This window comes from Pleuronectes platessa, chromosome 15 (genome assembly GCF_947347685.1).
Source record: "Pleuronectes platessa chromosome 15, fPlePla1.1, whole genome shotgun sequence".
NCBI classification, from domain to species: domain Eukaryota; kingdom Metazoa; phylum Chordata; class Actinopteri; order Pleuronectiformes; family Pleuronectidae; genus Pleuronectes; species Pleuronectes platessa.
The window spans coordinates 8,090,036-8,234,214 of record NC_070640.1 but is presented as its reverse complement, the minus strand read 5'-3'; the positions used below and the strand labels follow the sequence as shown (position 1 = coordinate 8,234,214).

The 144,179-nt window shown below is 42.5% G+C and overlaps 1 protein-coding gene across 3 annotated transcripts; it reads right to left on the bottom strand.

Moving 5' to 3' along the window:
* Positions 1 to 59,797: 59,797 nt before the first annotated feature.
* kctd16b (potassium channel tetramerization domain containing 16b) lies at positions 59,798 to 126,366 on the bottom strand. 3 transcript variants are annotated; one of them, XM_053442447.1, is made up of 5 exons: positions 125,525 to 126,354; positions 99,262 to 99,266; positions 95,263 to 95,290; positions 79,291 to 79,327; positions 59,798 to 60,193 (listed from the first exon to the last, which is right to left on the bottom strand). In XM_053442447.1, exons 1-5 carry the CDS (start codon positions 126,352 to 126,354, stop codon positions 59,798 to 59,800), a joined length of 1,296 nt encoding a protein of 431 aa, XP_053298422.1. The 3 variants fall into 3 exon arrangements, with proteins under 3 accessions (XP_053298422.1, XP_053298421.1, XP_053298420.1); XM_053442446.1 differs by lacking the exons at positions 79,291 to 79,327; positions 95,263 to 95,290; positions 99,262 to 99,266 and adding exons at positions 67,647 to 67,680; positions 91,450 to 91,477 and having other exon boundaries at positions 59,798 to 60,205; positions 125,529 to 126,354; XM_053442445.1 differs by lacking the exons at positions 79,291 to 79,327; positions 95,263 to 95,290; positions 99,262 to 99,266 and having other exon boundaries at positions 59,798 to 60,261; positions 125,529 to 126,366.
* Between the last annotated feature and the right edge of the window lie 17,813 nt (positions 126,367 to 144,179).

Genomic DNA, 144,179 nt, shown 5'->3' with positions numbered 1-144,179 from the left:
ACAAGCATCAAGACGGAGGGAGAGACAGAGAAAGGGCAAGCAAGATCGTCATTATTGCCTACACTAATGAGGAATTAATTACACCACAGCTGGCTGCACAGACTGTATTACCGGAGGCTGAGCATAGGGGGCAGCATGCTGCACCAATGAGGCGTTTGGAGATTCGGGGCTGGCAAGATGGACCAAAAATCGGTTACCGTGGAGAAGAATGATGAGTTAATGGGACCATACTTGGTGTATGTAACATTATATGGGCTTTTAGATGAGAGAGAGGGATATTTAAATCTGATAAACCTGAACTGAGAGCGCCTCGACATTAGCCACAAGCTTTGGCAAGCACGCGTGGACTAATGGCTTCCACTTTGTCCTTACAGCGCGGCCAAAGCAGTAACTTTTATAGATCTGCATATTTGACATTTATTATGTATGCCCGTTCAGGGACTGAAAAACATGTCTGTAGAACCGACACAAACTGCCACTACTTCCTCGTACTGCCACATTATTACCGTGGCAGCTGCCAGCCTGACATTTCAGGTTTTCCCACGTCCATTCAAATCTGATGAGAAAGAGGATGGACAGACGTTTTGTTTCGTGGCTGGGAATTAATGAGGACGGTGTTGTTACACGAGGCAACAGACTGGGAGGTGGACCTGGAGACATAGAGGAAGAGACACGTGAGAGGAAACAGATGCACATGAGAAGACTGCGACAAAAGAAGTACAGCACTAACACACAGTCCTACCTGGACCTGGTACCTGATAAGATCAAAGACAATAAAAGCCGTCTTTGGATATTTAGTTTGTTAATTCTAGAAGTTAAAAAGAATCTGAAGCTTTAATCAAAAGAGTGTTTGGGTCCAGTGCGATGCCGTTGTTGCATTTTTCGAAAAAAGTACTTCTTTTAATTTCCTTATTTTACACAAAAAGTATTTTCATACACTGTTGATTCAGCTGTTACGTCCCTTTTGTTAAACGAGAAAACACAAACACACAGGCGCAATTATAAAAAAGAAAATTAGTAAAATTCAGGATTGCTTTGTAGTTTGCTGGTCAGACAGTTGAACGAGAGTGCAACGTGTTTGTCTAAATCTAAATTAAGCAACCAGTATTGTCTGTTTGGGTCAGCTAGTTTTTTGCCGACTCCCGTCAGTTATTTATAGGATGTTTGTTTCATGGTAATTTCAGTGGGAGGAGTGTTAAGGTCATCATATGAAAAAACGGATTTTGTCTTTAAAAAAAGAAAAAGGCTAATTAATACTGATCTGATGTCTCCTTTGGGTTCTGTAATGTTTGGAATAAGCATTACAGGAGAACTTTCAGATGATGGTTTATCGATAAAACTTGGACGTGTAAGTTCACCGTTCCACTTAGACTTTGTCTGTATATTCTAAATGAGTTTTGATTGGATTTGATGATTATATAGATATTATGTAACTGTGTCTGTTTTGTTGTTGGACTTCTCCTACTCACTTGGACTCCATTATGATTGCAATCATAACTCTGCACTGAAATTAACGACATATTCTTGACAGTCTCATCAAACAAATTAAAAAAAGAAACTCAACCGGAAGGCTCCTTCTCTCTCACCTGTGTATTAGCCGTGTGCATTGGCAGCAGTGAAGCCTCGAAGCTACAAACAAAAATCCTCACCATCCAAATTTAACGACGGTCCCAGCAGCAGCAGCCATCTGTGCTTCCCTTAAGCAAGGCATGGCGCACTCAGTGTAAGTTACCGCAGATAAAAGAGCATCAGACAGCTGAGGAAAATGCGTTTGCACGTGTGGGTTTGCACAGATGCATCTGTGTGTGTGTGCAATTATGCACATGCACAGGCCCGGCCATATGAGGGGCCTCGGTAGAGCTGATATTCAATTACGTGATGGAGCGTTCGCCAGGCGAGGCCGATGGCGCTGTAAAACCGCTGCACGCTCTGACGGTACGCGCCACGGTTAATTTAGCTTTCGTAATGAGACGGCCGAGAGGAGGAGCAGACTGTGGAGGCGCCGCATGGCAGAGGGATGATGCAGTGCGATGGTGCAGACTGAAACACGTGGAAAATAAAAGAAGACACGGTAAATACTTTGATTCGCAGCCTTTACGGTGGACTGCAAGTCTTAAACCACCATTTCTGTGGTGGAGAAATGTGCCAGGAGAAAATGGGATTTTCTTTTTGCAGAATTTAAAACTGTGCAGAGGATAAAAGAGGTGAAATGGGGTCAGTTTTGACGGATGAGCAGAGAAGCTGTGCACTCTCACACCCAGCTATTAGAGCGGGGGGGGGGGGGGGGCAGATCAGTCCACGTGGAATTAAGCCATTTGTAAAATACATGCACATATGCGTACACACAGAAGCTGCGATGTAGCTCTATTGATCGCAATAAGCCGATCCTCCTCACTCCATTGAATATGTATTTTGCAGCCTATCATTAGTCTCCGAGGCGGAGCGCAGGAGGGAGGCCGGTTACATTGTGCTGATTGAACACATGAGGAATTAATTAACAGCTAAATAATTCTAAAGACAATGGAGCCATAATTAGGCTCAGAGAGAGGGAGACAGAGAGTCCCTGAATCCCCCCCCCCAACCCCCCCTAGGCTCACATAAAGTTAAGCCCTCCTCTCTCTATTCTGCTCTACATGGGGAAAGTTTCCTGTGAGTTCAAAAGTTTTTCCTTCAGTGATGGCATAACAATGAATGCTCTTCCCAAAAAATGGATTCTCTCTGATCATTATTGCATATTTTCCTGTATATTTACATCTTGACGCACTCTTTGCCCGATGGAGAGTTAATAAAATTGTAATTTTCTCAACATATAAATTATATTCCATTATCATGAATTGACACTTTTTCACAAAAAGAATGTTTAATGCGGCGCTGTCCTCCCGAGGTCCTTCAAAACCAACCTGAGGGTGCAATGAATATTTTTTGCGAATCTGACACATTTGAAGCAATACGTGAATTCAGCCCAGGCGAGATTTACATCTATTACCAAAAGTCATCTTTTCCTTAAAGCGATGGTTCGACTAAACTCATAATGGCAGAACTGTCCAGAAAGGGAATTGATAGGCGGGTAGACTTCCTGCAGGTGCCGCAGACTGAATGTCAGAGTGGGGAGCAGCCATTTCTGTCAGAGACAAAGAAACAATGTCCTGTTGTTCCCGATGGCACTCATCAATCTGAATATAACAGTGGCTTGTTTCATATGGGTAATTATTTTCTTTCCTACTGTTACACTCTTTACACCACTGCTAGCCTCAGGGCTGCTGTCAAGCTTCGCATCTGCATAACGACACTGGCCCAGATACCTGAGTATTGGGTGCATGTGCAAACACACACACGCACGCACACACACACACACACACACACACACACCTCAAACTAGCAACAGCAAGGCAACAACCTTTTTGTTTTTTCGCTGCACACCGAAGATATTTGGGTTTTAGATCAAAATAAGAATATGAGACACAACTGAAACAGCTGGGGACGTGTGACCTTCTGGCTCAAGTCTCTATGAACAACCGTTAAGTGATAGATTATTTTTATGAACTTAAGATAAATAACATCATGATGCATCACTGCACTAATCTTGCAATAGACTGATATCACAGCATCATTTTATGATGGTTTTCCAGTTTTTTACCACAGTCCCTTCTTGTTCTCGTTTGCTTTGAGCAGCTTTCTACTTTGTGTTCATGTCCAGTGGTTACTTATCCTAGTAAATATACACTCTACACACATGTCTAGGCCTGAATATATTAGCCTTGTAGTTCCACTGTCTTTTTTTCTTTAGGGATTTTTGACGATTACATCAATTTCCTACCTCAACTAGAACTCCATGCACTGGTCTGCAAGGGTTTGATTGTGCAAAATCCAGTGCAAAACTGAGTTCCACACACCATATTTATATAATTCGAGGTAATAAGGTTGGACAACTTCTGCTGCCGCTGTTCCCTTCTGGTTATCTTCAGAAGAGAACATGTTTTTGCGATCAAAGAGAGATTTGGGGATACATCTTTGTCTCCCACTGCAACAATGGAGACATTACGCTAATCTCTCTCTCTCCATCTCTCTTCCAGACATTGCATCATTCCAGGGGCTCCGGTATGAAAGCCTTCAGATTGACAGGATGTCGGCTGGCCCCTCAGAGAGTTGTCTTATGGTTGACTGGGTCCGGTGTGTAATCAATGAGTCCAATTAGGAGGTTGTTTACCAAACGGCTGATATGCTTTGGCCTTTTCACATTGTTTTTCTGGGGCAGGTTCGACCCATATGGGGATGCAGACTGTATAATCTCACCTTCAGAAGAAGAACAGAGGCACAGCTATCATCATGTGCACTGTACACAAACAAACACACTCATTTACATTCGCACCTACCAACACCGATCGCACATAAACCTGATCTCTCTGGAGTCAAAATGTGGCCTTGGTTTTTATGGAGGCGCAAAAGTGAAATGACTGTTCCATCGAGCCGGGTCTGTGGGGACAAGAGGCTGAATAATCCGGCCCGGGCTGATGAATATGGTCACAAATTTAAACTCGCACAGCACAATTTCCAAAATGATCTCATTCGTGGGGTAGAATGGCCCCCTGTAGAGCACATGCCTCTGCCAAGGCCAAACAACCATACGCCGTCTGGCTGTTATAATAGCAGGGAATATAAAAAGAATAGGGAAGAAGTCTTTTGATCTTTTACTAAATTGTAAAAACTTGATCTCCACACCACAAGCATTTGTCCACATCTGTACGGTAATTTTTTGAGGAATGGACGAAAATGTCAGTAGATGCAATATCGAAAATTGATTGAGGTCTTCTCTTTCCCCACATTCCCCATCCCTCCTATTCATTTAGTGCACTCTGGTTCAGAGTTTTTTTTGCATAATCTTGGTGAAAAATGAAAAAACTTATTATAATCTCCTTGGTGGAGGTGAGGATGCATTCAATGTTACCATTTAAAAAACTCCATCTGGCACTCAAGTAAAAACGCCTATCCACTCACATAAGCTAATGCCAGGAAAGCCACCGATTTAAAAAGTGTTGACCTTTGACTTAGTAGCACTTTTTTAGTTTTAACCATACTTCTATTCTACAATACTAGCCCCTTTGAAGCTAGTATTGTGTTATATTCAATGTGAACAGTTACAATGGGTATATCGTTGGTTCTACCTATTATTTTAATCTTAAAAACTAAATTTACGTAGCCTGTATGTGGAAAGAAGCGATTGTATTTGGTGGCACCATGGTTAATCAGTGGGTCGGGTCAGGTCATAAAGATTAATGGCGGACGGGTTGAGGCTGATAAAGTGATACATAATTAATCAGGAAAATATCAGAGTTTCAATTATAATCTGCTCCACAGCTTCGTTTTTCATCAGGCGAATTACAGACTCAACAAAGCAAACAATAAAAAAAGAGTTAGACGAAAAGTTTACAGACGAGGACCCCAGCACGCAGCGTGAACAAGAATCTCTGTTTGTCTGTCTGTCTTTTGAGGACTGTTCGTCCAATCGTCTTCACGCTTGCCGGCTGGATTGATGAGGGACACCGGGGAAGTGCAGTTGGTTTGGACCGATTTGGACTTGAGACATGTTTGGCATCAATACACTTTTAAAAAGCAAGCAGCTGCACAGAGGTACAGGACTCTGGATGTGTGCATGTCATGAACAAAGCTGGAATCAGAGATTTACAGCAGTCGGAGACGGGTTGTTTCATATTGAGTGAAAATAGAGACATGAAGCTGTAACGATCTGGCAGTTAAGATGTTGTAGAAGTGTTTTCTGTTAACTGTTAGATCTGTTGTTTTGTGTTTGAGTTGTTTTCATGTGTGCATTCTGTTTCCTGTTTTATTTTGTAGTCTCTGTTCCTTGTGGGTTGTTTTGGTCTTCACTTCCTGTCTTGGTGATTGTTTGTCTAACTCCTCATGTGTTGCACCTGTGGCCAATTACCCCTGCCTTCCCTGTGTATATAAGCCTCTGTCTTTCTCTTTGTCCTTGTCTTTTCAGTGTTTCAACTCCTTTAGTGTCTGTTTTGCGTTTTGTTAAGTTAGTCTATTTTTGTATTAAATACACCTTTTGTTATATACCTCTGCATCTGGGTCCATCTCCTTCCACAAACCGTGACAGAAGCTGTATTACAAAGACACAGTTCACCATGGAAACATGTACCCTCACATCTGAATCGACTAATCTTAACTCTCTGTTTTTGTTTTAAACCTATTTCTTTGAATGCAGCAAACATTTAAGTTACATTTGTGTTATAACAGCAAAGGCAAGAAACAACAGTTGTGATTTTGGGAGCACAAAATCTCACCAGGAGCCCGAGATCAAACCTCCGGGTCGAACTTTATCTGAGCGCACTGATGTGTTGATGTTGTTGCATTCAGTTTTGTCTCATAAGATCATGGTTGCCGGGTTCTGTCTGCAGGGTGCAGTCGAGAAAACCGTGATTGGCAGCGAGAAGAGAAGAAACAGGTGATGAGAGAGAGAGAGAGAGAGAGAGAGAGAGAGATGGGGAGAAATCAATGAGGAGGAATCAGAGCAGTTGCACTGACTGTGGCTTTATTTAACGAGGGAAAAGGGGAGAAGAAGAAAAGCGGCGAGAAGAAGACAAGCGGCGAATCCTGCGGGACTGAACAAAAGCCGACACTGTTTTTTCATCAGGGTGGGGAAGCTCAGGGTAACAGGAAGTAAGTCAGAGAAGCGGCGTAGCATCTTTTCCGTACAAGTGTTCAGAGAGGAGTGCTACGGTTGACCAGGCAGACATTGTGTGGGCTGACGCAGCGGTCGGGGGGGGGGGGGGTGCCAGAGCTGGAGAACGCATTTAGTCTCAGAAGGCTGCCTCCGTCTCAACCTGCTGCTCAACTCCCGTGAAGATACACGCCTTTGGTTCTTTCTCCCTCCGTCTTTTGTTTCTCTTCCCATTGTTCAAACGAATCCCTGTCATTCCTTCATCTAACTGTACATCTCTCTGGGGTTTATCCGTCGACATTCCTCGTTCTGTCTCTTCTTGTTATGCCCTTTGACTTGAATTGAATCCAAAAGTCTAAACCCAGATTCAGTTCAGCAGCTGTGGAAATTTGATAAAAACAAAAATAATAATAATGTGATATTAAACTAAAATATGATTTAAAGTGTGACATGTGAGTTGTGATTTTATGTGTAGTAGGGGATCACTGATGTATGGAAACGTTTTGAAAGCCCTGATCGAAGAGTTTAGTTGATTTCTGAATAGGGAAGAAGTAACGAGAACCCCCGCTAATGGACCAGTCCTTTTAATTTCATTGATAGAAACAGAAAACAGATTAAACATCATTTCTTTTGTGTCTGCACAAGTTCAAACATCGCAATAAGTAACTTTCCAAATTCCTCCTCCAACTAAGACTGTTTCTATGTTTGACTCTAACTTTCATTCACCCTCTCTTCTTCTGAGATGTTCTCCAGGCTGTGCCGTGTTTAAGCTCTACCCCCAGTGGGGTTTGGTTCAGGGCAGGGGACATGGACTTCAAACTAAAAGTGAAAAAACTTAAATCAAATCAATGTTTCCTGTGACCACCCTTTGTCTTTAAAAAAGCATTTATCTTGTTGGGAGTCGTTGTCATGCTGCAGGACCAATCTGGGATTGACCAGAAGCCTCCCCCGATGGCACTGTGGTGCGATGGATAAGAATATAAACAAGTTCCACAAAAGTTTTGTCTAGAACTTTTAAAGCTTCGTGAAATGTGAGTTACTTTAGTTATTTAGGTATTTGATTACTTAATTGTATTAATTCATATGCAGTTTGGCTTTTGCAATTCTGGGCCCTCGACTTTCAAGAAGGTGCATATCATTTTTTTGATTTGTGACAATCTAATGTGTAGTTTGCTCAATATGATTTTCAGCCTGATTTAACACTCTCTGAACCACATCAGAAATTGCCAATCGCGATGTGTGAACTCTTACAAGACATGATTCAAGTGGCTTTGCCGTCACGTGGCCTCCTCCGACCTGGTTCACTATCATGGCTTTTCCTCTCAGCTCTTTTGTGTGCACTGCACTGCAGCCCTGTACTGGGCAGAGAGCAGGGATCAAACAAGGTTTAGTATTCAAATAAGACAAACTGCACAACTAAAACACAGGGAATTAGAAATGTAATTAAAGCTTTCCTCTAATATCAGTGTTCCTCAAATAAAGGCCTGTTACCTTCTGCAGATAAAATGATAAATGTCCCAGTCACTATTTGAGGAAGTTAGGGGAGTAGCTCGCCTTCAGTGCATGATCCACCAACACTTATCGATAGCTCTCTCACCTACTTACTATTAGTGGCAGTGGAAGCAGTGACAGAGGGGGAGGAGGGTCCGTCAGTATGTCTGGAGCTCCAGCCGAGCCTCGGCCTGGGTGCTTAATGATAACTGCTGAGTCACATTTGGAGGCTTTGTTTTAGCTCTGAATCAAAAAAATTAATTAGTAACTCAAGACGTAGATGTAGATTATTCTAAGATTAAGATTAAGATTTCCTTTATTCGTCCCGAATCAATCATGCACCAACAATCATGCTTGTGTTCCACACACCACATTTATAAATCAACTTCTGCTTTCAACCTGTCCGTAGTTGGAAATAGGACACGGAAAACAACTAAGTTGCCTTGCTCAGGGGCACTTAAGAAGAGTGAGAGGAGTGACCATCTGTCCTCTCGGACTTGGACAGATCCATTGTCTGGTCCATCCTTCGGTCCAGGTATCATGTCGGCCTCGCACCAGCAACCTCCCAGTCCGATGTCCCTCTTCTCTTACCACTAGTCTACCACAGCTCCTAGATTCCTCTTACACATTTTCACTGTTCCAGAATTCAACGACTGATGTGTGATTTTACAGTAAACGTCAGTTATACTGCAAGAGAATGGTAGAGGCTCAGTCCCATCGCTTCAATGGTCATCACTCATAAAGCATGGATGACTTAGTTTTGGACAGTTTTGATAAAGGACAGCATAGAGGGTCACTTTGTTCAAATCAAAATCATATCATGTCGGTAATTGCATCGTGAAGGTCATTTTATACTGTCCTTTATTAAAACTGTCCAAATCTAAGTTTACCATTTAATGTATGAATGGAATTTTATGTATTTAGGGCATTTAAAGATAACATTAAAACATTTTGACAAAAGCGGAGGTGGAATTGTCGAACAAAATTTGGGACAATAATGATAAAACTAGAAGGGCGCCCTATCTGTATTATCCCACCTATAGTGCATTCATATTTATATATATTTATCTTGCTCATAGTGTATTCATCGTTCTTATATTACATAATATTTGTAATACTGTTCATATTCCATATATATTTCTTACTGTACATAACTATTTATTTACATATTCCACTTTAAATATGACCAATACTCTGCACTTTTACTGCCTTTTTTTGCACTTCTGGTTAGATGCTAAACTGTCATTTCGTGTATAAGTACTTGTACTGTGCAATTACAATTAAATTGAATCTAATCTAATCTAATCTCATCAAAGAAAAGGAAAATAAAGTCCTGAATCTGCATGTTTTTTACCTCAAACTGGGCCCCACCCCTCCACATGTCATGGGAATTGGTTCCATCGTTTCTGAGTAATCGTGGACAAACAAACAATGAAAACCTTGACGTAGGTTATAAAAAAAGGATAGGACCACTCAGATTTATATATAAAACACTTAATCCAGTGACGTCAAGCCAATGCATTCCCAGTATAAATCTAAAGCTGGTTTCATTCACTCTTTTGGCAGAAAACTTAATGCAAAGCATCTTTATCACTGTGGGACAATACCATTAAAGATTCAGTACACTATGTTCAGATCTGCACAATAAGACAAAGTGTAGGAGATCCGCTGAGGAAGTGCTCTTTAAGTGCACATTAAATGCTAGTTAGGTCTGGGAGGGTGTTGAATCGTCAGCGTAGGTGAGGATAGGTTAATGTGCATTTTAATGTTACTGGCACACACACAATTTCTTCCTGTCTCTAATATTGTCCCTATTCATCTCGGGGAAAGTAAATGATCCACAGTAAGCTGTCCTCTCTCTGTAAGTGCACTTTACTGTTGTACTGTGACTTACTGCTCTATTCTCAAGCTCTCTGGCTGTGGGAAGAAAATGCTAATGAGCAGCGCGGCGTAGCAAGTGCTTCTCCTCTCTCTGCAAAAATGATGTGACGTTATTTACCGCCAGAAGAGTGGGTAATGGAATTTTCTCTTCCTGGGCCGATCTTTCTTTGTTTCTCTGTCACGTGTTCTTCTCCTCCTGCCTCCTCCTCCTCTCCGTCCACTCTCCTTCCCTCCCCCCTTTAATTTGTGTGTGTACGGTTTTCGTGACTCTTTATTAGCCATCAAGTCAAATTCATACATATTTCCTGCTTCATAGAAGGCCCGGCTGACAATTCACTTGATCACATAAATATACCAGAATGTGCAAATGTGGAGAATGGGGTCTGTCTGTCACAGGGAGAAGTTGGATTCCCGCGGTTGCTGCATTGAGAGAAAATTATCAAGTAATTTCCATCGTGATTGATAGTGGGTTACAGATTCGGAGCAGGCCTGAATTATAGAGTGGAAATGGCATTCGTGCTTTTGTTCGTAAAAGCCATGCGAGCGGAACCGCAGAATAGCTTTAACTGATTGAGTGTCATGCAGAATTTAGCCCGACAGAAAAGTGCATTTTTTTTACCAGCTATAAAGCCTCTCAGCATCTGAAACTAGTTTGAATCCCCCTCTCAATGCAAACTGAAAGGATTACATTACATTACATTACATTTCATTTAGCTGACGCTTTTATCCAAAGCGACTTACAATAAGTGCATCAAACCCGAGGGTACATACCAAGGACGACAAGAATCAAGAAAGTACAATTTCTTCAAAATAAAGCAAAACTACAAAGTGCTATAAGTAAGTGCCATTTAAGTGCTACTAAAGTGTTAGTTTTTTTTTTTTATTCAAGGTAAAGTCGGAAGAGGTGTGTTTTTAGTTTTCGGCGGCAGATGTGTAAACTTTCTGATGTCCGGATGTCAATGGGGAGCTCATTCCACCATTTAGGAGCCAGGACCGCAAACAGTCGTGTTTTTGATGAGTGTTTAGCTCGCAGTGAGGGAGCAACGAGCCAATTAGCCGAAGCAGAGCGGAGTGAACGAGCTGGGGTGTAACGTTTGACCAGGTCCTGGATGTAGACTGGACCGGATCCGTTCACAGCATGGTACGTAAGTGCTAGTGTTTTGAACCGGATGCGAGCAGCCACTGGTAACCAGTGAAGGGAGCGGAGGAGAGGAGTAGTGTGAGTGAATTTAGGTTGGTTAAAAACCAGTCGAGCTGCTGCATACTGGATGAGCTGCAAAGGTCGGATGGCAGTAGCAGGTAGACCTGCCAGGAGGGAGTTACAGTAATCTAGACGTGAGATGACCAGAGCCTGGACCAGAACCTGCACCGCCTTCTGAGTGAGAAGGGGGCGTATTCTCCTGATGTTGTACAGCATGAATCTACAGGACCGTGTTGTTGCAGTAATGTTGGCAGAGAGGGAGAGTTGGCTGTCGAGTGTTACGCCCAGGTTCCTAGCCGTCTGAGTGGGGGTTAACACAGAGTTGTCAAAGTTAATAGTCAGGTCGTGGATGGGAGAGTCTTTCCCTGGAAGGAAAAGTAGTTCAGTCTTGTCAAGGTTAATCTTCAGGTGGTGTTGAGACATCCACTGAGAGATGTCGGTCAGACAGGCAGTGATTCGTGCTGCTACCTGTGTTTCTGATCGGGGAAAAGACAGGATTAGTTGGGTGTCATCGGCATAGCTATGGTAGGAAAAGCCGTGTGAGTGAATGACAGAGCCGAGGGAGTTGGTGTACAAAGAGAAGAGGTGAGGACCAAGGACAGAACCCTGAGGGACCCCAGTAGTGAGAGGACAAGGTTCAGACACAGATCCTCGCCAAGTTACCCTATAAGTGCGCTCATTGAGGTAGGAAGAGAGCAGGGAGAGAGCAGAGCCTGACACACCGAGGTCCTGAAGGGAGGAAATGAGGATCTGGTGGTTCACTGTGTCAAATGCAGCAGAGAGGTCTAGAAGGATGTGGACAGAGGAGAGAGAGGCTGCTCTAGCAGTGTGAAGCTGCTGAGAGACAGCAAGGAGGGCAGTCTCAGTTGAGTGACATACCTTGAAACCAGACTGGTGAGGGTCAAGAAGATTATTGTGGTTAAGATAGGAGGAAAGTTGATTAAAGATAGCACGCTCAAGAATTTTGGAAACAAAGGGAAGGAGAGAGACAGGTCTGTAGTTATTTACTTCAGACGGGTCGAGGGTGGGTTTCTTCAGGAGAGGATTTACTCTTGCCTCCTTCAGAGAATTAGGGAAACAGCCAGTTGACAGGGAAGTGTTGATTAGATGGGTAAGAAAAGGAAGAAGGTCAGGGGCAATAGTCTGGAGAATGTGAGAAGGGATGGGGTCAAGGGGCAGGTGGTCGGGCGGGCGGAGGTTACCAAGGTCAGAACTTGATTGGGAGACAGGGGGGTGAAAGAGGAGAGCGAAGGGGATGAAGATGAAGTTGTTGGAGGTGTGGTTATAGAAGGAGGATCAGAAAATGAAGAGCGTATGTCATCTATCTTTTTTGTAAAGTAGTTGACAAAGTGGCTTGGTAGAAGAGAGGAAGGAGGAGGGGGACTGGGAGGGTTGAGGAGGTTGGAAAAGATAGAGAAGAGTTTTTTGGGGTTAGAAAATGAGGCTTGAATTGTAGTTTGGTAAAAACTGCTTTTGGCTGTGGAAATAGAGGCAGAAAAAGAGGAGAGAAGAGACTGATAAGCTAGCAGGTCGTCCAGGTGTTTAGATTTCCGCCATTTCCTTTCTGATGCTCGCATAGTGGCTCTGACGGCACGCACCGAGTCAGACAACCACGGAGCTGGGAAGGACTTGCGGACCTGTCGTGACGTAAGAGGACAGAGAGAGTCAAGAGAGGATGACAGAGTAGAAAGGAGAATGTCAGTGGCAGAGTTAGGATGCATGAGTGAGAAAGAGTCAGTGGAAGGGAGGGCTGATAAAACAGAGGAGGCTAGAGAGGAAGGAGAGAGGGAACGAATGTTGCGACGGACAGGTACAGACTCTGTTGATGTGTTAAGGTTGTCAGTTTGAGATAATGGGAGAGAGTAAGAGATGAAGAAGTGGTCGGAGACATGAAGTGGGGTTACAGTGAGGTTAGATGTTGAGCATTTTCTGGTGAAAATATAGTCCAGGTGGTTACCGGCTTTGTGAGTAGGAGGGGAAGGACTGAGTGAGAGAGCGAAAGAAGACAGTAAAAGTAAAAGATCAGATGACTTGTCTGTCTGGATGTTAAAGTCACCCAGAAGGATAAGTGCAGGGCCATTTTCTGGGAAGTTTGACAGGAGGACGTCTAATTCCTCCAGAAAATCTCCCAAAGAACCTGGTGGACGGTAGAGGACAACAATAGTTAATTGTACCGGTTGAGTAACAGTCACAGCGTGAAATTCAAAAGATGTTGGGGTAAAGATTGGAAGCGAGTAGAGAGAAAAACTCCATTTGTGTGAAATGAGTAAACCTGTACCGCCACCCCTACCAGTGGGTCTAGGTGTGTGGGTGAAGGAAAAGGCAGTGGAGAGGGCAGCTGGGGTGGATGTGTTGTCCGGTGTAATCCAGGTCTCAGTGAGAGCAAGGAAGTCAAGTGATTGCTGTGTAGCAAAGCCAGAGATGAAGTCTGCCTTGCGGGTAGCTGACTGGCAGTTCCATAGGCCCCCTGTGACAAGGTGTTGGGTATGTGTGGAGCGGGTTGGATAGATAAGACAGGAAAGGTTACGGTGTTGGTGTGAACGAGTACAAGGCCTATAGTAACTACGATGAGAAATGCGCACAGAAATTCTACACATATTAAAAATAAAAAATGCAGCTTTATACTCAGCCTCCCCCGAAGTCTCCTTTGTCTTTATCCTCCGAGTCTACACAGACGCTGAAGCTGACGCTCCAAACAATTCCTGGTTTTTAAACCAGAGTTGACGGTGGCTGGCTTCAGCTGTGCTGACCACTCCCCCTGCTCATGAGCCAATCAGGCACCACGTGGTGTTAAAGGCCCAGCAGCAGATAATCAACAGAGTTAAATAACAAGAGAGACTTGTCCCTTTAATCAGTGACTTTGCTAAGTGTCCTATTTGGCCAGAAACTGTTTCTGGACAAAGGCTATTCACCTCAGCAGATAGAAACTAAAATAGAATTATGCTTTTTAACAGAATTGGAATAAAAAGAAAGCAATTTTACCTTTAGCTGGTTCCTATTTTAACTCTCAATGACCTGAGTGAAACTACAAGCAGTAGACAGAATTAAAAAAACAAAGAAGCACCCGTCTCATAGGATGCTTCTTTCATAGGATGACTGTTTAAGCAGTAAAAGGCTTTTTTAACTGTTTATCTGTTCGCTAAAACGAAAGGATGAGTACATGCATGTGATGTGTGAAAGAGAAATAGATCTCTAAGGGGGTTACAACAGCAAAAATCCTTTTCTATTGAAGAATCCGTATCTGCACTAACATATCACATACAGATCAGCAATCTAATCGAAGAGAGAATCCAGAGAGCATGTGAGGAATAAATACGATTATTAAAAGTACTCTGAAATTTTCTCTGCAGGACCTCAGTGAGGGGGGGAAATGGGAACGCCATCGTGTAATTAGTCCATTTGAAGAGAATGATAATGAATGGGATTGTCATGAAGGCTGCTCATTTGAGCCCAATAATGGATCATATAATTAGCAGCGGGGTAGAAACACTGCTTTTTCCCTCCACTGTAATCAATCTTCTGATTGTAGAGTCTCGACAAAGGCCTTTAACGTCACGGACTGGAACTCGGATCTAAAAACTGCCCAGACCCATTCAGCAAGGACTGTGGCAAAGGAAGCAATGAATAATAAAGAAACCCACAGAAACGGAGGAAATCATTTCCTTACTCACGCTTTTTATACTTGATATTTACAGAAATCCTGTAATTCATAAGAAGAGTAAGACCAAAAGATGATTTAGAGAAATTCAAGCTGTCTTATGAAAAACTAATTTATAAATATACGCCCCCACAGCTGTGTTTCACACTCGTGTCTAGTCGTTGTCGCTGATAATTTCTTTTAATGGTTTCTCTCCTGGCTGACTGTGGTAGATTATAGAGGAATATTACATTTTCAGACAATGCAACATATTAGGTTGGAATAGGAATGTAATATAGATTCAATATGAAGTACCGAGCAAGCATCCGAGAAACAGATGCGTGGTAGAAAATCTGACAGTGATTTATAGAGTCTGGTCCCACACTTTACTGTATAACACAGCGATGCAGACTGGTTTGTGAGGCTGTATTGAAGAACAGGTGCAGCATGATGGAAAATCCCCACGAGGACAATGGACTGCAGATTAAAACCAAGCTACTGCACGAGGTTGTAGGTTTCGACTGGAGAATGGTGAACACTAGGATGTGGGAACTATTAAAAATGATCTGGCCTGACTGTGCAGTGGGCGAAAAATTATTTGGATCTTAATGGATTTTTATTCCTACACAGATGGAAACAGAAAGACGCATATGGGATATTTACACAACTGAGGAACCTGATGAGGTGACGGAATAATTTGCGCAAAAATCTTACATTTGGGCTCTGAGGACATGTTGTGCCTTAATCTGAAGACTGTCCATGGTCCACATCTGGACTGGAACACCACCCTATCCAGACCTTAAGCTACACCTGATCATTGACATAGCAGTTCTATTATTTTATATTTTAGGCAGCGATACACTCGGCCATGCCCTTTGTAATCCCATGATTCTACTCGGGCAATCATTGCAATACACACATGAGGGAGATGAGAGACAACAGTTAGACAACAATAGAGGAGAAATATGTTCAAATGTGTTGAAATAATTATAAAATGATATGTGCAACTAAATCAACAGAAATAAATAAAAAGGAAAAAACTCAACTTACATTGCACTGATTTTAGTGTCATATATTAGCCCTGCAGTCCCCCCCCCTCCCCCTCCAGCTCCAGGCCTCAGCTTGAGGAAACTAACTGGAACTCTTTGAATTTTAATTGAACACCTCTGCTTTAAACACTCGGTGAGGAGGAGCAATGAGGAGCATCTGGAGAGTAATCGGAGATGTGAGGCAGCTGAGGAAATACACTCCAGGTTGAAGAGCTATCCTGCGCTGTAGAGGGCCTCAACCAAGACATGAATGAGATCATATTAAACCTGATGAAACATTTTCCTCCAAGAATTACTTTGCCGCATTTAATTAGTTTCTGTCGAGCAGCAACACTTTTTTAACTGAGGAAAAACAATGCTTTTTCACCAGCTCTTTAGAACCTCTCCATACAGACACACATCATCTGGGTGTGTCGTCTATGCTAACACACCATCTAGCCTGAGGCAGAGATAACTGGCATAGGACGGAGCCAAAGCGGATGCTGTAGTTGCAAATGAAGAACCCATGAAAATCTGCTAATGGTCAAAAGAGGCTGATGCTGAGTTTTATTGAGTGTGTCCCGTGTTTTACATTAATGACTTCGATTATGGAGGCTCGCCATTGTCTTATTTGTCCCACCACAATATCATAATTATCAAAACTCATCATAACAACCCCTTCTCATAACTGGAATGGCACTCAGTGGAATGCAAAGCTCCGCCAAGGCTGAATAATCCTACAGATGATGGTCTACAGTTGGAATATGTATATAATATATATGGTTCTGAACAATGGAATATCAAGATCAGAGCACAATTGCCCTTTAAAAAGTTAAAATAAGAAAGTGACAAATTTCAGAATCCAAACTCTCACCAGGCCTCGTACCTGCACCAAGATTGCTGTATACCCGTTTTGCAGTTTTATTTAGTTCTACAAAAAAAAAAAAAAAAGATGATGGAGGTAAAGGGAAAAAAGATTTAATCGTTTTCCACTGTTGCTTCTTTATAAATCTGTTTGCAGTCCTCTGCTCTCTCTCTCTCTGTCTCTGTCTCTCTCTCTGTCTCTCTGTCTCTCTCTCTCTCTCTTTCACAAAAACCTATCTAAGTTGGTCATTAGCAACGGCATGAGAAACCAAATAACGTCAGTGGGCCGATTGATTGTGAAAAAACCCATAATGTTTTTACCATCCTCAACAGGAAGACAGAATTTAGTATAACACGGTTGGTTTCCACTTTAGCTGCTTGTTCCATGGACGGTCATGTGGTTGAGAACTGCAGTCTGTCAGACTCCAGCAATACACCTGCTCTTTCTGTGCGTCCGTGTGGCTGGTGCAGATTATAATGTCAGTCTTGCTTTACAATCACAATAATCAGTCCTTTTCGGCTTGACCCCAGTGTCAAGTCTACTGCAGCCTGCACACAGCAAACGCATTTCAAACTCCAACGAGGAACAATTATGGGAAAATTATGGTTTCAAACGTTCTACTATACAAGAATTGAGGTGAAAATACATGTCTTCTTACATCCATGTGCACATATGGACCCCTACACATGCAGCCATACTTCACTTTGATTAAAGGCACTTTAAACCTGACTGACAGGAGAAAATTATATTGGACAGGTGGCCTATCCAGTTGAAGATTGAAAAATGAGTCGGACTCCCCTAAGATCCTCCGTATTCACATGCGCGCACACATTCATGCAAAAACCCTCACAAATGCACCGCTTCACACATTTAACCACACACATAGCTGTGACCAGACACATGCACGGACACCACAGCATTACATATAAATGGTCTAGGCGGAAAAGGCTTTTTTATTTGCGCTGCAGTGTCAGTTACAGCACAAGCAGTTAAAACAAACGGTTGCACTGAGTTTTGCATACATATAGAGATCATTTGCATATCTAACATGTGTATTTATACAGTGACGGGGAGAGAGAGAGGCACTCAAACACACACACACACACGCACACAAACACACACACGCCCACACCGTCTTCTCTCTCTTTTTGATGTAGGTAATGTTTTCCATCCTGCGGCTCACACAGCCATTTCCCATGTCACTTTTATAGATGCAGCTTTCCAGTTTCGGAGCTGCGACCACCTGATTTAAGAATTATGGCGGTGATACTGCAGAATGAGGAAGCAGATAGGCCTAACCGTTCTGCAGAAGAGGAGAGGCATCAATCACTCTGAGATCAGAATAAAGGGCAGGAGTGGGAGTAATTATCTTTGGTCAAAACAATGTGCGACTCTGTAGAGGATCGGACAAAAACATTTTGAGCTTAATGACCACTTTATCAACTTCATTTGGACTTAAAAAAGTAGTGAGCAATGGTGGAGAAACTTATATGCGCACACCCCTACAACAATTCCTTTAAATATGGTCAAGCTGCAGCATAATGTACATGTACACACTTACAGTGTTCCTTCCCCCTAAATTTCCAAGCTTTACTGGGGAATTGGTGAAAAATTCCCAGATTAGTGCCAAAAGTAAATATGTTATTTCTCGGCCGATGCACAATCCTGACACCAAGATTCATGGTAATCCATTGGGTAGTTTTTGCATAATCTTGTTGACTGACCAACCAACCATCCAACCAGGAAAATCAACCATTCAAACAACAAACCCACCAACCAACAAACCAATTGACTATTTGACCAACCGACTGACAAACCTACTAATCAACCATTTTTTGTTTACCTCCAGTTTATTTACTGTAGATGCAAAACTACATCAGCGGCTGCAGCGCTCTCGGCCATGAGCCGGTGAATGAGCTTAATGTCAATAGGCGGCATGTTTTTTAATCTTCTGATAAGGAGCTGTAGTTTTTTGCGATCGAACCAGTCGATGTTACTCCCTGGCGCCTCCTCCCACTTATAGTGAGTGCGGGTTGTGAAGAGAGGGAATGCTCTCTAATGAGAAAGAAAGAATGAACACTGACAGTCGAGCTTAGGGTAAGAACAAGATGGGACAGAGGAGGTTTGCCTGTGTGTGTGTGTGTGTGTGTGTGTGTGTGTGTGTGTGTTGCAGAAGTATCCCGTGCAGCGAGGTCATTTTGAATAATTGGGTTGCTTGAAGCTCTAATTAAAAACCATCCCAGGTTTTAAGGACTTTGATCAGCCTACAGACCAAAATGCAAATAGTTCAGTGAGCATATAGAAAGCAGGGGAAAGCAAAGTTCACATTGTCGTCCTGAGACACATCGTTATTTACTTAAAGTTTGGCTTCTCGGTCAAGTTTCAGTGGAAAGTTTTTCAGGAGCAGGATTTTACCTCCTATCGTCAGTGCGGGCTCATACCCAGTTAGCTGAAGACGAACACAACGGGCCTGTTCCACCTGTTGGCTCTCGGGGCTCGCTGCCTCTCCATGTTTCAGTTCCTCACTGATGGACAGTGGCTCGCGCTGTACCAGCAGCCTACACTCTGACAACATGTCATGAAAACCTGAGGTAATCCACTCGCTTCCAAAGTACAATTGTCAAGTCCAAATCGCAGAGTGCTAGAGCCAAGCCCCCAGGGCAAAGAGGAGAGAACTAAACCTGATCTGTGCCAATGTCCCCCCCTTGGCCTCCTCTACCCACTGACAGACACCAAGGTGATAAACAGAGGAGGTATTATAGACCACTACATTTTGACAAGTGGATGGATGTAGTGTCGGAAATAATCCTTTTGACATGTCAAATGTAGCATTTTCTGTTCCTCAAACTTCAGATTTAGCATTTACACAGTTTATATGTCTTTCTCTGTCTTGGGTTATGTATACAGGATAAGAGCAGTTGGAAATCATAGACTGAATATAAAGATCTCCCCCTCCACCAACTGTCCAGAAATGAAGACAAAATATCCCAGATAGGAGAGTTGCCGTATTGCATGCTATGAGCCTAATAGCGTGCCTAAAATCAAGGGTTCAATCAAAGTTTCTCTCAGGTTATCTATAATCAAATACCTCCTTGATACCACACTTTACGGAAAGACACACTCTTCTACATGTGTGATACCTAAAATTACAAATCATCTTTGAGAAAAATTCATATTTCGTCTTAGCTTTTATTCATGTCCCATCCACTAACATGAATGAGGCTTGTAGGACCAATACTGCAGCAAGCCACTAGGGGATGAAGGAGACACATCATGCTGTACATCCTTATGGGACAAACATACATTTCAGCTTATCATGACTTTAGGGTTAACTTTGTCAGGTTTGTCAGGTCCTTTCCTAACATGCCCATATGGAAACTGGACTTTTTGAATTGACTTCTCTCCTGTTTATATAAGACACTTGCCTAATGTAATACTGACATAAGTGAGTCCACCTCAATATGTAACTGATTAAAGTGTAAATTACCACTCCTATTAAATCCTGCCTATTTTACATATTCCAATCAAAAATGCTGTTGCTGTAAGCAGGAGAAAAGATTGCATGAAAACCCCGTTTCAACCTTTCTTCTCCCTGGTTTTCTGAAAACCATTCAACGATGATGAAGGGATAAATTGCTAAACGGTGGATTACTGCAAATCTGTTTCCCAGTTTACCGGGTTCCTCTGCGTGAGTGTGGACAAGAATAATTGTTACCCAGTTAGTTTGCAGCTTCCAATGGAGCTTCACTGTTGATAAACATCATCACGAGAGAGATTGGCCTCCCCTAATTGATTTAATACGCTCGGAAATTAGTCTCATTTACGAGGCAGAAAATTCCCTCTCACCACCAATATTGTCTGTTGCAGTATCTTGACATCACTCCCACTCCGCGGAGGCGCAGAGAGTTTGGTAGGAAGATGTGTTTTGTATTAATAGACAAAGGCTGCTCACGAGCTTGATTAATGGAGGAGGAACATTTGTTTTTCTCAACAACTGAACTCACACTGAAAAGGAGGTGTGATTGGCACATCTCTTTTTACTACATCGCACCATTTTGTCAGTAAATGATCCTGGCTCCTACAGGTCCTCTAGTAGCTTAGAAAAAAATGAAATAAAGCAGCGGAACAAGATCACTGAAATGAAATGGATGCACCTGCAGCTGCACATGTGAGGCTGTAGTGCTCGTGGACAGAAGCTGAAGCCAGTCTCTCGTGTTTTCTCTCTTTCCCATAACATATTTATGACAGCCGTACCTTCGCCTAGCTGTGTAATTCCCCACTGCCTGTCCTCCTCCCCACAGGAGGCAGCTGTGTATGTCATCAAAACACAGGCAGCATCCTCATTTTCAGTGAGAGCTCACAACTATTAGCTGCCTGCAAGTTCTCCTTGGGGAATCGATTCTTTGAAAACTGAACTAATAACTAAAAGCTGCACCACATCTTCCATTCCTCTCCTCCTGCTCTCTACCACTCCTTTCTTTGTGCCTCTCCTCTGTGATGTGTCCAAACCCACAGCCAAAAATAGACGGATGAATTCACCTTTGCCTAAACACAAAACCCCCTTCAACACATAGTGGGCAGACTCATAAACATAAAACGACTATATAAAGTATTTAAACACACATTTGTTTCAGATATTCCCTCATTCTTCACATCATCTTATTTCCCCCAGCTTTTTTAATTTAATTATTTTATAAATATAATTAAATACATGTTATTCCCTCCATAGAGAGGGTCCACTCCCGATGTAAATATTTAGTGTTTACATATAAAGGGCCCATTCTAGAGTAAAAACTTGATTTATATAAAATTCCTTTCATCTAAATCTTACACACAACCTTTAACGAGTTGTTGTTGGATTTCATAGATTGAGTGATTTCCTTTAAATGCCATAACCTGAGATTATGTAAATTACTTGATTGTTTACACTTCTTGTTGAATCACTGATCATTGCTTTTGTTGTGCTCTATCGGCTGCAAGGTCATTTCAGTGAGAACAACAAGGACGTGGTTTGATGAGATACCAGGATCAGTGTTGTCCTGCAAAAAAGCTCGACCTCGTGGTTTCTAATGTGTTATACAGATGGTAGAAGTCTGCCTTGCAAACACCTGCTATGTATCAGGCTGCAGCACATTTAACAGCCAGTGTCACACCTCCTCTGTACAGAAAGGGTGCCAGGCTATTAAGGCTTCAGGAAAATGCAAATGCTTGAATAGTCGTGTTTTTTGCAGACGGCACATTCGGATTCAAAAAGGGTCATATTTTTAGAAACATGCAATTCATATTGAAAAATGTCATCATGGCAGAAAATTCCTTGGATTAGTTTAGAGGCAGTAATAAGGTGTGTTCCTCCACCAACAGGCATTTTGACTGTCGTCTCTTCGGTTTTGATTCAGCTCCTATATGAGGCCCAGACATCTAAAAACTGAGAGAAATAATAATAATACTATTAATAACGTGAAGAGATGTTCAAGAAGCTGACAATCTCTAACTTTACTCACAGGATCTTCTTTTTTGAGGCAGGGGTAGTGTTGTTGTGTGGCCCTGACGGCTGCTGTAAACCCTGAGAGGAGCGGCAGCTCTCCAGTGGCCGAGCAGATTGTTATCCTCGCCAGCATCCTACATATTAATGATAACAATCTGTAGCATGAATCACCCATTTTCTAAACTTAGATTTTTACTGTTTAATGCAGAGGAAACCATCTACTGTATGGATGCTGCAAACAATTGATAAAACAAAAAATGTAATTTACACTTGTCTCGGACTAAGAGCTCAGAAAACAGTTGAAATCTACACGTACACATGCAAATGCTAAACGTGGTTACACATCGCTGCAGTCGACAGCTTTTACGCCTCTTTATTTCAACACAGCCAACATATTTAATTTTTCGAGATCAAAATACTGCCATATCGACATGTTTTATGGGGGGGGGGGGGGTGCAGCCTCAGCTAGTAGCAGTAGTTAGCTGTGTAACATCTTTGGATCAGGGCCGGGTCTAGACAGGCATGTATGAGGGGGCAGCCACAAATCTTGAGGGGGCATTGTGCCTAACCCTAACCCTAACCCTAACCCTATTTAGTTTGAGGGGGCACAACATTTATTTGAGGGGGCCAGGCCCCCTCTTGCCCCTCCCTAGACCCGGCCCTGCTTTGGATACTAAAGTCAACCAGTGTCTATCATCAATATAAATGTTATTGTTTGTTTGGAAGGTTTTGAATCTCAATTTCTTTTTTTTTTCTGCTTGTAAACTCAGTTCATAAGCAGAAACAGATTCTACACTGGCAGTTCTAAATGTTCCTATTTCCTTCTCAACAAGGGAGATACAACTATCATCCTTTAAGAGTGAATCATTCAATCTTGGTGGTTTGGATTTATTTTCATTAGCCATTTGGCTGGGGGCCCTGATCTGATACATCTATATGTACATCAGCCTTAATTACATTTTCGTTAATAGTTGGATGTCAAGATGTAATCAATTCCTAAAGCGTTGGAATAGAAACTGCATTGATATTTTGTAAATGCTACATATTGATTCTAACAACTCTTTAAAGGCACTATGTCGTGATCTGTCCATTGGACTTACTGAAGCAACTCTGAGTACCCCCCCCCCCCCCCCCCCCCACCCACACCCACACACACACAGAACGAGACTGTCGACATACTGCGCCCTAAAGAATCGAATTAGTGGAATCAGCTGGTATAACGTTTGGAATCGAAACCTGAGGTAATTGTGTTTTCTGCGAGTGCCAAGTCAACACCTGCCTGAAGGAGGTTCCTCCTCAGTCATCAGGAGGGAAGGGGGGGGGGGGGCAGAAGCATGACAAAGCGTCTTTGCAGCTTGAGCTTTGTGCTCGACATCGCACCATTAATTACGCCACACAGGTGCTTCCTCCACCTGTTTTTCACTTGCTAATACACCCACGCTTTCTTGTATCACATTTTTTTCCACACAATTGGTCTTCAGAATGCATCAAACTACTGACTGTCTGTTCCTTCTGAAAGGTAGAACTCTATCTGTCCTCCATCTTTGGTCGTCTGTGTTTTGAAATATTTTGTTTTTGTCAGTGAAGAATTCTCTCAAAGTATCAAGGAAACAAGAATCGACACAAGATCTGACTGAGACGTGTAAACCCCTTCTCATTGGGATTGAAGGTAATGATGGGAACGTTCACTCTGGTCATACTAATACAATAATATAACAAATTTCTGGTGTGGGAGGCAGACGTGGTTATAAACGACTGTCAACGATGACTTTAATTGTTTCAGTCAAATGAATTTGCACACAGCCACTATTCTCCTCTGTTTCCTTATTCATTATTTACTGTCTGGTTGTTTTACCTAGAAACTGTTTAAGTCAAATCTCTGCTGTAAAAAAAAAAGCCCTGTTCCTCGAAACCCTCGAGACCCGTGCAACAACACACAGCCACTGACAACAAACAGAGGGATCAGTCTCTTTCCCTGTTCACCAGTCAAGTCATTCACACGAGACAAAGAAAAACGCTTGCACTCATGGCTTCCCTTTGGGGAATACATCCAATAGAAATCGATAGTTCCCTTTTGAGAAGCATACGCAACAGTTTGCTCCTGAGTCTTCAGAGACCGTCTCTCTGAGCACATCCCACTTCTCTGGCACGGAGATCGACGAGGTTCCTCCCACAGCGAAGCCGGAGGTTAATAATGTAAATTCTGGACTTCTGCTGCTGTCTCCGTTTACCAACATCTGTCCCTCCACAAACTAACATATTTACAGACAACAGTGGCAACAATATATGGAAATTACCAGATTTTTTGTTTGTAGCTGGACGCCCAGTTTTCAGTAGAGTAACCACAGAAATTAAATATCTCCCTTTACGGACAATTTGTTTGACTATTTGTTGGTTTATGTGTTTGTTTGCTGGTTGGCAGGATTATACAAAGGAAACTGAACGGATTCCCAGGAAACTCAAGGATGGGGCTGGGGCAAGAATTCTTGAAGTCTCCTGAGATGTTTTGCTGTTCACTTCAGGACATTACTTTTTTATATAGTAGCTCTGCTGTTTTCTAAACTGACAGAAGGCTACAATGATTTGTCTGTTATTAATATAGATTGTGTTATGGTCATATTTTCCGATGCAGATCTGATCATATTTTTGGTATGAATTTGTACATGCCCCTCCCCCCTCACTGTCCCCAGCCATTATCCCACTCTTACCTACGCACTAGTGTGTTTGTGTGCGTTTGTTTCAATTTGTGTGTGTGCTCATCATCATGGATGATGTCCTGCTGCCTCGGTTTAGCTAATTACCAAATCGTAAACAGATTTTTTTCTGTATTCTTAATTTCACATTATCTCATTTTCTCAAGCAATACATTTATATTTTCTTAAGGTCAATTAGAACAAAGATGGGATATCCGCTTTGAGGATAACTTGATTCAAGCCATGAGGCTTCTCAAGAGAAAGGAGAACAGCTTTTGTGCAAGTCTTGGCACAGCCCGTACTTTTTCATCCATGAGAATAACTCAGCGGCTCAGGCAGTCCAAGTGTTCTCTCGCAGATAATCTGTCTTTTCAGCTCACTCCAATAACCAAAGTGTTTTGCGACCACAGCGGTGACTGAACTCTCTCACTTGCTGATGAACCAATCGCCTGCTCAGGAAGCACAGAGAGCCCGAGTGCCATTGTCAAGTCACAGAGATTCATCTCCTTTGGAGCAATGTGCTGAAGTGTCAATGTGCATGCAATCAGCACCGGCTGCTTTTCATGCAAATGTAGATGAGGTAATATTTTACCTACTTAAATGCCATTTTCGAGAAGACAAAATTAGGACACTACCAGACCCGGCAGCGAAATGGCCATAAACTGAATTGACAATAATTTGAAATGTCCTTAATCATGATTAAATATGATATTTGAAATACTAGGGAGTTGATGGGTCGTCATATCTCTGTTGCTGCTGATCTTGTTTTTCAATCCAGCCCTGACCAAGTTGAAAGGGCATGGTGTTCTTTTAATTTGCCCCGTTGGTCACTTTCTTCAATGCGTCCTCTCGACTGTACAGGGGAATGTTTCTGGGGTGTGTGAACATTGGAACTTTGAAGTCTAAGATCACACAGCAGTCCGTGTCTTTTCAAAGGCTGAAGAGAAATCCTTGGACGGCCGCTCTGCTGAGTGATTTGGCGCTTTCAACTAAATTCCCAACACAACAGGACAAGTCGCAGCTATGATGTGGCAAACTCTAAAGAATGCATAGATAGAATGATCAAAAACTGAGATCATCAATGATTAAGTCTTTCTTTCTGATCCCTCCGTCCGACCTTTCATTCACCGATCCATGGAACGATGGCAGCAAACTAAACATTGTAGTCCAGAAATCCTTCAGATGCATTCTCCTTAAAATGTTCGGGAGTCAAGATCAATAAGTGTGTAGCTCTTCCAGCAGGTCGTCCCTATGTCACCTCTCAGTTAGCTAAAATGCTTCCATAGAGACGAGTATAGAAAACCTCCGGATCAAGTATTGAAACCTGTTTTCTCCTGAATGACAAGCAGAGGGCTACTCCACTGGTTTTAAAACATAGTACATTACTATATCTATCTATAATTATGGTTCAAAAAAAGGTGAATATACTCTGAAATAACCAGGACTCCCCCTGACTCCGTCTTGAAGCCAGTAGGTGCTATTATTAAAGAATATGAGTTTAAACCCTCCATGAGTGTGACCTTCGTCAGCCGGGGTGTGCAGGGCGAATATCTCCCCGTAAGCAGCCCTTAATGCAAAGTGATACCTGAGTGACCAATACCGAGACATCAATCTCCCTTCAATACCTTCTGGGGAGTATAGCTCGGTAATAAGACGAGGAAATGACTGCTTTTGGTAGCTGATGGTAATTCGGTATGTATGCAAGCTGTCAAATACGTAGACGGAGGTCTTTGATCAAAGCTTAAGGGTCTGATGAGGTTCAGTAAAGGAAGGGGAGGACGGGGTGGGGGGGGGAGAAGGCAGATGTGGGTGGGTGGATGTGTGCAGGGTGAGTCACATGTTCCAGACATGTGCACACTGTATAAAATATACAAAAAAGAATTCCTTTAGTGTGGTAATGCTTCACTTTATATACTGTAACAAGCGGTTTCTACCCCAATTAAAGACAAATGAGACCCACGTTTGTAATGTTCACATAGGCAGCATATGCATGTTTTGAACTTTTTTTAGACTCAGCATCAGGGAAATATGAAAATTCATATTATCCTTAAACCTGTACAGGAGCAGCAAATTGAAGGAAATTAAACTAAAGATTTGAGAAGAACTTCTGCTTCACAGTTGTTTGTATTGTGGTATTTTGGAACAATGGATATTAATAGATATTCAAACCTGAACTATTGTTAACTAAATATGTTCTGTGTAGTCACAATAACCTTGACCTTAAATCTAAAAATGGTGATGCCTCTATCCTTGTGTCCAAATGGACATTTTTGTCTGATTTAATGAAATTCCCTTAGGGCTTCCTGGGATATTGCTTTCATGAGAATTGGATTGATCGACAAACAGATGAACAACACAAATACATGATGCCTTCAGCCAAAAAGGACATGTTGGAAAATATTGCAATTAGCAATTTTAGATAAATCATACATCCATCATTTATAGTTCCCAGAGTTCAGGAATCTCCAGATTCCTCATCATCGTCCAGATTTTAATATAATAGTTTAAGAGGAAAGTGTTCCTCTCTTTACGTCTCTAATCACACCAGGAAGTGTTAAATGAAAAAAAGCAGTCCATATTTTTTATATACAACTGTATATATTTCTTATATTTTGGCCCATGTACTGCAGTCAGTCACATTTTACAACACTTCACACAGCAGTGATGTAACTTCACACGAAAAACTGACATGGAAAAAGCCTTTTTAGGCAGAGATTTGAACTTTGTTGGAAAAGCACTTTTTTACTTACAACATAAACAGTGACTTCAATGCGCCAGAATGGAAAAACTGAAGCAGCCAAATCTAATTCTGACATGAAACATTTATTATTCACACCCCAGTTTCTGGTTTATGTGATTAATAAGGTAGAGATCGAAGTCAAACAATCCTCTTTTCATTACCACTCTTCCTTGAACTCTGCGGAAAACCTTTTGAGTTCAAGGGGGGAGAAGTGAAGGAAGGAGTTTGAGAAAGACAATCGCGGCCCTTGCACACTTTTTTCAAACCAACTTTACCTATTACACTGCATCACATGTTGGCCTCTGACTTGACAGTAAAAGCCACTCCCTATATCTCTCCATAGTTTAGACAGGAGCAACAAAAACCTGTAAACACACTCACAAAGGCAACACGCTCCAATTGAGTCTGTGACAACAAGCTGTCTGATCTCTGATATCATCTCAGCCTCCTTTTCCCTCTGTTCAATGACTCCGACACTCTGATAGCTGCAGTTAAATGCAGTGACTAGTGGGTGTGTCCCATTTTTCTCGCGGTTCGTTTCTTCTCTCCAACAAAGAAAGCTCTCAAAAGATGGATTCATACTTGTGGAAGTGGATCAGGGCACAGTGGACATTTTGGTAAGATCGTGGGAGGCCGCCCATGTCCCTAAAAAACCTCAAGGGCGCAACTTATCACGGCTACAAAGACTCTACTACTGTGAAAATTGGCTCAAACATTCAATGGCTTTGTTATCATGATTTTTATATGAACTAAGGTCAGTTCATCGGTAATAACATCTTAATAAACCATTATAACTTTCTAATGAACATATGTGTAAATTAAACTATATGTGAGTTAATAATGGCATCATAATGTTCAACCAGCAATTATAAGAAATGTGTTAACAATTCACAGATGGCTTAATAATACTATCCAAAGCTTCATGACTTTAATTGATTAAATAATTAACCTCTTTGTTAAATCTTTGATTACATTTTTTGTTGCTTTAGTAAGATTGATATCTATTTATGTAGGGTGAGAACAAATCAAACAATTCAGATTAACTTTATTCCCTTAACTTAAGAAAGAAACATATCTTGCCTTGGAAGAAGCAAACCATCTGACTGAGTTTGTCTGACTTTGTGTGAACAGCTCACTTCCTTCTTAGCATTTCTGGAGCGAACATGTGATTTCTGTTTTTACACCCTGCTAGTTCTCTTGAGACACCAGTTTACTGTCCATTTTGACAACTGAATCATTGATGCATCAAGAACGATTTCCTGGGATGTCTGCATGTTGGAGTTTTTTTCTATTCATACTTCTGTTCTTTCGACAGTCAGGATATAAACCATCCAGGAGAGGCAGTTGATCAGTGTATCAGTACCTTATCTGTGAATAAGGGGGTCTGAATACTTAAGCCACATTTTACCACTGTGCACTACTTCATGTAAATATATACAGAGCAAATTAAACCATGATATAGTCTTTTGGACTCTGGACATGCAGACAAATCCTTAATGATGACACTAAATGAAAACGGACTCTCAAAGGAGACGCAAACAAAGTAAAGAAAAATAAACGGACATCTGGCCGAGTGATCGAATCAACGTAGGGGATATGAAACAAAGTGAGAACACATCAGTCCAGTGGTCAATCTAACGGCCAAAAGGGCTGGGAGACAAACTCATCTTCAGTCCAGAGGCCAAACAAACACCGCTTGTGCTCTTCTCTTCCAAATGGCAATTAGAGCGCAGGCGAAATCAAACACACGACAACTCCACAAAAACGATGGCGTTCCTGGTCCAAATAATCTTCTGTATTTTATTACTTTACTGGCTATCGCACCCTTTGGCATCGGGTTCAAAAACCAGCATTTATGATTCTCAGTCTGAATCTATAATTTGAACGATACCAGTGCTGATGAGGAGAACGACTGTTATGACATATATTAAAAATGTAATTTGTTCTGCTGGTTCTTAACATTTGTGGGGCCAAATGAAATAATAAATCATTCAACCGCCATTTATTTTCACCTCAGAATTATCTTCTCTAGTATTATTGAATAAACACACTTGTATGAAGTAGGAGACATTGTTAGGCCTTGAGTTATTTTCAAAAGAAATGCTAACTCGATAAGTTTATCAAGTTAGTCTTTGAGGTCCTTGAAATGCTATACAAATAAAAAGTGTCATTATTACTATTTCATTAGATGATTCAAGAACTTCTCAATTCAGCAACAGAACAATTACACAATCGTGGCTTGTAAAATGAGTTTCATTCACTTTTTCCAATCAGACTCCTTTCATATTGGCCATAATATGAACGAGCTGAATATTTTATTCTGTTTCCACAATCGTGAGATTAAGGGCAGGCGGCGGCGGCATCATATGGAGAACTCAATTTACTCGAATTTCTTCAATGCTCTTGAGGAAATTATGTAAATTGTTCCCTGCATGAAACTGATAACGTTTGAAATTGTCAACAGATTGCATTTCTCTGAAAAACAAACATTTGTTTACTCATTTTAGACGTTAGTTAGGTGGTTGTTATGTTATCCATCCATCCGTTCATTAGCTTTTCCTTTTTAGATTGGTGGGGTGGCTGAAGCCAATAACGCTTATTATTCATGATTTTGTATTGCTTTCATATAGAGACACTTTTTTGAGTTGATATTCTTCCTGCGAACCCTGGAGATGTTCTGACTTTTACCCTGGCACCACATTTAAGTTTTCATATACCCTTTAAAATATCTCAACATTTTAAGGTTTGGCACAAAATCTATTATTAGCCAAGATAGTGTCTTCTGATGACACCATGGTGCCGACTTAAGACTTCCCTTAGGTTTTTATTGAAATGTCAAAACGGCTATTAGATTATTTGCTATAAATTAGATGCGTACATTCATGTCAGCTTGCAGGATCGACTCCATGTTATTTATCATCTAGTTTCATAATACCTGCAACACAAGATACAGACTTGTATATAGCTTTATATACATACTTGATATATATTTTCCTCGGCCTAAACTGTACTTACGCATGTATTTAGTGTGAATCAGCAAATACTAGCCTCGTTTATACTAGTATCAGCATGTTAGAACAGTTACTAATAACATTTAAAGTAAAGTTATGTGGTGCTAACAGACATTAGCTGCTTTACGGGGCCAACTGTGGGCCACAATAGAATGCAAATGCCACATTGAACAAGGCTGATGCTCTGCATTTTAAGTGTGTTCTCAGTGGACTGTATTAGTGTGGATATTTTTCAGCTACTTTTATATTTAGAATTAATCTTGAGATAAAAAGTCAATTTTACTTTTATATTTATTCAACCTCCACCCCATTTTTTTTACAACTTTACACAGGTTAGATGTAGTAGAGAGCAACATAAATATTAAAATCCACTTTCACTCAACAAATAAGGTTAGACATTGTCGTCTAGTTTGGTCGATAAGAAATTCACTCTTTACAAACCACATTAGATGAGAGTTTTGAAACATTGCATTATGAGCCAATAAGAAAGAAACATAAAAAGAAAAACCTTCACAAATACAAAGAACCCTGTGCCAAACCCTGAGATGCCCTCCAGGTTCACTTCTGTTTGGACGGCTCCAAATAGGATATTCTGTAATTGTAGGAAATTATTATGAGCATCAATGCCACAAAGAACACGTTTAGCATTGCTTGTGTGCTGGATCATCAGAAATTTGATTTGAGAACACGGAAATGTATAATTAGGTCATTTTCGATTATTGAATTGTTTGAAAAAAAAGTAGTTCTGTGTAACTCTTTGTTGTCCTGGACATTTTTATTATTCTCTTCATCTGTGTCGCTCTCAAGGGCGTAAGAGTTGTGAGCTGATCACTTTCTGAAAAGGAGAACAATGGAGTTATTTGAAGAGATACAAATAACTAATGAACACATCCCCCACATACACACGCCAACAGAGTGTCATTTATATCTTCTAGGGAACTGGAAGGCGTAAGGAGAGAAAGTGAATCGAGGGAAGAGACGGTCTGTGAGAGAGAGAGAGAGACGGGCCCAAAACTCAAATTATCTAATAATTAAAGTTGGAAGCTTATTAAGATTTATAAAGGATGAGGAAAATAATGGGATCGGTATCTTCACAAGAGACAAAATGCTTATTCACGCTGAGATACGACCACGCATCTCCTCTGCAATCCACTGTGACCTTGAAGAATCTTTGTTCACAGTCTTTTCAGGCCGAAGCCGACAGGACATTACAATCCAGGTCACACCGGCGCTACCCTTTCACTCTGTTTCCAGAGTGCGCTGTAGCTCAGAGTCACAGCTAACCTGACTAATCAAAGGGGACATGAAAGCATTGCTCCTTTTGAACCAGGTCCATTAGCAGCAGCGACCTCAGGGACCGAGGCCGTCGCGAACACCGCCCTGCGTAATAACAGGGATTTACTGTAACTGGGATCAGCGGAAGTCTGACAGTTGTGCAAAAAAGTTTTACACTCAAGGTTTGGTGCATTTCTCCGTGCGGCCTCAGCAACTGTAACAAGGCCGGGGGGTGACCCCTCGCTACATGTTTGGCATATTTTGCACAGATAATTAAATATACATTACACATCAAGCTTTAAGCAATGATGGAAAATTAAATTAAGATTAAATTAATCTTCAAGATGAAACGTGACATTATAGGTGCAGCCGGCCGAGCTGATCTCAGACATCTGCATCGTTTCGGCTCCAATGAATGATTGAGAAGTATTTTGTTCTTGTGGGGATTTATAAACTAGCTGGTTTGTCTTATTTTCAAGTGAAGTGTCTAACTTATGTTGAGACGTGTGTAGTCAAAAACCAATGGAGCTAAACCAGCTGTCAAAAAATCACATTCAGATTCTTCCACAGCTAAGTTTCTCTCCCCGTCTCACTCATCTCCCGTCTGGAACAGAGCAAAAAAAAAACAGCTTCATCCTTTTCCACACAAAATGCTTCGATGCTGCCTCAGATAATTCTGCTGTGTCACTCATCCTCCACACCTCCTGCACCGGGCTGCTCACATCGGTTTTCACAGCAGTTGTACAAGCCTGCGAGGCCGGAGGAGGATTTACTGGATGCTCTGGAGCCCTGTGATCTCTTCCTCTTACATAGATATGAATTATTCAATTATCATCAATATTCCATCTCCATTAAATATTAGAAAATGTTGTTGTTCTCCATGTTGACCCGTTCGCCCACCTCAACCTCTTTCTGTGGCTCCATAATAGTGATGAACTACTCCGCCCTCTTCTCCAAAAGGACAACGTCACACTTCCTATCTTAGAGAGAACTTTGAATGTAAATTGAAGTTATGTCATTATTGTGTCTTTTCAAAGGTTACTGTTGCTTTAGTTTATATTTGGGATGTGTAATACTTTACGTTCCTTTCGTGAATAAACATCAAATGTGTAAATTTAATGACTTTTCAACAACCTTGAAAAATCTATTTTCTATCAAATGTGCTGTTTTCTTCCCTCTGGTAAGTGCTCACATACCTGAATGGAAAGATTTGATTCGATAGTTATCATTACAAACTTAAAGGAATATCTATAAGATTTGTAAGTTTAAGAAACAAATTTAGCTACCTGTGCAACCTCAACATGGGTCAGGACAATTTAAGCATTGGTCATTTCAACAGTTTGAATGACCGCATTTAGTTTTTCGGGTGAGAGCAGCTTTGAGTTCCCCTGTAAACCAGCACAGAGGCTCATTATAGGATGACTTCTATCCAATTACATTCATTGGGTTCTGTATAATTTCCCACCATTCCTCTTGTCTTCCCCTTGTTACTGGTCTTCCAGAGGGAAATTGCTTCCCTGACAGTGTCGTGACACCATTTTCACCAGGTCGGACGGGTTTCCTGTAATTATGCAAATCACCCTGGTTCTTGTGGACTTGGAGTTGACGGCTGGTCCAGAGGCTCGGGGAGAGGGATCATGGGTACTGCTGCAGTCCAAGGTATGTTAGTACCAGCTTAGTGAGTATGTACAGTATTTATGTGTGTGTTTGTATGTGTGTTGTGCTTGGTATTACAATTCTTCACTCAGTTTTGTTTGTGTGACTGGAGCTATATTTATGAACAGGCGTATTCATTACACATCTAAGACATCTGCTCTCCACAGCTTACAAAAAGCCATTTCTACTCTTACAAAGGCTGAAGAGGTTTTAATTGGTGCATGAGTATTTTCAAGGACATCGTTGGATAATACTCTCCTGAAAAGTTAAGAGGCGTGTGTCAAATCCTACAAAAGAACAGTTTTTCTAGCTGAAGAAAGGGCTTGAGTTCTTATCCCACACATGAGACACTTGCATCAATATACAAACAGAAAGCCTCGAGTGAGTGGAACTGCTATTTCTTGTGGCACCAGCAGCCACTGGGAACTGAAGCATGTGGGGTTAATGCCAGCATTTGTTGGAAAGTGTCTTAACTCCCTCCAACTGTTCTCTACTGTTGGTTTAATTATAGATTATATAATTAACACAATATCTGAAAAAGTTTTTTAGAAAGCAGGAGCTCTGTTGTGTCATTTTTTGGCCTTTTTTGTGTAAATGCTACAATTTCTGTTCATATTGTACTGGGAATTCATGGAGTGCAAGTGTGTAAAGTAGAAATACTGCTATAGTATTAGTCCATATAAAATATATTCTGTCTTTATTATAGAGGTTATGGATCAGTGACAAATCCAGCTATGTTCATAATGGCATACAATTACAGGTTTCTCTCGCACAGCTAAGAACTGGACATTGTGAGGCTCTCATTCTAAAGCGAGATGAAATGACATGTTCCTGACGCACCTGCACGTCATTCTGCGTATTTCTACCACCAGGAAAACTGCATCATTATTCTTTCCTTTACATTTCAACACACATGCACAAAAAGTACACAGCTGAATATCATCACACGGGTCATTTCCCCTCTTCCTTCCAACGCACCGTCACCAATACAGGTGAGATCCATCTAAACTGGTTATGGCCAGAGCAGCACTGTAAATATCCCTAACTAAAACTGACAGGCAGGGAAAATATGGGTAAGTAATGAGACTGGACGGATGCAAGGAGAGGAGAGGAGAAAAAGAGCAATATGAAAATTGGGAGGAAGCGGAGAGAGATCAATTGGAAGGATGGAGAAGGAGAGGAGGGGGTGATGGATTGAAGGAGTCGGGCAGAGAGGGAGGGAGGGGCCCAATTGAGCGTTAGAATGGATTTCTCTATGTTAACAGAATACCTTGTCATGTCTTCCCAGTCCGACGGCTAAAACCCATCAGATCCACAATCCATCATCAGGAGAAGAAGTGACGATCAATACGGCTGCTGCTGCTGCCGGTGACTTCGGCCTAATTAAAACAGTTTGTGCTTTTTTTTGGTAAATCAAGTGACTCGGATCGAGTGGAAAGGCCACACTGAATCTAAAGTAACACAATATTGACAAAATGTGGATATAAACGCGGTGTCTCTGTGTTATCACATCTGCTCTCCCAGTGTGTTGTTTGTGAAGTTAGATTTTTGTTGACACTGTCAGTTTCTTTTAGTGGGCTGCATTTTGTGAAAGCAGAAATACGAAAAGAGATTCCGGCACAAGCTGCTCTTGTTGTTCCCCCGACGGACTAATGTCTTTTCACAGATTAAAGTGAATTACTGTAAAGTTGAATCAAACCCTCATTGACCTGGTGTCAGATAAAACTGATACTCTGTTTCAGAATTTATCAGAGGAGTGTTGTGTTACACACATCTCAGGATCACGTTCATATTGGACAATTCCAGAAAACTTGGACTTTAAGGTTCAGAGGTTCAGGGCACGTACAGAAATTGCTGCAGCCTATTAATACTAAAGGTTTATTGCTCAGGAGAACAAGTTTCCTGGTCTCGTCATAAACCTGAAACCACACATTTATTTCCTTCAACAAAGGTCTTCAATCGTCATAGATTTTTAATGCTTCTCCTCTGTTCCATGACAAATCAAGACTAAACATCATTGTTTTGTTATTTTTGTATACAAACTAATATTTGGGGATTCCATTGACAAATTAAATCATTTATTTACCTTCCATTTAAACAATTCCACTCACATATGTTAGTATTCAGGGTTATCAGTGAATCTCACCACTTTTAAAACTATGGAGATTTCTTATTCCGAACACGAGCTGGGCTGCATTGTGAGCCAAGGTGTGAGCAGCAGACGTGTCTACGTTCAGGGCGATAGGACTAGCCCAGCGAGCTTCTAAGAGCAGCTAATTAGAGCTAAGATGAATGCCCAGTGGGGATTGAGCCAAGGTTAGACCCCATCTGGCCCTGTTTCACACAGATAACAACTGCAATAGGCCTTCAGTCTCAACTAAAGATAGCTCTGACCTATACATTTGTGCGTCAGATCAAGTGTGTGTTTTTTTCCTTCTCCCGCATTTCTTTAATCTGGTGGTGGTGTGGGGGGGGGGGGGGTTTAGGGTAATTAAATAACTCCCATAGCTCACAAGAATACAATAGGATGAAATGTCAGTTTCCAGATTGAATTTAGAGAGAGAAGCTGCATGCTTTGGTTTTTAAGTTTAAAATGTTGACTGGGAATTCTCTCCAAAGCAACTACCCATATGCATTGATGACTCCATAAGATTTTCACCGGCTCCATTTAAATTCCCTCCTGTCCATCATAGAGCCTCCACGTTGAGCAAAGTTGCCCTTTGCACAAAAATGACAGCGATGCTCTGTAAATGCGTGTCAGGGCCAGGGGGAATAGAAACAAGCCAGGTTGGCTGGCAACTGGAATAAAGGAGCACACACCAAATCACTGAGACAGTGTCCAAGTGACCATGACAAATACACAATCTGTAGAACAAGAACAGCTGAGGTTTTTATGGTGGGTGTTTGAACAGCGAGGGTGAAAACACATTTGTTTCTCTGCCAGCAGAGACTTGAGTTCTCACAAAGCCAGATGGCCGATGCTGGGACTGCTGTTGTCTTCATTCCCTATCTGGGGCAGCTAAAACCGATAATTACACACCTTGGCGACAGAAAGGACACATCAGCAGAAGAGGATGAGTTTGACTGGTACTCAGTATAAATGAAATATCTCACTGGAACTGGTTAGCAACACTTGTCAAGGTGTTTTACAATTTAATATTTAATGTATGTATGATTTTTATCATGATATATCCATGACTAAGATCAACATATCACAGATATATGGATGATGCCATTTTGGGCAGTCTGCCCAAATCACGAGTCAGTCTCATCTTGTTTGATATTCAAACAACTACTTACAACCAAACTTACTGCAAAAATCAACACTAGAACAAACATCAGTGTGATGAGAACTACCTCAACAAATTGAAATGCAGATAAAGCATGTTTAGTTTGGCCTGTGTCCCATCCACTGACATGGAGGAGGCAGGGTTTATCGTCTTGTCCTGCAGCGGTCAAACAAGGTGCATTCAAGACAATTTGACAATATGAAGTATTAACAAAGGACACAGCGCCTCGAAACACAGTTTTCAAAAAAAAAATATTAATAAAAAAAAACAGGTCAGAGGAGCATCTCTCCAAGTCTCACTGCGCGGGAGACAATAGAGAAAATAGAGTCTGTGGTCGAGCGACGCACACCATCTTCGTTATGACTGTTCATTCAAGCCTCCTTTTTTAGGAGCCGAGCCCATTGAGGCGAAATTGAACTGCAGGTGAGGAGGTGCTCGATGTACTCTCTCAGTGGGAGATAATACAGAGCTTAATAAATGACTTGTTAACCAGAAGAGGAGTCTTATGAAAAGGAATGGAGCAGAGAAATAAAGCCCTGGAGTTCATCCCTGTGATGGTGCGAAGATCAGGAGGTCGCTGGCTAACTGTGAATCGCTAATGAAGGAGCGGCCGCTGAGAAAATATGGAGAAATAAGTCAAGAGGACAGGATATTATTTTGGCAGTCTTATTAAGCCTTTGTGGAGCCCCGGCTGGAGATAGTAAAGTTTGAACCATCCATCCCATTCTCCCAAATGAGACGTCTCAAGAACACCTTAAGCGCGATCAATGAAATTCCCGTCCAACGAGCGAATGCTTGGACGAAAAGGGGCCGATTCTCCATCTTTCAATTGTGCTGCTTCATATGCGCCATTGGCGACAACCCGGGGTAAGGAAACGCTACTCACTATTCTAATCGTGTCTTTGCATTGACTTCTGTAATCTCGCTGCATTCGGTGTGAACGCACCATAAATCATTGTGTCCTCACAAAAAAATGTTCTGGCCGTAACTCAAGAATTCTAATTATGACAAAATACAATTACTACCTTTTATTGAAGGTTAAATATATTAATATTCTGGACAGACATGGATGCAACCTGGAAATTGACCAAAGGAAAATCAAGAAAAGCTAGTGAACCAACAACTTCTTCCTCATCTCCACCAACTTCCCAAAACACGTATCCTCAAACAACCGTCTTAAAGATCTCACTGTTTGCACTAACACAACATTAGCCCCGAAACCTACACCTGGTCCAGCCCGATAAAGCAATCCGTCATCATTAGGGTTCCCCACCTTTCGCTGATGTAGCACCGTCGAGCTGCTGCTCCGTCTCAGTTGTGAGAGAGTCTCATGGGTCAGGACACCAGACGGGGGGGCAAAAGTCACCCAGAGAGTCAGACATCTGTCTCACCAGGTGTGGATCATAACCGCCTCCTTATCTCGAGCCTCAGAGGAAATAACAGCTAATTGATACGGCCTTCGGGTTCAAACGCTGGCTACACCTCGGTGGACTTCTCCAAACATTTTTAGCCATTAGAGATGTGGGAAGGCACTGCGAGCAAGCTATTAATTAAAGCCCGAGTCAATGAACGTTAGAATGATGTATTGCTGCATGTGCCTGACCACAGGCTGTGGAGTTAGAGGTTGTATTTTGCCCCTCCAAAAAAAAATCTTCCAAAGACTTCACACAGTATCTGTGTGAGCTCTCACTGTGAGCTCATAAATTATGACTTGCAGATAGTATGAAATACGATAATAAAATTTAATTTTTACCAGTGCCATGATGTTTCCCTCCCCAGGCCTTCATCTGGCTAAATCGAAATTGCACCACACAAAGAGCCCCACATATAAGTGGGCAGTTTATAAGGAACATCCATTTTAACGCTACACAATCTTAATCCTGCAATAAATCCTACTTTTCATAAAGGTTATAAAGCTGTTTTAAGGAAGGTGGCGATTCAACTGTGTAGTAATTTTAGAGGATTTAACTAACAACAACATAAAAAAAAAGGAGGGGGCAAATAGTGAGTAAGAGGAAATTGCAAGGAGCCTGCGATGGCCGCACATTAATCATAACATCACGGTTAGAGTGTTCTCATTAAGGCCCGGTGGATTCAGCTTCGGTGAGTTAGGTATCCAAATTACTCGGTGTCTTTTCAAAGAGTAGGTCAAGATCCTCTCATCTACGTTGAGGAGAAAAATATATTTTCAATGCCAAGAAAATTTTTAAGTAAAAATATCGTATTACCACTTCATTGTAATGTGCCTAGGCAAGATAGTCCCAGTGTTTATGTTCAAATGGAACCTCTATGTACACTTACTTACCAGTTACTGTGCTGGAAGTTCTGCTGTTACAGCACAAGCCACATGGGAAGAAAGGTGTCGGGACTACTAGTCTAAATAATCCCTCACATTCTGGTCCCCTTAAAAAGATGGGGATCATGGAAGACAGGCGAGAGGTCAGAGTCTGATGCTAACATGTGCCAGTTATTTAAAGTTATTTAAAATTGACTCTATTGAGTGTAAAGATGAGGAGAAATGAAAGATAACCACATTGGCAAAATCTCAATATTGTATATGTGGCAGTAAAAAAAATGTTATATGTTACTTTTCTGATATTATATATAGATTTTATAATCTAATGATTAATCTGCCCTACACGTATAGAATGTGAGGCACTACTCTCTTGTTCTCTATATGGGTAGTACTGTATAAGGGCCGTCTATCGTTGCGACGTCAATTTATTCTTCTCATTATTTCCTTTGTCATTCCGGCTCCTGATAGATGGTTATCTGGTTGTTCCCATTACAGCTGACAGGACTCCGCAGTCTGCTATCATTGGCTATGATCTCCCTCAAGGTAAAATTTGTTCTGTGCCGGAATGAATTGGGAGCTGCGCTGTCGACCCGCTCCCTCGCTTCTAAACTTATCGGTGACATTTTTAATTCATGTACCTCGCTGCCGTCTCCCCGCGGACATCTCTCTTTCTCTCTTCTATTGATATTTATGGGGCGAGTCTGTTTGGCTGCGGGGCCGGTGACAGCTCACTCTCCGAGGCAGCGGTTGGATTGTTTGCTGCTGTGCGCCAAGCAATGATGTATTTGTCACCCGCTTCCAAACCGCACACGCTCCACCGTTCATGGCTTTGTGTTCCATTTTCTGTCCGACAGGGCAAAGATATGTCCTACTTTCCCCGATGGCAGGTCCGGAACATATGGGGACGTGCAATCTTTGGTAAAACTGAAAGTCATTATTCCAGAAACAATTGAGTCCGTGTTCCCATTCATGAAGGTCCGGAGTCGACCTTTTAGAAAATATCGTTTCTAAAACAAGTAAGACTTCACAAGCAAATGTCAGAGGCAACAGGCATATTAAACTTAAAACTGATTATAATTATAATATATGTTACCCATTTCTGCTTGAACTTCTGCAGCAAACGACGTAGGACACATGAGGAAAAACTACTTGCCCGTTGGCCAGTCTGTGTTTTTTTCCCTCCACCGTTTATACTGGTCACTCGTAATGGATCATGATTATTCATTGGCGATTGCTGCGTAACGTGAATAAAACTTTAACAGCCGTGAACATGATTTTCTCAGTTCGTCAAATAGATTTCTATCACCGATCATGACGTTCTCACCAGAGCTGTTTGATGTTGTTTAGATAAAGAGACCCCTATTGAACAAAATTACATATTATACATTTAAGGGAAACATCTCTGCATTAAAAGTTGGGTCTTATTTCTATAGTTTTTGTTGTCACTACTATTGGACAAAATAACACTGCATTTGAAAGTCAATTTGTTGCATTTGGTTAACGACACAAAACCAATCGGACAGATTCTAATCGATCACCGGGTTAAAGGAAGTTATTTGAAAGAGAAAATAAGGATAGAAAGTAGATTTTTATTTTAAGAAGTCAGGATGTCTCCTGGGCACCTTCCACTGGTGGTTAACCGGGCAAACCGAACCAGGAGAAGACCCAGAGGTCGACCCAGAACATATCCTATCTGGCCGTGAATATGCATCGGGATCCTCCAGGAAAAGAGCTGGAGAATGTGGCCAGGTAGAGGGATGTCTGGATATCCTACCTATAGACGGCAACCTCTGAATAAGCAGAAGACGTATGATGGAGATTAGCAGCAATTATTTGCAACTTGGAAAATACCTCAGTTCAATCACGTTAACACATTCTCAGTTACGAGAAAAAAAACATTTGCTGGAGGAGCCAGGGTTAATGAGGGGGGTTGATAAAATGAATGGACTACTTAAAGGAGTTGAGTCCAGGACTTCCTCTGTGATGGCTCCAGACGGCGCCGATGATGTCAGCGCTGCGTCCCAGGCGTTCAGATCCTGGTCATTGGGGCTTGTTAGAATATTCCTCATGTGCAGATGAATCCCCGTCAACGGGAAAGCCTGTCTCATGCCTCTCTGTCTCTTAAGGGTACTGGCCTAATCACTGAATACATTAAATGTGATTGGCTGGATGCAGATGCAGCTAACCTCTAAAGTGCGTCTCATCCCTGTAATGACCGAGCCGGTTTAATTGGACGGATGAAAGCGACAGCTCCGCCACATTGGCCTGATAGTTAGAGATATTGGGTCCGATTTGTCACCCAGTGGCAGCGAGGACGCACGTCAGAGGCGCCCGGGGTTGCTTTGCTCGAATAAAACGCTTCCTCCGTGTAATTACTGAATGTGAGGGCCGGGCGCTGTGGCTTTGTGGCCGTCCGGTCATATCTGGTTTCAAATGAAAGCACCATGCCATTCTAATATCAAAAGAACGGAGACACATGAAAGAGGATCGTCTGATGTGTTTCAGTTTCAAAACTCACTTTAAACCTTTAAAACAATCTGTAACACCTCCTGTAGCACTTTTCCGATTCTAGCTTTTTCCATTTGGGTCCAGATACACGCAGTCTGGGTGGCCCTGTGATTTTATGGGACATTTCACAGTTAGAATATAGCGTGAAAAATGCCTTTTGCGGCTCCGCTCTTTCTTTGTGGCCTGGTAATACCTTTTTTTGGTGGTAAAAGGATTTTACTGCCATCTCCGAGTAATCCTGTCACAGCACTGCATCAAAACTAATTCCTGTTCTTTTCTTTTTACATTTTTTTCATGGCCTCTGAGCAGATGCAGCCGAGCCACTTAGTCAGCAGATTAATTCACTGACTTTAATGATAAGTGGCTGGACTTATTTGTTTTTCTCTATTAGTTTATATTCACTAAATTCCAAAGTTACACATAAAAGGGTTTGTAATGTTATTTTTATGTCCACAATCATTTCAGTTTTGTAGTGACGACATAAATAAAGGGGAACGACTAGAAGTAGGCCCGACAGACTCCTAATCAAGCCATATTTAAATCTGCTAGATCTTGATTTGGATTTCGATCTGGACCAATGTGAAAACACTCATAAATATCAGTAAATGTTCCAGATTGTTTTCCTCAAGATCAACCCTTTACTTATCCAACAAGTAACTGTGAACACCCAGTACAAACCTTGTATCTACTTATCCAACAAGTAGGTACAAGGTTTGTACTGGGTGTTCACAGTTAGAAACATTAAACGACTGATGTAACCAGTATGCTGAGATATTTACAAACTAACGATTGCCTTTTGTGTTTTTTAGTATAGTATTGCTAAAACAGTTTGCCAGTAACTCAGACACAAGTTTTAACACATGAGGAAACGAGCTGTTGTTCACTGGTGGAAGAAGAACCTTGGACTTTACCTTGACTCAATAGTCTGTGTGCTGAGACGCACATAAGTTAAAGGATATTCAATTTGTATCTACAGCAAAAGGACAATGCAGCATTCTGACCCCACTATGGCAAGTGTCAGGCTTTTAGATCAAATTTAATAGTTCCATTTAAGGTGTATTTATATCATGCTGAATCCAAGGTTTTCTGTGTTTCAAGGAATTTTTCCAGAGCTCTCAAGAATGCAAAACCACACAGTTCCAGCTTCAGCAGGAGCAGAACCAGACTCAGCACGATGGCATGATTTTCATGTTACAGGAGACAAGGTATTCATTAGATTGTCAGTTCCCTTTCTGTCTGTTTCCATTGTCCCAGCGTTGTGTGTGCAGCCCCCCCCCCTGCCTGTTTGCTGTGGTAAGCATGTAGTAATCACCGGGTGTCGTAAAGTAGCTCCTTCATCGTTCAAAGCAGCTTGTGAATATTATCACTGCAGCCCACAGGTACTGAGCTGCATTAATAATCCTTATCTGTGACACGGGATTTCAGATACTTGGTGGATAACTCATGGAAATATTGAACAGGATGTGCGCCATAATTATCACATCATCGCATAATGACTCCATATTTATATGCATATTGTAGCTGTTGTAAAATATTATATTGATTTTCTCAGCAATCAACTCACAATTGCTACCAATTAACTTTAGTTTCATGTACTGACAGCAAATCTATCTCAAGGCATTATTTACCTGCTCCGATATATTTGACCTGACACAAACGCATGCAGATGAGATAAGTGATGTCAGTTTGGATGAATTCAAACACATTAAAGGTGACGCAGACACAGAGGCTGAACCACTGCAGCGCAACAGCTAGGGAATGACATCAAGACATCTGAGCTGTATACAATCTGCATAATTCTTCTTCTTCTATATCTATAAATAACCTAGTTACTAATAAGAATTTATATATTTTTGTTGGCTAAGAATGAGCCCCTATAGCTTTAGAGAGGGCCTTTTACCTTCTCTTTGGAAGTGCAGGGCTACTCATTGGTTGGCAGTCTGCAACCTCACAGCCACTTAATCTTAAACTGGTCCTTTAAATAAATGAAAAAAGAGATATATGTAAATGAGAAGGACTTTGTTATAAATTGCCCTGACTGAAAGCAGTCTGTGGGAGGAGGACAGAATGGAGGTTTAATGGGCTCACACATTGCCTCTGTGGACTTCTTCTTTGGAACAACAGTCAGCGAGTCCTAACACTTTTTTTCTCCTCCTGCCCTGATTTACAATTCATTTCAGCGTCCCATTGTGAGGTTTGCTCATTGGCCATTTCCACTTCTGAGGTGAGATTAAAATGAAACACACCCGAGACTGTGGCCGTTATCCACAATTGATCCGAACGAGGGAACTCAGAGACACTCAAACACAAAGAGACCTGCGCTCTTCCAGAAGCTGTTAAAAAACGGATAAATAACCAGTAGCATGTTTAATGGTGCATCGAATTCGAATCCATCACCCAATCGCTGGTCATTGAAAATGTGTGGCTCTGCGCAGCATCATCTGCTGATGGGCCTTACATGACGGATTAGAACATGAGATTTTATTTTGTATGCATAGTAGTTTTTTTGTCTGTGGCTGCGGTGGTTAGCGCCTCCCATCAAAGCTTTTATTTTCTGTCTTTTTTGTGTCTTTTTTTTGCGTGTTAAAGTATAAACTTCATTTCTCATCGTGAAAAAGCGGTGAGCGTTTTATTTTTATTGTAAAAATCTGTTTTTTAGAGATAGAACAGCTACAGATTTTTCTTCTTGCTCTCTGGTACTGATTTCACAGTCATCACTCATTTTAAGTGTCACTGTCGCCGGCTTCACGGCACAGCTGCCGTCATTAACCTGTGTTTTGGTTCATTTTATTGGAAAATGTAGTGAAAAGAAGGAGCTTGTCTGCTGAAACGGCTTCGTAAATGTCTTCCTCCTTCTCCTCTCCATCGTGTGGGCGTTTAATGTGTCACTAAAAACTAGTTCTACCGAGCTCAGCAGAAATAGAAGCAGAGGAAAGAGCTGGAGAAGAGTCACGGCTCATGAACCTGAGCTTAGTTACTTGAGCTGATTGACGGTGATCGCTGATCAGAAATACTAATTTGCGTTCAGCCATCGATAATCAATGTGACTTTTTTGAACGTGAGAGTGACCTTTGTTTGATTGCACAGGCGCGTGCACCCCTGCTATAGACATATATTTCATTAAATCTTTAAAAAACACTGAGGCTGTTCCATTGTTTCAAGGCAGGAATATGTTTCCTCGACAAAACACCGATACCACCTGAAAATGTATCTAAATAATACAAGTTAAATGGAGCAGTGGGAGACTCATTTCCAGCTACGACTTCCTGTTAGGTTTCATTCTGATTGACTGAATAAAACTGAACAGGCCTGAAGCTGCGGAAACCGTGCACGTAAGCATCCTGTGAGAGCTTTACTGTGCAGAAGCTGTGCTCAAGCTGAAAATCACATACAGACTTTCCACTGTAACTAGCGTTCTGCTGCAGTCACAGTAATTGTGCTCCATTAGCGCAGTATGGCCGCTATTTGAATTTCAATGCTGAAGTTGCCACTGATCTTTTCAAAATTGTAGTACTTAGATTCAAATGAGAACGTGTGACTCGTTCTGTGCTGTGAATGCAACTTCTAAGGACTTGAGCTCACATTCATTTTGGATTTCATACCACTGTGGTACTGGTTTAAGGAACCAGTTTGAGCAATGAGCTCTACTAATGAAAAAGTTACTAATTTGTGTCTTCTGCCAAATTCTATTCATTCAAAGAGATTCAATTAATCTACTTTCAAACGAAAAGACCATTACTTTTTGCATTAAGTATTTTTAACCCTACTTTCCAGGACCCAGTAGAAATTAGAATCAGAATATGTTTTGACAAATACAGTGATATGGATTTGGATTAAATGTTGGGTCGGACAGCTTTAGGGTAAAAGCAAACAAAGCAGAGAGTTTTGACAGCACAGATCGAACATGATTTATTATGCAAGACAAACCTATACCTAACCGTGTGCCACAGTACTTGTTTCGCAGCCATGCCATGCATAGCACAATAAATTACAGTGCTTGTATTAACGAGCATCTTCTATTTATCCGACACAGTGTTACAGGAATAGTCACAGCCTTGCAGCGTAGCTAACAGGGCCTGATCACAACGTGTAAAGCTAATACTAAATCTATCTTACAATAACGCACATGCACGCTGACAGTCACACGCACATAAACACTGGAATACCTTTCTGACTTATGAGAATAAAAGGTGATTTTTCACCGAGTTGATGAAGCGTGTTAGATTGTATTCCCACAGGGCACTTTAATTAACACGTTAAATATTACAACACGGTGCAATATTAATGTTTCACACATGGTGCTGCTCCCCCCCCCCGCCCCTCCCCCCTTTGTATTGTACGCGTACAGGATGATACCGGACTAACAGCTCAGCAGGCTCCATGAGTCTAACACTGACTCTCCAGAATCAATCTGATTGGGTGTTTTCATCCAGTTAACTGCTGGACTCTCCCTCATTGTCGCTGCCTTCCCTCAGGTCGTCATCGTCTGAAGCCTGACTTTAAAGAAAACAATTCTTACATAATGTTATTCACATGGGAAATTTCACCAAATCAATGCATTTCATTGCATCCCATGTCTTGTGAGCAATGACGTCCTCTGAATAGGTCTTAAAAAGAGATGTAAGCAAAATGTCTCAGAGGGATAGTTCAACCAAAAATGAAAATTCACTCATTATCCACTCACCCCCATTTGGATGAAGGGGTGGGTAAAGTGGTTGAGTCCAACAAAACACTTTTACAGTTTCAAGGGTAAACCAATACAATTGAAATGAATGGTGTACACAACATAGAAAAACATTAAAACATAAAATGCTCCTGCCCCGACATTCAAATTTCGACTTGAAACCTCATTTACTCCAAGTTTTTTGTCTAAATGTCGTCTACACACAAACTCTCTAAGATGTCGTATTGCACAAATCGAGTATATATATATATATAAATGCCAGATATATAAGTATGAAGCTACCAACGCCAGTTTGACACTGATGTGACATATGTACTGTTAATGTTTCCATGTGAGTCTGAAAATTGTTTGGTCAGATCTGGTTCGGCCCTATTGCAATGTTTGACATATTGGGTTTTATTTTATAGTACAAACTAATTAAAATGTTGGAAATGTGTTGACTCAGTTACAAACAAACCTGCCAAAAGCATTGCAGAAATAGCAGCTAATTTTTATTCTTTTTAATGTAGTTTGGGCTCTTTTGAAATTTGGCATTCTGTCTTGGGCAGGAATAACACGCTCTTCTGGAACACAATCTGTGGAATAACAGTCCGGTCCTATACCCGAGGCCTTCAAACAGCCATAATGACACGTTTTACTGATTGAGCTGTCATGAGCTTATTGGCTTTGTTGATCTGGCATCAGCGGCAGAGATGCACAAGCTGTTGACTGCACTGGCAGCCAAGTACTATGAGTCAACGAGTCTAAAAATATTCCAGGTCAAGAATAAGATAAAAATAGAAATTGGTTTGGAGTGAGCCTGATAAATGCCCTCGTTCCTTTGTCTACATCCTCTCAACTTTCAGGAAAGTGCTCAGAGAATATTTTTACCCTGAATGCTGACGCAGCTACATATTTTGTTTTTTTTAATGTTAACCAGAGAATAAATTTACAGCAACAAGGCAAAGGCGTTTCTGCACATTGTCAGTCGATGCATCCACAGCTCATGTTATTATAGTTACTTTAAAGCTGTAAGTTTAAGCATCTGTTTGTCTTGTGTAACTCTACTAAAGATTAATATTAACATTGGGTAGAAATGAAAATGTACAAGGAATTGCAGGAAACCGCCCATTTCTCCCCACATTGAAGACATTAAAATAAAAATAAAACATCTTCCATTTATGCAACAGTGCAGATTTATTTGACACATACACATCTCACCCTGTAATTTGTGATTCCATCGTGTGCAACAACAGGCTAATGAAGGTCGTGAGCCCTTAAACTGGAAATTATGCTCATCATTTGTGACAAGAGGCACCAACGTGTTATGTGTTAAGCTAATTGTACGAATTGCAGTAATGAAAAACATAAAAAATTTGCCCATCAGGTTAATAATTTAGATTAATGCAAACATTCATCCTCAAAGAACACCAAGGCATTAAACTGAAATCAACAATCAAATACATTTTTTTAAGTGGGTATTGAAAATGTACATTTGTGTTAAAGTTATGCATTAAAAAGGAATGGAAAAATAATCATTTTGTGATAATCATTCGTTTTTTTTGTCTTTAAATTATACATTTTCAATTGAAAAAAGGATCTGAGTATTTAATGGAATGTCACACATATGCATTTCCATTTCATGATTCCTTTCTTGAATGAGGAGACATGAAAGCAGCACATGAGGTAAAATGAAATCTCCCACCGAGCAGCAACAGGAGCTCTGTTCGGCCGCTTGTCGTGTGTTGCTGTTCTCCGTGTGTTCTGCACCTTTCTTTGCTTTTTGTGCTCTTGTGTGTTTCTCTGAGATACAGCACACATAGTGTAGGAGACGAGTGGACGTTGGAGGAGAGGGAACGAGCAGAGGAAATGACTAATCCATATTAGTAATGCTATATGAAAATCTATAATCGTACTTAAGACAATATCTTGTAATGCGCTGTTAAACAGAACTAAAAATATCACTCATTAATATTTACAAAATAAAGTCTTCTCTGGTTGTATTTGTTTATCACATGTTTTGATTAAATAACTATTCCTGCGATGGGGAATGTGGATGATGAAACATATAATAATAAACTTAAATCCCAGAGGAAACATAAAAGGAATATTAAAGGTTCCCGGTGGAGTTTTCTTGGAAACATTGCAATTTACTTTCAGATTTTTTCATCAAAATCTGTTGTGTATTATTGGGGCCTAACAAGGATAATTAATGGATTTCCTGATTTTATAAAAACATTTGCAAGCGCACGTGTGTTCTGGTGAGAAACTCGATGGTGTCACTGGTTGCAAACTCCAGGAATAGAATAGTTTCATAAACACCAACCTCATTACTATTAGTCCTTCCTTCTTTGCAGCCACACTCACCTTGCAGTTTATTAGAAACACCATTATTTTGCTATATAGGGTCTCCCAATGCAAAAAACGCATTAATTCTTCATTTTAAGGATTCTACGAGATTTTTTAAGCTTTACTTTGAGATTCTGGTCCATGTTGACATGATTGCATCAAATCTTTTCTTCAGATTTGTCCACTACATATCCATCTCATTTATTTTGTGAGATTTGGGGATTTTTATGCCTCATTCAATGCAGGAAAGACGATTAAGGGGATGACCTGAAATCCAACTAGGGATCAAGATTCTTCAGAGTTCTCTAAAGATCAGCTTCAGCGAATGTCTTCAAATTTGGTGCAAGCTTTCACTTCAACTCAAAGATGAAGAGATTCTGTTTTGGTGCCTGGAGGTCAAAGGTCAAGGTCACAATGACCTCATGTTACTGTGTTTCAGTTGTCAAAGGTAAAGCTTACAGTGAAAAAAAAGGGATGTAGAAATATGTACATAGAAAATGCATTGTTTGGTGGAGACATACAACCGCAGTGCTGTAATTCTAGTTCTTCTCACCACATGTAATCAGTGGTTTTCTCAGTCACCAGCGTCTCTCTCTCTGTTCCGACCCGTCTGGCCGTTTCCCTCTGACCGCTCTCATCAACAAGACGTTTCCGATCATAGAGCTGCCACTCAACTCAGATGTGAATATAAACTGAAGCTCTTGACCTATATTGTACGCATGCCACTGCTGCCACATGACTGAACGGTTGGTTGGATAATTGCATAAATAAGTGAGGAGGAAGATTTCATGTTCTTGTGCTTTACATGAAAAAGTGGACAAGATGGATGAATACCACTCGAACAGCTCTCAAGACTCACGTTTCTTGTGTTATAGATGTTTCTCCCTTCACTGACACGTCTGCTTTACCTGAAGGTTGCTCTATCTTCTGCCTCTGAGGTTGCTCCATCTGGTGTGTGACTTCCTTGGCTTGGTTCAATTCACAGATAAAAGGAAGGAAAGAAAACCTGCATCAAATGTCCTTTCACTAATCTCATCGTTGCGATAGTGGCTCCGGGGCACAACCCAAGCTGGATCAGCCAATTGTGCACAAATGCTTGTACCATTGTTGGCCCCACAATCCCTGGTATTGTGCATCATTCAGGCTGCGTTGCTGAGAGAATCATCCCGTCACGATAGCGGCAACAATGGCGATACACATGGCTGATCTGATTGCAGTGCAGGAGCGCTCACTTTCATCTGCAAGGCTTGAAGACAGATCATGTAGCCGGGGCTCTTATCTTGGAGATGGATGCTGACAGCCAACACAGGCTCTCTGTGTGTCCTCCTATTTCCCCCCTGAAACCTCTTAATTTTTATATTTCCTCTTTCATTGACATTGTTCTATTGGCCCCTACTCCTCCACCTTTCTCAATACTCCTGGTTATGGTTGTGAAAGCTTCCTTTTCTCCATCTAAGTGCCTTTCCTCATACAAAACTTCTGTGACTTAACTTTTTTCCATTTCCTCCCTTTAATCATCATCCCCCCCATCTATCTTGTACATCTGTTACCTTCTCCCTCACTCCTGCTGCCCATTGCTTCTGCCCTTATTTCCCTTCATTTTCTCACCTTAATCCTCATGCAATACCATTCCCCCTTTCAACAGCCTTTATCACCTTCCTCTTACACTTCCATCCACACCCCTCATCCACCAATCAGTCCTGTCATTGCAGGCTCAAGTCAGCTCTAAGATCAGCAGGCAGCCCCCCCACCGCCTGATCTTAAGATAGCTGATCCCACTGATGCTATTTTAAGTCTGCCATGCATACTTTCCCTCCTCTTCCCTTCCACGGAGCGCTGGCAGCCACACAGAGAGACATGAAACATGCGTCCTTCCCTCACAACCAGACTTTCTCTTCCCGATTGTGACTTTGAAATGGGTATAATTAACTGTATTGTCGGGGGAGCAGCCAGTCTGACGTGCACAGCAGATTTCTCTCCATATGCTGTTGCTAAATACCGATTTAATTTCTTGAAGTTTTTGTCCGAGGACTTTGAGAAGAGAGAGGATGAGTTTTTCTTTCGCTGTTAATGGTGATTTTTTTTGTTTGTGTTATCGCCATGATCTCTGCTCCATTACCATCTCCTTTATGTCTGATTAGTTTCTGGTCCAGTCCCAGTGGTCGCCCAGAGAAATAAACCCTGATAGACTTTAAAGAGACATCATCATCTGCATGATCAAAGAAAGGGCTTAAAGTGGGAGATATTATTTTTTTTAAGATAGGACTGCACATTTTGAATTTGTGATAATATTGTTAAACTGTATGAATTTTCTAATTCCCTTTATGGTCAACACAATCAGGCCTTCATTTTACAAAAGACCCAACCCTGTGAGTCCTGCTCCATATTTCTTCTTTTATATCCCTTCTGCTTCTGAGATATTTTAATGATTCCCTGTAGTAAAATTGGAGTGGTTGCCAAATTATAACAGAAGTTATCACAGGGCGTTTTTCTATATCAAAGTGTTTACATTTTTTATTTACAGAGACCCGACATTCTTCCATGAGTAGGCACGTGGCAACAGAACTCCCTCTGACCGAGAAGAAACTCAAAGCAGAACTGGCATCTGGGTGGGCGGCCATCTGAATCAGCTGGTTATGTCGAGTGGGACAAGTTTGATCCTTCATGGGTTCACTAACATTGGGACTAGGGCTTTCTGTCTCTATATCCATTCAGAGTTACTGGGTTGGATTTATTGCAAATCTGCTAAACTTACATTTAAAAAGCTCTGACAACATACAAAGTAGCCTACCTCCACAACCTGTGCCGACAGTGTCTCGGCTCTGAATCCAACTTGCACTGAATTATTAATGATTGGCAAGACAACCTGATTTACATAATATAAGGTTTTTTATCAACAGACTAACAGAAACATCAGTGTCTGACGAGCAGTGTGCAATTTACTTCCGAGCCCGAGGCCGGTAAAAAGAATGTGATCAGACTTCCGGAGAGGGAGGGAGACTGGTATCTGTTTACTGGAAAGTTTGTGTGTTTTTTGGGGTGATGATGACACGAGGAATTTCAGACTTAGTCTAAAAAAAAAAATAGACAACGCCAATATGGCAACATTTTGGATTTGAGGCTGACATGTAACTGAAGTTTCCAGCTGATTGTGATGCTGCTTCACCATCTGCCTCCTTTTCTTTTACACCTTCTGTTTATTGGCAGTTGGGAAAAAGTTGGAGCTGAAGTTTCTACGATCTCCTTCATTTGTTCTCTCAGTCTCATGTTCCACTCGGGAGCTTCTGCTGAGTGAAAAATACACCTAGTGGTCAAAACTGGTATCGGTCCAGGTGTTAAGCTTAGTTTCAAACCAGTTTGTAATTCACCCCAACATTAACAAATACTCAACTGTGATTCATACTCCAAACAAATAGGGGGCAGCATATTCTCCTAAATTAAGTGTTAAACAAGGAAATATCCCTTGAGCCATAGTCAGACTGGGACAAATTGTAAAAAAAATATTAATTTCATTTTTAAATGTTTTAAACAAAAATACTTTCATTTTACCACATTGATGATGTTAGCATGTGTACCGGTATTTGTTAATATTTGTGTTGCATGTTAAAGGTTCTGTGTGTAGAACTCAGTGACCTCTAGTGGTGAAGTTGCATGTTGCAGCTGTATACCCCTCACTTCACCCACTCCCTTGAAATAGAACCCGTGGTAGCCGTCAGTTGTCATAAAAACTAGATAGATCCCTTTCACCTAAATCTTACACACTGGACCTTTTAATGTTGTTTTCCAATGTATATTGAAAATAAAGGAGCAACTCATAACTGAAAATATTTACCTTGAGTAATGTCTTACATCATTTCCTGTTATATAAAAATAATTAAATACACTGTACTGTCGTTGTGTATCATGTCTGAACTTTATTGTGTGTATTTTGTAGAATGAACTGTTGGAATTGCACCTCGTTTATGCCGAGTGGGGGAAAAAAACACCTCCATCTTCTAATTCTCAGTTAGAGATATTGGACATTTCAAAAAGACGATACCTCCCACTCTCCGAGGTGAGAAGAACCGCAGAGGTGTCAAAAGTGGCTGCAAATCTGCTGGCTGTTGCATCTAAATCAAATCCAATATTAACACCCAGACGATTCAGCTAATTTTATACGAGCGATGCACTGTTTGTATCTGGTTTCCAAAGTTAATAAATCACCTCAGTGCATCATTCAACTGAAGAAGAAGCTGCCTCAGCCTCTGGAACTGACATGGTTTGAAGGTTACCTGTGGGGCTGATCATCTCAGAATAACAAGTGTTCCCTCTGTTCTTCCCGTTCCACCGACTCGCAGCACTCTAGCTCAAATCACCCGTCATTTCCAGCCCTGCTCCACTCACCTGCCCATTACACCGCATTGTCAAGTTCCTGCTTCCCTGCGGACCGCCTGGTTGAAGCACCTCCCTGCATCAGATGCCTCTCGTTTGGCCTCTCAGTGCATTATGGTACAACAGAGGTGCACAGGGTTGTCGGATTGCTCACCTTCGGCTGGTGCGTGAGCTGTTGATTCCTGCCTGATCTCCTGCTCCTCCTCCATCTGCTGGCAGCCTTTTGTTTGTTTTCCCCCTCTCACTGTCAGTCTGTTGACAGCTGTAATTCTGCCTGACCTTTCAGTGAAGGCTCTCAACTGTACCCGCTTCATTTAGAAGATCTAGCTGGAGGGGGGGTTGAGCTCTGCTTTAACCAGTGAGGAAAAAACAAAACAGCAACTTTGTATTTTAAAGAGTTATTTGGATTTGCTCTTTATTCTGCACTGTCTGGTAAAAAACACTTTCTTGTCCCCCTATGCACTATTCCATTTATGACCATGTCCCTCAGTAGAGCACATACCTCCGCCAAAGCCCAATCGCCCCCCATCCCCCAATCAAGCTGCTCCAAAGTGCACACACGAGATATCAGTCCCTTAAACATGATGGACTTCTTTCATCAAGGTCCATCATTTATTCCCTGGGAAAATTGCGAAAATATTAAGAGACACTAGGTTAATGGAAGTTGAAAACAAAACTGGATCGACAGCAACATTTTATAGTGTTTTCCCTGACCCATACCATTTACCTCTTCCAAGTGTTGTGGCAATCCTTCCAGTAGATTTAGTCCTGCTGACAAGTCGTTCTGATAAATAACACAAATCATCATTGCGTTCTGTTGTCACTCGAGGTGCAATGTTGCATTTATCACCCCATATAGTAAAAGTGAGTGAATTTAAACAAAGCTGTCGTTAATGTGAGTATTTCTGCTTTTGGATTTTATGATATGACCACAGTGAAAACCGTGTTATAAACTGTAAACAGGGCATTTGGTTGATTTGAGGAAATATATGATGATATATAAACACTTTCCCACAATTCACAGCCAATCAGTGCTGTGATGATATCTGAAATGCAACTGAGATGCAGCCAATTAGTCTCCCAGTCATTAATTAACATTTAATCTACAATTAATTAAAAACTAATTTCAGAATGTTATTCTTTCTTGACCTCCGTTGCCCCGACCGACCACAGCAGAAAACATCAAAACAAGTGAATTCCATTAATTAAAACTCACTACTTAACACACGGAGAATAAATACAACTCATGGGGTCGCTGTACAGAATGTCTTGTTTATTGGTTGAACTCATACATTTTTCAAAATGACTATACTATGCTTCGTATCTAAACACTCTCAGATGAGTTGTACTGTCTCTAAAGGCAGACAAAGCAATGGGACCTCACACCTGGAACACAGGGCGACTCTCGATGCCGAGGTTGAGTCATTGGCAGCTCACGTTCAATTTGAAGTTGAAGGAGTGAGTCTATGTATAATTTAAAGGTTGTAAAAACTGTGATCGACAGATTTATATAATTTGAAAGAAGCCGAAATTTTTATTCCACAGCCTCTGGTGAGAATCGCTCTGTTTTGCAGGAGCTCGGTCGCGCTGGAGAGTCGACTTTTATCTGATAATGTTACACAACCGTGGAGGAACAGCAGACACTATCGACACATTTGTGCTTATCTTTTTTTTTTTTTTTTCAAGTTTAGATTTTTCTGTTAAATATCAGTTTTTGACATAATTCTTTTTCCACACAAACAGACTAGGTTAAAATCTGTTATAAGTTTTTGTATACCAACATGCTCACAATGTTTCTGAACCATTTTTTCTTTTCTTTTGTGTGTCAGAACAACATACATCAAAAAACAGACGCCCCTTTGTTTTTTTCTCAAGCAGCGTGTGCCGGGTCTGCCGTGGTGGTATCGAGATAATGTGTTTTTTTGTGGTTGGCAGGCTCATCAAAGGCAGGAGGGGGGGAAAGAACAGGGCCTGCAATCGTGTGCACAGGCTTCACTCGCAGGGCACGCCTCAAAACTTCAAGAAAGAAAATCACAGACTGCAGCCGGGCTCTCCGAAAAATAACAGAAACAGACAAAAACCTTCTCCCCTCGTCCTTTTCACACGTCACATCAGGCTTAACAGCAGATTGACAGTCATTCTCCATCAATAAGATTTACATCATCTCGTTTAACGGCCCAGAGAAGTGAATATCATCGCACATGCTCTGAAGGTGTAGTTTTGAAAATGTACAATACAACAAACGATTGAATCTCATTTCTATTTCTCGTGACAGACACGTTGTGTGTGTCTGTGCTTGTCAGTTTACTCTTAACGTGTTCATGTCTCTTTTTTTTTGTCAAATACTTTCTCGTGTGTGTTTCTTCATATAACTTTATACATTGTGCAAAAAACAGCTGAAGTCTACTCTAGAAGGCCTCCGGGTGTCTTGGTTTTTATTTTCACTGCGTGTCTGTTGAAGAGCATTTCATGATGCATTTTTTTTTGTTATGGCAGGCAGAGTCAAGCAAACAGGATCCCTACTTATATCAGCTCGCTCTTTCATTGTATCTTGGCGTAAGAAAAACAGCACAAGTACCTAGGATGTCAAAAATAACGTGACGGATGCAAACAGTTGCCTAACAAAAACCTTTCTAGTCTTTTATCTTTCAAATGATTCATATTTGCACCAGTTCATCCACATTTATAACTGTGTTTGGATCTTTTGGACACATGATTATTGTTACAGCAACTGCAAACACCTTTTACCTGCTTTTTTCCCCTATCTCAAATCATTGTGCTGTTTCTGTGAAAGGCGTTTCAAAGCAAAAGTGAACCAGAGGATATAATCGTATATTATTAGTACAATATTTATGATGCAATGACTAAAATGTGTTGGGAGTTAACACTTCACCTTTAGTTTACACCAAGAAAACATCTTTTAAAATGGATTATAAATATTAACAGATTTTGTAGTTGAGTTCGATTAAATTGTATTTGTGTAGCGCTGAACCACAATTAACTTCATCTAGAGTTGTGTTGGTGTACATTTAAAGATATAAAGTTCAGATTCTCAGTTGTGGTTTTTATTGAGGGTTTTTACTTCTGAATGAGATGAACAGTGTCATAAATGCTTTCAGTGGTTTGTTGCTGATCCTTTTTAGTCTGTGTCTCCCAATGTAGCTTTCTTTACATAGCAATAAAATATTGTCTTTATTTTTTATTCACTCTTCATTTACTCTGGCCCAGTAACATCTAGTCTGATGCTTCAACCTCTATAGAAACCCGAGTGTTACCTTATACAAGTACCAGGATTATCCATATGGACCATGGATATACACTATTCATTTCAAGCAAGGGCCTGGACAAGGGGCCTAGTCAGTAAGAGGTTTAGGCTCAACATAAACTTTTGCCGCCTCACCTGTATATGGAGACAGTAAGTCCTGCTGCATCATCCTGTCACTGTTTTCCCAATACGGATGAAACAAACTGTGTTAAAAGCAAGAAGTCAGCACTTTCACCCATTGTTCAATTTCAAATCCAATGTTCTTGAGTGCGGAGCCAAAACAACGAGTAAATGATCACTGTCCTAACACTTTGTGACGGTGCTGTGCAGTGACACAAAACCACCTGGGTCCCAGATGAAGAGTTTGAGTTTTAAACATGCTTTTATCTTTTGTTTTGGCCGTTTTTTTTTAAAAGGTAAAGTAAACATACTTTTTATCTTTTTAGATCTAATATTTAAATCCAGCCGCTGAAGGGTCTTGGTGACCACGGACTTCCAGACAATTGCACTGACAGCTCATTTATGACACTGTATTGAAAAGCGACGCCAGCTCATCATTTGTTATGGTGGTAAATATACATGTTATGGGTGTGTATTATATTCCCCTTACCCCCTTTGGACCGACACTCCAAATGATAAAACATGAATGCCTGCATTATATTAGCGTCAGTCTACTGCATCAGAGAAGCAGCCCCGCCTCATGGATTTGCATGTTATGTGAGCATTTAATACATTATTCTGGCTAGGTGTGATTTATAGTGTTTATTTACATATGATATGGAGCCTGGACTAACATATTCCAACTTAAACTGACAAGATATATGACTTTAAAATGAAAATGTAATATTACTAAGATGTAGAAAAATAAGTCATATTCATTATATTGACATGAGGAAACTGGTTTTTAATCTAGCACCTATTGCAACCATATTGATTTATACTATAATAAACTGTAGCAGACATATGGGCACCGCTGAATAGAACTGGAGACCTTTAACAACCTGTGATCCACTTCGCTCACAGAAATTCCTTTTAAGGGAGAATAAGTGATTGTATATGAGTTCAAGAGCCTTTGGATAGAAAAATAAGTATATTAAACATTTAGTAAATATCTGTTTCTATTAACATGTCAGGGGCATTTTTTTTTAAATAAAGCAATCTTTGAATAAGTATATATTATGTATATTTTATTATTTAGGTGTGCTTTAGATTAAACAGTGTGCTTTGTGCTTTGCTTTGATTGTTGCTAAAGCCCGCTCCTCTGTGCCTTCATATAATATAATCAATCATATAATCAGTTTTCAGAACAAATACATCAAATCAAATTACGTCTGCTTTTTTTAAACCATCTATACCATCAAGGTCATAATATATTTCAAACGCAATAATTCACAAACCACATTTTTTCATTAAAAGCTGTCTATCACACATTCCTAAATACCTTGGATGTTACCTGAAGCTGTGATCGACGAACACCTCTAAGCATTTGATTAGCAGTTTTCTACTTCAGCTATTTCCTCTCGGAGTAACTCATAAAAACTTGACGTGACGAGTGTTTAAAAGCCTTCTACAGTACTTGTAACAGCGTGCCTTTTAATTGCCGACCCACACAGATGCTCCTCTTACAAAAACATCTGATTTTTTTTTGTGTACCAATAAAATAAATTAACATCTTGAACTGGAATCGAGTTAACGCATTTTGTTCCCTTGGTTGTTGTCACTGTTGAAAAAGTTCAATCATTTCATAGCCTATGTGCTTCTCTCCTAAAACAGAGATTGTGATATAAACTCTACCATCGTGAGTCTAAAGAGAACCGACGCGTGATTCCGGCATCAGCGGATGTCTGTGTGCTTTCGTCATTTACCGTCGTCAATCATTTAATTTGCACCCTGGAATTAATTCTCAATCCCTCTGCCAGTATATATATGTTCTGACAAGATCCTAAAATAAATAACAATCAATCTGGTGGGAAATTAAAACTGTGCTCTTTTGAAAATCGCTGTGCTTGTTTCTGTTACAGCGCCGCACCACGTCCTGCTGATTCTGACAGAGCCGGGAGGACGTAAATGAACACATGAAGAATGGCTAATCTTCACTGAATACACGAACAGCTTGTCCTCGTCAGTAACCGAGGGGCTTCATTAATAACTGTAAACGAGAGCCGCGGCTATCGGCTCTACCGCCCGGACCCTGTCATCAATAAGTATTGATTAGTATGTCACCAGTCGGCCCCGGACGCATCAGTCTGTCTTGACGGGTTTAGCAAACGTAGCAAACCTGTCGCAGTCTGTGTGTATTAACTGCAGGTGTCATATTGAGCTCGGTGTAAATGACCTCAGGATTGATCGGCGTGATGGGGGGGTGAGCGTTTGTCAGGGCTCTTTTCGTGTCGGCGGTGTAAAAGGGGTTAAACGCCCGTGATACAAAGCGATGACTGTGCGTACAGGTGTGTTGAATCAGGGCTTTTCTTTATTAAACCCGTGTATTTCCCCGCGGTTCGACCATCAAATCAAATCCTCGGCTCTCCCACTTACCCTTCACACGTTAACCTGGGTATTGCTCCTCGTCTCGCCGACACAGCAAAAAAAAATAAAAATCAATGCAGTGCGCTGCAATTTGACTCACTTGGGGTGCGTGTGCAATATAAATGATATTGTGCGGAGGAAATTAATTGCGATGAAATGGCACCTCCTCCTGCCGCGGAGGTCCGCAGATGTTGCCAAAAAAGTAAAGTAATTGACCCAGCTGTTTACGCTCCCCTGGCAGCAAAGACCTCTGAGTGTATTTATAGTGAGAGCACTGTCGGGACAGCATGCATTATTAATGGGTCCTGATGCAGATTTATCCGTGACCTCTAGGCCACCTGGGTGCAACACACACACACACAAACGCACACACACAAACACACATTCACATACTAAATCAGTGTTTGTATCCATGGACTAAAACTGTGGTTCCTGTGATAGTTCTTCGGTGAAACGATGACAGACGACAGCACGTGCAGTCCAGAAACCATCGTTAATTCCTTGTGTGGCCATTTGCAAGCCCTCTGTTCATTTGATGGCTTCATAGAGAATGTCTTTAGCCCCCTGTGATTGGTCCTCAGTGATAAATTATTCAAAGCTCTGAAGCATTCAGCAAAGTACAGCACACACTTACAGTACATACAGAGTGCCTAAACTACACACACACACACATACATACGTCAATAGGAATCTGTTTTTTTGTGTTTCATTCTCCCTTCTTTGTGGATTTCTAACCTCCTGACAAAACGGTGAACTTCCCCCTCAGAACGTAGATTCAAATGAGTTTAGTGTTTTCTCCCTTTTTGTTGCAAAAGTCAAGATCAAAAAACATGTAAACGGATCCTTGGCCTCGTGTTGCTGCTCGCTCTCTCCTGTCACCTGGCTCACATGCGGTACTTTCTCAGCAGGTCGGCCTGCCACATGTACTTCCTCTCGGGGAACCTCTCGGGGATCTTGATCTTGCGGAAGTCTTGAATGCACTTATCCAGCTCCTCCTCGACCGTCAGCTTCTCTTTCGCCGGCCTTTTCTTGCATGTGCTGGTGTCGCGGGAGCTTGCCGTTAGCGTGCGCAGCAGGTCACTCTTGCGCCGATGGTCGGACTGCTGGAGCATGGCGACGGGGCCCTTTTTTAGTGGCCTGTCGAGGGTTTGGACGTTGGCGTGGGGGTGAGGCTGGCGGCTCACCGGCCCACAGATGACTGTTCCCTGGGGAGAGCTGGCCTCTGACTGGCTCTCGGAGCTTGAGGTGGACAGCTCGTTAAAGGAGGTGCCGCTCTCGCCCTCGCCGTCACCCTTGTGGTTCTTGCAGCAGCAGTCACAAGGAGTGGAGGACCAACGAGACTGGCCACCTGGAAGAGAGAGAAGCAGATAGGAAGCTAACGTTAGATACTTTGCACTGGTACTTTTTCCCACCTTTTCTCTTGGAAAAATGACACGGTAGCACAAAGAGAGGCACAGATTAGTCAGACAGGAGAAGAATGGAACCCCTTACGTCAGACAAAAACGACAAGTTAGCTAATGCCAAATGATTATCACCAAGAACAAAGTGACATGACATCAGGAACAACTGGCTTGCTTCCAGTCGAATCATGGAAGTGAGCCGGCTGGCTGCGTGACAACCCTGTATTGTTCAAAGAACGACCCCCATAGATCCCTGCTGTCACATGAAGGAAGTGGGAAAGCTAAAACCTTTGACAGCGACATAATGTCTAGATTTACACACTCCACATGTTTTCAAGCTAAAACCTAGAAGGCAACGGTATCTGTTGAGAATTGTTAAACTCTCTGGCCGTCAATTTGGAGATGAACGACATCAAACTCTACAAGCATTCAACTGTTTTTTTCACCGGAGAACTTCCAACTATCAATCCATTTGCTATAGTGCTTATCCTTTGAGGAGTAACCTCATTTCTGGGGCCAATTCCAGCTGATTTCGGAAGAGAAATGGGCTACACCCTGGACAGGTCTTAGGATCAACAAACAAAGACAAAAATTGCCTTAAGTTCACATCTACTGCCAATTGAACCTTACCTACTCGTGGGAGGAAGTTGAAGAACCCAGAGCTTCTCCCAAAGGCACAGGGAGAACATGCAACCTGATTGTCAACCAGCAAACCCTTTTTCTGTGCAACGAAAGACCGAACAACTTATGTGCCTCTTCATCTGCACTCTTCATAAGGTCTATTAAACCCAGGAACGCCACACATTTATGATTTGATTCCAAATAAAAAAGATTGGGAGAGTTGTTGTGAGATCGATAACAGGCGTTAGGATTCATTGGAGACTTTAAAAAGAAAACTACCCAGTATATACAATCATCGCTGAATGGAATCAATTGCCCGGCCTAGCCTCTGTGTGAGTGTACGGTGGGCTGAGAGATTCAGAGAGACCAGAGCAGCACCACACCTCTCCCTGCAGGAAACCGCCATTTATTTTTCATGCTAACCTCCTGAATAATTGAAGGGGTATCTGTTGCTGATGGACTCTTCTCTGTTTAGTGAGGCAAAGAGATCAAAACCCTTGAGGTAAACACACACGTGCAACGCTGCCCCCACTCACGATTCAGAGCTCCGCCCCTCACCATTTTTCACAAACACACACACACACACACACACGATTCAGCTTTTCATGTGTCTTCTATTCATCAAGCTCAATAGTACCGCAGTTTCTTTGTATGTGCTGCTGAGCATCTCACTTCAAACAAGACGGACTATAAATAACACTGCTTAAAATAAATGCCCCCCTGCTTTTTTAATTCGCTTTGTCCTCAGCAGCATATTCGGTGTGTTTATAGAGAGGCGGCAGGGCAGGAATCGACTCATCCAACCAATGTTCCTCCGACTACCACTCATGAATGGCCACCGTGTATCACAGCTACATTTATGTGGGTATATATAGATGAAATATCTCTTGGATGCCTTTGGTGCTGATTCACACTGTTCGTCAAGATGGCAGAAAGACTAACATTCAGTACAGCACTAAATATAAAAGCACATACTTTGCTGCCTACTGTATATGAACTTAACATGACCCGTAGGCTGTGACACAAATGGAAGATACCATTTTCTGCCGTCTTCGCCAGCCCTGAATCTCTTTGATTATGACAGCTTTCAACGGCACATAGATGCAGGTCTAAAACAAAGGCACTAAATAAAACACACCATCGTACTGTGTAAGCGTAATTTGAAGTTAAACACTCAATTAAAAATGCATCAGCCTCAGATAAAGAGATGCTTTCATTATAAAGTTAAACTGCAGGGAGGTGAGAGAACATAACCCGTGATTTGTGCAGTGGTGTCTCTTCCAAATCTTTGTCTAGGGACACATAAGATAATTTATGCCATGAGCGGATAGGGGCCCCCTCTGATTGATGGGATGTAGTCTCACATTTGGAGTTTTGAAATGGCCCCATGCTTTTGGGAATTGTTAAATCTGCCAGAGGCCAGTCTAAAAACGCCGATGGGATGATGGTGGAGCTGCAGTAATAAACGTCTAAAAAGAAACTTGCCAAGCCTGTGAGTGTGTAAGCGCAGGCATTGTGTCTTTTCACAGGATGTATGACCTTCTGATTAAACTTTAGCATTTGGTAATTAAACAGACCTCATGCGGCTCATGCTGTACATCTTGACAGTGACATGTTGCCTGAATAAACAGGTATTGTGAGTTGCTATTAGCCTCGCTAACACTGAAGTCTACCAGGGAGGGATCTGATTCATCATCTTGACCAATTGGATTCCCTGTCAAACCTTAAGAAAAACCATTTGCTTCATGACAAATAGACTGGCAAATAGCTCCAGTGAGGACACCATTCAGAGGGACTGATGTGTCACTGAGTGGTGTCGCTACCCTCTTCCACACACTGACACCCTCATTATGTTTCTAAAGGGATGTATCAGTATGCAGTGTTGATGCATCATAGCACATACAGTTATATTAGTAGTAAAAACCAATTTCCCCTGATAATAGAAGGGGAAGAAACTGTAAGTTCGCACAGCTACAGTTCCTCATTGATGTTTGAAGAGAGAAATGTTTTTTTCAGTTTTTACCCCTTTCTTTTCCCTCTTTGTATGTAAAAATGTCTGCAAAGTTTAAAAGTCCGAAGTCCCCCCCCCCCGACAGAGAACGAAACACAGCCAGTTAAACGGAGGGCGGAGCCTGGAATTCCATGCAGTGGAGGCAGCTGACCAATCACAACAGAGTAGGCTAGCTGGCCAATCAGAGCTGACTGGGCTTGCCTATGAGGGGTGCCTTAAAGAGACAGGAGCTAAAACCAGTGTTTCAGACAGAGGCTACAAAGAGGAGCTGCAGCAATTGATAGTGTGGGGAAAGCGATGTGTTGTTTTAACTTTAGATCAAGTAATAACCTGAGTATGAGCATAACATTTCTACTTTAATGTACAGTATACTGATACTAATTGAAATGAAAATATAAACTGCTGTTTACGTTAAGTCATTTAGACTTTATCCTTTCATTTTCCATCCGTCTGAAGTGATTTCTATCAATCGAATCTAATGAAAATGTATCCAAGCCCAGAAATAATCATTGCACGGGGCAGCAATTAAGGCTCAAAACATTTGCCTCAACCTTGATAAATCAGACACCTCTCATCCAAATTTGCTTAATCATAGCAAGATGACAGGAGCATCAACAACAACAGAGGTGCCATAGTTAAAGGTCAAGGCTTTGGTGTTTGAAAGGCTAAAGCTGCTTCACAAGCTGCTTGGTTTTAATTATATTGAGGAGGAATGCACATTGTAGTGAGCGAGTCCCACTGTATCATGCCTGAGCGGTCCATTTAATAGGCTGAGGTCTTGTTCATGTCCTGTGTAAGTTGGTGGTTTGGCACATTAAAACGCTGGTTGTGCAGATCTTACCTAATTCAATCATCGTCTTTATTCTATTCATTAGAAAAACTGAAAAATTATTAGAGAATGTCCTGTCCAGTCATAGACAAAGTATTTAAGCGCTATAGCTGCCAAGAATTTTGCATTTTCTCCTCATGACAGATAGACTGAATGATCCACTCACTCAAAAATAACCTGAGGTTTATCGTTCATACTAGTCAGAAGGCGTCGTGGGGGGGGGGGGGGGGGGGGCATCTCCGTGTCCTGTCAATCACGCCCACGTACAAGTCAGCATGTTTGGAAAGACGTTGAATCAATCACAGGAGGCGAGAAGGAGGTGCAAGAATGGAACTGAATTTTAAATGAATGCTGTTTTTCTTAAGTCACCATTCGGTTAACATTTATATCATTAAAATAATTCCACCCACTCGTTCGTCCCTCATTTCAATCAACATGAGGCTGCAACAGAATAATATTAGAGATGTTTTTCTGTCTGGAATTTATTTATTGTCGAATTTAGAGTTTCATTCCCTTCCAAATGGAGATATCGGTGACAGATTCAAAATTATCTGCAAGGAGAAAAAGCTTGTTTAGAAATAACCATATGACTTAACACGACAGGAAAAATACCTAATGGGAATAACGTTCCTGCGTACTGGTGATTGTTTTACAAGTTGTCCCATTACTCGTGATAATTCCCAGTCTCACTCTTGTTTGCATTGCTTCATTGACGTCACTGCTACTTTTGGACACAGTGGAGATATTTTTAAGCCTATGTTTTAACATCTTTCTCCTCACAACCGCCCCCTGCTTTTGTATTATCATTGGATATATTACTGTGGTAAATGTTTCAAATTTATGAAATTTAGAAATACAAATAAGCCAGAAAACAATGCATACCAGTACACGGTAGATGTGTTTTTCTCTTTTGTTGTCAGCTTTAAAAAATCTAATCTATTTAAACTGAAATGCGATTATCTGTATATTTCTAATTTGTGTTGGATTAGACTGCAAACAAAACAGCTGACTAAAGGTCACACAAGCGGGCGTATGATTAGGAGAGTAAATGAGGAGCGGTTCAGGGCTAGAGCGGGTTGTCCTCCTACAAGAGGGTAAGCAGTTCGATTCCAATCTTCCCCATTCCACGTGCTAAATGTGTCAAGACTAGAAAAAGCACTTTATAGAGACGGACCATTTTGCTATTTCGATTCAAACGCCGACCCTCGGACTAAAAACTGGCCTAGGAAGTGATTCAGGAGCTCTTTGCCTTAAGCCGTGAGCAAGGCACTTAATCTCCAACCTGCCCCTGGGACCAAGCGGAAAGATTTAAGTTGTATTGAGCAGCTCTCGTGCGAGTTTGTGTTTACTGTGTAAATTTGAGGCAACTTGAAGGGGAAGCTTTTTTGCTTGTCGAGCAGCACCCTGGATAAACGAGGCTTAACAAATAAAATCAAGGTCTGCGATAGATTTTGCTTGTGTCTCAATCCGTCTCTTTTATGCCCACTTTTCCGATTAGGTAAAAAAAAAATCTCACTTTGCTCATGAAATCTTTACTAGAATTGAATGTGCTCAGGCTCAGGCCTTGATCCTGTTTTTTCTGCATGCATTGATTGACAGTATATAATCTGTGTGACATATAATATACTGTACACTGTGGCATTCTTTCCTCACATGGGGGGATAAGGTCATGCTTTCCTTCAGGGTGGAATGTATGTTTATGTGGGTGCGTATGTGTGTGTGTGTTTGTGTGTGTGTCTGTGTGTGTGTGTGTGTGTGTGTGTATAAATACACGCTTTCCCATTCACTGTAAATAGAGTATTCACATGTGATGTGATGCACAATATATGAGAGCCAAGATGTAGGTCGGTTTGTTCCCGTGCAGCCTACTTCCCTGCACATACATCATACATGTTGTAGTGGGTGTGTGTGTGTAACAGAGAGGTATGCACGTGTGTGTGTGTGTGTGTGTGCCTATGGTCATCCCTCAGCGTAGAAGTGACTTTGGCCTTGGATTTATTATCTGTACGCTGTTGGGCAGGAAAAGGGAGGCTGTTGTCAGGTGGGGTTCCCATTCATGTCATCAGAGGTGTCAGACTGTCGGCTGTGCCTCTGGCCAGCATCACTCAGTACGCACACTCCTGCTTTGTGTTGCGTGTGTGTAACTGTTTCTGTGTGTGTGTGTGTGTGTTGTCTTCTACTGTTTTGTGCAGCAGTTGATTCATGTGATCTCATGTTGTTTCTCATCCAGGGAAAAGGAGGAGGAGGTTGTGACAGAAGTCTAATGAGTGTCACACGCTCTTATACACGCACACACATACACACACGCAAACACACACGCACACACGCACACAAACAAACAACGCGTTCTGACAGGTGCTACTGACCCTGATGTATTGATCTCAGCAGGAATCTCAACAACGTATGCCAGCTGTGGTCAGTTAGAAGACCTGGCTGACTTACACTACACTTACAATTAAATAGAGTCAACACACTGACACACAGACACACTGCACACACTGCACACACTGCACACACTGAATAAATCAAGCTTAAACATAATTCTTTCATGTCATGTCATTGTAATGTCCTCGCATCAGCTGTCAGGTCTGAGGATTTTCCTGAATGATCGAGCAGCATGTGTAATATCATCTGAAACATTCCGACAGTTCAATTCTCTGTTAATATTTATGATGATTGCACAAGTACAATGCAGGTTGTTGTACATCACAATAAAACACTGATACACACTTTCTACACCAACACATCTCGTGTCATATTTGTTGCCTGACATCACACTTAAAGGGATAGGTCATAGAAAAATGAAAATTCACTCACATTCTAATCACCACTATGCCGATGGTGGGGTGGGTGAAGTGTTTGAGTCAACAAAGGAGTTTAGGCTTCTCAGGAGTTGCTGTTTATTCCTGAAGAAGGGGTTCCAGTTACTTGGATTTGGCTGCCACACTGTTTACCCCGTACATGCCAAAAGGTTTTTGTGGACTCAAACACTTCACCCATCACAAATCAACACAATGGTGAGTAGATAATGAGTGCATTTTCATTTTTCTGTGAACTTTTCCTTCTATCTGCTTTCAGACACGCACAGAAGTCTCCGGAAATTGTGTAGAGGACATGTGTTTGAGAAAACAAATGAAAGTATTCAAGTCAGATGCTCCAGACATTTCTCTCAAACGAGTGGGCGTGTTGATGATGTTTTTAAAAGGCAGACACAAAACTGCACGGGAGAATAACTCCTTTGACTCAGTCGTTGATTTTACGGATACATGAAAATGGTTGTAGTCAATGGAAGAATAAATGCTACGGCGGAGTTGGTAGCTTCTTCTCCCACTATCTCATATTTGCAGTAAACAAAAACACTGTGCTTTCTCCAGCAGAAATGTGTACGTCATGTCCCCCCCCCCCCCCCCCTCCCTCTGCTCTGTACAGTCACCAGTTCTCCTGGTTTCACTTCTGTTGGTTGTTCTGCTTCCATCCCCACCGCTGAACTTTGTAAGTTCAAAGAGAGTAGGAATAAAAAAATTACTTTTGAATGTATCCAAACAACTCGTGCAGCGTGATTCAACACTTTTGTTCACACAGTATTGAAATATTTGAGTGCAAACAGACTCAAATATTTACCTCATTATGTCGACTCGTTCTGGGGGAAAGAAATAATTGAGTTTTTGTTGTTGAGCAGAGCTGAGAGCAAAACAATGCCTACAACCGCTTCAGTGTTTCGTGGTCATGCAAACACAAAGGGACCTTTGACCGACTGCTGGCAAAACACAAAGAACAGTCATTTTTAGGGTAAAACTACTCCCCTCCTTTTCTCCCAGTCCTCGCTTTGAATCTATTTTTGGCCCATCTTTTCTTTTATCTGTATTTGTCACCGCTCTCTCTCTCTCTCTCTCCTTGCATCCCTCCCTCACCGTTCCTCTCCTAATGCCTGTATCGATGGGCTGGCACATCAGTGGCAGTGTATGGACGATTGCCCTCTGATTGATTTCTGTCATCCAGCCTCTCAGCACTGGGATGCTGTTCACCGGAGATAAATGATGTTGGCACAATAAAAACAAATAAACCTCTCCTATCTATCACTCCTTCTCCCACCTCGACTCTACCGTCTGCATCTCCCCGCTCCCGTGTCCCGCTCCCTCTTCCCGCCTTCCTGTCTCTGCCTCAGTCTCGCCCTTCTTCCTCTGCCTTCCTGTGTCAGATGAAGGTTTCTGCCCTCCATTAGAGGCTTTCCATTTTTTTCCCCTCCCCTGTGCTTCCTCAGTTTATTCTCTGAACCATCTGGTCTATCAGTCCTTATTCTTCATGTCGACAAAGGTTTCTTGTTTCAGATGCAGGGAGACAACTCGATGGAGGTCTTATTTTCCAATTAGCACTGTGCATAAAGAAGATTAACTCATTAATTATTTCTGGAAATAAAGAACATTTGCTTTGGGATCTCACATTAAAAGAGTAAGAACATCTCAAAGAAGATGAACTCATAGATTATCTCAGTGTTTTGTTTACCCACGTTCCCCCGAACCTACCTCATGTATATACTCAGTTAGACTCATCACTTTGATAGGTTGTCTTAAAACTTTCAGAAACACCTGAACCTGATGTTCCAATAAAGGTTACATTAGAAAAGGTCAGTCAAACTCAAAAAGGCTTTGTGGCTATGACTCTTTTATGGTGCATGTCCCTGTGTGAAGCATCAAACAATGGCAGAGGCACTCGTGACTCTCAGCAACATGATGGTGTTTCTACGCCCACGCCTGCACTCAGAATCCGTTGCTACAGTACGAAACCATGAAAGTCTTTGCTGTAAATTAGATTTGTTTTTAAATATAAAACACCTCACGGAAACAAGTCGTTCATTTACTCGCAAAATCACTGATTTACCTTAAGTGGTTAAATTACCATCAAGGGATTTCTACAAATGGGCAGCCAGCACCACTTACAGGATAGGAAGATAACAGCAGCTTTGACCTGACGTTTCTGATATGGTGATGATGTGATTCGGTAGCACAGACCAGAGGTTGTAACATATGTGTCTCATGTTTTTTTTAAATGATATCTGTGTCACTTATGCCTTCGCTAAAAAGACTCTGTCCTGACAATAAACATGCTCATTTAAGTTTCCTCTCTGACGCTGAAGTGTATTTCTTGCCGGGAGCGAGTGGTGGTGTGGGTCTCTCACCAAAAGCTTCATTGTGTTACAAGACAAGAAGAAACAATAAACCCTCCGGTCATTTTCTGATTGACTGTAGCCTCTAGGCTGCCCTGTATAGGTAACACTGCTCAGACAAACCAGGGTTAGCAGGGTAGGATTCTTCTTGCTTAAGTCGAGACAAAGAAGTGATGGAAATAGAATCAGAGCAAACACTGACGATAACTGTGTCTTTTCATTTCCTGTTTTATTTTGACATGTTACGCACATTTCCTGTTGTTAAGTCACTTGACAGCTTCTCACCTGTTACCTGTTGAGTTCCTGTCCCTGTGCTTCCCACCAAGAAACCCTTTACGTAGTAGGTAGTGTGCTCTTTTGTTTGTGTACTGCCACATTGTCACCATTGCCCTCGTGGATATAAGCTCTATAGCCTCCTTGTGTGTGACTCTCTGGACTGAGTTTCATCATTTGGACTGTGGGCTAAGATATGGTCGTCTCCTGAGTAATCTGTACGTTTTGAGTCCAATCCCTCAGTGTCACACTTCACAAGGCTGGAGTCGGCTCTCGGTGAGTACAAGAAAGAAAGGTTTGTTCAAATGTCTACGCTTGTGCAAAGGTTTAAAGTTTCTGTATAAGTAGTTCTCTGTCAATACACAACAGGCATATAAAATTAGGTTAATACTCAAGTTCACCCACGTTTTAAGAGCAAGCTATTCTGATATTGACTGGGCCTGGTTTTGGATGCTTCATATTAATATTGCTGTATGTTGCCTGCAGCATGAGAACTGATCAGACGACTTAAGAACATTGTACCACAAGGATAACAATTTAAGTCACAAGCCTTTCTCTATAAACCCTCTTGTCTATACTGTGTAAGCCTTAAATCGTGCCGTTACAGCACAGTTTGTACAATAGGAAGACAAATGGCTTTGATGGACTAGAATATTTAAAACTGAATTACCAATGGCTCTCATGGTATTACTAGTATCCCAGGGAAAGTCTGAAGGTTTAGTAAAAAAAAACAAAGTGAATAAGTGGGAGAAAGAAAGTGTGTAGCGTCATAGAGTCAATCAGAAAAAAGGGAGAATGAGACCCGGGTGTATTCTCTTGTTCAGAGCTGATCTCGCTGCCTCAAGATGAATGTTATTTCAAACGCTCTGTGAGCCCACAAAGACACCCTTCTTTGGATTGTTAGCCGTGCAGCTCGCAGCACGGTGGCACGACCCAATGTCCTCGCAGGTTAAATGAAATAAGAACGTGATAATGTGTTTTTCCCAAGGAGGGGACTCCTCTTTCGCGTGCCTTCCTCTTTGCAAAGGTCAAAATGAAGAGCAATTAGAGTTAGCAGTGATTCAGCGTCTTGCCCAAGGACGCTTCAACGTGACGGATGCTGCTGCACGACCTCGCTTTACATCCCGGCTCTTTGGTTTTTAGCTGCGGGAAGAAACGCAGTCGGTCAGATATTGATTAAACTGTCCCTGGCCCCCGGGAACGAGCTGTGGACAAAGATGTCAGCTGTCTAATGAAGCTTCAGCATATACAGAATCCAAGCAGCCTGTGTGTCTAAGCAGATTGTTGGTTCGAGCTTTTATTGCAGGGTTTGCGTTATACACAACAAAAATTAACAACTTCTACCTCCACCCTTTTCTCTCCCTCTCGTCTCTGTCTCTCTCTTGATGTGGTATAATTAGTCCTTTTCAAAGTAAAGACAGCACGCATCTTCTCTCTTGCTGAGAGGAAATGTTTCTCTTCCCTCCAAGCAGGTGCTACATAGTGTCACTCCAGAGAGTGACACTATGTAGCGACAGGAGTTTCTCGCAGCCCATTTCTCTCCCTCTTACTCTTCCTGTCCCTTATTGGATCCTCACAACAGCTCCTCTCTCTATCCCATTTAAAATTTAGAGGAGACCAAGCAAATTCAGGATCATCTCCCCCCTTTGCCTCATCTTCTGCCCCATCATCGAATCTAATTCATTTCAAATGCTACCAGATAATTTCCATAGTTGCCTTTTAAGTACAGTATGAGGAACACAGGCGAAGATCAGGCGCGCTCACAACAACAGAAACATTTCCACAGCAATAAGGTCAGTTTGGGTGGAGCAGATTGGTAGCAGGAGAACTGGCATCAGATCTTATCACCAAAAGTCATCACATATCTTGTCATTTTTTACGTGGATGCCACGTCCCTGTATTCTTTTAGCTTCTGTGCAGTTTTGCGTGTTAGAAACCTCATCGACACTCACTTGTTCACGGTGAATATGAACATGATCCTGCTGTATTTCTCATACGGGCTCATACAGACATTCCTTGTATGATTTCAGGAGAATATCTGCAGTTTAGTGCGTATCTAGAAGCAGCATTACTCTAAGTCTTCTGACTCCTGCCCTCCCTGCCTCTCTATTTTTTTTTTTATCTTAAGTGTTTTTCTTATTTAAAGCCTGTGTAATTCAAAACCACAGTTTAATTCACCATATGTCACACGGGCAGGCTCTCCACACAAGAGGTTCTAGGGCAAATTGCCTCAACTTTCGAGGACACATGTAAAACCAAACCACTGTCACCGGCTTTTATTGTGTGTAAGAAATCATTTTTGGAGGAGGTGAATAAAAAGGCAAAGCAGCAGGAAAGAATGAAGATGGCAAGAAGAGACGTTTTACAAAGTTTAACTAGAAGCAAAAATAACCAATTAACATGTGACATGGAGAAGTAACAATCGGGGCCCTTTCAGAGTAGCTGTAGTGACGCAGGCTCAGTGAAACATTCCTCTTGAAGACCACAGATTACTAATCAAGCCTCATTTCCACGTTCAAAAACACTCCTTTTATTAAACAGGCGGCGGCCTCTTCATTCATTAATAATACTTGTGCAGATGATCACTTTCAATCCTCCACATCCAGACTGCGCACTTCAAACTTTCATCGCGCTGCAAATTAATGATCCTTTTTTCTGAGAGACTCTGATCCGTCTGTTTCACGCTGAACGCCACGACACCAGTGCTCCTGCTGTTACTGGTTTTATTTACCGCTTCTCTTTTAATGAGTCTGTTTATAGGGAAAGATTAAAATATGACAAATGCAGATCTTTTTGGTCCTACAGAAAACCTCAGGGTCACACATGTAAATAATCCTGCTGAGTGGTAGCACTTGCCTAGTGGATAAAAAAACATATGTATTGATCATCTATGCAATGTTAGTTAGTTAGTGCCTGTAGCACCCCTGCTGGGGTATAGGCCGTCGACAAGGGACCTCCAGAGTTCACGGTCGCTGGCGTTCTTTTCTATCTGCGACCAGGTGCCTCCCAGTCTCTTTGTGTCTGCCTGAAGGTCCCGGCGCCAGGTGTTTTTAGGACGTCCTCTGCTTCTCTTTCCTTGAGGGTTCCAGGTCAGAGCCTGTCTGGTGGTGTTTGACTCTGGTTTGCGTAATGTGTGCCCGATCCATCTCCATCTTCTTCGTCCAATTTCGTCTGCTGCTGGGGGTTGTTTTGTTCTTGTCCACAGATCGTTGTTGCTGACCTTGTTTGGCCAGTAGATTTTCAGGATTCTTCTGAGACATTTGTTTATGAAGGTTTGCACTTTATTTATTGTGATCTTATTGATTCTCCATGTCTCTGCCCCATAGAGCAGGACGGATTTTACGTTGGAGTTAAAGATTCTGATTTTAGTCGTTTCCCGTATCTCTCTAGAGTTCCAGATGTTCTTGAGAAGTAGAAATGATGTCCTTGCCTTACCTATCCTAGCTTTTACATCTGCATCTGTACCACCCTGACTGCTGATGATACTCCCCAAGTAGGTGAAGGACTCTACCTCTTCTAACATGGTGTCACCAAGGGTGATCGGTTCCGTACTAGTTGTATTTATCCTTATGTTTTTAGTTTTTCCCTCATGGATGTTAAGTCCTACTTGTGAGGAAGTCTCTACGAGTGTATTGATCTTGTCTTGCATCTGGTGGTAGCTATGTGACAGTAGTGCCAGGTCATCTGCGAAATCTAAGTCATCCAGTTGGGTCCATAATGTCCATCGGATTCCGTTCTTCCTTTGTTCTGTTGTTGTTCTCATGATCCAGTCAATGGCTAGTAAAAACAGGAATGGGGATAGAAGACAACCCTGTCTGACCCCAGTCTTGATCTGGAACTGTTCCGTGAGCTGTCCATCATGTATCACTCTACAGGTCATTCCAGAATAGCTGTTTTCAATGATGTTCACTAGCTTAGTGGGCACTCCATGGTGTCTCAATAACTTCCATGCGGTCTCTCTATGTACACTGTCGAATGCCTTCTCGTAGTCGACAAAGTTGACATAGAGTGGGGAGTTCCACTCTAGTGACTGCTCTATGATAATGCGAAGAGTGGCAATCTGGTCGACACAGGACCTATTCTTTCTAAATCCTGCTTGCTCGTCTCTCAGTTGGTGGTCAACTGCATCCTTCATTCTGTCCAGGATGACTCTATTTAGCACTTTGCCTGGCACAGAGAGTAGGGTGATCCCTCTATAGTTGTTGCAGTTTCCCAGGTCTCCTTTCTTTGGGAGCTTGTTAATAAGGCCCTCTTTCCAGTCAGATGGTATCTCTTCTTCTTCCCAGATCCTTTTGAAGAGTGGATGCAGCAGGCTCACCGTGATACCAACGTCTGCCTTTAGGGCTTCTGCCGGGATGTTATCTGGCCCAGTTGCTTTCCCACTCTTCAGCTGCTGTATCGCTTTCCTGATCTCCTCTCTGCTGGGTATGTCACAGCTGATGGGGAGGTCGGTCTGTGCTGGTGGGATATCTGGTGGGTTTACTGGTGGGGGTCTATTTAGCAGTTCCTCAAAGTGTTCTGCCCATCTGTGTAGTTGTCCGTCCTTTGTTTTAATGCTGTTTCCCTCTTTATCCCTGACCGGTCTTTGTGGCCTGCTGTATTTGCCCGACAGCTTTCTGGTGGTGTCATACAACTGTTTCATGTTTCCATTTCTTGCTGCTTCCTCTGCTTCTTCGGCTAGGTTGTCGATGTATTTCCGCTTGTCCGCCTTAATGCTCCTCTTAACCATTCTATTGATATTAGTATACTCTTCTTGTGCCTTTGCCTTGGATGCTCTTGTACGACTGTTTGTCACTAGTGCTTTCTTCTCTTTTCTTGTTTGGATTCTTTTTTGGGTTTCTGTAGATATCCACTCCTTTTGCTGGAATTTCCTGTAGCCAACCACTTCTTGGCATGTGGATATTAGTGCGTCTTTAATATGTTGCCACTGACTGTCGATGCTGTTTTCGTCTTCCAGTAGGTCCTGGAGAACGTCAAATTTGTTTGATAGTTTCAGTCTGAATTCCCCTTGTTTTTCTGCGTCCCTCAATAGGCTCACGTTGTATTTCTGTCTGTTAGCTGTTGTCTCCGTCTTGTTCTTCTTGAGCTTGAGTTTCAGTCTAGCAGTTAACAAATGATGGTCAGATGCTACATCTGCCCCCCTTTTAACTCTCACATCCTGTAGTGATCTTCTGAACTTCTTGCTTATGCAGATGTGATCTATTTGGTTCTCTGTTGTGTGGTCTGGTGATACCCATGTTGCTTTGTGTATCCTCTTATGTGGGAAGATGCTGCCTCCGATAACAAGCTTGTTCAGTGCGCAGATATCCATGAACTTCTCTCCGTTTTCGCTTGCTTCTCCAAGTCCATGTGTTCCCATCACCTCCTCATATCCGATGTTTACTTTTCCTACCTTTGCATTAAAGTCACCCATGAGGACGGTGGTATCTTTCTCTGGATATTTGTCCAGGATGTTCTGAAGCCTGTCGTAGAACTCCTCTTTTTCTTCTTCTTCACTGGGGTTCGTTGGTGCGTAGCATTGGATGACATTCATCTTTATCTTCTCCTTTGTTGTTCTGAACGATGCTGTGATGATCCTTGGTCCATGGGCCTCCCATTCTATCAGTGCTCTCTGTGCGGCTCTTGATAGCATGAGGGCTACCCCTTCTGTGTGTGGGGCATGGTCATCTTCATGGCCCGAGTAAATCAGCAGCTCTCCACTCATTAATCTTTTCTGGCCTGATTGTGTCCATCTTGCCTCACTGATGCCCATTAGTACAAGATTATAGTTTTTCATCTCTTGTGCTATTTGAAAGGTTTTCCCTGTTTGGTACATTGTTCTTACATTCCATGTTCCAATGGTAATGTTTTTCCTGGTTGAGAGAAGGATGGTCGGTCCTATGGCTTCCAGGGGCTCCTGGCTTTCACCACACAACGTCATTTGTCTTCTAGCTGAAGAGCTACTCTCTCCCAGGGCCGTGTCCTCTCGTAATGCAATGACTTCCATAGAATTATCCATCAATCCACAGAGCTGTCAATCAAACTACCACCTCTCCATTACTACTTTACCATTGATCCTTCCATTGACTAATCATCCATCTATTCTTTGTAACTTTTCATCAACCTTTGATTACACCTTTGGGACGACACACTTCAATGTTACTTAAATGTGTATAAATTAAACGGTGAATGGCAACATGAGATCGATGCAAAGTGTAAAACTGGCCCTGAGGGTTACAAAATGCTGACACATTAAGAACGGGGTGAGAAACATCACAAAAAAAAGACATAAGCTACAGCCGGCAGTTTTAATAATCGATCAATCAATAAAAGCCCATATTCACAAATCACAATTTGTGTCCTAGGCCTTAAATTAACACATCTGATAGTTTCTTATCCGTCAGATATGTTTCACATATTTTGCTCTTAAAACTCACTAGAAGAAATAGGTGAGACATGACATTTAGCGAGTCATACTTGAGACTTAAGGGAGATGTGTTGCTCAACTTGTTAATCGTATAATATGTATTTTCTTTTCCTTTTGACTCCTGAGCTGTAGAGAAGCCAACTTGGAGCCATGAGATTTGCCTTTGGGTTCCCTTAAGGGGTTGAATTTGGGGAAGGGGAAGAAATGGCAACCTCTCAAAGTCGTATTTAGATAAACTCCCAACACGTGTAATAAATGTTAGTAGACAGGAGTAATAAGGAGATGACATGTCCCCTGGTGCCCATGAAAGTTCAAGTTATAATATTTCCCTCAGTGATTAGAAAACAGACAAGTTTTAAAACACACAGACAAACACAAAGGGGAAAATATGTGATTCATTACGTCTGCAGAGGAAGTTGTTTTTGTCTGTTTGTTTGATGGCAAAAACGAATGATCTGATTTCTATGAAATGTTGTGATCCGACTGGAAGCAAGCACAAGATGTTTCTCTGACATGCAACAGTCTGAGCAAGGATGTGGAAAATAGTGCTGCACACTGTGATAAAAACAAAACCAACTTAGAGTTTTTTTTATTAATTATGAGAAGGCTCAAAATTCTTCTGGTTAATAATGAAACTCTGGCAGGACACATTTGAATAGATAGATAGCAAGTCTCGATATTTAATGGAAGACATTGTTTAACATGTCAAATTAGCGCTTGAGATGTGCTGCAGGTATGTGCTCTGTGTGTTTATATAGGTTTTATTTTGTGTTCAGGTGTGTTACAATATAAAAACAAAGACAGAGTTTACAATATGGACAATATGCGAAGACATGTGAACACACATATGCACACACTTTTCCATGTTGACAGGTATTGTATTAAAAGTGCACACTGCATATTGCGCCTGACAAACACAAAGTGCTCTGGTCCAGTGATGAATTATCTGCAGATGATGTCAATACAAACACACAGTAGTAATCTGCAGAACAAAGGCTTTATCTCTGCCTATGCAGAGCGCTCATCAGTCACTATCTCTATCCCTCTGTCACAAACACGTTCACTGATTATCCAACTGAAACACAAACACACACACACACACACACACACACACACACACACACACACAGTTGGGAAGGTTACTTTGAAAATGTAGATTACTGCGTGTTTCCCCATGACTGTCGTAATCCTGACACTCTGCTGACTCTGTGATGGTTTCAGTTATATCTGCACGACTTCCCGCAGACTTGGGTTAACCGGTGCTCTATTTCATTTTAATTCCACCATTATCATCATTTGCAAGAATGATCGTTCATTTTTCATCCTTTTAAACTGATGACGTTTTTAATTTTGCTCGCCATTAGCAGCACTGAGCCTCACTGTCACTTATTTTTCGTCTTCTCCTCTTCTCTCCGATGCGAGATTCACTCTGTGTCCGTCCCCTGGTTTCATCCATCCTCTATCAGTCTCCATTCTGTTTCCCCAATCTGTCATCTGACCCCTCTTACCCCTCCCTGCCAACATAACAGAGTGTCTTCACAGACTCTCTCTCCATTCTTCTCTCTTTACCCAGGCTCACTTTTGGGCTACTTTATCATCTGTCCCGCTTCCCCACTTCTTCTTCTCTTAATTTCACGTGGCACAGGTCAAGTTATTCTTCCTCTCCTACAAGACCCATAGCTACTTGAGCAGCGTAACAATAGCTCTCTAGAGTATGGATATGCAAAGTCTACACTATGAATTTATGTGTTTAACAAGTTATACATGTTGATACCAAGGAATAGTGTTTGTTTCTAGTTTGACACTTCTCATATTTTTCTTCTAACCACATTAACGTTGTGTTTTTGATCGTAAACCGGATGATAAAGGTTCTCTAACCTTAGAAAGCCTACTTTCTTTCTGTGTCCCATATCGGTGGATGCATCCTTCAAAGGACGCAGTCTAGTAGTCCGTGAAGGCCAAGACGAAATGAGGTGATCTGGTTTACGGAGCCATCAGCTTGTCCGTCTCTAGCCATCGCATCATTAGCCTAATCAAAGTGCGCAATAAATCCTGGGATAGGTCGGCCTAAGAAGGATGCACCCTCCTTCGATGGGCCCTTCGTTTGCTCAAGAATGGAAGGACTCATTCAAAGGACACTTTTAAATGGAGCACTCTATTTGTTCTTAAAAGGTAGGAGCCACCTCCTGAATTGAGACACAGCTAATTTAACCCAAACCATGATCTGTCTCTAAACCTGGCTGAGCTTCATTTGTGTCTAAACCTAATAATGACACCGGTCTAGTATCCCCGCCTGTTTTAAGGGACACATCAGAGCTAAGGGACAAAAAAAAACAATATACTCAGACCCATGCACCATCCAGTATAGCTTTTGCACATGACGCAAGACGTGAGCTGTGTACAGTACTTACCCGCCTCATCTTATAAAACATTCATGCCTCCTTCCATGCTCAGTGGCCCGTGTATCACTTACACCTACTTACTAGCAGATAGCTCCCTCCTTCAGCCTGCAGAACATCCTGGATGTTTGTGTCCTGGATTCATCAGTGTGCAGTAACGGTTCAACAAGAGTCACGGCTTTGACTTTTTTTTTGACATTTCTCATTCCTTTGACGTTTTTATCCTCAACCGCGACCACCAGCCGCTGCTGTTTACGTTTGTCAATCCTCGGAAGGATGGCGACAAGTTGGTGCTGGGAAAAATCCCAGGAGGCTGCCAGTTTCTGAGCAGCAGCGATAATACAGCGTTCAGTTAATTGAGTCACATCCTGTCTTGTTGTGAGTTAAACTTTCAACACTGTCTGCCTGAGTGTCTGCTCGACTGAGCTGCTCACAACAACAAGGAGGTGGAATAAAGTGGCACATATGTGTATCCATTCATGCAACAGCCTTCAGCGCTAATGGCTCGACATGATTGGCCACGTATCTGTAAAGTGTCTATTTACCTGAGCCAGTGGTGAATGGTAATTATTTGACGCGTTTCATCCAATCAATTTTACTGTTCAAACACGTTTCGACTTGTGAGAATGAAGCACACGTTTGAGTATCTCCCTGAAAGCCTCTCTCTCAGTGCTGCAGCCTTATCACATTTGTATACATCAGGGAAACGCATGTTGTGTACGAGTGCGACAAACGGGTTATTGCCGTTCCGCCTTTTTGCTGAATGCGGCTCCTCTGGAGTTCATGAGCCACGGCCCCATGCGACCACTTGAATTCAACAATTCATGGAACTGGCCCTGATTTCCCCGGAGGATTCTGCAACTCGACGCTCAAGTGTTTGGGGCAGTGAATGTGTTGACCATTCCGTGGCCCTGGAAGCCTTTGCATGTGCATGACGCAGGCGAGAGTGAGCACTGTCGGAAACAATCAAGGCTGGAATCTAAAATACAGCAGAAGATGATCATTACAGAGAAGAGAAGGCAAGGATGCCTTCTGGATCACAGAAAACCGAGTTTGACAGAAACGCCAGCCGTTCTGGATTAAGACGGAATTGACGCGGATGTCCAGGGTGGACGGTCGGAGTGATGAAAGGATTGACTGTAAAGTAGAAGCATCAAAAGATTAAGGGAAGCTGTTGGCTCAGGAAGGTATACAGACTGCGAGGCTTCTGATCAATACAACCTTATCATGGTGTTAAATCCTCGCCCATCCTGGCAGGACTCTCTGTACTTGGCCCCTTTATCTCTGACTCCATCAGGCACTCTTTCTTTACTTGACCCGCTTTGCTTTTTTTAAGGAGGTGGCCACATGGTCCACAATAGCTTTCCTCTATCGAGAGGAAAAGCTGAGGGAGGAATCAGATGCGACGAGCTCTGGAGAGATTGGGTCTGAGGCCAGCAAAGATCATTTTCAATTTAGGCATTTAAGATGGGGCTGTACCACTACACCGTCCTTCAGCATTGTGAATGGCTCTCTCTCCGTGCAGATGGCTGCGAGAGCGCTTGCTCATGCGAGTCTAACATCTCATCCCCATGAATTCTGCGAAAACAAAACACTACGTGAACTTGAGAACTGCTCTTCCCTCTTTACACTCCATCCAAGCATCTACTCCACGTGAAGTGCCTCAGTCTGGAGCATCACCGGTGAACGGCTCATCGCGGTTTGTCCCATTTCACCTGGAGTATTCCCAGCAGGGAGGGCTTAAAGAAAACAGCACAGGACAGGATGTGCAAGAAGAGGCATGGCCGGTGAACCAAGAGTAATAGGGTACTGCCTGAGGGGAAGTGACATTCTTTAACACAACCCACTGTAAATCTCTACACGTGGATGCTGGCACATTTGGCAGCCTCCTTCGCTTTCATTTGCTTGTTTAATTTTCCCCAGCCTTTTTTCTCTTTGCTTCTCTGCCAATAAACCATTGTGTTGCCCGTTTGCAGGCATTTTGTTCAAACTGGAGACATTATTTCTCCCTCTGTGTGGTCCCTCTGTCTCCAGTCGCAACTGCTTCTCTTCTCCTGCCACTCACGATGACGCACAATCGACAGAGTAATGAGGGAAAAATGGAAAAGTAACAGCTTGGACAAACTATAATTCCACATTGTGTGTGTGGTTTGTCAGTCTGTGCAAAAATTGTGTGTGAACAAATGGGTGTGCAACGTTATTTCAGACCTCATTAGGGTATTTAGGCCAAATCTGATGGTGTTAACGTCAGGAAGGGCCGTGACAAAGTTGGACTGCTGGTTACCGACCATCGTGGTTCAAAGGCTGCGGGGCCTCGCAGGCAACAGCTTTGAAATGGAGTTGGGACAGGAGCCGTTTTTGGAGAACCACAAGCTCTGGACAGCTTCCCGGGGGCCTCATTAGGGACTGTGCATGATGGGTGGATGGATGAAATGGGGCACAGCTACCGTAGACGCACACACACACACACACATCACAAATGTTCCCCCTCATGTAAGCATGCAAACACACACACGCACACACACATATGCTGCCTCTTGCTCTCTTGTCCACACTTATGAATGCAGACACGTAGCAGGGGGCGAGAGAGACCCTCGGAGCAATGAGAGAGCCCAAAAGTAATTGGCAGTAAAGTGGAGTGTCAGGACTAGTGAGTACACAAAGTGTCCGGCTAGTGCCAGGAACAAGTTGACACTCATGGAAAGAATAAAAAGGAATAGGGCACTTAAATATTTGTTTCAAAGGTATTGTTAATTAATTGTTTTATATAATTTGTGTGTTGTGTGTGTGTGTGTCATAAGCTACAACAGCTTTGGCTCACCGTGACTCTCGGAGCGTCTCCACAGTTGATCTCACGCAAAGTGTCATTAAGCCGCCCGTCTTCTCGCGCAGCTGCTGAGTGCGTGTGCGTCTCAATGCATCTGTGCGTATTTGTAACTTCTGTGTTTGTGTTTGTTCATATCCTGGGAGCAGTCTGCGCTCCCGACACCCTACAGTTAGCTCTCCTCCAGCTCGCTGACGGAGCTCCATATGTCGTCTCTCAGCTTCTACCTCACGCACCCAGCACAATGTGTGATTTATGCTTTTTTTATAGGCACAATCCCATTCATGCACAGACAGGTGGAACATACAACTTGCCACTGATGGGGTAAAAGCATTTAGCCATTTTCCTGGACAGGTTGAGCCAATTAAGACTTTAAAGCAGAAACCAATAATACAGTAGATCTATCTAGCCGTACTGTGGACTCTATAATTAATAGCTGTTTTCAAAACTGTTTTTCTCTGTGCCAAGAACCCCCCGCAGTGTTGTGCACTTGTCAAAGGCAAATTGTGTGTAAAGTTTGTACACAATTCTTTGGATTTTATCTGCGGGTCATGTCTGAAAAAGGCTTAAGGTGTCTTTGACTAATTTTATGTGACACAGGCTAAATACCTTTTTCATAGAGGAGATTTTCAAATGTAACAGTTATAGCTCTATGGCATATGGCTGTTTCCTAGCAGCTGCATGTGTAAGCTATATTTGAGCACAAAGCATAAAGAAATCAGTGAAAAAGTTAGGTGAGAAAAAGTTGGCAAATCCATAGCAGCAGAATCGATACAACAAAGTGCAGCTGACGGCCCATAAATCAAAACGAGCAAATAAATTATGACATGAAGCATGTGAGTTGGTTTATGTTCAGGAAAGTTCCTGTGGCTGGGGAGGCTGAAAAAAAACCTTTTTGGATTCTTTTGGATGGTCCACTGATGTGCTGGGACTTTTCCCACGGCTTTTGAGGGCCTGTCTGACTGTGACAGACGGTTGTGTTGACAGCATACAGGCATTAGGAAGGGCAGAGGGATGATGGCATATGCGAGGGCTGCAGGCCTGCCAGTGACAGGCAGCTGTGAAATATCATAGTCAAGTAGTTTGTAAACTACATCAATAAATTACTGAGGAGGGGAGCTACTTTTATTTGTTTAGGCGGCTTAGATATATCAAGTTGATGTTTTTTGTAGAATGCATTTAGAGTTATGTCTTTATTCACATAAGATTTACTGAATTGCCAGTACAATGTGTGTGCCAACAGTCTGTGTACAGTGATAAAAACATCTATATACTAATTCCAAAATCTCTGTCAGTTTGTGGCTCACAAATCTCTTTTCATCTTATTAGTTTCATACTAAAAGTGGCGATTAGCGCTCTGTAGCAGCAGCTACATTGATGACTCCTGGTCTTACGTTGATGACCAGGAGTCATTCTGTGCAGCAGTGGTGGCTTCAGGGTTCTGCGGGGTCCTTTACTCGCCACTGGTCAATCTCTGCAGGTCACTTTTCCACTTTCAGACAGAAAGCCACAACCAGTATCACCACAGTCCAAAGCAAACAGCCCATTCCAGACAGGCAGAGTTAGATCAGGCACTGCACTAGTCCTAATAAAGGCATTCTGGATTATTGGTGCTTGACTGTGAGCTGATGCTTACGCAGGCTCATGGAGGAATTGCAGCAGGAGCCTTGATGGCAGGAGGCAGGTGTCGGTGGCTGCGTTTGCATACGTGCATGACGGATTTTCATGTGCCAGATGTCAGCTCCCTTTAGCAATACTTGTGACTCAGCAGGACAACACGGCGAATGAAAATCCCTGCGAATCACTCCCGTCGTTCTCTTTTACTGTTGCACTCCGTTGGCCATATGTTGCTTTTCATGTTGGATTGGATTTGGAGGACTCTAACTGGCCTCAATTGCAAACACAACCCTCTACCCCACTCCCCCGCCTCTCTCCAGCTGTCCATGTGAGATAGACCACATCCCTAATCTTCTAATTGGTAGGTAGTCTCGGCCATTACCTGAGCAATGACAGGGTGGAATCGATAAGAGGCACAATGCTAAACGATGTGTCCCGCTGTTTCTCTCTTTCTCCTCTTTCTTCCGTTTCTGCTCATTTCGCACTCTGCGTTTAAATTCACCGTATCCAAGGCAACAGCCATTCACACGCGGCGGGCGAAATAAACTCTTTTAATTTGTCTTTATTTCTGCCCCGTTGTTCTTTTCTTCATCTTCTCGCCAAATCCTACACGCTCCATGTGACGTAGCGAGTGGGTTTAAAAAAAAAAAAAAGCCTCTCCATCCTCCATCAGCATAGAACTAATCAGAGGAAACATGGTTCTCAATCAGTGCCCCTAATCCCCCCCCCCCTCCATACTCAAACGATGCATTATTCACTGTGTCACTGCATGACATGACGGAGGGCTGTGTGATGAACAGCCCTTTAATGGACTTTGATGACTGATGGAAATGGAGAGAACATCATGGAGAAATAGAGCGGAGATCGACAAAGAGACAGGGGTCAGATAGCACACGTCTCTTTTGAAAAATGAGGAGGGTCCTGTTATTTATTAAATTTTTCCGCAGCAAGAGATGCTGCGAGAGCAAAAGAGAAATAAGGTGTACTGTTTAAGAGTTGTGCTGTATTTCTAATTTCTGCTCCTTCAACTTTACAGTAAGTGATAAGGAAATGAGTATAATCATCACCATCATCATCATCATCACCATCATCATCGGACAAATCAAAGCATCCTCCTGGCAAAACCGTTTGTCTTCCTTTGCAGTGCGGTACTTAGCACACACACACACACACACACACACACACACACACACACACCATTTAAATAAAGGCACCTTCATCCCAAGCTGTGTGAATAGACCGCAGTTCCTTGGACCGTTGTAACGTTTGAGCTTCTGGAATATGTGCGTGCATACAGAGCGGAAAATGAATAAATTCCCCGGGGAGAATTATGTGGGGTTGAAAATCTTATATGAAGCCTGCAGTGCAACGGCCCCACCAGATTACTCTCCTCAGCAGAGGAAGGAAATGGTGACAATCAGTGATTTTCCAGCACAGAGCAGAACTTCACACGGCTCTGTAAATGGTCGACGAATTACCAGTAAACGATTTTTAAAAAAAAACACACGATGGATGTAGACTTTCATGGTTAAATGAAAAAGATAAAAAAAAAAAAAGGGTGAACCCTGAATTCAGGGACAAATTTGTACAGGTTAGAAAATGCTTCTAACCTATAATCAGTAGCTGTCAATGTCGAGAGCTTAAAGGCACTGTGTGACAGCCTTTGTTCAGAAAAATCCTAAATCCTGATAACTGTTATTTAAGTGTCATAAATAACATGGATATAAATAGAGTTGGACACGCTGGAGCCCTGAAACCAGCACCGCTCCCCACTTACTAAACATGAGGGTTTGTTATTGAGTCTCCCGATAGAAAACAACCCTTCATTACAGATTGTTCTCCATATGCTGAAATAACAAAGACTGTGAAAAATGTGCACGGTTCAAACCCTATAAGAAAAACTAGAACGCGATGATCTTTTCAAAATAATGACATTCCTCCAACATTACCATTTTCCTTTTACACCAGAATCACAATTGAACCCTGTATATTCCCCTGCATGCTCTAAATAATAGCTGCTTCATTTGGAACAGGCCGCTCAAACTCCTGCTCCCACGTTGTCATTTAATTGGGACATTTTCAGAGTTTCAGCCTTGTAATCTGTGAATATTCCTGGAAAGCTCTCGCTGTGCTCCGGACCAATTAAAACACAGCGCACAAAACGGCCTCGGAGGAACCCCCAGGTAGTCTCGCCCTGCGCCCGACAGGCTGCCTGCTCCGTCAGAACCTGAGCAGCAGATATTTACATATCCAGCATCATTATACCGAAACGGAGCCAGTCTATCTGTATTAAGGTGGTGGTGGGGGGGGACTGGGGGTTAATCACAGCAACTGGATCTGTTCAGATTCACTCTGTAGTACTTGTAACCCTAAAAGAAAAGGTACTTTGCAGTGTTTTCAAAGCAACGCCACTTTCACACAGCAACACACGGGGGGATTTTAACAGCGGAGAGGCACTTCAGATTTTTTTTAGTAGCATTGGTGTTAAGAACATGCGGAAACAGTGATGATTAAAAGCTCCTGTTAATTGAGCTCTAATCCCCCTATACAGACTTAACAGTGTATAAATATTGAGCGAGGTGGTACGCTGTTGTTCTCATCTCATGTCTAGTGTGCAAAAACAAAGGTCTCCAGGTGTGTTTAATGTAAAGAACATGACAGGATGCTACTTGTAATGTTTCGATTTTCACACGTTATATATATTCTACATTTTAGGTTTATTTTAAAGGAATAATTCAACAATTTAAAACAAATATCAATCTCATGCCTGTGTGTTTAATGTACAGAGGGAGTCAAGTCAGATAATACTCGCGTACGTGTTATCTATTGGAGCTATTTCATGTTGATGCATTGACTGTAATTCGATTTTTTGTTGTCATATCCATATATAAAGGAGGACGATAACATCTATCGTAAACAGCCCCAGTATCCAGAGTCTGCACAGAAGCAATCACTGGGATGGAGCTGTGGTAGCGAGGTCCCAGTGACACAGGTTTCAGCTGTCAATCATGGAATTTCAACCCATTTTTATAGCATCAAACAACTAATTTGACAAAGTTATTGGTTAAATGAGCACTTGAACAAACATCCCTGTGATAAGGAAAGCCTAAAAAGGACAAAAAACGTTGGGAAAAATGTACTTAACGTGTGTTTTGACTTTTTTGTTTGGTCCGTGTCACATCTGTTAACATGGAGGAGACTGGCTTGATGGACTGTACAGCCAGCCACCTGAGGGTGATAGACTCTTGGAGCAGTCATGTCGTCCATCTTTATAAACAGTCAGTGTGTGTAAAAGGGACTCCGCCATTGGCTTGAGGGTCACGCATCGTTATTGTCTTCCTTCAACATTCTATGCACATTTAGTTTCCCATTTTTCAAATATTCAAATTCTGTATTTGCGGTCTGTTGTCAGTAAGAATGTAGCATCTGTAGAATGATTACAGAAAGCCCCGATCTACCCCGGTATTAGAGAGAGGGATTTGTGTGTGTCGCCATGTAGAATAGGTAAACAGCCTCACACTGCCGTCTCCACGCAGCCAGGCCTTCCAGGCTGATGGATGAAATGGCTTACAGAGGACACAAGCACTGTGACATTGATGGACAGTCTGATATTGCCTTCCTAATCTTGCCACCACTCAGTCACACACACACACACATTTCTCTGCGTCCCTCTCAGTCCTCCGTCGCCTGCTCCCTTTCTTCTTTTCTCAGTTCTGCTTTGGCTCATTTCTCTTTTCTTTCTTTCTTTTATCTCTCTCTTGCTCATCACTCCTCTCCTCTCGTCCTTATTGGGACTTAACTTGTCCCATTTCTTTGTTTTCTGACTGTTCTGCATCTCAATCACACGCTCCTCTGCTGCCTTTCCCCTCAGCTGCTGCTGCTGCTCTATTTCCTTCTCTGTGCACTAGCATCACACTCACTGAAATGCAGATACATATAATCATTTCACTGGATCAAATGACCACATCACTTTGCGTGAAGGACACAGGAAACTGAAAATGAACCAATATTTACTGGACCACATTTACAAGCTAAGGTTGCACGTTTCTCCTTCAGTGCAAAGCAAATCTCAGAACCATATAATTTGAAGATACCCAGTTGTTCACCGGTATTACAGGATTTGTGTCTCTTATTTTCTGTTTGTGCATCTCCTTTTGCTTTATTTAGCCTGCCTGCTTGGGTGTACCCAGGGTATAGGCCTATAATATCATATACAGAGTTGATGAAATATTTATAGATCTGCTCACACACTCGAATAAGAAGTTGTCACAACTTTTATTCTGCTAAAAAAACAAACTCCCAAAAAGTTGCTGCACTCTGCCCGTCCAAAGGACAGAATAGATGAAAAATGGGTTGATATGAGCGTCTCCAATGGCACACAACTAATGTGACCCTTTTCTTGGGTGGGGGGGGCATTTTACTCTAATCTTGAATAGTTCAGTGCCTGTTTGGAATGGGCTATGTGCTCGGCCGGTTCTTTGTGAAACTTTAAAAGTGACCCGCAGTAATTGAGCAGCAGCACGTAAAGACCCGCTTCAGGACTCGTGTCCAACTCGTGGCAAATTTTCGAAACTGCACTTCCTGTGTGAAACTGTCCAAGAGGAACGGATCTCCAGATACGTGAGACACATACCGACCGGAGATATTTGGATTTAGTAAATACTTAATACTTTTACGTTTTCCAAAAGCATCAGCACTAGCTCTACTCTGACCTGAGGTTCAGTCTGTTTCTGCACTGAAGCACCTTGTCTGCTCCGGCTTCCTATCTGTGCCCCCGCTTGACTCTCTGCTTGCCCGATTAACCTGCCTGCTCCGACTGTCACTTGTCTGTCCTCGTGCCAGGAAGGAATATAATTCTTTTTAAAAGATTAAAAAAAAAAAAACAGTATTTGGGATGGTATAAAATAAATACAGAGCAAAGTCTAATCCTGTCATAGTTTACCTTTTGTCTTTCATGTTTCCTTTTCTCTGCCACCCACATAAACTGTGTCAAAAAATATCTTCTCTGCTCTTTCACCAGAGGGAATGGTGTGTTTTTTTTTCCCTCCACAGTGATAATGTGTGTGTCTTTTGTTTCCCTTATTTACCAGCAGCCGCATTCACCCTGTGACTGGTTGTGCAGAAAATGAGAGTACTCCACCCAGCACGGGTTTCAGAAGTGGAAAATGGCGTGGCACTCGTATACGACCACGCTACTGTCCGCTGTTTGATTATAGCAATCAATCGAGCGAGAGGAGAGAGAGAGAGAGAGTGTGTGTGTGTGTGTGTGTCCATGTGAGCACGCAAGGGATTGTGGGTCAGACAAAGCAGAGGAGACAGTCACAGAGCACTCTCAAACACACTCTACTCCACTCTCGGGCTCATCTGAAAAAACATGTGGGATGAATATCAAAGGGGCCGCCGGGTTCTTCTGAAGGCAAGATAAAAGTACAACAAGAACACGTTACATCCCCACCGGATAACATTTTGTTTCCCTGACTTTCAGTTCTGCTTCGCCGAGGGTCGGTCAGCGTGGGTGGTTTTGAGTTTGACACCCGGCAGTGATCTCTGTCGACATATCATCGGTTTCCAGTGATGCATTACTGCTCCGCTCCAATAACGGCTTGAATGTGGAACACGGTTCAGGTGAACCATTCGGGAATTGAAATCACAGCCGGTATTGGCAGGCTGTGGTGGTAAGCTGCTATGGTAGGAGAGGGCATGAATAACTGAAAGACTGAAGCTTCAAAAATGTTTTTTTGAATAAAAAATGTCGACTTCACATCCGCCTCTCACTCTCACATCTCGGCTACAGCGCTTGCCAAAGTCCAGCTGAGGGGGCTTCATACTAATTGGGATATTACACAAGAATTTCTTCAAAGCACGTCCTTAGATTTCCACGAATACATGTACGGACTTGTTAGAAATCCACCGATTCCACCAAATGACTCTAAGAAGTCTAATGATGCAACATAAGAGTCAGAGGTGCGATGAGTTACACCCGTCTGTCAGCAACGGTCTGGGTGGAAACAGCAGCAGAATCTGAATGACTGGATAATGATCCCCGAGACGGATTGATCCAGTCTTCCATCAGCGTAATGAGGGAGTCTAAGACACCCGACGCACTCTGATTGGTGTTCCCGAAGAACTCCCCTACTCTGCTGCTCACTGTGACGGAGAGAAGTCCCAGAAGAGACTCTGGAAACAGAGGGCCTGTCACATATCATAAGCTCTCACCCACTGTGACTTCTGAGGCGCTTGCAGCTGGATCGCCAGGTTCGCAGATGCAGCTGTTAAACGTCAGTGTTTGGCGTAGAAGGGCTGGATATCTAATGGTGATTTCATTATAAGGAAAACAAAGGATCTGTATATATCGATTTGGATATATATTTATACTTTGCACAGTGATGGGGATGGAAAGGTCATTGCCCTTATGCAGCTCGACGAGCAAATACAGGATAAAACAAGCTGAAGATTGAATAACAAAGCACCCGGTATGTTTGAAACTAGGGTTTTGCATCCTGTCAAATTGCAATAACCTGAATAAACTGTTTGCATTAACCTTGTAATATACAGCACAGGCTCCATCACACGACTGGTAGTAAACAGTGGACATACTGTGGCAATGAGGTTTTATCTCTTAAAAAACAATATTGCATTTCATCAGCAAATTCCCCTTTGAAAAACATTTGCCCGGCAGCTCTGATTAAGTTTGAATGTCAGACTGGTTTTGGGTTTATGGGAAATTTTGATTCACTATAGGAAAAGTTTGTCATTTTGAAGAAACAGCTTTGTTTGCATTCTAAGGTACAAACTCACCACATGAACAAAGGTAGAAGAATATGAACATTTTGTTGCAAGAGGCCCATTGAATTTAGTCTTGTGTCTGTATGGGAAGCATCAAATCCAAGGGGGGGGGGGCTTGCCTCGTTTTGTGTTACTGCACCAATCTTCAATTTAAGTATCAAAAAAAGGTTTGTCTATTAATTGGCTAGGATCAGTTACCAAGCAGCCGGTGCTAAATATAGGATGACCCCAACTCAAAAGCTGTCTAGAGCAGTCGTATGAAACTTCTCCTTGATTTCTGATTCCTAGTCAGCTGGCCCAACAGAGGAACCGTGGAGCATCATACACAATCTGGTTTCCTTCATCACATACTCGAGTATTAAGCAGAGCTCCTTGTGCTACCGTGTTTCAGTATCTGCGTCCTGAGCAAACTATTATTTACATTATTTAAACTATTCCAGATTTGCAGTTGTAGATTAAATTGGTGGAAAAAGAGAAATGTGATCAGAATATTAAGATTCATAAGAGGCTTTGGGTTGATTGGCACCGAACATAATCTGCACCCTCACTCTCGGTGCTTGAAATCATGGTCAATCACGGAATAAGTATTCAGTACGACGGAAGACTGGAGCAACGAGGATGATTTGCATGAACGTGTAGAGCAAACACTTCCCCTGTTCGGTCATGGTACGTGCACGATACGTTGGGTTTATTTGAAATGCAGATCAACCCAGAGTTCAGTGGCTCGATTGAGAATCAAAGGCCGCTCCGTAGTGCTCACTTCAGAGAGAGAGAGATGCAGCTTTCCATTTCCTCCTCTTGTGATCTCTTACCTTTTCATTTGACACTTGGCATCGACAAAAGGAAGTGGCCTCCTCGCACTTCATATAGGTTTCATTTGCATAAGTACTTTGCAAAAAGCCCTGTAACATGCATAATTGATGCAAAAAGCCGGGGCAACAGTGGCAAGTGAATAGAAGATGCAAACACAATTAATGTTTCTTTTATAGTGTATATTTTTACATATATATCATACGTTGTGTTTTGTATTACCATAAACTGTAATGGAGATGGACGACATTAATGCTCACCATCCTGTTCAATACCTCGTGGCTTACTACTGTATAGGTTATCAATCTGCCTCCATGTAAGTGGATGGGACATTGACCAAACCAAAAATTCAAATTGCAAGTCACATTTTTCTAGGTACTTCTCATCACACTTTCTTTTGATATAAAATTTCAGCTAAGATCGAAGGCACAGTCCCTCATACTCGGATGTAGCCGTGGCAAACCTTTGCATACTGTGGCGAAGCAAATCCGCTGGCTTCATTTCTAGACAGTGGGAGGAGGAATATATGCATCGTCCATTATATACAGCCTGCGTGCTGCCAGTAGGCTACAGAGTTGCTGTGTCATAGCTCTGTAACATTCAGCTTCAGCAGACCCAGGCGACATTATGCAGAATTTAAGACGTTTCCCAGCAGCTCTGCATTAAATAAACATGAGTAAAACAACCGGTAATTACATTACAAATGATCTAACAGTTAATAAAGTTGTTTCAATTGTTAGTTCAAACCTAAAATTGAATGTGTTGTGAAGTAAAACAAATCTAAAAGCCACTCGTAGTAATTAAATTGCATGAAAGAGTATATTGCTGGTTTGACAGGCTGACAAACAAACTCACTTTTAACAAGTGAGCAAACAACCTAACCGAGTCCCTCTCTCCTCTCGATATCTTTACCTCCATCCATCCCTCCACCCTATCTCTCCATCCTGTCCTCCATACACTCCTCTCCATCACTCTGAGCCTATGCATCACCTATCCCTGATTCCCCGGCACCGCAGAGGATTATTTATTCAGAGGGAACTCTATAAATCATGTCAACCCCCGACCAGCATGTGATGACTACTGTGAGAAATATGAACATGTGAGAGAATTTCCCTCCATCCGGAACACTGTGACACCCAGGATGTTAGTGATGAGCTTGCATCTTCCTCCAGAGTAAAGCCTGAATGGGGAAAAGGGTTACAGGGCCAGAAGTGAAAGTTTTATAGTTTGCACTGCAATATACTGACAAAAACTAGGCTGGTGTACAGCGCCGGATGGGGATGTTTATAACAGTCGTATACTGCAAATTAATAGGCAAGGAGATAAAAAAAACTATTTGGGGCAGGATGTGTTCAACCAAAAAGAAAATGAAATTGTTATATGTTATGCATTTCACTCAGGGTATATGTTTTTTGTAGCCTTACCTCCTGATTAAGTTTTAAAGTCCAGGTCCTAACATTCAAAAACTTTTCTGGGGATGCCTGTGACAATTTGAAAAATGGTTAAGTCTGCAGAAAGAGCTGTTTCTTCGGGGAAACTCCGGGAGCAAGTGCAGTAAAGATGTCAAACAGCGAGCAGACAAATTGTTGTTGCTCCATCTGATTGGTGTTGTGTGTTTTTAGTCATTGCACCAGCATCGTCACTGCGGCCACAGATAGGTTAGCAGAGCTGAGATAACTTGGAGCCCTCTCGGACACAGGAGCTAGCACAGACTAAAAGAGAAATGGGGAAGAAGCAGAGATGAGATGGCTCCCTTTCTTTCAAAGTGACAAAGTTTGTAAAGGAGACGGCAGTGACTTTGTCAGCCCAAACTCTAAATATAGTATAGTATATAGAATATTATTGCAGCCATTACCACCATTAGTCCTGTGCTCAGACTCACTTGGCCAACCCTCACTTGCCCGTCTGCATAGCGCCCCAAAATAGCCCCGTGTTTTAAATTATGCATGGCGATAGAAATAGACAAGCTGCAGGAGGACGGTCCCCTTCTCCTCTCGCTGGCATGCTGCTGCTTCACAAAGTTGGAAAACAACGGATGAGGAACCCTCATTAAACCAAAACAAAAAAACATTACAACTTTTTTTTTTTTTTTCGAATTTTCTGGCCATTACGAACCGCTCATCACTGCATAAAACGTTTGAGTGCACCCACTCCAGAGAACGCACTCTTGATTTATTACAGGTGGAGGAGGCCGGGACTTCGCTGCTGGGTGGATGGGCTCTGGGAAATGGAGTGAAAAAAAACAAATTTGCACAGAAGAGTGATCAAATTTCTCCAATTGTTGTGATAAATGGTGAGGACTGTTTAATGTACCCCCTTCTTACTGGTACAATGGATAGATGTGTTTTTCATACTGAACAACCTCTTGCCACTGTCACTGCAGTCATTAGTAAAGGAGAAGTCTAAAACAACATATCTAAAGTTATTTAATAAAGCCTATCATCCACAATGCATTGCACTAAAAATATCATCCCACTGAATGCATCCATAAGAATAGATTTGTCCTCAGAACCGTAGCACGTTTTAAAAAGACATTTGTTACATTTACACAATAAAATGACATGACCCTATTAATGTGGGTGGTGTTACACGCTGTTAACACAATAATGACATCAAATAACTTCATAAGGACGACGTGACAAACTAAAGCAGTCGATTTTTGAACCACAAAAGTAAAACGATAATCTGGAGGATTAAATGCAGCTCTGAGTTACTGTGTGATGACGAACCTTCATGTTGTTCTGGAGCACAGAGCTGACTCAGCAGCACTGAAATGAAAGACATCAATCTAACAAGTTTTTACCTGAAAACCCCACAGGAATGTTGAAGGAGACAAGGCTTTACATTTGTAATGTTTGGAATAATCCAGTAAAATAGGTTTATAGAGCTGGCGTTACCCAATTGAAATCTTAGACGGTTCTTTACCATAGTGTGTTGTGTGTTTTCTCTACTGCTGCATTTGACTCACACTGTTGTCTTTGCTAAAAACCGAGTTTCCCCCGGGGACAGTGTGAGGACTTCACATCTCGCATGGTGTCAGAATCACTCTCCAGGCCTCTGCATCTCTGCCTGCTGAGTATTCTGATATAAATAATAAAATTGAAAGCTGTAATTCAGGCACGGAGACAGACCCAGATCATTATTCCTGCTCTAGTCTTCCCTAATATTGAGATCATTAATTGGAAAAGAGCATCTTGGCGCTGCCACTCCCCATGTGACTCATTACAGAGGCCGTCCCTCGTAAGAGCAGCCTGTGCATGTGTGTTTTGTGTTGATATTGTGTTTTCTGCTGCAGCCCGTGCTGCTACAGCAGAGTGCCTTTCGGAGAGCACTCATTAAGAATGCAAATAATGTCAGGTTCACTCCAGCGGCTGTACAGAGGCCTAAGAGCGTTAAACATATAATGTGTGAGGTCGAGGAGAGAGAGAAAATGGAGAAGGAGAGGAAGGTAAAGTAGATAGAGAATAAGTGAGGGAAGTGAGAGAGAGAGAGAGAGAGATCGAAGCAGAGATCCCTACGCAGATTTGAACACACCGTTGTTTATTTACACAGGAAGTGACTCGGAGCAAGAACATAGATATTATGTTTGTGCAGATACTGGGGCTTTATTAGATTGCTCAAGGTACTCCTGGTTGAAAAGTACTGTGTATTCATGTTGGTACACCTGGCCGACACTTCATTCTACTCCGTGTATTCCATGCATTTGATGGATTGGAGGTGGAGCAGGGTTTTCATGTAAAGGGATACTTCAATGTTCATGTTCTTGTGTTCATGTGCTCACGTTACAATTGACTTACATTGATTTCCTGGAGACTCTAAACTGAAACCTATATGATTTACATTATGGGGACTTGCTTCCTATAATCCCTATAATGTGACGATACAAACAGATTGAGTGGATTTAGGTCCCCACAACTTGTCCTAAACTTTACCCTAAATCCTTATCTTAACCTCCACCTAAACTTAGATATAAACCCAAACCTATACGCCTTACCCCATCCTAACCTTAATCTAATAAAAAAATATGTCCATCTTTTTATTTAATTGAATTTAAAGATTTCTGTAGATGGATTTGCTTTATTGTCCACAGGGAGGTGCCTATAATGTGACTATGGAACAGATTTAGGACCCAACAAAATGATTAATAACACACACACACACACACACACACACACACACACACACACACACTCTTACTTTAATGTTCATTGTAGCTTTGTTTATAGAGCTGCTCCAAATCACAAATCAATCCACATATACTGAATTGCTTGCATTTTCCTCACCCGTAGACGCACTATTAACAATTCATGGTCATTCCTTTTCTTTAGTGCCATGTTTGTCATCTGACCATGAGATTCATTATATTCATTTGAGGGACTGAAAGCCCTTACTCAGGTCAAACAGGAAAACAGGAGCGAATCTTCAAAAGTCCAGTTGGAGTTTGCAATAAAACCAAATCTCCATCTGGTGGGAATCAGGATTCTAACTGCAGGTGGTCTTCAACAAACCGACCGAGAGAAACGTTGGCAAACTGTTCAACATGTGTAGGAGTCAGCTTGAGCAAAACGGCAACATGTTTCCACGAGAGCAGTCCTGAGCTTCATCAGCAGATGGAGGCTGTGAGATGTGGTGTCAGGCTGCGGATAAAAGCTGGTGGGAGGATCTTCAATTAGGATTCTGTCTTTAGTCCACCTTTCTGTTTCCAAGGTCAGGCCTGAACTTTAATGCATCAATTTGTTAGTTTTACATCTGAGTGTAAGCCAGCAGATTTCCACAGGAACGCTCTGCATGTGGGAGTAGCGGTGGCAGTTTATTACAAAAAGATTAGCATCTATGGGTTTTCAGGCCTGTCTGAACTGCTAAATGAATGCTGTTCTCAGGTTCACTACATTATTGTTTTGTTGCGATAAACCAGTCCAATCAATCACGGAGCCGTATTTGATGTATTTGTATGTATTTCAGCCGATTAGAAAAACGCAGTGAAAAGATGAAAGCTATTTTTCAAACGGTAGCTTGGGCCCAATAGGTATGACATTCTTCACCAAGCTGCTGTTCATCATCTGCTTTGCATCTGAACTCCCGAGCTTTTTGATTTCATATTCCTCCACGGGGGGGGGGATTGGTTGGACCTTGATTCTGGAAATTAAACTCCCCAGCACTAATTGCTTACATAAGCTGTTAATGCAAGTTCAAACAGTGAGGGATTTACTGTTCTGATTTCCTCATCACGCTTTTCTCTGCCTCTCAATTACTAAGTTAACTCACTTGGTCAATGTGCACGGACCGGCCTTGTTGAATGGTATTTAAATGGCATTACATCATTTGCTGTGATTGGGGCAGAGCTGTATATGCCAGCACCTGACCTGCAGTTGCTTGGCATTAGTTAAATGCAGCCTCCAGCTTTATTCAATCATTTGGATATTCTGAAACACGTTGGTACTGTAAAAACTTCAAGCGTCATTTAACAAATGATGCGAAAACTGTAAATAAATACGTATTTATTTAATGCTAACAAATTTTTCAAGTACCCAAATACATTGCAAATAGGATTGTGTGTGCATGTGTGTACCTTACAGGCCAAGACCATTTATCAGAAGTACTCAAAGCCCAGATCAATGATGAGAACATTTAGGAAATGGAATGAGCAATTCCCTCACCGAGCGTCAACGTAAAAATTGATTTGTGCGAGGCAGCTACTGCTGCTAATGATGATGTTTCCACTGCGGTAAAGAAGCACAGGGAGTGTGTGTGTATATGTGCGTGTGGACAGATCAGTCAGAGTGAGTGAGGCCATCGACTGGCCACATAAGACTGAGTAAACCCAGCCACGGTGAGCCTGTCTCTACTGACTCATCATCTTGCTCGCCCCCCCGCCGCCCCGCTGAGAGCCCGGCCCTGAGCTCCTCTCTCGCCGAGCACACCTGGGGCACAGGCGCAGCTGCAGCCTCCACAACAGCCTCCTTGACCCCGATGTGCCGTCTTCAAGAAGCTATCTGTGACCCCGCGGAATCTAGGTTACTCTGATAGTGGTAAGTGTTCAGATATCACACCTGCAGGTTTGGCCGGGGGGGGACTCAATGAACCATACAGCTCTTTCAGTCCATTTGTGTCATTCTGTCTTTCTCACTTATTGCCCTCTTTTAGCTCACTGTCTGTTTGTCCATCACGGTTCCCTCCCCCTGTCCCAGCTCCCTCCCCTCATTTGTTTCTCCTTGCGTCTCTTTATTACTTCCCTTTCTTCCTCCCTTGATCGATAGCGCTCTGTGCCAATGACTTGCCAATGAGAGAGACAGAATCATCGCGGTTATTTCAGGAGGCACTTGACCTTCTTCATTTCTTGTTTTCTTGGGATCAGGGGAGGAAAGAAACAACAGCTATGCATTAACAAGAACACCATTCAACCAGCTGCCACCACAAAGCTGGATATCAGTGTTTATGTAATTGGAACAGTGCTCCGTTTTGTAATTGGCTTGGTTTTCTCAGTCAGGGAGGACGGGGAAACTAAAATACACTGATAAACTAATGGGAGTGTTCATAGTAATTATCATTGTGTGCAATTCACAGTGGCACACTGCTTTCTGCACATATGTTTATGTGTAACAAGGTTGCCCCATATGTGTGTGCATCACAGTCCTGCACTGGGTTGGGTAACAGACACAAAATATATTGGTATGAACTAAACGTGGATAGGCAGCGGCTGAAAACTCAAGTATGATTAATTTCTCTGGAGAAATCAGCAATTGAACTGATTTGGCAGAATGTTTGAAAAAGCTTACATGAAGCACAGTCATCGGCCAGAATGATCTTTATTGTGAGGGCCTACAACAACACAACCCACAGAAAACTAGCAAGTACATAAAAATGGATTCTAAACTGCCAGAAAGTATAAGATTTCGATAGCCACAAGCTAAGAACGTCAACACGGAGGAAAGACAGATGCAGGAGAGCATGTGCTGCAACAATTCACAGAAACCTTTCCAGAAACACATTTCAAACTCAAACCCACAAAAACAGGAGGACGAGGAGTCCGTAACCCAGTTAATGTGAGAGATTGGTTATGTAGCATGTGTGTTTCATAACGGATGATGGTGTCAGGGTCATGGGACATATGTTAACTTGCCCAGGCAGGTCCAGAATTGACTGTGATATATCAATGGATATCGGAGTTTTGCGGATGCAGGTTTTGCAAGAAATTGACCGATGAGGGTTTTTATGTTATCAGAATAACTTTACTTACATTAAACAAGCAGACATTCAGTAAGTGGGTCAAAGAGCAGTTGTTAGATGTACAGAACTAAACACCAACAGCTGAAGTTCCTCCTGCGCTCCGTCTCCGCTCTCCATCGATGAAAGAAGCTGCAGAGCTGCTTTGGCTTGCATTAGCATTCAGACACCCACCTTCCACCTTATTTGCTGTCAAAACAGGCACCTCTAACTTCCACAGGGAAACACTTTCAACACTTTGACCACTTTGACCGCACATCACTGACACACCTCCTTATCAACGGCCCAAACAAGCTCGGTGCACGTCAGAACCGCGTACAGTGGGGGATTGCAAGCTTTTAAAGTAAAGACTCGGGGAAAGAGCCTCTGCAGACGGATCCAGACAGAAACACAGAGTCAGAGAGAGAAGGAGCAGAGAGTGTGTCTGACATTTCTCGCTCTGGTATTTTGCTGTATGAGGAGACCTACAGGGAGTGAAATTGAATAAGCCCCCCCACCCCCACCCCACCCCTGTCGTCCATGTGCCCACACATCCACTCTGTAAAATGTGTTTGGGGCAGCTTAGCAATGACTTGCCTGGACCACTAAGGAACGCAGAGGACTGACGCCTTGACAAAGAGTTGCTCAGAGAGAAGAAGAAAGAAGGCGAGACAGAGATATGGTGCAAAACAAGAGGGGAGAGAGAAATGGAGTGAGACCAAGAGACAGCTCAAGTGATAATTGCAAGGGTCTAAGGGCTTGTCATGATGAAGCACAAATCTTGCTGCAGGGGGGCAGTGCCAAGGCTGCATCCTTTGTATGCTTTGAGTACAGTAGGGCAACTTGAGAAGTAGTTTGGAGGTGGTGTTAGTCCAACATGCATTATGGTGGGACATGGTATGGAGTGGGTGGTCCTGTCTTTTTATATCTGATGTCCAACCACTGCAGATTTACAGAATTGTGACTTTATACTCTTCTTTGATTGTCTTTTATTTGAAAATTTGGTTAGAAATTAAACAAAGAATGAAACACAGCTACACCCTTACATCCTTTGCTTACTTCATCAATCTTATTTGAATTGAGAATATCTCTATTGTAAAATGCAGATGTTAATCTATAGATTTATATGTGGTTATTCTGTATGCCTACAAAATAATAGTATTGGTTCCCAAGATTTGTGAGCCACACGCAGACCGACAGACAGAGAAGTCTGGAATTATAAGAGAGATCATTCAAACCTCACACCCCTAGTTTATAACAGAACCTTCATGATATTTATTTGAAGACTCCAGGCCCAGAAAAAACTAGTGACACATTCATTGACATGGTTTGTGACAGCAGAAACGAAACAGACAAGATTAACTCTAGACAATTCAGCCCGTAGCCTTGTTTCAACTCTTCAGATTAGATTTTTTACATGTCATTCAGCTTTATCTACTGCTGAATCTGCAGCTGAGACATTAAGTGATTTGAGGGGAGGTGTTCAAACGATTTTTCTGCTGTCTCCAAATCATTCATGGAGGACATGCAATGGGAAAACACCAGGAGTGAGAAGGTTTTGTTTAATGACCACTGTCCTTGCAGATTTCAGCTATCATGAGTCACTGTCATGACTCATGAAAACACATCAACTGTCAGTTAACTAAATAATACAGATCCTATTCCTGCAAAATCGAATGCAGTGTAAGGGTAGAACTTACACTTGGAAAAAGATTTCTGTTTATGCTTCGATGTCTGAGTCTATCATCAGCAGATAGCTGACAGTGATCAATGGGCCCTGTGTGAACTTGCCCCCGCTCATAAACGCTTGCCTCTGAAGTTATCACCCTCTCTTTCCTTATTTCTAAGCCTCCCTCTCTGCATACCGAGCAAATATGCTTGTGTTGAATTGAAGTTTAAAGGTCATCTAAAGTCCTTGCAGAGGTGGCATGAGGGTGGGGCGATGGGGCGAATGTTATTCACAGTCTGGGCTGTGCTGCCAGTGCTTGGCTAGAGGGGAGGTCACGAGGTCTGATGAAAACAAATCCATCACTTTGCTGCCTGGGTAACAGGCCACAGAGCTGACGGGCTGCAGGGCTACAGAAGGGCTTTAGGGTTACGGAGGCAGAGGGATGGCCAGGAATGAAAGGAGGTTTTGCGTGTGTTGAGTGTTGATGGTGGGATGCTACACAAGGCTGAGCTGCGGATGTTTAAGGTCAGGGATGAGGAGGGATGGATATTATCACAGCCAGACTTAATTAAAGGTTTCTATGATCCACAATACGGGGTAAAAGGGCAGGGAAAAAAACTAACTCCATTCAAACACATATCGCACATTATCATAGTTGTTCAGGAACCAATTGTATGATGTTGGCTCACATTCTAAAATACTTATACATGTTAATGCTCAATGTCACAGCCCAGTGACTTCTTAAGAGGCATTACACAGCTTTAATATGCCTCATGGTACAAAGTCTGATTTGTTTACAACAGAGTTTAAAGTTTCCAAGAGGTTTGGCAACGACTCTCTTGCCAGAACAAAACTAGGGATCAAACCAGTGCGTGTGAAACTAAACTACTCTGAATTCCAGAGATTACTATGTGTACCCACACATCGCCTTTAAACCAAAATGACCCAAAAAACCATCTCTTCGATCAACCTGGCGAGTCTGCCATCCCCTCTCAGCCATCTTCCCACCCCCAATCCCCTAAGAAAGAAAGGACTGTGTGTGCAGATAGAGAATTTGTGTGCGCAGATGTGTGGCTAACTAAATTGCACGATCTGCTGTTTACTTTCAAAAGTTTAAGCCCCATGGAAGTGAAAACACAACAGAAGGAAACAGCCCTTTGCTTCACTCTCCCTCTCTCTCCTACAACGATTGTCTGTGGCCAGCCATAAAGATTTTACCGTCTTCGGCAGGCAGGCAGAGTTCAGCATTATCTCGTTGGATACCACGTTCAGTGTGCACGTTCCCCCCCCAACAAGCAGACGAACCAAACCCCAAATCTCCCCCAAAACTTCCCTGATCTACTGTGCGTAGCCAAATGAAGAATACAAAATGTTTTCAAGCTGCCACTCTACAGCTAGTGTGGACCACCTTGAGCTATGACTTTGTTGGAGGGTGGCTCATTTAATTTACATGACTTTGAGCATTGTACACCCCCCCCCCCCCCCCCCCCCCCCACCACCTCAACCCCCATGCCCCAAACACACACACACACACAGTCCCCCACCTCTCTGTCTCCATCTCTCACTCACCCTCTCTCTTTTTTCTTTGATCCTGTCTCTAAGCGCTTACTCATCATACTCAATTCCGTGGCCTAGACGTGCTCTCATATGAAAAGTGCCCTGAGATAACTTCTGCTTTGACTTGGCACTGCATTCAACTTGACATCCGCTGATTTTGCATTCGGGTGGCGTCATTTTCTGTGAAAAACAAGCTATATAACCAAATCTTAGAAAAAGCCGCACCTACCATCAAATGCTTAGTCACTCTGAGGTGGAAAAACAACTTCATCCTGATATCTGATTGGACAAGCGTGCTGACTCCATCAAATCCCAAGAAGTTTAGCCAGACAGTGTAATTGCTAATCGTTCAAGCTTGAGACACACCTAACAAGGCATGCCAGGCCCCTCGCCTTGAGTACGAGCCATTCTCTATGGCTCTCTGGCTACAGTGAAATTGATAGGCTGGCCCCTGAGACCAGAGTAATGTACATCTTGCAGCAGCTTCTAATGCACTAATGGGGGAGAGTGTGGAAAAGAATGGAGAACATCCTCCACTTTGACTCATCAGGATAAAGAAAAGAAAAAACAGTGAAACAGGGGCGGTGGAGAGTAAAGAGAATGAAAGTCTTGGAGTAAAAGTTTGATAGAGAGAGAGAGAGAGAGGAAGGAGAAATGAAGTGATACGGGCAAGAAATGTAAAGATTCAGAAGTAAAAAAGAAGGAAGATGTGCTGCAGCATTGGAGACAATATAGTGGTCTTAAGAGGGTGAGAGGGAGAAGGGGGAAAAGGGAGGGGGGCAATAATTATAGGAAAAGAGAGTGGGTAAGGCAGATGCAGAGAAAGAGAGAGAGAGAGGGTGAAAGGAACTGAGATGGGGTGTTAAGGGAGAGAGAAACTGTTAAAACACTAAAAGGTTGAGCGGAAAAGCAATTTAGAGCTCTAATCAGATTGCTATTGAATGTGCAGGAATTATACTTTGGCCCCGAAGCTTTCTTGGCTACGACCAGACACACTCGGTGTCCAACAGCCGGGCAAATACAGTTGGATCTATGTCAGCCAGACACTGTGTGTGTGTGTGTGTGTGCGTGTGTGTCAGGTAAATGTGTGTATTTTCCAAGTGTGTGAGCTTGCATGCCTGTGAGTGTATTTGTGTCTGTCTGTTGTCATATGAGAGCGCTGCTGGGGAGATTAGCGGATTATATAAATGAGTTTAGCCTATTTTTAATGCAAGTGAGATAAGATGCTAGCTGTGGAGTGCTTTGTTTTTCAAATGTGCAGGGAAAAAAAGCAACAGAAACAAGGAAATCAATTTATTCATTGCTCAGTGTTAACATTACAAAAGGGTCTTTTATTTTTATAAAAGACTTGATGAAAGCTCAAGTCTTGAATGCAAAGCGGCCACCATCATAGTTTGCATTCTTTGGGCTACTCTAAATAAACAAGGTGTTGCTGTGAAGTGTACACTGGCTGAATTTCTTTTTTGTACTGTACCGGTAAATTGTGCGATTTAATCCTGAGTCCGGTTTTGGCGCTGTGTTTTTTCCCTGGCCGAACAATTTCTCGGCTGACAGCCCTTCCCATCATTTCCTATCTGCCTGAACCTCAGCCCAGTATAGGCCGCTCAGCATTGGGAATTATTTTCAACACAATTCACCGTCGGGGAAAATTGGTGCAGTGGGCCGAACTTGAGCATCATGGATGATGGAGAAGGATAATGAGGAGGAAAGACGGGGTGGGAAAGATGGGCAAAGAAAGATGGATGGAGGGGATGACGATGGGTGGGGGGGGGGGGGGCGACTGGGGCCAGATGAGGACAGAAGTACATGAAGTGGCAAAGACAAGAGGGAGATGGAGAAATGAGAAGAAAAAAAAGTTCACAGAGAAATTGACGAAAAACTGGGAGTTGTTGATTCTCATTAGCAGGATCAACTGGTTTGTACTGGATCACTGAAGACCGTTGGAGATGTTGCCTCCCAGCTAAACGTTACTTTTTCTCTACACTTTCTGTTGAAGTGACATTGTGACATTATTTGATCCTACAGTGCGTGTGTCTGTGTGTGCACGTGTCCATGTGGAGGAGTGGATGGTGTGAAATGAAGAGGCGGCGTGAATGTGGAAACAGAGATGCATCCAACTGGTGAGCGTCACAATACATTAAACCTCTCTTTCTCCCTCTCCTTCTTCCTCTCCCTCGTTCTTGTTCTCTCTTCCTCTATCTGTGCGTAACTGGACGACTTTGATGTGCGTGAGACTCAGAGGAAAAAGCTTCAGCTCCTTCCACGGGCCCCCGAACAGGGGAAGACACGTTTGAAGAGAGAAGGCAAACTTGCCCTAATGGTGTGTGGGCGGGTGGAAAGCACAGATCCTGGCATTGAAAGCGGAAGGATTTTTATTTCATAATCTAAATGCCGTGAAATCCATGGTATGATTGTAAAGCTCATCAAAAAAATATTTTTTATATTATATCGAGAATTAGGCTTGGATTCTAACTGTGAATGACTCAATGTATGTGTGTGTATGTGTGTTTATATACACACACATTCTGACACGTGGCGTAGAAAGACAGTCTAGGGTTTTTTGTTTAGATGCGTTGAAGAAAGACGGCGTTTGAATGTTTCAGCACCACGGAGAGCGACTGTCTGAATATTTCAGCACCACGGAGAGTGACAGTGGGAGCGAGATAAAGGAGCTCTGCCCCAATTCCAAACTACAAAGTGATTTCAAATAGGGTTCAAATTATGCTGTGCATTCAGACTGGTAAACAATGACGATGTGATGTCCTTGTTGACCTAACCTACTTCCCAGCAGGCGCCAATGAGCCCCACAATAAGACCTGCAAAGAGTCTGAGAGCGCCAGAAATGCTGAAACTGATTTCACAAAAGGTTGAAAGAGTCGTGGTGAGGGTGGGGCGGCGGTGCAGTGGTTTATACCGTCAGCTCACAGCAAGAAGGTTCTGGGTATGAGCTTGATGGATGGCTGGGGCTTTTTCTGTGTGAGGTTCATTTGAGAACTGTGAGGGTTGTACCCCATCTCTCCTCAATGTCAGCTGGGATCGGCTCCAGCCCCACCCTCACAGGATAAGCTGTATAAATAATAGATGGATGGAAGTTCTAAAGGAAGTCACTTACATTTTGAATTATGTTTGCTGCTTATTGTGAGACAAGGTTGTGGGGTCGAGCACTATTTTTTATTATTTGTCTTTATACTTTGGCTATTCTCTGATATTCTCTGATTCTCATTTGTTGTTAAATTTCATTCATGAAGTTTAAAAAAAAAAGTATGTACAACATATTACCACCAAAAAGTTTCTATAGTGCTATAACTGTAAAATGAATAGTGTACTAAGTTGGTGTCACAACCTTCAGAAGAAAACTGAAACTTGCATTAGAATTAGAACTTATACTAACAGAAGGTGAAACTGTAGTTTACAGGACTCCCTTTAGGTGTTGGTGTCTCTATTTCCTGATACTTGAATAACATTGTATAATAACACTGCACTTTAATTTTGTCCCTTTATTCATATTATACTAATACCTAACACAGCATTTAAAGATAACATGACTGGAGTAACATGCATTTTCACTATAAGAACACAGAGCAATCCATTATTTATTTATTCGTTGCTTCATTTTAACCTTATTGCTCTGTGTCATTCGACCGCTTCTCCTACTGTGGTGCTTGTAGTTGAGATGTTACCATACAGGAAGATGACCCATTGGTTGTTTTCATAGACGCAGTTTCTCACATAGCCCAATGACAAATGTGTTGTCACCAAAAATCTGTTGCCTCGAGAAAAATTCTCAGAAAAAACGAAAAAGGAAATCATCATAATCTCATTCATCTACATTCTCATCTTGCAAACACTGCATTTCAGAAGCTCCCTCTGTGGTATGAGTGTTAAGCAAACAAATTATGGGACATGCTACATGTCAAATTAGGCCTTGAAGGCTCAAACAGTCTTTCTAGTCCAAGTATTTGAAGATTCATAATTCTGAGTTTGCTATAATTAGTAGTCCAAAAAAATAAATAAAGCTTTTCTGTTGTCTGAGTGAAAGTGGACTGGTCTCAGGAGCACAGTGACTAAAACCATGAATGCACTGCATAGTCTGCTTTTTGGGGGATGGGGGGGTTGTTTCATTTACCCTTTCCCTTGATCAATACCCTACAAGTTTCCATTTAATCATTAGTTTTTCCCGGAGGTGTATCCCTAAAGGTCATTCTCATTGTGCCCTTAAACCAATGTTGCCACTGAGGCTGCTCAGCAGAGAGCTGTTGTTGTGGAAAGCTCCCTGAGGTGAGGATATAAAGTGTCTGGCTGTGAGGAGCCTGCTCGAGGAGTGAAATTAAGATTAATTAACTGGATAAATGTAGATTTTGTTTATAAAGGGACGGCAGCTTCACTCTTCACTGTTCTTCAGAGAGGAGTCTCCCTCCAGTCACAGAGGCTATCAGAGACATTTACCTTTCATCTCTCTGTCTGTCTGTGTGTGTGTGTGTGTGTGTGTGTGTGTGTGTGTGTGTGTGTGTGTGTGTGTGTGTGTGTGTGTGTGTGTGTGTGTGTGTGTGTGTGTGTGTGTGTGTGTGTGTGTGTGTGTGTGTGTGTGTGTGTGTGTGTGTGTGTGTGTGTGTGTGTGTGTGTGTGTGTGTGTGTGTTTTTCTCCCTCCTTCTTTTTGGGAGCCGTCTAGTTAATTAATAGCATGTGACTGTAAAATTGCTTTCCACCCGGAGCTCTCTATTGTGTTCAATGGCAAGTCTCTGTCGTAATTGTGGTATTGTCAGAGAAATGATCGACCATTAGCTGCATTGTTATTATGATTACTCCTTTCCTTGATGATTTCTAATACATGATAGAATTCAACTTGAGACCTTTTTTTTATTGATAATTATGCTTATTGTGTGAGTTTGTGCACATATGGCACTTGGAAGCCCATTCACCTTGACACATCATCACATTAATGATGTTGATAAGATAAAATGTTTTATATATATCTAAAAGTCACAGGGCCATGTAGAGAGCTCTGAAAGTTGTGCACACTCACAGCTTGTTTGCTGAAAAGCTGCTTTCTGCTGCTAAGGTCATAATAAAAGTGAAACTGAACCAAAATGTAAAAGTTGAACGTCATACAACAGAAACACAATGAGCTGAAAGACGCTCGGAACTCTGTAAAGGTAAAGGGAACTGCAGAGTCAAGTGATTTTAGGTACAAGTAGCCATTTTGACCACAGACAGTGATGAAGGAAGCGGCTAAATCTAGTGCTGTTGTTTCTCAAGAAGTTATTGATTGATTTTGACAATGATCGTCTTTCTGAACATGCAGCTGCGACTGCTAGACAAATAAGACGTGAAGTATTGAATCCTATCGTGCTGAAACTTACTGATCAGCTGTTTTAGAGCCGAGTTGAGTCACAAACCAAACATCTCCTGCTGCTGCTGCTAATTTAAAAGCTGTCTATCCACCAACTGGCTCAAAGATTTGACTGTGAATCATCTATAAGAAATGATGTGTTGATCATTGAGTCGTTGGAGCGTTTCTTAATCGTGCTCCTCTGTGAAATTTCAAGAGAAGGGGTTTGATTATTTCAGAGAAGACTATTGCATGAAGGAGCAGCCACAGTGAGGTGTCACACGGTCAAGTGGAGATGACAGAGAGGAAATCTTTATTAGCTATTGCCCTGCAATCATTACCGACTAAATGCCAATGACGTGTTCTGTAATACGCTCGCAATAGTCCTGTTCCTCTCCAGAGCACACTATTGAAAAGAGATCGATATTTATATATGACAACCCATTGATGTAAAGGCCACATTTTGCCACTGCCTGTGATCCATAGCAGTCTGACAGTGCATGACGATCTGGAAATGATTTGTACAGCCACGAGAAACGAAAGGGATAGAAAGGAAGATGGGATGGTTTAGTTTAGAATAGGTCAGGATAGAAAAGGGATGGGATGGGAAAGGAATGGAAAGGAATCGGATTGGATGGGGAAAAGGAGCCCAATGGAATATGGAGCCAGTTACAAAAGCACGAGAAGTGCATTCATCACTTGGGTATTTATAAATAGCATTGAGCTGTCATGCAAGTCAAAGTCAAATGAATAAGACATTAAACAAACCCCAAAATACCATTTGAAACAGTTCAGAATGCATCTTTTACAGAGGTGGAGAAGCTATGACTTGTTCCCACTTAAATTATACTGACAGGGTGATGGTTAAACCCGCAGTTCAGAGGCAGCCGGGTGGAACTACTCCTCAGCGAGTGTCGCTAAAAGGTAGACTCCCCCTCAGACGACAGCACTCTGGACAAGAGGGTCAGGTAATTGCACAAAATGTCTTAATCCCGTCTTTTCTCAGCACTGCGCAGTGTCGACTTTTTCACTGCCGGCAAACATCCACTCGCTCGCTGAGGTCCGGGTGGACGGTCGGTGCTTATCCAATCATGTATTTACATGCAAATGAGTTTGTCCAGGGTATAATTTTGTGCTTTTATGCAAAACAAGTTCCCGTGACATCCTGAAGTGGAAACAGCCTCTCGGTGCCGCGGAAAGACAATCACCAGATCCAGAGGTGAGGACGCACACGGTAATTACAGCTTACGTTTTACCTTACGACCCAGAAGGACTGAGGGGACAGGCGGCAGCGTTCAGTATATTAGGAACACTGTGGGACTCTATTTTTCTCTAATTCGCCAGACAAGCAAATTATTTAATAGCCCTCCTTAAAAAGTTGCACATTCTATTTGAAATAAATACATGAGAGCAGTTGGAGTGAAAACCTACTTTTTCATTTTACCTTAACAACGTACTGAATGCAGCTGTAGGGATGGAGCACTGTTTCTTCTCTTTCAATACAGAGCACCTTGCAGTTGATTTATAGTATAACTGCAGGTCAAAACAGTTCACTTAATGAATGGGAGCCGAACAAACTTCCCTAGTCCAATAAATAATAGAGGACCGGGTGATTCAATATAATAATGGCAGCTATAAAATGTGTTCTGATAAGTTTTAATTGCAAAGGACATTTTGTTTTGCAGTAAATGTTAATTATGATGTCAACATTCCGCTTGATGATGAAATGACTTTTAAATCAAGGCGCCACTGTCACACAGGCAGAGAGTGAAGTCACCAGGCACTTTCACTCTTGTTTACAATAGAGACAGTTTGAGTGGTTCAAAGGCATCTGCAGCTTTTCTGACTCTGGATTTATCAACTGTCAGCACGAAGCCCTGCTGTCGACCTCCCTGCAGCAGATGTTCGCTTTGGGCTCCGGCGTTTGTTAACGTTGAAAGGATCACATGTGTCACCGGGGCTCATTTCCTGAACAATTTATTTAGCAGCAGTTTAATGATGTTTTCTATTTTTATTTGTGTTTTGATCAAATCCATTCATTAGCTACAGGGCGAATCCTTTCGAAGGGGCTGGGAGTGGGGGGGGGGGGGGGGCTGACACATCTCACACGGGGGCGAAAGGAGGGGTACACATGGTTCAGCCTTCTCGCCCTGAGGCAACGGTGCAAACCACTGTACCACCGTGCCACACAAGACCATTTACTCAGTCTAATTTAACGAGGCACTGCTAGAATCAAAGAGGGCGACTGTAACTGTGTAGCGACGGAATGAGGCCGAGATACTGTAGGTGAATATTCACAATCTGTGGGTGAGGGACGATTTGAAGCCTTCAGGTGCCCATTTCTAGTTTGACCAATCACATCAGATCAGGCTTTGGTTGCCTTCAGGTCCGCGTGCAGAGCAGGAGATGTGGAACACAATTACCCAAAGTCATCGGCTCTCAGCTTCTATATTTATCTGCAATCCATTTGCAGGTAGCTGTTAATAGACAGCAGCCAATATGTCGTCTGGAGTTGAAACACCTACACCACCTGTGAGTAAACGTTCAACTCGTGTGATAGAAGAATTTAGTTGGACTGTGAATAGTGTTGGTCCTGGATATCCACTGTCTACATCAGAATCTTCAAAATATTGCCTGTTCTCCCTTCGGGGCTAATTCATCCTCAGACGATATCCGATGGGGTCAGAAATCAGTTTATACAATATATCTATCAATGCTGCATTTGTGTATAAATTGTCCCAATTAACATTCAGGAGACTCAAAATATATACCTCACATCGGAAATTGTCTTTCACCAGCTCTTAAAAAGTGAGCTAACGTTTGCACCAGGTGATCTGCTCTGTGTGTCCGTGGCTATTCTGGGCCCCATCTGGTCGCATCCACACTATATATCTCTTTCACTGTAGGCGATAGAGCCAGAGGTCCCCGGAGCACGCGGAGACACACACAAATTGAATTCCGCAGAGAATTCCATTTGGGAGCAGACGTTTCCTCGAGCCATCGGCACTGGTATCATAATGTGCAAAAGACACCCAGTGTGTTTCCGCAAGAACAATCGCAACTTCAAAGGCCCCCCGAAAATAATTCTTCAGTCACTTTTCAGGTGAAGCTCAAGGTCACGTCCTCCTGAAAGGTTCCATGCCAAAGAGTTTCTTCTGGATGCTGTTAGAGTATCCCTCAAAATGAACGCGGGTGAAAACAACACAATCATCTCTCTTCTTTCATCTTCTCTTTTCATAACGTCCCACCGGATCCCTGATCATGTAGAGTCCCCGCTGACTGAGAAAGGGAGGAAGCTATTAAATCTCCACGCTGCTTTTGAAGGCAACACATCTGTAAAGTTGTGGTTGTCACAACTCACTGAGTTTGAGATCATGACCGTTTACCTACAACTCTCTGCATCTATCAATTATTTCCATTTTGATTATAATTGATTGACTCTTCAACAACTTGTTCAGTTATTTTGTTCATAAAATACTAGAGGAAATGAAAAATGAGTTCCCGCTGTGATTATCATAAAAATAAATTAATTTTAACTGATGAACGGGGTAAAGTTTGAATATTTTGTCATTATTGTTTTGAAATTACAACAACTAATGTTTGATCACCAAGATATTTTGAGACATACAAAGAACTTTGACATTAGCAGACACACTATTCCTTGTTGCTATAAAATGAAGTGTATAATTTAAAATGTCTATTTATTTCATATGATCGTGCCTGAAGGACTTGACACATTCACATTTCAAACGTGTGGCTCAGGAACTTTTTGAGGACATTTTTAGGATTTGCCCTCAGATTCCCCATTTCACACACATCCACTGGCATGCAGGCTGCAGGCATAACAAGTGTTAGTGTTTTGGGTTCAGTGCTTCAAGGACATGTCGACGTGTGGAAAGGAAGAGGAGCAGATCGATCCACAAACTGTTTGATTAATGTGTGACCTGCTCTACCTCCTGATCCAGAGCCGCCCCACTTACATGTACGTTATAAGCAGTGGAGGATTTCAGTAATTCATCCAATGTTGTGACAATAGCAATGCATGTCCACTAGGTCATTCTGTATCTGCATTTCTATCTTGCTGCGTTTTACCTATGAATTGCTGTGTGTGTGTGTGTGTGTGTGTGTGTGTGTGTGTGTGTGTGTGTGTGTGTGTGTGTGTGTGTGTGTGTGTGTGTGTGTGTGTGTGTGTGTGTGTGTGTGTGTGTGTGTGTGTGTGTGTGTGTGTGTGTGTGTGTGTGTGTGTGTGTGTGTGTGTGTGTGTGTGTGTGTGTGTGAGATTTGCGGAGATCCCAGCAGCACTGCCAGCCAATAGCTTCCCTGTCGGAGCACTGCCCTATCTGATGATCCATGAGCACGTGGAGCAGCAGTGAAAGCCAGCCCATGTAGAGGAAGTTTCACTTGATCATACCAGATCAGCCCACCCCTCTCTGCCTTAACACATGACCTTGCAATTTATGGTGCATACAATGCTGGGAGACACATCTGGGAAACTTCCAGGTGAGACAGAGATTATGTAGGTTGGCTTGATCCGTTGCTCGTGTCAGCTGGGAAAGAAAAAGACTGAGGAGTGGAGTTGAATGAGTAATTCTCTCCTGCACTGTCGAGGTGCCTTTGAGTAACACTTGTGACTTAGAACTAACCCAGTGGGGGGCCTTAGGTGAAAATGGAGGAAGACTGTTGACTTCTGTCCTGAGAAAGATCTTTTCTTTGTGGATAAAGGCTTTTGTCTTTCAGCTGCTCCTTTTTGTTGATGAAATGAATCACCCACCTTCTTAAAACTTAAAGGTCCAGTGTTTAAGATTTAGGTGAAAGGGATCCATTGGTGAATGTTTGCACTTTTTTTATCGTTTTACGTTTTATCTAAATTATGAATTTTAGTGTAAATAAAAGTTGTCTTTTCCCTAGAATAGGTCCTTTCTATTGAAATGGTCAAAAGTCTTTTGACCACTAGGGAAAACAACTGTAGGCAAAGTAGTACACGGAAAGGGCACCGCCTTGGGGTTATGGGCGGGCCTAGTATGAAGGATTCTTCATAAAGACATTACTTGTGTATTGTTTGGTAAAATGTCTAGATTCCATAGCTGACCATGAAAATAGGAAAATCTAGTTTTTAAGAGTTTTAAAGGTCTTGACACATGAAGAGTCAAAACAGCAACATTTCTGATTGTGGTGATTCCTTTTGGAAATTTATATAAATGCTGAGATCAGATGATTCACTTGATTCAATCAGCACTGACCCTGATGAACTTTGACCTTTTATATTTACGATGCTGACCAAAAGCGAGCTGCCTCGACAGTGTTGACCTTTGAGGGCACAGAGGAGGCTATTGTAGCTTATTAGCTGGTGTAGCACTTTTCATCTTGCAGTATGAATCCCAGTTTGTTTGCCCTGTTGGATTAAAAATACCAGCCAAGCTAGAACTAAGCTTTTACCTCAACTGTTGTACCAATGACAGAGTCCATTAGACAAAGGGTAATCCAATATCCCAGACAAGTAATAATAACAAATGCATCCATAAACAAAATGAGGACCTGCAGCCAGTCTGTCACTTTCAAAGTTATTCTCGACTAAATTCAAAAACAGAGTCATCACGTCTGAGCTTCCTGCACCTCGCCCCCCCAAAATGAAGTCACACTGAAATTGCATTCATCACACCGTAACCAAGTTGATCGCAGGAAGTCCTCCGCTCTGCGTGAATGCACAAAGTCATCACTTCAGGTGGCTGGCAGCAGCATGCAGTATATGAGAGGCATCCATTCATATTAGCACCCCCTCCACTCGGATACCTCATAACTCACACTCTCTATGGGCTACTCCAGACTGATAATGGATTCCTGTCTTACCGTAAGCATTAGTGTGTGTGTGTGTGTGTGTGTGTGTGTTTGTGTGTGTCTGACTTTCTGACACTGACTTTTCTTATGGTCACTCCGTGTGTGGCAAGCCAAACAAGCTCATGAATACAAACTAGCACAGATGCAAACAGAATCAAACTAAGATGAGAAAGGAACATCACAGACATATTCCCAGGTCAGTTGTGTGTGTGTGTGTGTGGGTGTGGGGTGGTGTGGGTGGTTGGGAGTGGGTGTGTGCGTGCTCTGCAGACAAATGTACGCAAACACACAAAGTGACAATTTCATTGACATAAGTGGGAGGCTTTTCTGTCTGTGTTAGGAGAAAAATGGAACAAGAAAAACCACTGCCACAAAGATGGAATGAAATAACTCCCCACAAAAAGTGAACCAATCTACAATCGTAACCGTTAACAATTCATAAGAGCAACAACAGAACAAAAATCCTCAAAACAAACAGACAACAATCCACATGTTCAACAGGAGAAAAGGGAAAAATTACCGAAAAGACCATCATATGAGATCAAATATATATGAGATTGTGACCAAAATAATGAAGTGAAGATCCAACAGCCAAACATTCTATGCTTTACTTGTGAAATTCTGTGCAACTGTCAGACTTGTGATGCACAGTTTACAAAAAAAACACATTCAAAACGATGCAGCAGAACCAGAGACGTTGTCTTTGATATTCCACATATTGTGGAAACTCAAAACCTGTCAAACACAGTGCAACTTCCCTGCCGACAATCACACGTTTGGTTGTGTAACGGATGTTGCACGCACACTTGTGTCTAATTTTTAAAGCAACTCAAAAAATAAAGCTACACATCAGCGTTACGCCTCCACAGATGTGTCATATGGAAACCATGAGAACTTGGGCTGCTTGTGTTTAGTCGTTTGCTGAGGCGGCACATTTACTCTCCGAGAACATAAACAGTTATTTTGGGTTGTAAGAGAATCCGGTTATACTTAAAGATGTACAACGCACCAGTATAGTGTTGCAAAGTGGATGAAACCAGACACTGGGCTATAAATAAACTTCCACTCTGGGGGCGTCCATATGGACAATTGCTCTAAAGAGCCCAGAGTAGAATTGCTGTTGCTTTGCATTAAGTGGAGCCGGTTTAAGTGGTTGATTTTATCTGATCAGGATGCCGGTATATGACGCCTCCCAGCAGAGATATTCCGAGCACGTCGACCCGACGGGAGACGCCGGGGCCGACCCAGAACACGCTGGAGGAATTACATGTCCCATCTGGCCTGGAGAAAACCTCGGGGTCCCCCAGGAAGGGATGGAGGACACTCATTGGCTGAAGGGCATCAGGGTTTTGAGTTTAGTTTGCTCCAGCTGCACTAGATGGATGAATCTATTGAGGTGTGTGGGTGTGGGTGTGTGTGTGTGTGTGTGTGTGTGCGTACGTGCATCTCTGCTTGCATGTAAAACACACAGGACTCAGCATGTCATAGTTCATCATTACCACCGCAAGGTTAAAGGTCAAAGGCAGGCAGAGGTCACTTTTAGGGTCATATGACCTGTGAACAACGACACCAATGGGGAAAACCTAGGTGTAGGTTATTCCAACAGTTTCTTCCCTGTGTAATAATAGTAAATAATAGCTAATAAATAATAGCTTTGTGCAGTAGAAATTTAAAATGATGAAGTTATTTTGCTGTGGAAGGTACTTTAGTTTGCAATATGCCCAAATTAAGTGAGATAAATTTGAACATTTACCAGAGAGACCTGAAAAACCTGAACCAGAAATAGTCCTAATGGAACCGTTTCTCCTATTTTCACACAGCGGAGCCTCCTAATCGATTGTGGAAATACACCTAAAAAGGAGGAAACCCAGCCTCGGTTACAAATGACTCCCGGTCCCACTCGTCCCTCTTAGGCTGACCTTTCCAGGTTTATTTTACGGTCTCGTCGACGACTGAAACGTTCATTCAGCGAGGTCAAGTGTTTATGTTATATAGGCTTTAATGTAAGAGCAGTGAACGACCAAGAAGTGCATCTCTTGTGCTGAGCTGAACTCTATTTCCATTTCACTTGCTGTGAAGTGTCTACTTCTCCCTCTTTGGAAGTAGCAACCAATGAGGATCCGGTGAAGAGACAAAAAAAACAAAAAAAAACGGAGCCAAGTGAAGAGGAGCAGAAAATAAAATGGAACAGAATAAAAAGGAAGGGAGAATGGGACTGTTGTTCTGGCTGCTGTTGATTTTACTTCTCCTCGGGCGCTCGGAGAGAGAAAAGGGATAATAAAAACCACCAAATAAAGAGGCACAAGTAGATAAAGACAGAGCGCTGAGAGCGGTGGTTACAAACCTCGCAGAAAATTAGATTAGAGCCAAATCCCAGCAAACCCCCTTCTCTTTCAGGGAGGAAGAAAAAGGCAGAGAAGAGGTGGATGTAGAAAAAGAAGGACAAACACAAAGAGACAAAGTCCTGGAGCAGTGAGAACAGCAGCAAGCAAACTCTTCACTCCGGCTGTCGGAGGGAGACATTAAGGGGGAAGGAGAGGTGGATGTAGGAGGGTTAATAAGAGAAAGGGCTAAGGAGTGAGACAGAGGCTCGGAGCACCGACGGCAGCCAAAGCCACAGAAACCAAAAACCTCTCATGGCAGCTAACGTGGCACTCGGTGCACTCCAGGTGAGATGTTGCAGATCAACACCGTGCGAGAGATTGTTTACAGGCTGAGCTCTCGGCACAACACCTTGTTGCTTTAAATGCTCCGGAGAAAACCAAAAAAAAAATGAAAAATATATATATATATGTGATCTGCACAGCTGGCGCAGATTCAAACGCTCCCAGCAGCAGCAGATACAGAACAGGAAGGCGAGACCCTGAGAAGAAAAAAACGAAAAGCAAAGCAAAATGTCAAAGGTGCTCGATGCCGACTTGAGGAATTCAAGCCAAAACACGTTTGTATGCTGCAAGTGAATCAAAACTAAACATCTATTTGTGTTTGTTAACCACTATGGATTTGCTCACTCAGCTGGCTCCACTGCCCATAGCTTAAAAAATGGCAAGAACCAAGAGGCAGAGAGATGCACTGATAACATCGCAAGAGATTAAGCTGTATGCTAGTGTGTGTGTGTGTGTGTGTGTGTGTGTGTGTGGGTGTGTGTGTGTGTGTGTCTCCTCTGCTCTTCATTTCTACTGCTCCTCTTTCTGCCTCCTCTTCTCCAGGTTCACTCTCTCAAAGAACAGAATGTAACACTTGGTGTCATGTTATATTTGACTTGGTGTATGCAGGACAATTTACTGACAAAAACCCAGAAGGCCCATGTGCTGTATTTAACAACACCAGCGTTGAGATGCAAACCACCTGATCAGAAAACTCGCTTCCAATCAAAAATCCCTACGAAGCTGGGAAAATAACAAACCTTTTGCCCTTGAGCCGTTCAGGTTTTAGTAGATGAGTCAAAACCAACTTTGAAAAGATTTTGAGTTCCAAAGCAAACTGCCTCCGCCAAACACGTCCTGAATATTTATTCCGACGCCGCCGTTTTGGCTCGTTGGTCGAAGATCTCAATATGCATATCTTTCTTTTGACTTTGTCTATTTCTGTGCCTATTTTGGGTTTGTTTGCCTGCACACTGTGGCACATGTCTCGTCTTTTTTGCGGGGGGAAAAGCATAGCTAATGGTGTATTCATGAGGGGAATGTAAACTGGCGGTGAAAGAGAAGTGAAGCTGGGTGAAGTGGAGGAGGAGGAGAGAGGAGAGAGGAGGAGAGAGGGAGGAGGAGGTGAGTGATGTCTGAGGGTGGAAAGCCAAGTGACATTAGTTATTGGGTGTTGCATGAAAACAGGAGAGTGAGATCTGGTAAAGACTGTGTCCTCTATTCCACCTCACACACGCACGCACACATATACACACTTACACTAACAAGAAAACATGCAACCCATATGAAATCCTAATCAAGATGAATGAGATTTGCTCTTCCAGGAGAACGTGCAATTATTTAACGAGACAGCTTCATTATTGTTTCAATACCAGCATTTTAACACAATGAAGACTAGCGTGTGTGTGTGTGTGTGTGTGTGTGTGTGTGTGTGTGTGTGTGTGTGTGTGTGTGTGTGTGTGTGTGTGTGTGTGTGTGTGTGTGTGTGTGTGTGTGTGTGTGTGTGTGTGTGTGTGTGTGTGTGTGTGTGTGTGTGTGTGTGTGTGTGTGTGTGTGTGTGTGTGCGTGTGTGTGTGTGTGCGTGCACATGTGTGTGTGTGTGCGTGCACATGTGTGTGTGTGCGTGCACATGTGTGTGTGTGCGTGCGTGCGTGCACATGTGTGTGTGTGCGTGTGTGTGTGCACGTGCACATGTGTGTGTGCACGTGCACATGTGTGTGGGTGGAAAAAGTAAACCCTTAATGATTAAAGGGGAGCGTTGCACCTAAATGTCAGCCTGTAACGCCTGTAATTGGCTAAATGAGTTTCTGAAGTGATGGATGTGGATAATTGTCTTGCTCCATTTGCTTGTTTGTCGTCCCAGCACACACGAGAGCGAGCCTGTGTACAAACGCAGCCCTCGTGCGCTCCCGAGATCCGATCTCGGCTTTCAATCTGGCTGCAGCCTCCATGCAGAGAACGTTTTACACTGCAGGTCTGCAGATTAGACTTTGTGTCGGTTCGTGGGTTGTTTGGATTTATCGAAGACGCAGGCTGTTTACTAATCCCTCTGCAGCTCTGGCCAGGTTAATCTCATAGAGAAAAATGTGTCTCTCGGCTAAACCATGTTGTGTGATCTTATCTACATTGTGTGTGTGAGGGTGCGTGTGTGCGTTTCTGCATTTGTGCCACCGAGTGTTTACACAAAACCAATTTGCCAGCATTACTTCCTGTCTGCGGACCGTAATCACACAGCTTCACAGCCAGCAAATGATTATCCGCACACGGCTAATACACAGCCTCGTGCGGATGTGAGGCCATTACAGAGGTAACATGTGTCAAAGGACCCCAGGTAGCAACCCATTACATTAGCAAGCAAACAGTCGGGACCCCTGTGTGGCTGCCACATACTGTGCGGTGCCTTTTGTGTACAAGACTCAATAATTCATTACACCGTGAATGGTAAACAGGAGCTGGGGCTTATCGACAATGACAATAGAGGACGTTGTCATTTTTTTTATAAATCATGTTCATTTTATGACAGAAAACACTGAGTGATTTACCATAAACTCTTCAGAGTGAAACCAAACGGTCGGATGCCGACGTCTTTTCTTTACTTGTCTGAATAAAAAGACAATAAAACCATCTCTAATGTTTTACCCCAGCGTGTTTAATAGTTTGTTTGCCGCTGATATTTCACATCCACTGGATTCACTGTGTATTAGAAACCCTAGCTCCCTAATGTCTTTGTTTTATTTTGTCCCTCCTACTCGCCCGAACCTGCCCTGTTCCGTTTTGAGCGTGAGCTACTGATTGAGGCGAATTGATTATGAAGACATTAATGAAGAAATGTTGCAGAACAGTAAAAGCTCAGTGCTGCTCACATGAAGCCAGACTGAATGAAATCAAATACATTTCATCCATCGCAGTAAAATTGGAAGAGGAGAGAAATTAACAGATGGAGGGGATCCAGCACCACAGCGGGAGAAGAGGTGGATTTCTGCAGACACAGTGAGTGTGTTTAAATGTGCCATCTGATCTTTAATCTGTCATTTTTCACCTGTGAGCTGTTTGTACAGGTTAACTTCCCTGTGTGTGTGTGTGTGTGTGTGTGTGTGTGTGTGTGTGTGTGTGTGTGTGTGTGTGTGTGTGTCTGTGTGTGTGTGTGTGTGTGTGTGTGTGTGTGTGTGTGTGTGTGTGTGTGTGTGTGTGTGTGTGTGTGTGTGTGTGTGTGTGTGTGTGTGTGTGTGTGTGTGTGTGTGTGTGTGTGTGTGTGTGTGTGTGTGTGTGTGTGAGAGAGAGTGTGTAGGGCATGTTTGTGCACGCTTGTTCAGCAAATGTGTGTGTGTGTGCTTTAATGGACAGGGAGCTTTACAGCCACTTAGCAATAAAACGGTGATGACATTATGCTCGAGCAAGCAGCTGAGTACTCTGAAATGACACAGATGGATTACTGATGGGACGCAGGACTGATGCTCATGCTCTGCAGTGACACCAAGACCATAGAGGCAAAACTATTGTAACCCAGTATAAAGTTATTTTCAACCATTAAAATATGTTTTTTCCTGGACCAAATACTGTTCTCTGGAAATATATGTGGATTTATTCTAATCCAGTGTCCTTATAGTTGTCTTCAAGTTGATTATTTGTCAAATTTTTACATCCTCTTTCAGATATAAAAAATCTAAATCCAATCCTGTTTCAGATTTGTGTCTTTTAATGATCTTTATTTGTATCCCTGCAGTCCCTCTTACTACAAATAAGACAAAAGAACAGTTATACTCAGAAGCTTAAGACTCATTAAGCTTTTATCACAGAGTACCATAGGTGGTTTCCGTAATTTCCCCCAGAGTTAATTTCCTCTGGAGCTGCTACATTAGCGCGCCTGGCTTTCTTAATGGACATAAAGTCTTTATTTCCACTTACAAATGAAATGCCACTGACACCCTCTGCCCTGGGAAGCCATAAAGCACGGTGGAGTGAGATTACAGCGTTATGACCATATGTTCCATCACGCTGCGGGACCACTGCTGTGTGAGTGACACTGTGTGTTTCTAATGAGGTGCCAGGGAATAAGGCGCGCTCCAAAAACACTATCAAACTGGGGAGTTTCATAAAGAAGTTTAAGTAGTAATATCCAGAGTATTGACCCGCTGCTTCATCAGTCCCCACCCCCCGCAGACGATGGATGAAGTGGAGGTGAATGAGGAGCGAGGGGGGGGGGAGAAAACAAATTCACTCCCAAAACACGTTTGTAGATTTCTTAGTTTGTACCATGTTGAATTTTATGAGCTCTGTTGAGAATTTAGCCCTGGGTTGCTGAAGTAAAAACAAGCACAATGGCACAACCAGGAAACCGGGTCTGAAGCTACCACGTGCCCTGCAAACACCAGACGTGTACAGCTGCATAGTCAAGTTTCAGTTCGAGTTGAAATCTCCACTTAAAATGTAGAAATGCACCCAAACCAAACTTAGAAAATAGAAACCTCATACTGCAGAAAGTCACCACCAGTGGGTTCATATATCAGTTTCAACTACAATCTGACTCCTTCTCTGCCAAGGCTAACAGTCTCCATTAAATAAATCAATCCACACCATATTTCACACACACATAAATATCAGCCTCTTAAATATGTCATGACATCCTCCCATCAAGATTCATCAATTATTCCCTAGGAAATTGGTAGAAATGTCAAAAAATTCTTGATATTACAAAAAGTTCCTGGATCGGAAAAAACCTTGTAAAAATGTGATGGTTTCTTTCTTGTCTCATCCTTCTGACAGGTTTTGTGCAAATCCACTTTTTCATAATCCTGCTGACAAACAAAAACCAAGCAACAAAAAGGGGGCATCGATAATGGATGGATGGGTGAATAAATCTTAATGCTATCGCTTTTATGGTTCAAGTCTTGGATCGAGTTTGAAATCCAGTACTAGTTTTAGGAGTAGAAGTCATCGGTAACAGAGTATTCATAGTGACAGTGCTGTATAAAATAGCAGCAAATAGCAGTTTTTGTCTCTCCCTTCATAAATCAAACCGGGTTCTCCACCTGCTTCCTCTCCCCTTCCTTTTTGTCTGAATAATGCAGAGTTGAGGTGTGCGGCGCTGGACTCCCCTGTGGAGCTGAGGCCAGGGTAGCAGCTGTCCCTATCAAGACTCTCCTCAGAGCTGTCACGGCCTGTCTGCTCCTCGGCTAATCACTTCCTACAGGCCTGCAGCATGGGACCGCCGCGGCTAATGTCTTCACCGACTGGGCAGGGAGAGGCTCGCAGGATGATCGCTTCTTCTAGCAATGGGTATTTGTGTCTACAAGTGGGTGTACATGTGTGTTGGTGTGTGTGTGTGTGTGTGCCTGCTTGGTGGATTGCCGGTGTGTTTGGCCAGAGGCTCAACGGGTGTGGAAGTGCCTCAGGTAGTGCAACATGGGTCACATTATGACACACACACACACTCACTCACAAACGCCATAACCATTATCATAACCCCTTTCTTCCCACCTGCCAAAACACATTTGCCATACAAGGGGTTGCTCATCTGCGTGTAACAGGCTAATGGCACAATGTGTCACACACCAACACACATGGGCCGCATCGAAGTGGCCATTTGTACACTTCGCCCTGGCATGTTCAGCTGGGGTAAAAAATACAGCCTGGGGAGACACATCCTGAGCCAGGAAACATGTTTGTTTTTCGTATTCTCTCAGCAGGTTTTTGGAAATGTTCCCTTCTTTTGCCCCGAGGAGGATGTTGTGTCGGATGGTTCTGTTGCGGCACGGGCTCTGTCAGGCCCTGCGGCGAGAACCACTGAATCCACTGTTCCTAGAGATGATTAATTATCGTTCTCGCTATGCAACACATTTGTAAATATATCTACCTACAGGCCATCAAGAATTTGACTAACTGCAAACAGAGCACAGATTGATAGGTAGAATCAGAGCCGTGGAGGAATCCAGGGCAATATAGATAACAGGAAAAGTGTGGTCTTTAAAGCTACTGTGGTGGTGTCCTTGATGCACTTGGCTTCATTATGAAGGGGCGGCGGTGAAATGGATGTTTTCCAATTTATAAAATAACAAATATACCTGAAATGGTTGTGGTGTGTAAGTAGATTTACCAGTCCTCCATGTTAAAGAGGATTCCTCTAACCAGGTGAGTTTGTCCCCAATTCTATAATTTTGTGACACCATCAAACTCTAATTGCTGACTGGCTTATTTAGTGAAGCGACCAGTGTGACATTTTGTCAGATGAGTCTAAATCCCCAATGCAAATGAAAAATTTCCCATTTTTCTTCAGATCAAATTTAACTTAGTAGAGTTCATATCCTCCACCAAGGCCTGAGTATGTCCTAAAGAGGCCTGGCTTTTCTTTTTTCATCAAGATCCATGAATTAACTCCTTCTTGGGAAAAAGTGAAGCACACCGTCTCACAATGTTAAAGCAAGTGAACGATAAATGTCTGCACCCGCTCCCTGATCTAGAAAATTGAAATGGTTCCTCTCTGACGAAGATAGAATCCTCCCACCAAGCTTCAAGGTAATTAAATCCTAATCATGCTTACAAACAAACATACAAACCAATTTACAAACAAACACACAGGGGGGAAAACACAATCTCCTTGGTGGAGCTATAAAGGCAGATACAAGGGTATATGGATAGAACATCAGATCCTTATGTGATTGTTGCAGATCTCATTACAAATCAATGGGCATCAATATGATGCAATAACAGCTTCTTCTCTTCTAGGAGACTTTCCACAAGACTTTTTAAAAACAACTGCCTTTGTGCAGAGAGTAACCGGATATATTGATTTATGAGGAATATAATATAAATGAATCTATAGATTTAGTCCAATCCAGTGACAGGAACATTAGTGGGGTTGACTTCTGAAGTAAATCCTGACTCACATTCCTAAGAGGTATATGGTCAATGGAAGGCTTTTATATAGCACTAAGTGACCACTTATCGAGCTCTACTGAACGTACCATTCACCTGTTCATACATTAGGAGAGCCGGCTCGCTCCTGGATCCTCCTCTGGATTTCACTGAGGAAGTGGGTGAGAGGAGGATGCTCACACTGTGGATGTGAATACATACTGGCTGTTTTCTTCCATCTCCTGCACACTACATATGTAGTATAGTAAAATCATGTTGCATTTCATATCTTTTTATCATATCTTTGTATTTGTAACTAAAAATGGTCTATTTGCATTAGATTATGCGTTATTTTACCTATCTCAGTATCACCTTATGCTTTTACATTCTTGTGCAATTATCCTGTACCACTGCATTTTACAGAATTCTTTCTTTATACGAACAATATTTGTTCTGTATTGAAGTGAATTTATTTTGTACATATTCTGTATTTTTTATTTCTTTTTTGTATTCTCTTGTCTACCTCATTCTGCCCTGTCTTCTGATGTACTGAGGGAATTTCCCCGGTGCGTGATCAATAAAGTTTTATCTTATGGTTTACCTTTCTCTGTATACTTTCTCACACAGTTTGAGGTTCAGTGTCTTGCCTAACAAGACCTTCACATGCAGACCGGAGAACCAACCACCAACTCTCTGTTCACCTCCCTGATGTTCAGTGAGGTTCATGCCGAGAGTCCAGATGTTGTGCATCTCGAAAGTGGAGCGAGAATTTCCCTCAAATGTCAGCACCATGTTTAAAGCCCAGTTTTGCCTCAAGCATGGCAAGAAAATGAGCTCGTCAAAACCCTGTCAAACCGTTGACAGGATCCAATCACAATGTGAGAGACACAACGAGTTTTCGCTGTTGCCAAAGACCTTAGGACCTCCAAATATGGCTGAGAGAGGGCCAACAAATATAAAGACGCACACATTGTTGGTGTGTAATGACGAGAGGCACAAACGGAACGGCTAATAAAATCCCCAAAATGTGGAGCCACACGGCTGAATTTGAAGTAATGAGTGAAGCATCATGGAGATGGACAGGGAGAGAGACAGAGACGTGAATAAGAAGCGAGACAGGAGGCGTGATGGTGCATCGAGGCATGTGAAGGTAACTGGTGCCACCGCGCTGCTCCGTGCCCCCGAGGCACACACAGCAAATTGAAGAAGGAGAGATGGAAGGTGGGGAGCTGAGATATGAGAGAAAGGCTGGGCGTGATTGACTAGAGAGAAATGTGGAGCCGTGAAATGAGAAGAGGGAGAGAAAAGACAAGGGGGGGGAAGAAGGAAAAGATGAGCACACCAAAAAAAGATGATGAGCAGGTAAACAAAATACTGGGTGTCAGGCCCTGGGTCAAGGGAGTTCCCCAAAAGGGCCTCTCACCTTTAAATAATCTGCTCTTAAGCTGCATCTCCACTGGTCAAAAAACCCACCACACCGATAATACCCATTCCCACCGTCAGTGGGAATGGGTATTAATAATCGGTACTCACTCCCAGGTCAAATGACTTTGCAGTAGAGGCAGCTTTTAATCAGAAAACAGGACAACCAGGTGAAAACACTCATTCTTTTTTGGCTTTATTTTTGGCAGTCTGCTGCACTTTCTGTGCAATTTTATGATATTGTGTTGAACATCTGGCTGTTCATCACAAGAAACAAAGAGGCAAAGTCATTGAATGACGATCAGAAAGGATACAACTGCTCATTTTGGAGTAAAAGAGTAAAGTACGTTTGTGGAAACTGTATAAAATATTCGTGAATCACAGACATCTCCCTTTCCTTTCCTTTCCTCTGATGGTTTGGCCTGTCACACTACAGTACCGTCAAATATCTGACTTCATTGACTGCACTTAATCCACTGGATGACTGCTTCCCTACACAGACTCCCTGCATGCTCACCTGTGTGCACGTGCCTCTCTGTGTGTCCTAATTTGCACCCCTTGCCTCCAAGACTGCGCCTGGTTATCTGTTTGTGTAACTCTGAGTGGGCGTTATCATTATCATTATCATTTTTACTCTTGCAGTGTAGGTTTTGTGCCACCCGTGTGTGTTGAGGCCCCGACACATCTGCTGCTGTTTGTGCCCTCGTCTCTGAGTGTGTGCCCTCGAACACGCTGAGCATTTGTCAACAAAGCCAGGAAGCAGTCGTTGTTTGTCGGTAAGTAAGAGGTCTTTGGAGGCCGCACACACACCGTCGTATAACACACAAGGAGACTGAGCGTGCATGTGTGTGTGCATGTGTGCGTGCCTGCGTCTCTGCATAAGCGTGTAAGAGTGAGTGTGTGTGTCACCATCCCCCATCACGACTTGATTTGGCTTGTTAGTGCTACTCCTGGGGGTTGTGAGAGCCAAGAGCCATCCAGTTGTTGTGGCTGCTGCATCCGGAACATTAATGCAGAGCTCATTTAGCATGGAACCAGCACAATCGTCTCTTAACTGTGTTTGCTCTGTGACCATGTGATCTTTTGACTTGTGTGATTTATGGGGTCAGCAGGGGATTCCCAAAGGCACCACTTAGTGAATTCTAACCAGCGCACCTGAACCCTCACCTTACTCTTGTTAGTCAATCGTGGAACAAATTGAATAAAACATCATTTGGAAAGCTGAAGAACATAACGCCAATGTGAAGAACATTCTCTGAGTCATGTGACAGATTGAAAATGAGCCTTTAGAAGGATTTCTGACCATAACTGTTTTCATTTGCCAAACATCTGGAGCACTGGGAAGGGAAACCAATGGGCAAAGTCAAAACGACTTGGGCAGATGTCTCTATTTCAACTGAAAAGTGTTCCACATGAATAAGAGTCTGCTGCTTCATTACGACTGACAAAATAACCCAAAATGTCTTCTCTGTAATCAGAAATGACTTTCAAACGAGAACGGGGCAGGAATTCCAAACTATTATGACCACGAAATGCCAAAGTCAAAGAGTTTTCTCTAGTTTCTGTGTTTGTTTGAGAGGGTTTGGTACCTCAATGAATGTTACAATAAAAGTCTGCATACAATATACATATATGAAAACACCAATAATCAACAACAAATAGATTTTTTGGGGTAAGTACAGAGAAAGATGAGTGGATGTCACCACCCCTGTTTGAATTGAAATAACCATATTTATTACATCACTGAGCTAAGAATAGAAACTCTTCCTCTGTGTTATCAGTGGATATCATATCACTGCCTTGACACATAGATCTCAGAGCCTTTGGCAGCTTCTCCAGTTTTATTTGCAGCAACAGTCAGCACATTGTGCACTGATGCTTCACTTATGTAACTGGACTTGATTTGATCTATTGGGGATTCTAACATCAAATTCAGTCTGAAACAAAGTCCAGCAGCAGTTTCAAATATTCATGAAGCCACAGTCTACTTACGGTAGAAGTAGATTTTGTAATCACAAGTTTCACAGAGTTTATTCTGTGTTCTTGTGATTCACAAGTCTGTCTAATGTGCCTGGCAGTTTGTCAGTGTCTCACATGTTGCCAAACACCATTAATGGGGGTCTCCATACAAGTTAAAGGAATCAAATTCCCAAACTCCAGTTTATTTTTGGTTCTGTTTCTCCTTCTCAATATTTAATGACATTTCAAATATGGCTGCTGCTACAGGGTCAGGGGTTATTCTATGGGAGGTTTGTCTTGTATGGTCCAATTAGTCTCAGGTGCAGAGGCAGTTAACAGGATCAACACCCTGGCAGCTGCATCGTGGCAGTTATCGCAGACATAAATATATATGGATTATTTTGTTGCATCGTAAAACTTTACAAGGTGCAACATAAACGTAACAATGATCTCCTCTTCTTCACCACCACCACTCTCTCGCTGCCAGATCCTTGTCAGCTGCAAAGACAGAGTAATTGCAGGGCGACGGTGCACGAGCGCCAGGAGGAAAGGCTGCGAGATGAAAGGATGGGCTGGATGAAAGCAGAGAGGTGCTGTGGATAATTTCACCATGATGGGAAGTGGCAAGCGTCGTTGCCAAGATGATTACTGTGGCTCAGATTGGAGTGAAGTCACTCAAATCTGGTTTTGTTCGACAGGGATCGGAAAAAACTTCGCACACCAACGGAGCGTAAAGTTTGGTGATAAATTAGCGTGCTTTTCAACCAGTGGAAAGAACGCTCCAGCTGTAAAAGAAGGGTGGAAACATTTCAAATCACCACAGGGGGGCTTTCACTACTGTGTTCATCTATTCAGACTAGACTGCCCCCAACCAGAAACGCCCTTCCGTCCCCATCACCAGATGTTCCTCTCCATGCCAGCAGCCAGCAAACCAAGCGCGCCCACTAGCGGCGACTCCCAAGTTCGTCTGTGTGCATGCATGCGCGTCAAAGGTGTGACTTACGGTAAAAGACGTATTCTGTGTAGCTGGACCAGACCTTGTCCTCCGTGTGCTGGTTGACGACCGACGCTGTGACCGAGGAGTTGCAGGCCACCATCTGGAACCCGCACTCCGACAGCATGTCAAAGGATCTCTCCAGGTGTTTGAACTTTAGGTAAAACCGGGAGGTGTAGCGATCCGGGGTCCGGTCCGGGTCCCGGCTCTCGTTCAGGGTCTCCCCAAAAACTTCTTTGGCCAGGGCCACGCGTCCGCATATAAGTATCCGAGGGACCCTCCTGAACTTGGCGTCGCCCTGGCTCTCTCGCGCCGTGGTGCACGACCCCCGGTACCCCACCGTGATGAAGCCGCTCTTTCTGTCCGCGGGGACGAGGGAGGGCGGCGGGCACTGCCGGTGGTCGCTGCCCAGGGATCCATCCTCGTAGTCGCTGTGGAAGAAGTCGTCCGGGCTTTGCTTGATGTCCTCGGGGCTCAGCAGCTTCACCAGGTCGGGCAGCTGGAAGTACTCCGCCTCCTTCCTGAGCCGCCCTTTCTCCGGGAAGTGGTCCGGGAGGACGACCTGTCTGTCTCGGAGGAAGTCCAACACATACCGGAACAAGAACCCGTCCCTGTCGATGAAATAACGTCCCTTCGGGTCCCTCGCCAAATCGTTCGACGCCTCTTTCTTGGAGGAGAATAACTTACCGAGCAATGAATTCGGGTTGTTCACCAAAGTTGAGTGACGCGTGTAATAAACCTGCCCGCCGACGTTTAATTCAACCACATCTGGGAAGCTGTTCTGGACGGACGCCTGCTCTTTGGGGTTAGTCCTGCAGTTTGTCGTCAGCGCCATCCTTTCCGTCATGGAACACACAGGATACACACCTTTACCTCTGCTGCAAGTTTAAAACACCATGGATCAGGAACAAAAAAGTTGTCTAAGCTTTGCCCTCCTTTAATCTGCGCCGCAGGGCCTCCAACTTCATCTCACTGCGAAAACGCTCATCCATCCAGGGCCATTATCACCTACCAGTCTTCAGCAGGGAGAAAGATGGCAGTGCCTCTGAGGATGCTGAATGAAACAGACTCGGAGGAGGAGGAATGGATCAGGAGCGGTGCAGCCAGAGAGGTGAGGTGGATCCGGACGCATCAGAAGCTCGCGTCATGGGGCTGTCGGTCTCCCATAGCTGTGCCGGGGGGAGGGGGGGGGGAAGAGTATTGCACAGGGGGAGCGACGAAGGATGAAGAAGCTTATTGCACCGGAAAAGATGAGAAACTTGTCTTGTCTGCCCCTGCTCTGCTTCTGGGAGTATTATCCAACAGGAAAATGACAATCCCTCTGCACACGCGCGCAAAACCAGACATTTACGCATGCAGTCGAGCAGGTGAAACGAGGATAAAAGTCCAGCAACTTCTCCACGGACGTGGTCCAACCAGAAATAAGGTGCGGGTGTCTTCTCGCTTCAACTTCCCCCTGAACGACGAGCAGGTGTCCGGGTCGGGATGGAGGCAGAGCGGCTTTTTCAGCGGCGAGGGAAACTTCGCAGAGATTGCAGACGCCAACCTTCGGGAGTCCTGTAATGGTTCTGTCCGTAGCCTGTCACTACAAATATGTCGCCTTCTCGGGATTGAATTAAACCAAATGCTTCAGTTCTCCGGGGGTGTTAAAAAAAAATCTCTGATGTTGGATGAGGGTTTTTATTTCTTCTTCTTCTTCTTCTCCTCGGAGCAGCGGAGAGGAGCGGCTGCTTTCACCGGGAGCTGCCCGTGGTGCTGAAACGAGTATCTCACCCTCAGAGCTGGGTGGTGCCTGAACGGCTGCCTCCCCCCCTCTCTCTCTCACACACACACACGCACACGCACACACACTAATGCACGCACTCACACACTTTAGGGGCGATCCCAGGCTGCTGGTGGATCGGTGGAAAAAAAATGTCAGGATCAATCATCATCACATTCCCTGAAAGCATTAAAATTATATCACGATTCTTGTCATTAAATTAGTATATTATTATATATCAAACGGTTTTGTAATAAAGAAATATATATTTAAATTATTAGCCTCATTGACTTGGATTTGTCCAAGGTTAACAAACTGATACATTTAAAAAATCAAGTTCCAGGCTAACCGCTGCACCAATCATTGTACCATTATTATCATAAACTAAACTCTCACAATGCTGCAACTTGACCCCCAGCGTGAAGCCATTAGCATTACACATTTCATTTTGAATGCATTAATACAGGACATGTTTTCTTGGCTTCCACGAGACAACCCCGAGTTTATTTATCCCAGTTTAGCATTCAGAGAGGGTCATTATTGCAGTTTTTATGTTTTGCAACAATGGTACAATTCTGCTCACAGAATGTTTATCTTCAATAGACAGATAAATGGTTGTTAGAGCCATGGAGTTGTTACATTATGGGAGATTTCTCTTGCACTTGAAATGACCAACAGCGCCTCCCTCTGTTTGTACTGCGACATGGCTGAGATTTCTTCTCTCAACACCATGGACAGAACCACAGAAAAGTACAGAATTTATTAAATTATAACATGATATAATAATATACTTTAATATAATTCTTCTCGTATACAGAGAGTGTTAATTTCCATACAGGGCAAAAGTTGTTAATATCATTATGCACACTTTTTTATTTTCTTTGGATTAATTGTGGGTTTGCTTTTGATTTATTGTTTTACACATGGTCACACAATGTATCACAAAACACTGCAATGTGTATTGTTTTGTACAGAAAATGACTTTTTTCTGGGATATTTTAATAAGGTCAATCTTTTCCTGCCACATCACAATTCCCATCCACATAAAACACAGAACAAAACGCTCACTGACGTCATTAGATTCATTCAAAATTTAGTTTGTGATGAAAATAATTATGATGAAGTGTAATTTGCAGTTGAACAAACCCACACCAGCTGCAGGGCCAAATCACAGCAGTCTCAGAAAGACAGTTTCATACTAAAGCGTGTCCTTATTGCCGCCTGTACAGACACAAGGCTTTCTTTTCCTTTAGTCTTTTCATGTGTCCACTTAACCAACCTTGCCTAAAGCCAAACTGCATTTTTCAGCTTCCCTGCACTGTGTGTGTTTTCCCTCTGGAAACACTGTTTCACTTAACACTTAAAATTTAAATTTCAAATGTTGTCCTGCATTGACTGTAGGGTCAGAAAAGAAGACATGGGGGTTTTCACCTGCAGCACATTGGTACAAGAGCCAGTAGGATTTGTTGTTTTTGCTCAAAGGCACTTTAGCTATTTTGGGGATCACCGACATTAGCAAGCAAGCACCCAACTCTTGCCTCTCGAGAGGTGCTGCCTTTGTGAAGCCTGTAATATAAACAAATAAACAACTAATTTAAACCATGTTTTGAATGTGGATAAAGTCTCACTAGAGACATTACAAAGTAAAAGCCACTTTAGAATCCAAACATGCATCAGAATCCTCTGACATTTCAACGTGCTGTTGAGGGACTCCTAAAAAGGCTCGGGACCCAAATGGTGGTGTCAGGAACTTTTAGACGGATCTGAAACACAGTGAGTTGCTATTTGTGACCTTTTCCATTGTGAAATGTTTGTTTATTCTGCAGTTTCAGCCCAGTGACACAAGCCGGGAACCAAACTGAATGATATTATATTGATTTGAACAGACACATAAATACATAATGCAATACATGATAAACAAGCAAGTGTGATTACTATTGAGATGATGGTTATACACTATAGATCCAATCTCCCCCTTGGCTAAGAAACGCAAACCCCAAGTCGGACAGATCTAACACTACAGGAGAGAAATGGGACAAGAGAACAAGTGAAAGAAGCGAAACCAAAAACCGAAAAATGACAGACGGAGAGAGAGGAGGTGTTCCTCGCTGGGACCTGAGCAGTCACCCAGAAGTAGGCCAGCATGGCTGTAGCTTCATCATAAATACATGGAGCCACTACACAGCTCCCTGCTATTTAAAGAGCACATTATTGACCACCTGTAAGGAGTTAAACTTGTTCGGCTGACATAATTCATTTCAGAGAGCACTCGGTTTTCAATGTCATTAAAAGCTCGGAAAACACACAGCAGGACCATCGACAAATCCGGCGACATGTTCCCCCCAAGGCCTCGGTGTTGTGCTTGTATATCTCAAAATGTAGCTAAGCAGACAGCAACACATGCAAGTATGTTCATAGTTTAAAGAAGAACACCACAGGAGATTTGGAAATTCAGAATTCCTTCAGTCAGTCATTCCTTGTCGAAACAAACAAGACCTCAGAGCTGAAATGGCAGATGCTGCATATGGAAGGGATGGTTCACCCCAAAATGAAAATTCCCGCATTATCTCCTATACCACTATGCCGACGGAGGGTGGGGTGAAGTGTTTGAGTCCTCAAAGCACTTTTGGAGGTTCAGGGGTAAACAGCGTTGCAGCCGAATTCAATACAATTGAAGTAAATGGTGACCAATTCTTAAAATGTAGAAAAAACTACAGAAAGAAAAGAACAAAAACTCAACTGTTTAGTGGACTCAAACACTTTCTACCCCCCCCCCCCCCCCCCCCTTCTCCATCGACATGAGTAGTGGAGGGTAGATAATGACTGAATTTGTTATTTTTGGGTGAGCTATCCCTTTAACATCCAACAGGTTGTGACATCTGTGTTATTGTCCTCATTTCGGTTTCATTGTAATCTCCAAAAAATATGTGATATTTATTTCTATCTTTTTATCGATTCTTCAAGCACAGCAGCAGTATTCGTAATTTACCATTTTTCCGAGGGAGACACAATTTCAGAGAGATTTAAAATGTTTGACTCACAAAACAAATTCACTTGAAATCCTAACCGCCTTCTCTCTTTCGTGTCACTCTCTGGACACAGACATAGCTCACGTGGAGCCGCTCTCTCCCGGTGCTGTGCAGCGAGGACTATTAAAGGGAATTTTCAGGCCAGTCACAGATGGTTGAAATAAACAGCACACCACTCCTTCTACCACTTCCATCTCTCATTACAGCCACACTGAATAATGTCAGGCCTTGACGGGAAATGTGCAAGTACAGCAGGGTAGAAATTCAGAGTGTAAATTCATCCGACTCACAGAGGATGAGGATTTGCCAAATGAGGTTTGAGAATCATCCCTCAAACATGAATGTTTATTATTATTTAAATTTCGGCAGCTATTAAAAAACATGCTGGGGTTGGCAGCCGCCGTGAATTTGGCCAGAGCTCAAACTGGACCAGGCGGGGGAGAGGAAAGGAGGCCGAGGGGGAAACAAGGTGTTTTTCAGGTCTAATAAGGAAACCGGGGGAAAGTGATTATAGACGTCATGGAAGGGACCTTGCTGGTGGCATTCTGCTTATTTATTTTTGAACTCATAAGTGATGCTAATAGGGAGCCATTGAGTGTTGTGAGTCACTGTTTGATTAGGTGGTCTGAAGGCAGGGAAGCTAGACTGCGTGAGTGTGTGTGTGTGTGCACATACATGGTTTGCATAAGGGCTTTGGGACAGTTGGTCTCTCTCTCTCATCTTATCAGCCTAATGAGGATCTTGAAGTCACGCATTGGTCATCAGTTGTAAAATTATGCTGTTTATTTTATATTTGTCCACACTTGACTAAATTAATTTATAGATAAAACCCAACCAACCTCATACTGTAGCACTTTTACTTTGGTGGCCTACTTTTTTACAGTGAACACATTATTCATCACTTTACTCTAAATTTATCAGCCACATATTGATTATATAAGTTTATATTTTCTATAAAATGCTTAAATCGAACTTAAACATTATTTTTTTCTCAGAATTGGTCGCACCAGTCTATATAAAGTAAGATCAATCTGGTTGAGGAATGAAAAAAGAGGCATATATATGTAATTGTATGTGTTTTCAGTCCCCATTAGATCGTCTTAGCAGGCTGGTGACCTGGCTGAACTCTTACCATATGCAGGTCAACACCTCTGGCTACTAATGCAATGACTCATCAATCTCAAGTCTGAGTCTTCAAAGACTCTCCAGGTTTGCAGCTCATTACAGGAATCTGCCGATGAACTCATGATGAACATCCCGAAATATCTCTCCTTTATTGATCTTCAGCCATAAACTCTGTGATGTCCTGGTGGGAATCAGCAACAAGTCCCAACGCCCCAGATTTGGTATCAAAACAAGATATTTTTAGCTGATTCCAGTTGAGCACAGCCTCTTCCTCCTTGCAGTCAGACCCACTACAACGGCAAAGGAGATTTAGTTGTTGCACTGTTATCATTGTATCTCAATACATCATCATCGTTATTTTGTTTACAAACAGTTTCTAGAAATTGGATGAACAAAGTGTGATATTGTTTTGGTTACTGAGCAATGATTTGGTTACTGAACAGTATTTCCTCCTATTGTAGCAGGCCAAAAAACTAGTTCCTTCTTGCTTTGTGTCGGTCTTCCGCTCTGCCCCTTCCACTTTCTGCACAGGCTGACGCAGCCCACTGTGCTAAACTAGGTCCACTGCTTCCCCCGGAGTCCAGGATATTTAACAGGGAGGCCACTAAACATTAAGGGCTGTGGCAGATGGAGCAGAGCAGGGCACCGAGGGACAGACAAGCCACTCCTGGAGCCAGGATAAGTGAAGAAGCCTCCAAGACACCACAGCCGACCATGAAGTTGAATGTCTCAGCTTGTCTTGTGGCCAGAAACACAGCAGCAGAGCTGTCATCCCACTCACTAACACTGACTCTGCAGGTGTCTCTCTGTGTGTGTGCTGTACAGCCGGAGAAGGCATCAAGACAGAGGCTGTAGCCTTGGAGCCAAGTGTAAACAGAGCAGAGGAAATATGGATCCACAGCTATTTTAGATGCAGCCACCATGAGCCAGGAGTTATTCTCATGTTCAAATGTAAATGCAATTTGTGGAGCGGAGAGCAGGAAGGATTGAAGATGGTGATGATGAAGCTAAATGCTGTTATTTATTCATTTTTATTTAAATGGGTTTTTAAGAGCTGTGGATCCATTTACTTAGAGATGTGATCGTAATACCCAAAAAACCAGAAGAGCGACCCAACAGTCCCCTTATGAAACCACATTTAAATAGATCAAGATTTTTATTTGGATCTGCACCAAACTGCACACACTCATAAATATCAGCCCCCTGAACAAGATCCATGAATTATTCTATGGGAACTTAATCAATCACTCAATCAATACATTTCTATTTGAATAGCCCAAATTCACAAGACACAATTTGCCTCAGGGCGTCAACTTTAACTTAACCTGCTCTGTGGTGGTACAAATCATGAGACTGCATCAGTGTTATTAGTGCAGTGCAGTTTCTGCCGACTTACCTGCAAGTAACTCCGTTAATAGATCTTTTTTAATTTATGCTGTACAGATCTTAACAAGAGTGGTGTTATAGCATTATATACCTGAGCAGACCTTTTGATTTGTAGACCAGCTCACTACAGGCCCCAAAAAGCAACTTTTAATTCAGTCCATCACTTGTCTTCCCTTCATACCCTGTCAGGCTTCATCCCTGCATGCACTATAGGTCAGAATTCACCCCTCTATCACAGATACAACCCAAAGGGAAATTACAATTCAAAGTCGCTTTGCTACATGAATTGATAGATTTTAGACGTAAGCCCTGTAATGACATGGTGAGGTGAAATGAAATATGAGACCAGATTAAGCATTCCGTGAATTCCCGGTGGATCTACAGCAGACAGAACCAACAGACTCATGTACGTCTGAGTGTCCGTCTGGTCGACCCTCTTCCTCTTCTCTTTGAAATCTGTCCCCTTTCTAAATTTGTCATATTCAGGACTATGATTTCCATGGGCTCCATCAGGAGCAGTTCAAAGCAGGCTTTGATGTGAGGGATACCTCGTCGGCCCTGGAGTCATTCTAATAACAACCTGAGCTGATGGTCGGACTTTCCTCTCAGACGGGGATAAGACCAGGACCAATTCCACTCTTCCTTTGACTGGAAGGTTGCAGGCTCACCGCGGCCCTCCCCATCATCTCTGAGCTCACTATTTTTTTCTAACCAGTATCACCACTACAGTATGTTATCTGTTCTCATAGAAACCTGACTCGGACATCATCAACACAACAAGATTGCCTGCTGTCACTGATGCAGTTTGGGGATCAAGGTGTGATCAGCGTGTGACGACTGGAACATGCACGTGTACAAACCTGCGGGAGCTGCTGCCACTGATTCCAGGAGGAGAACCAGGCCACATGTCTGGTCCAGGACATGACAGCAGGTCTCCAGGGACACGTCACAGGTAAAAATATCTTTACTTCGCATGTACTCCTTGAAAAGCTGCAATGGAAAACCTGACCAGGCTGGGGACAGTCAGACGGAACGAGCCATCAAACTTCTTTCTGCACTACTGGCCACAAAGTGTAGCCTCACAGAAACACAGATTCTTGTGTTGTTCTGTCCTCAGAGAAACAGAGACGTCCTTCTGATGAGCACACAGCACACGGACGAGGCTCCGAGAACCAGAGAGGACAAGCAGCCAAATGCTATTGACAACCTTGACATGAGTTGGGCTGCTTTCTTATCTCCTTATTATTACTGTGGTATTTCCTTTTCAAAGACAAGATGTTTTCAATGACCTATAGTGTGTTTTTCACATTAGATTTGGAACCATTTGATTTTTTCTACCCTTCAATATGCAAATTGGTTTTAAGCTGTGAAGAAATGAAGATCACTTACATATTTTGGATGTTTAATTGGTCGTTGCAGGGTAAATGAATCCTGCCTGGCTCTTGTTTTTCACTTGTCAGCCTACATTGTTTTTCTATGGTGTGAACAAAGGCTGGAATCAGAGGAAAGCGTTCGAGTGGAGGCTTTTCCTGGAGGAGCTGGTTTCTTTCAGTCAGAGGCGCCAGCACTCTGTCTGCCGGATTGATGAGCGACACACAAGGGCCAGGACTTAGTTATACAACCCCGCCACAGACAAAAGAGACGAAAAGGAGCAGCGAGCATCACGGCCCATTAGTGTGACACAGATATTTGCAAGGCAGATAGGACGAACCAGCACACATTGTCAGTCACGTGCATTAGCATATACATACATAACAAAAACACATGTCGCTGCATAATACTTCTCTGTGTGAATATACACTATATCTTATGAATTATGTCCTTTCTTAATTACTATTACTATATTAATATTGTTATATTTTTGATCAGGAACACTATCGATGCTTTGTGCAACTGTTTAACAATTTAAAGGGTTTAAAAGAACCTTCTGGGATAAATAGCACAATATAACTAACCACAAACATTTACTTAAACCAACAACTAGTAAGCTCAGGTCAGTGGGGTTTGGAAGTTCCAAAGAGATGCAGAACACTCATTAAGATAAACTCGTTAAAAATATATATTATCAGGAGGAAAGGGTATGATATGATAATTGTCTATAAACAGTCCAATATAGAGCAGGAACACCAACAAAACCCAAGGGCTCTCTCTGAATGTCCTTTTTCTCCTTGTTAAAAGGAACTAGAAAGTAATTAAACGTGTGCATGGTATTAAACCAGTGGATTTTGCATGTACAGTAGCTGGTGTTGGATTCAGCTGACTCAACTTGGCCAGGATCAAGTTGTGGGTGTAGTGAAAGGATGGGCGGGGGCGGTGGATCTGACAGATACAAGAATTTTTTTTATTTGTTTTAAAAAATGAAACATCACTGGAGTCCGACTGTGTGTAAATGTATTGTGACTCATCTTTCTGCTGGAGGCAGATGAGCCGTAATCACCACGTTCAGGTACCATTCACTCAGATCCACGTTGTTCTCTGCACATTTAACTCTCATCCAAGGTAGAACCACAGCAGATGTGGTTTGCAGTTCAGTAGCATTTCACCAAACCCATTTAAAATGCAACCCGTGTGCACATGGCTTAATTTGAATGGAGCTCGTACTTAAGGTTACAGTTAACATTATTAAAACACATTATTAAAACATTTAAATGGTGAACTACACGTTAGTCTCACTGTTGTGTTAACGGCATGTAAAGTATATCTAATACTTTGCTTGTAGCCTTGATTTGTTGATTTAGGTTGCATCTGACTGGTGTCTGTCAGGCTGTGGCTAAGGAGGTACAGGAGGTACAGGGGGTCATCCACTAATCAGAGGGTTGGTGGTTTGATCCCAAGCTCCTCGAGTCTGCATTCTGAAGTGTCCTTGGGCAAGACACTTAACACTGAATTGTCCCTGACAACTGTACTGACAGTGTATGAATGTTTAATAGAAAAAGTTCTGCCCCAGCGGGTGAGTGTGGGTGAATGTGACTTGTAGTCTAAAGAGCTTTGAGTGGTTGACAAGGCTGGAAAAGCTCTACTTATAATTGCAGTCCTTTTACCATTTAATTTATGTTTGAACCCAAATTAAACTAATTGTAAAAGATCATTTGAGAAACTCGCCAGGGAATAAAAAAAAACTTGTCCGCTCATTTGTAAAATGAAATGCAAAAACGAAACTGTATAACTGAGGTTAAATCAGTAAAGCTTCTTCTAATATTTTCAATTTGTTTTAAATCTTTCTCCTTTTCTTTTCAAATTGAGGTTCATTCTTCATTTTTTTCTCGACACGGACATTGAATCCTGAAACAAGAGAAACTGCACTTCGAACAGCCGATGTTCCCGACCGCTCCACACCAGCAACCTGACTTAAAGCAGAGTAAATCCTGGAGGCTAAAAAACTGAGACTAAGCAACTGAAGGAGGGATTTTCTTTTTGCCGGGCGCAGAGTCAGACCGTATCTGTGTGATTCTCTCCATATCTCGGGCCGCCCTTCGGCAGAGCACAGCACACTGAGGCTCTTCAACTCTAAAGGGATCTTGACCCTGTTGATTTGGCAAACCATGCAGATGAGATGTTGCTAAGCACCCAGTCTCCCTCTGCCAGCGTAAAGGCCATGTGGGAACACTGTGGAGGGGCAGATAGCTGCAGTTTACTGCCATAGTCATCTCGGTGTGTGTGTGTGAGTGAGAGTGTGTTTGTGTGTGTGTTTCTCTCCCTCCCTCTCTCTCTGCCTCCCCTCAGTATTTTCCGGGCATTACTCCCTGGCTCTTGGGATTAAAGGGTGGTTTCCACAGGTCCTCAGTGTGACAAATCTCTCGATGGGACCAAATCTCCAAAAGTCCTCTGAGCTGTAAAGGTGCTTTAAGGGGATTTTACTTCTTTTCCTCCTCTGCTACTCTCAGTAATTTACTGTAAATGCTTTGAAGGGTGTTCGTGTATTATTAATGCTTCAAGTGTGTTGCTGAATCACAGGAAACATTCATTTATTCATTTATTTTCACCTTATATAACGTGTGTATCAACAGAATTTATTTCCAGAGCATCCCTCCCCCCGCTAAGGCTGACAACGTTAAGATAAAGTGTAGAAGTAAGACGAATGGAGTGAGCGCTGGAGAAGAGTATGAGGCTCTCTGTAAATGAATAACTTCTGTCAGGGTGAGAAAGCTAAAGTGACTGATTGTGAGCAGAAGAGGAATAAATGAACGAGTGGTGGTTCTCTCCTGTCGTCTGTGATTTCATCAGGAAAACGGTCCTGTGTGGTGAACCCATAGACAAATGTGGATGAAGATGGACGACATGGCGGCTCTGCAAAAGTGACGCCAAAGGGTCCTGATCGCCACCTGGTGCCTGGCTGCGGTATGGGTCATATAAACAGGCCTCCTCCTTGTTATTGGATGGTACATGGACCACATTAAAATGTCAAAATAGGTGTCAAATATGTTTCTCAAAGATGATTTGTGTCATTTAAGGTTGTTTTTTCCGATGAGATGATTTTTCTTTGTGTTTATTTAACCTGTAAGTTTGGATGATGCAATAAAAACGGGGGGAAACGTCACGATTGACAGATGAGACTGACTCATGCTTGGTTGAGCACGTGTCTGTGCGACTTCACTATCGCGGCTTCATCCTCCAATCGCTACTGAGCAGACTCCACATGACATCTGCGGCACAAGATGGCAGCTTCCGTTTCCAGGATATCTTTGGCTCCATTTCTGGATAGTGGGAGGAAGTGGAGATGTGTCGTCCATCTTTTGAAACAGTGTATGGGTTAACAAAAGTAAATAACAGTAACTACAGGGGAACCCACGCACTGTGCATGTCCCGAGCTGATGTTAGTAATCAATCTTTCTTTTTATGTTTTAATGCACAACAGGATGGACGAAGAAAAAGATTATTACAATCAGGAATTAAATGTTAGTGAGATATTTCCAGTAAAGCTATTAAGGCCATTTAATGCTAAATTGATGAAGCAAGACTAAGACCTTCTCATCTTTTAGCACTGACACAGGGAGAAATCCATCATTAAAGGGAAGATAGTCAATCATCCACTAACAGAATAGCTTTAACAATGCAGTGGTACCCAAAGACTCTTTGCATCCAGTGAAGAAGACTTGTGGCTTTCTCCATCTTTATTTCCCGTCCGGTGAACACAGCCGAAGGCATACAGATAATACCTGCTCTCCAAGGATTGCGAAGGCAAACATAAAAGAAATTGCGATGCTTCATCATAACTTCTGAAATAAGTTAAACTTCATAAACTGATGATATAAAAGTGTGTGAGCGTATCTGAGGGAGTATTTTTCTGGCATCCAGTGGCCAGACTGATGATCCGAAAATGTAAGCTGGAATTCTGCTGGAGTCCCTTAAGAAATCTCTGCCTCAGTCCTGGACTCACTTTTACCTCTGTCAAACCATTTGTTTCTGTTAGATGGGAAAAAATGTACTGAATTAATATTTGATTCACAATTGTGGTTTGAAATGTAATATCATTCCTTTTACTATTCTACATTTCATATTTATTTTGTTTTTGTTTTGTTTGGTATTTACCACCATTGAAATTTGAAAACACTGAAAAGTGCTCATTTATAAATATTACATATTTGCATGAAATGTTGCTTGTTGGCAGTCCTCTATCCAAACACATTGATTTTGGCATCAGCCTTGATGCTAAAATCAATCTCGATCGATCATTGCATCAACAATGTAAGAGGTATGGAACTTTAATTGTGACATATGGATTCTGCACTTTGGAAATATTACAAACAACAACCCCCAAGATGCTTTCGCATGCGGAGGGGGGGGGGGGGGGGGCAGACAAATATAGAATTTCTATGATTTGACCTGCAATAACAAAGCACCATTAATCCACTGGGATGAAACTAATTAATGCCCGGGAAGGTATACACAAGTGAATGGCATCAGTAATACTAAATCCTGTATGGCAAAAGTTACCGGGAAGTGAAACTTGGCTGAGTGGCTGTGAGGCTGGTGTGGAAGAAGGAAGGTGAACCAAGGCCATGTTCTGTTTACAATATGAGACTTATTATAGAAGCTTCTAAATCTGTTTTGACAGGTAGAACACTCGTGGGTCGTCTGGTGCCGTCCTCGCTGCCAGCCAGAGGCGCAATGAGGAGGAGATGGCACAGCTCCACAGTGCCCTCCCCCAGAAAGCATCAGACCTGTATTAGGCTTGGCTGCCGTTCCAGAATCAAAGGTTCATGTGAAATTACAATCGCCTTAATGTACCTATATGCAGTGTTGTGCATGAACGAACGCAAAAGAACGCGATCATTGAACACGTTCACTTTTATGAGAACGATGAACTGAACGCAACTCAATGACAAATATTGAATTTGAACGGTGAACACGTTCATATTGTAGCGTCCTCGCGTATAGACGACAGGAAACTTCTCTCTTTATGTGTAACTTTATTAAAGTCCAGCGAACACGACACGCTTCTTGTTCGTAACTCTGACACTCCTCTCATCCACCACTGTATTCTTCACTCCCCTTCCTCATTCACCCTTGATACGCCAACTCATCAGCCAATGAGAGCCTGGCATACCACAAAACCCTACAGCCATTGGCCTAGAACTTTCACGTGCCCCACCCCTACCTGTTCACTGACCCTCGGGACATTTCAATACTTTCTCCTCAGGAGAGACGCTGTTTAAATCGAATGCTTTCACCATGTCGTTGCTCAGTGCCCGTAAAATGTCCGCGATTTAGCCTAACCGAAACCAACTAACTAGACTTATCACTACGTTACCCATCACCCATGGCACACATATGCAGACCAAACCAGCAACGTATTCCAAGTGTTTTCTTCTCTGGCCAGTGTCTCGGCTCCGTACCACACAACTTGGTAGATGGAAGCTTCATGCTCTGTTGAGCCGTATAGTGAATGAATCTGGAATCTTCTCTCAAAAAATATTTCCCCCCCCACTGGGTTATTCTCTAACAATAGGTTTCATCCAGTATCTAAAAGCCAAAAATGTAAAAGTAACTTTTAAGTAAGGCTGTCAAATATATGTAGTAAAGTAGAAAATATTTTATCAAAAGCAGCATAAAATGACACCGACACACACACGATAATTGGTCCATCATCATCTTGATGTGTTTAGTTCCAGGTGGAAACCATCATCTGAAGTGGCCTAGTCGGTAACGCGTTTGGTCTCTAGCAAGAGCGACCCGGGTTCAAATCCCACTCTTTCCCATTTTCAATATGGCACTTAAAATTGGCAGGACTTCTCCTATTAATTGCAAAATATCTTAATTTAAATTAATTAAATATAAAAACAGGAAAAAATGTAATTAAAAAAAAAAAGAAGCTCTGTGCGCAATTCCTGCGCAATGGGCTTCTGCGCAGGATGTGCGAACAGCCAAAGTATTTAACATGGGCGAGGAAAGGAGGCGGAGCGCTTTTCACAGCGCTTCTACCTCCGGTGAGTCCCCGGGGTTAGAGGATGATGGTGTGACGTTAATGTATTGTTTTACATTGCATGTGTCACGTCATGATAAATCAGTCTCCTATGTCGCCTGTACCAGGAGCCGCCCCTGTCACTGGTTAGCTTGGCTCGCTGTCTGGCCGGTAACCAGCCGTCCGGACCGCTCCGTGAAGAAGGAGGAGGAGATGTTTCTTTACTTGGAATGCGGCCAGTCCTCTCGGATCCTTCTCGGATATACAGCAGGAGCAACACTCGCTAGGTGCTCCGTCACTTCTCCTTATAAACACACTTTTAGCGTATTTTCCCACAATACCCTGGTGCACTACGTCACACACTACAAACTTTCCTTAAAGGGGCAGGCCATACCTGCAACACAACAGCTCTCGGTCTCATATACAGATGGCAAGAGAAAGCAGAGACGCAGACTCAGCAACTACATCCGAGATCCGATGCACCTTATTATTATCTGAGGGATTTTTACACACTGTCTGATAAACATTCCGACAGTAAAGGCAAGGGGTAGTGATGGATAAGGTTTTCTTTAACAAGTTAAGTCTTTCATTCTCACTGTCCACCTTAAAACTATGAAATGAACTGAACTATGAACTAGTTCAGAATTTAAATGGTGAACTATGAACGTGAACTATTCATGTTTACTTGTATGAACTGAACTTTGAACTAGTTCATGAGAGTAGTGAACTTGCACAACACTGGCTATATGTGTTCATCTACACATGTGGACGACAAACAAAGCACGGATATCTCAGAATAACAAATTTGTTATCCTTTGCATTTAGTTTCGGTGTGATCATACTATTCTGGGATGAGGTATAATTTCACGATGATATCATTTTAGCGGGAGCTGCTGAATCTCGATTGGGTGGAAATCTCATTTGGGAGCAGACAAACTTTAGCTGCTGTTTGTTATTTTTATGGCTCGTGTACGTACTGAGACTCGCTCACAGAGTGAAGAGAGCTGCTCCAGAGAAAGGAGAGCGCAAGAAGCAGATGCCTATTAATTTATGATCTGTGCAGCAGTCATGTCAACGGGGCGGCAGGAAATTGAATTAAATGATTTGACGGAATTTATTCTCTTAATGCACCGAGGAAACGTCTGCATCCATTCCTGCTGTAAAGATAGAGCTGTGTGCGTATGGCGCTCATTATTGCATGTTATGTGGAGAAGGAGGAATATTATCTCCCTTCTGCTTCCATTTTTTCTACAGAAGAACTCGTGATAAAACAGGTAGATATCTTTCTTCTTCCTCTCCCCTTGATCCCGGGGAGGCGGAGAGAGAAACCCTAATTGAAGCTGGGGTAGGTGGATGGAGACGAGAAGTTGCAGCAGTGTGAGGAAATTCACTAGTTTTAATCCACTCATCCACCCAGGCAGTGACAGCAGGATTACAGCAGAGACTTTATAAAAGAAGGCAATTATGACGGCGCATAGCAACACACTGCCCTGTATTCAATTACCCTCTCTGGCACTTTTCAATTTTCTCTCATTAAGTGGATTAAGAAGAATCATGTTCTTCAAGTTTGGAAATGATTTAAAGTGCAAGGAACGATGAGAGGCAGTGGAGGGCAGGCAACTCATATCTGCTTATGATTCGCGTTTGCTGTAGGAATTTGTGTATCGTGCATCAAATTGATTTTGTTCCACAGCAGAGAAAACAGTGACATGATCCACGTCGGACCTACACAGCCGAGACGTTTGTTAATGATATTATATTATTGTTTTCTGTTGTTATTCTCATCCACCTCAACATTTGGTGTGCTCCACGTTGCATCTGCCTGTTGTTCAGTATAAAAACAAACCTTAGAGGAGCCGTATTGTGCCTTTTTAGTTTTTCTTTCCTCTGGTGAGTTATCTGTGTTTTTGTGTCTGTAAAAGATCTGCAAAGTTGAAAAGCACAAAGTTCACAGTGGAGAAGCTCCTCTCCCCGACAGGAAACACTTCTCCTGAATCTCCAGAAACACCTCGGTAGTAGTGTGGCAGAGACTTTCTAATCATTGTGATGTCATGTGACATAATCGCCCATATTTGCATAATGCATGCCATGCATCTAGTCTGGCACGCCCCCTCACAAAGCCAGGTAAAGCATGAGTGGAGCCCGACATTTCCTACAGACGTTAATGCACTGGAAGAAATTGATCAATCATATCAGAGAGATTGATTAGATGGCTAATCAGAGCAGACCTGAGGCCTTAAAGAGACAGGAGCTAAAGCCAAGCATTTCAGACAGAGGCTGAAAAGAGGAGCGATAGGCTTTTCTGAACATTAGAGCAGGTAAACCTTTTTAATCAATACTACGAACCTGAAAATGACCATAGTATATCTCCTTTAATAGAACAATCTTGGAACACGTGATTCAACATAAAGTCCTGGATCCAGTTGGCTGCATAGTCTTCAACGAGGGACACAACATTAGTGATGGTAACAAAGTTTCCTGGCAAGAAAAGGGCAAAATCCCTTTATAACTCCGGGCTAGGATTAGAGCCAAGTCTGTGAAATTTTAGTTTCTCCTGACACTCAGGCATTTAATCTATGGCTGAAATTCAAACAGTTTACTATAATAGATAAGAGAGATGTTTCAGTTTAAGCTAAAAGAGGCAAAAATAATTAAAAAAATAATAATTGCAGAGTAAAAGTCCAGGATAATAGTTGATCATTTTGTATTCCTATCTGTCCTGTACTGGAGAAGGGATCGACAATTTATCTTAATTTCTGTCCCTCGTTTGTATCGTGCCATTCATTATCGGTCACGCCAACTTCCCTGATGATGTCTCAGCCCGCCGTCCCCTTCCGTCCCTGTTTCCTCCCAGCAGAGGTCATCAGCCAATTATTTTACATTATCTGTCATCATCAGAGAGGATGGATCCGCCTGCGGTATTTGGTAGTGGCCCAGCTCTCCCGCACGGGCCGAGTGATCGATGGGCTCCTCTGCCTCCTGATGAAAGAGACTACCTTTGTTCTTGCCTGGAGCTCCGCACTTGTCCTGTTAAATTATCTTCTACCCTCTGTCTCTGTTACCATCAGACCCTGGTTTCCTCAGACGATGACTCAGAATCCACAGGGGTCTCATACCTACCTGTGATGGGCAAAGTAGTTTCAGATGTCTTCCCGTGTCTCTTTAGAAATTCTGTGTTTTTCCCAAAGTCTTGTGGTTGTTTATTAATCATTATATAAAGAATTATATATTGCTAATGTTTATCTAAATGGGTACAAGTGACCTTTCAGTGCTCAGTTGGTATTCTCAATACATTTTGTATCATCACCATATTTTACTTAACATCAAATCGTTTTCAGCAGATATGAGTGGAAAGTTTAAGGTTGGACATGGTGTCTACTCTGAGATGCTCACCACAGAATGGAGATGTGAGTTAGATTTTCTGTTTGCTCCAACCACTCTGATCATTGTCCTCTGACCTCTCATCATCAAGGTCTGTCCACGGACCTGCCACTCATCCTTCCATCCATCTATGACACGTCACCAGAGTATCCCAGGGCTGAGCTACACAAATAAACAACCACTCACACGAACCATCACAGTTTTGAGAGACAATTAACTCCACACTTAAGAATAAGAAACAAGTGTACCTGGGGTTGTATAAAATAACACACAGGACAATACAAACAAACAAGCTGGGGGTGTTGTACAATATACATATGAATCATGTAAGCATCCTCTCGAATTTAAAGATTTTCAATGAAACAGGTTTACATATTGTTCAACATCTTTCAGAACAAATTATAGAAGATGATACTTTATTGCTAAAATTTCATTTATGCATGTTTTGCCAAACAAAATCGAATTTATTATGAAGAAAATAATGGGGGGGTTAACAAAACAACATTTCCCCCAAATAATGAAAATTCATTAAATAGGATCAATATAAAACTCACAAAGGTCCTTCCAGACTTTCT

Excerpts from the sequence above, each read along its gene's own strand:
- kctd16b (XM_053442445.1), bottom strand. The coding sequence starts at position 126,366 with ATGACGGAAAGGATGGCGCTGACGACAAACTGCAGGACTAACCCCAAA. Across the intron at positions 60,262-125,528 it reads CACAGAATACGTCTTTTACC|GTGGCCAGTCTCGTTGGTCC; the intron begins GTAAGTCACACC and ends TCTCTCTTCCAG.